We start from the raw sequence: 144,179 nt of genomic DNA, 5'->3' as shown, positions 1-144,179 counted from the left end.
TCCGGAGCGCCCCGAAATATGGAAAATAGACCGTCATTTCTCACCTGATTCTGACGTGTTTGAAATAAAGTGCGCCGCCGAAAATTGTTATTAAGTCATACCCTATCTCGATTAGTTCGAATACATTTTTAAAATTACCTTAAAAATATACAAATCACTCACATTTTCAAAGAACAAGAGAGGAACAAGCCCCGTACTCTGTACACCCAGGCGTTGGGTGTCCGGACATGTTGTGTATCAGTTGAGGTCAACGACGCCGGAGCTCCGTGGTGTTAAAATCTTTTAAGACTTTAGGTTGGGCAATATTGCAAGGCAAACATTCATGGTGGTTAGTGCTGTTTGGTGAATATTTTCTATTAAAGCCGAATGCAAAAGAGAATTGTTATTCTTCTTTATGTGTGTCCGGACATGCAACCCCCCATCCAGTGGCGTACGCAGGATTTTTTTTTAAGGGGGGGGGGGGGGGGGGTTTAAAATCGGGCCCAAAATTTCGCAACGACTCAACTTTTTTATTTTGCTCCCGAAAATTTAAAATCGCGCCGGCCGAAAATGTCGCTCAGTGAGAGGGGGGTAAGAGGACACTTGTTTTTTGTTTTTTTTTGGAGTCCAAAAAAAATCGCAACGACTCAGCCAGCCGAAAAGTCGCTCAGTGAGGGGGGGGGGGGGGGGGGGGGGGGGGGGTAAGAGGACACTTTTTTTTTACATTGGTCTCGAAATTTCAAAATTTGTCAAAATCAAAAGGGGGGGGGGGTTTTCACAAAAATCATACTCAAAACATACACATAAAAAAACACTGAAGGGGGGGTTTAACCCAAACCCCCCCCCCCCCCCCCCCCCCCCCCCCCCCCCCCCCCCTGCGTACGCGCCTGCCCCCATCATACAGTAAGTAGTAGACTCACTTACTTTGCCTCACAATTTAGCGGAATATTGTTTCAGTATTTATACATACAAATTCCAAGTACAAAGTACAGTCAGGGCGCCCTTGTATAGTCGTTATAGATTAAGGGGCGGCCTAGGCATGGATATGCATGGGCCCAAAGAACTGCAAAAATAATTATGTGCACGCATGGGCCTGCATGAGGCTCTTAAGCTTTCCCTTTGCCTCGATTTGATTTCCATGAAAGCAAATGTTATGAAAAAATGGGCGAAATTAATTGAGTTTGAGTTTGAATTTGAGTTTGAGTTTGAAGTTTATTATCCAAAACAAAAAGTACATTAATATAACAATCAAATGTGAATGATTAATTAACATTGAAAGGATAAATGGGACCAGAAAATAGCATTTAATGCTAATCGTGTCTAGTACCACTAACACACAAAAAGTATCACAGCAATAAATGAGAATGTAATGAATAAATATGAATAACTATTGAATACATACTTAAGCTACAAACTATTCTACATCTAGGGTAAATATGTTCTGTGCTTATATACAAAGCTTTGGTATTTTACACTAAATAAAAGATGAAGAATTATATAACATAATATTTACAAAAAGGCAAGAGCCTTGGTTCTAAGTTATAAACAACTATTTTATTAACATTTGTGATATAAGAGTTCTACGAAAGCAAGACACTGATGCTTTCTTCCGTATACAGAAAGGGGTAGATCATTCCAATAGCTTGTGCCTCTGAATGACATTGAAAATTTACCTTGCGTTGTCCTTACTTTAGGCACAATTAACTTCTTACTTTCTCTTTGTCTAGTCTCATAGTTGTGCTCTATGAAACAGCAATACTGAATTAGAGACTGTGGCAATTTATCATTCAATAATTGATACATAAAAACACAAATAGATAATTTATGGAGTTGATACACATTCAATAATTTTAGCTCCTGGAATATCGGTTGTGAATGAGTCCTAATTGGACTAAACGTTATAACTCTTAGTGCCATCTTTTGGCTTAATAATAAACTCTTGATGTTCATTTCATAATTACTTCCCCAAACCTCAATTCCGTAGGTCATAATGCGGTTAATTAATCAACATAATTATATTAAGAATAAGACATATGGGTGTGTGCCGCTCTAATGCATGAGTCACTTTTTCACGAAAAATCCCTAAACATCCCGTTTTTAACAACAATATCCCTACACATGGGTCCGGTTTTTCAAAGTCTTGAAAAATGGGCTTTACTTCGAGAAACATCCTCATAATGACCCTTCGAAATGGGTAAAGGTTTCGATGCTTGAGCGGCACACCCCCCCCCCCCCCCCCCATGCAAGTTTATAATTATTATAAATGATCATAGTCCTACGTTTTTGTATACGTTTCTTAATTTCACTAGGTAGTACAGCGCCCGTGGCAATTATTGGAATTACTCAAATATTATTGAAAAAATATCGATCGTTATATGCCCTGTAGTCCGAACGCATGCAGACTGCAGTCCTGATCGTAGCTTCGAATGAACGTGAGAGAGCGATGCACCGTATCCCCCCTGGACAATCCCCCCCCCCCGAAAAATACCACCCCGAAAAATAACCACCCCCCCCCCCTCCTGCGGGGACTTATTATTTTTTGGTGTGAAAATATGGGTATTTTTATACATAGAGAGATGGGTATTTTTATACAGAGAGAGAGAGAGGGAGAGGGGTGCCATTTGGGGGCATCAAAAAGGGCTCTTTCTGGTTTTAAAAAAGGTCATCTGCAAAGGGAAACCTTAAAGCGGAAATAAATTTATTACCAGGGATGATTTCAATGTTTGTTTCTCTCTTTACATGCTTAGCTTCATACATGTACTTTGCAGATGGGTGTGATGGTCTGAATATTAATTTGCGAGCGAGCGAAGCGAACGAGCAACAAAATTCAGATTTGTGAGGTCGCAGAGCAAAAAATTACAAGCAATATGATCATGGAAGACTTTTTTAAAGTATCATGATTATATCGACTATGAACGCGAGAGAGAGCGAGCGCAGCGAGCAAGTTTTTTTGGGAAATTAAATAATAAGTTGCTCCAATTCACTTCAAATTAGGCCTAAAAAAAAAATTGATGACTTGGCGTAACGGGTCACTGAAAATTAGGGTAGGTAGGGCGATTTTTTTTTTTTTTTTTTTTTTTTTTTTTTTTTTTTTTTTGCTTATATTTGCATACATGAAATTACCCATTCATACACATACATACATACAGTGGCGTAGATAGGTCCTCAGACCTTGGGGATGATCTGATGAGAGGGGTAGACCACAATATGTTCAAATATAACTCCACGCACACACACACACACACACATGGACACACATATATGGACACACACACTGTGTGAGCAAAGTGAGCAAGAAATTGTTGAAATCTTGATCACCTTGGGACCAGGGGGATGCATACATACACCTGCCCCCCCCCCCCCCTGCATACATACATGTACATACACCCTCATGCACATGAAATGCAAACATACGAACGCATTAATAGGTTTCCAACAGACCCCAGCCTGAGATATCTCAGACACTGTCTTCAACAGGATAAACAGGTGAATATGTAGGTTTAGAAGGGGCTGTTCACAAATATTAGTATTTTCACAATGTATTGACTAGCATTTATATAACTTGTCTAGAGGTTAACATGTTAACATGTTAACATGTATCCAAAATCTTGAAGAATGAGGGTTGAAAAGAGTAGCCAATTGCAACTTGTGAAAATATTTACAATTGTGAATGGCTCTGTAATAACAAACAGTTAAAAAAATGTCTCCAGTATTTCAGAATCCTTTATCAAAAAACAAACAAACAAACAAAAAAAAATTTAAAAAAAAAAAATTAAAAAAAAAAAAAAAAAAATTAAAAATTAAAAAAAAAAAAAAAAAAAGTGTAGGGTCGGCGATAAAAATAGGGTCGGGCGGGTTACGCCAAGTCATCAATTTTTTTTTTAGGCCTTAGGGGTGCATGTTGTGGAGAAAGAAAAAAGGACATTTATAAGAAGGGAAAATCGGACTAGAAAAGAAATGGAGCACTTATCAAAGTAACAAGGGCAATTATTAGAGTTGAAAAAGGGCACTTCTCGCACCTTAATAGAGGCACTCGATCACCATAGATGAAAAGGGGCACTTCTTATGTCTGTTATAAGAAAAAAAGGAGCTCGTGTCAAAATAAAAGGGTGTTTATCCAACAGGGTGAAAGAACACTTCTTACAAAAGGAAAGGGGCACTTGTCAAAGTAAAAAGGGGCATTTTGGGGGGTACTTGAAAAAGTTGGGATGGCACTGTTTTGTATTTCTATATACATAAATTCTACCGAATTTTCATAAACGGTCGGAAATACGGGTAGTCTACACATACTAGATAACAAATGTAAACAATAACAAAAATCAGCTGGTTCGAACAAAGCACATTAACTGAGTGAGAAATACGTCCGCGGGATGGACTAAATTCTAACACACACATACTGTTAGGACACCTAAAATTGATCATATAAGCTACAACATTTTACGGGATTCTTCCACAATTTTGAAATGATGCCGTCCAATCCCTCCTTCACTTGTGTTAGCAAGAAGAGACAGAACTACATAAAAATGCGGAAGTAGTATTTGAAAAGCAATTATGAAATGAGTGTGATGCGGTCACATGTGGGAAATAACCACGCACAGTACGTACGGTACGCAAGAGGCGCATACAGTTAACATACAGAATTAGTATTTCGGAAGAATTGCGGATCGATGCGGCGCGGCGGATATCTAAGTCGAGTTAAGTTCTACATGGAATAAAATTCACATTCTCTTCATATGAGGGTAACCCATTCTTTGGAAAATAATAGGAACAGCACATCATCAAAATGGGTTGCTGTACGAGGCAGTGTTCAATGATAACATTATGTATCTTACAGCTGGTAAGTGTACCATGTATTTTTGAAATTCATCTCATGTCAATAACTATACCGGTATGCAGGAGGTTGGAGCTGGAGGAGACTACCGGCTGCTTCTGTACTATGACTGAGCCATGCGCCTGCAGTTGGCCGTGTAATGGCTACTAAAAACCGCCACGACTCTGGCCTGGCTCAGCTTAGGCGAAGGCCAATGAATAGCCTTTAGGCCAATGGTAGTCATGGTAGAACTCTGACCAGGACGTTAGCTTAAATATTTGTTATAATTTTTTATTCAAAGATAGTCTAGGTTTGAATGGAACACATCAAGCAGAGTTTACTTTAAAAAGCTTATTTTTAGATAAAATGGAGATTTGTGTGCAGTGTCATGTAGACTATTTTGTATTTTTGACAAGTCTGTAGAATGGTTAGTGTGTGGTGTATTGAATACTATAAAGAATGGAATGCGTGTTCACTAATCCCACAACTCGTTGCATTGCACAGAAAATGTATTCCCTTTTCATTATTTCATTGAGGTAGTCTATAGGCTTTCTACTTGCAAGTGTAGACTAGAGTCTAGTCATGCAGGCAAATAAATAAATCCGAAATGACATGTCATGAACGAGAAACGAGTACCTGCACTGAGATGGACATGAATAAAGGCTGTAAATAAATAAAGCTTACGACAAAGTAGAAATGACTTCGAAAGTCAAATGAAGATGATGACGGGTGATGAACGAAGGAAGGGGCTCACGCGAAGATGATGCGGAGGCTTGATGGCAGAGACGCGGCTTTGTTGTCGTGGCTGAAGAGTGCGATGTCGACGCTGACGCTCATGATGATGATGAAGCTCTCGGAAGAGAAGAGAAGTAATGTGTGGTGCTCGATGGCGAAGCAGTGAATCAGTCGATGTCAGAGGCTAAGGAAGAAATGAAATCAAAGTCGGTGCCGATGCGAATCAGTACATTAAGTCGCTCGATGAGTTGGATGAGCCGAACTTTGATGAATGTTTAAGAGAGCTACATGTACGGTGAATCGGGCTTGTGATGAATGTTCAGGCGAGCTACGGTGAGTCGAGCTTGTGACGATGAAAAGCTACCGGAGCGAAGTGAATAGCACTGTAGCAGCGTGCCATGAAAGAGGTGCATAAAGCACAGAAAATTCTTGAGTGCGGAGAGAAGATCACAGAGACATGTTGACTCGACCTAAGATAGATGCAGCCGTTGCTGACTGTACTGTCTGTGATGGTAGCAGGAGTAAAGAAACCTCGTGGTGTTGTAATACGCGGGGTGAAAACATGATTCGCGATTGGAAGGAAAAACATGTGGTCTGAATAAATGAATATAAATAAGTCGCGTAAAGTGGTTTGCACACTATTTAGACTTCATGTACACGTATAATAATGTTCAGATTGTATTTATTCTTGGGAACTTGTTCATTTCATAATTTTGATCTTACTTTGTCAACTTATGTTATTTATTGTGCAAACAATTGTAATGAAATAAAATCAATCAACAAAAAAATGAAAAAATGAAAAAATTCTAGACCCAAAAATGTTTTACAATCAGTGCAGTCGGTGTCCAGATATCTCTATTGAATTATGATTTTTTTTTTATTGGCCTACCAACAAAAAAAAGGGGGCATATTTTAATTTTAGCCCTGCACTTTATACAGAATACATACAGTGTCATTTATTTGTGTTGTACCGTACATGTACAGTATTTTGTTTTTGACTACAGCACAGTAAGATTGGGTTGTGTTACTGAACACAAAGTTTCACTGTCGTGTGGGCTGTTGATTAAAAAAAACCATAATCTTTAATACCCCAATATTACAGTTTTTTTTTTTTTTTTTTTTTTTAGATATTAGTCAGTATAACGTTGAAGTTTAATTTGGTGTACTATTACGCCTGGCTACAAATGATTCTTGTGTTCTTGTTTTCTCCCTCCCCCCCCCCCCCCTAATAAAAAAAAATTAAAAAAATTACAATCTGCCTCTGGCTTATTATGACATCACTTCATGTACATGTACATGTATGCCTTTGTTTTTGTTTTCAATTTATATGTACATGTACATATACATGTATTTTTTTTAAGGTTCACATTTTCACATTATTTACTGTAATTTCTCTGGTTGTACATGTACGTTCTACATGCATGTATACTACTGTATATGTACAGTGTGTACGGTACATGCATATAGCTTTTACATTGAAACGCAGAAGGCAGGTTAGATATTTTTCCTTATTATGCATTTGGGCAATTATGATATCTTAATTGTCACAGCAGTGGTAACTAGGCAACCCCAAATGAATTAACATCCCTCCTTGTCCTGCCACTGTCTGCTATTGTACTCTGCAGTTTATTAGTCTGCAGGCTCAAACTCTATTTTGACAATATAAAGAAAATTCCACAAAGCCATTAGCCTTAATTTGTACTGCTTTTGAGGATCCCTCGTTGGTTGTGTCTCAAGCAGTTACAGTATAGGCCAATAGAGAACAGTATTCAGTCTTGTAATTCAGACCCCATGTGACGATTGACAAGTGTAAAAGGGCTTAAATGGTTGTAAACTAGTCCTACATGTACATAGACAGCGATGTTTACTTTCAAGAATGATGTACAATTGCTATTCATTGTTAAATTGCTTGTACTGTACCTGTAGTCTTGCTAAGATCTAACAATGCATCAATTGGTTATAAAAAATAGTTGTATTATTTGAAATTGTTCAGACCTGTTTACAGATTATTGATGTGTAATTCACCTAATCCTATGTGTACCCTGTATGAGTGTATGCCCATGTACATTGTAGGTGTTATTCTGACTTCATGTCGGGAAATTAATACTGTCCATCTACAAAATGTCTCTGAGCACATTGTAACTTTGTAAGGGCCTACCTACAATGTACATGTAGAGAGTAGAGACAGACTGACATTTACTGTACACTGTACTTTGTAGTGACTTGAGATCTTTTGGCAGAGCGTGTGAATCTAAATTCAAAGATGTTTTTCCTCACCTGCTTTTGTAAACCAACCCTTTTGTGCAGAGAGCGGTAACAACAGTTCAATGGTCCCTCCCACAAAGGAACTGATGGATAGTGAAAGGTCCAATTCATTGAATTCTTTCACAGCTGACTCACCTCAATGGCCAAATCTTTTGTAGGGCACCCTTTTGTCTGACTGCTCACAGACAGTTACTTTAGTGGCATTAGGGCCAGGAATTAGTATCAATTTAGGTGTTTATTATTTAGGTTCCATTTATGTACATGTACATGTACATTGGTAGGTGTACAAACCAATCTTGATGTACACTGTTTATAGGTCTATACATGTACAATGTACAGTGTATGTATTTGAATTTATCTTTTACCCAAGCTTTTACAGATCCTCATAGTACACAGTATACTGCAGATAGCCATGCCATGTACACTGTATATTATGTCTATGTAGGCTTAATATAACAATGCATGTTTCTTCAGAAACCAATCATTCTGTTGGAGGTTGATAATGTTGATTAAAAATTACATTCAATAATCTGAGTTCATATAGTGCATTTATTTTGAATTATTGCATCTATCCAGTCTGTACAAAACTACAGTGTGTCGAAAAATACATGTTCACTTGCCTGCATCGGGGAGATAGGATCACTGTATGATGTACAGTACAGTGTATGTAATTTCTAACTACACCACTAGACCAGTTGCTGCATGTGTACATGTAATATTAGGCTGTTAATTTGTACATGTGGAAAATATAGGGAACCTCTCTGAATTTAAGAGGTTTATAATCCTCTTTTTTAACCTGAGGGTATTGAGATAAGTTTGCAAAGCGGGTCTTAAAACCCAAGCCTTTTCACACCTCTCTGACAAAGGAGTATTGTTTTCCCTTGTCTGATTCCTTTTAGTCTGGGCTGGTATAAATATGCCCCTCCTTGTGTTCTACTTGTATTGTGTACCATATATTTTAGATGAACACTTCCTCGTTTATGTGGACATGAATTCAAGTTTGACTTCAATAGTTAAATTGTGTGTGTGTGTGTGTGTGTGTGAGGGGGACAATAGGACTTCCTGATTTATATTTGAGTTCATCTTCTTGTTACATACTGCAAACTGTCTGATGAATTGAATCAATAGAGTATGAGAGAGAGAGAGAGAGAGAGAGAGAGAGAGAGAGATGGAGAGAGAGAGGTAGAGAGAGAGAGAGAGAGAGGTAGAGAGAGAGAGAGAGAGAGGGAGAGATGGAGAAAGAGAGATAAAATGGGGAGGAGAAGGGGGGGGGGGGTGATATAAATGTATTCCCATATCATAGCTTTAGGCCTACAAGTACATATGAACACTGTTCATGTATATTTTCTGTAGTTTTGCCTTTGTCTCTGTACAATGATCATCATCATCATCACACGCTGTCAAAGTCTATCAGCATGGTGCTCAATTGGTATGAACTTTCAAAAATGAAACTAAAGCTTGAAGGTGTGTTAACAGGTAAAGCATCGTATCATATGAATGGACCTTATACCATTGGTTTCACAAGCAAATTAGCATGCACTTGTACTGTACATACTGAAAGCACTTGATCAATGACGTGACCCATGGTTCCACGCCCTTGTGTACTCTACTGAGTATTAATATTGATTTGGAATCGTGACAGGCTAGATAATGTAAATGTGTACATACATTTATGTTTGTATTTTTCAATTAAGAAAGGAATGATTGTGTTCTCTTCGATTTCCTGGCACAATTGATAGGGGTTATTATGATTTATAATGTAGATTCTATTGTGTACGATTGAAGTTTAAATGTATTGACAATTAATACTCACTGTCTTCTGGAGTATCCCTTTTTATAATTTTGCTCATCATGGACAATATTAAAAGATTTTAAACTATATACATGTACAGTGTGTACATTACAAAATACAATGTAAAGAAACATAATTCATAGTAATTTTTTACAAGCATACAATGGCTTTGCTTTTGACAATATCTGATCAGTCAAATCAATTCTCTACTTACAACATGTACTCAGTACTGTACTTCTGGAAAAATTTCTCAATGACAAATTAATTGCCTATTTCTACAATGTAGTACAGAAGGCCCTTCTCCCCTTTGTTTTAAGTTTGTAACCTTTCTAGTGTGGAGAAAAGATCTTGTTCATGTATTCTGTCGTTCAGAACATACATTTCTATATCAAGTACAGGTGTACATGTACAGTATGCATAATTTCTTGCGACATGTTGCACATGGACAATCTATGGTATTTCTATTCTGTACAAAGTATTCTGTAATCTGTAGTTTGTACACCTTCCATTTTTCTTCTCCATTCTTTGCACAGATCGCTACCACGGAACGACTTGTGTTTGACTTCCTTGGCTTCATGTGGGTGCCCATGCTGGTAGGATTCCTCAATATCATCTTCGTCCTCTTCGGCATATTCGGCTCCTATCAGTACAGACCAAAATTTATGATTGTGGTAAGTATCTTTTGATAACAATGATGTCTTTTATAGCAACGGTATCCACCAGCTTTATGGTAATTGCTCAAAAATGTATGTACATTCAGGTGTACTTCTCATGATATCCGCTCATGTACTGTAATGCCAGAAACTGCTAAATTTATCTTTAAACACTTTAAGCAGGAAACCACACTATTTTTTTTTAAAAAAGGGGTCTGGATTTATCTTTTTAGAGTCTGTATTTACATGGACATGTTGTTGTTTTTTAATTTAAAAAAAGAAGAAGGAGAAACTTTGGGAGTCTGGACCTACAGTACATACACATGTAGATTTGGGATTCCTACTGTACATATATGTGTCCCAGGTGCTTTAGTTTCAAGCCTGCATTAAGAAAAGTACAAACGCATGGAAGATAATGTCAACAACATTGAAGTACGAGTACATTGACATACATGTACTGTGAAAATTAGGGATGGAGAAGTGCTGACCAAATTTGTCATCAAGTTGGCATGCTCCAATTGTCATTTTGAAAGGTCCTGTGTCCAAAACACACCACGCATCATGGAATTTGTGTCTCTGCCAATACAGTCATGAAGAGTCATTAGGTGAATTGGGATGACATGCATGATTGCATCTGTCGTCACCAGTCACCATAGCACAAACTACGTCAGTTCTCACACTTGCAGTTATATGAACTTGGGGAGTGATTCGGCTGAATTATGTTCAAGGTATACAGCTTTGATGTGTAATACAGCTTTCAGTGTACAGATGTGATCTACATCCTGGTATAGGGCGAATAATTCTATGATGATAATTGATGTTTATATTAATTTCTATGGAGAGTATTGCCTGCATATGTTTAATATACTGTGTACATGTACATGTACGTGTAGGTGCACACATGTACACTGTATCTACATGTACATACGTGTAGTATCAATGTCTTCTCTAGTACTATACATGTACATACATGATGTAGGCCTACACAATGTACTGGGATGTACTTGAATGATGCAAGGAATCATTTCATCCTGGATGTACACGGTAGGCCTATGGATGATAATTATACAGTACAGATGAACATTTGTCCCAGTGCACCCGAATATATGTACAACACACTGGTACACGTACAAGTAATTGGACCCTTACAATAGTACAGTACAGGTGCACATTGTATTGTAATCCTATCGTCATGCCATATTATTCTTACACCCCATTATTGTTTATGTTATGGTATGTCCCCTTGGTTCTCCCCTGCTCACAAGTGAAAAGAGCGTATTCATGTACACTGTATGAACATGTACAGACTTGTATGAGTACATGTGTACAGTGTACAGTACGGAATGTTGTTCTGTAAAATTTCATCACTACTTGAATTATAACAAGTTTGGCTCTTTTGGGCATTTTGGGGGCTATTTCGCCCTGAGCCCCCGTCTATTTTTTTCACTGATATTTTGTTTGATTTACCCTTGTACTTTGTACATGTACATGTACATGTACATTGCACTGTATGTGTGCACTCCATTCGATAAAGCTGTTTTAATTCAGGGAAGCTCTCTCTTGATTTGCATTCTTCACATTTATACATGTACATGAAGCAGGGTTTTTTTTCTTCATTTTTTTAAATTTTTTAATATCTTTAAATAATACCAGAGCTCTTTTGAAGTTTTTGTCAGAGGAAAGCCTCTGCACCCATATATTTTTCTTCCTCTGTTTGTGTACCCTAGATAAACTTCATCAAAATAATGTTCCTGAACATTAAGCAAATCACTAGCTGTGACCTTCTATTGTAAACAAAATTCATGGTATTGTTTGATTTTTAGTTTAAATTAAAGGCTTAGAAATTAGCGGGACATGTGCAGGTTTGCATGCTTATGATGAAAGTCTTGATAGACATTTTAGGCCTGTCAATATTATCAGGTCAAGGGATGAAAGCAAGAGAAAGGGAGGGGTACAAAAAAGAAAGTCCTTTAATCATGATTCATTTTTACCCTTCTACCGGTAGTTCTTCTCTTCCCCACCACCACTGTCAAAGTCTGGTACTATTAAACCAACATGATTCCTGAAATTATAACCCTGGCCTGGAGAAATATCACCTCCTCTCCCTCCCCCCTCCAAAAACATTAATAAATAAATAAAAATAAAAATATGGTCACAGCTCTGTCCTTGTGTAAGGGTGTGTCCATGTTTAAATATTCATAACATTAAAGGATATTTTTGTATTATTCTCCAAAATAATGATTACATTTTGTATAATTTGTCATTATTTCTTTACAGTATTCACTATGGCAATTGCTGTGGCTTGGTTGGAATATCTTCATCATATGTTTATATTTAGAAGCAGGAATTCTTTCACTTGAGGTAAGATATATTTTTATTATACTTTACTCTGTTCTATCATAAACTAATCATAAATGAATATTTTGATTCATTTCTACTCATATTAAATGCACCTTCAACCCTTGATATATTTATCAGGACAAAAAGAAAAAAAAAACATTATATTGGTCTTGATATTTTAGGGAAGATATTTAAGACTAAATTGTGGTCAAAAGTGAATAATCTTCTTGTTAATAAGGCAGTAGGCAGGTTGGTGCATGGGAGGTACATGTAGATTACAGCTACATGTATGTTTCTGTTCGTACATGCTTCCATTCTCAAAAGTGTGAGTTGAGCTATTCATTGAATGTGATTTCCAGCAGGATCTTATTAGTTTGTTTTTATTTTTTCTCATCTCGATTGCCCATTTACTGCTTTAAAAAAAAACTGCAGAATTACTTTCAGCCGCTTCCTTTATTCCCAAAGATTGTTGTTGTTTGTTGGCTTTTTGGTTTTTGTTTTTGTTTCGATGTTTGATAAAACACACATATGTGAAACTGTTACGGATATCAAACTATCAAAGAAAAGTAAGCACAGCTTGAAATGCAATACAATTTGATGATTTTAACAGACCCACATTGGCCATGCATTATTCTACCACTTTTCTACTTCACTTGATTTTGCATATACTGCATTCAAATAAGATCCTTGTAGTGCCTACAAACTTGTTGTGTATTTTGGTAAATATTACTGCTGTTTCTAAACAAGTTTAGGTGGAAAAAGCTGTTTACTGCTTCTGTAAAAAAAATGGATAGGGTTTGGGTAATAATGAATTTGAGAGAAAATCAGAAATGCAATTATTGAGGGATTCTTAATTAAATTCATTTATATGACTCAAAGAAGCTTGCATTATGGTTAGTACAGATACTTGCAATTAGTAATTTATTCAATGAACTTAATAGATATAATGAATTTGTCCTCGTTCTTCAGTAAAGGTTCACAATTTATAATGATGTCGGATAGACTGATGGAAAAGGAAGGCAATCCGTATATGTAAAAAGTATAGCCTTCCCTTGCAATGGTCATGCTGATCTCAGGTAGTCTTTAAACACAGACCCTATTATTAATTAATAAAATGTTATTAAGCCTTGAGCTAAGAGTTACCCTGTCTATCTATTGGCAGGAGCCATCACATGTACATACACTCATACAGTACTATACATGTACAGTGTAGGGTCTATATGGATAGCAAAAAATTCATAGGAGCAGTGAGCGATTTGGCTTTGGTAAACTCTACTTAATGTAGATATCATTTTGGGTTAATCGCACTCACATGTACACAACACCAAATCTTAAAAGAGCTTGTGTGAACAGAAAAACCTCTTTTTTTTTTATCTACATGTACCGGTACATTGTACATGCATAGTCTTACAGTTCAGACCCTGTGTTATGGCTTCTAAATGCATTCAACTGACAAGTAGGGTTCGTGCCTGCAGAGTGCAGACTAATGAAGATCATACATGTAGGCTGAAATTTCAGCGCAGAAAGGTCATATGAACCGGGCTAAGGTCGTTTGAGAGATAGTATAGATTACCTGGTGCATTCCATGGGGGTATATATCTCTCTTGATCAGGGGTGGGTAGAGGAGCGTGGTGATTGATGATAGAGATCACGTAAGGCGCATTTATACTGTCAAATACCTCATTTTGAAAAGTCGCGATGTTTCGTGCACCCGGTTACACTTGTGCTGAAACATCACCGACGGAGCTGTTCAGCGATGTTTTGGCGTGTTTCGGTTGGTAATGCGCATGTGCAGTCTTCCCGACCTTTGACCCCGGCCTGCTATAAGATTTTTAGCGCGCGCAATTTCCAGCTAGCGCTATAGCTAGCTAAATAGCGATACATCCCATGCGCATGCATGCGATATGTTTTGTTTATCTCGCGTGTAGTATTTGAGGCAAGAGTGGATAAGTTACGAAGTACGGACTACGGCTGCTGATTCAGTTTTCCCAAATTCAATCGAAATCTAGTAGTAAAAATGATATGGGAAGGTTAAGAAAATCATCGTTGTTAATTGGAATTATGAGAATTCGCCGACGTCATTTCTCTGAAGCCCTTTTCCCCACGTTTGCAGGGACGCTTGGAAGTCTGGTGGAGGAGCTCTCCCTGCCTCCATATCGAAATCAAGAACTTCATCTCATCATCAGTCCAATGGGAATTGTTCACTTCCATGGTGATATTAATTAATCTAACAAAACACTCAAATACTACTACTAGACAGATATGGCCAGACGGGAATAACGAAGATTGAATAAAGGATGAGTTAACGGAATTGGAACAAACGGAGCTGAATGAACGGATAACACGCGCGACGATGGAAATGCTATAAATATCACACGGGAAGAACGTGGTTTAAAAGAGCGCGGGTAACAATCCGGAAGTGCCGGAAGTCACGTGCCTAACATCGCGATGTTACAACTGCGAGCGGTTATACTTGCCAAACACGCCAAAACACGCCAAAACACGCCAAAAGATCACACTTCGTTTTGGAATGTTTGGGGCTTGGCATGTCTGCCGGTAAAGCGTAGTTGCCCTTGGTAACATCGCGGCCAGGCTCCGGTTTGGCATTTTTTGGCGTGTTTGGATGACAGTGTAACTGCCCCTATTATGTGTATGTGAGCTGCCTAATTATAACTGCTATGCAAGGGATCATTCGCACATGTAACAGTAAACCGCCTTTACAAAATAGGCATAGCAAAAGAAAATTGACCGTAGTATGCTACAGTATGACTCGATCCCCCCCCCCCCCTCCCCAATTTGAAAAAATACATAACAAACAGAACAACGATACTAATAACTGTAGAAAGAATTGACATTAATGAACAATGATTAGCAAAGTCTCTATCCGAAAAGAATTGATAATAAATTAAAAATGAGCTAAAAATGTAGTTCTATTTAGCTTTTGAATTCGGTTACTATTACATTGACCTTCTGTTCTGAATACTTTGTATCACAGAGAACAACAACAAAAGCATTGCAAAACTAATATTTGAAAGAAAATTGGTTTGCAAACCAATTTCGTGTTAAATTGGAGAAGACAGGGAAAGTTTTGTGTATACGCATACTGTGTATACAGGACAGTCTTTATTGGCATTTCCCCCCAGATGTTGATTCAACTATCTTGAAAACAGATGTACCAGTACCGGTAGACATTAATGAATTTTGAGCTTGTGAGGCTGCTTGAAATTCCTCTTTGAGATCAGGAAGATGAACTCCGAGATGAAAGGGAGGGAGGGAGGGAGGGAGGGAGGGAGGAGTGAAGGATAGAGGAGGAGGACGGGAGGAGAGTAATGCTCTTGCATGCACCATGTACACGCAAATTGTGAAATGAGACGTTTAAAAGGTACATGGGTTTGTATTTGGGGGGGGGGGGGTTACTTTAAAGATGAAGTTGAGTTCTGGTCATGCGATTGCATTGTGAAAGAAACGGTGTGGAACCGACCAGAAAATGTTGATCATCTAGCATATAAGAATTTGTGTGTATTGCAAGGTTCTGGAATCATCAAAATGATAAGAAATTTGGCCAAGTCTTGGTAAAGTTACAAACACTTGCACAGAAAGATGTATATGGGACTACACGAACACGTGGCGTAAAAAGCCGGCCCCCCGATTTTTACGATGTTACATGCATATTTAGAATATGAAGGCATTTGAAGAGCCATGCTTTTCAGGGAACATGTCTTAACTTGGTTTGGTTTGGTTTTATTTTCCGTATAAAAATTCAATACATACAAGAATACAATTTACAAATAATACAAATCAAGAATTTAAAAAAACGGCTGGAAAGCTCTATTCAGAGCCATTATTAAAATGGCTCTGTTCTTCCACACTTGCACAATAAGAATGAGTAATGCTCAAAAATTATTTTTCACCTCTTCCGAGAACTCAACCTTCTCTTTAATACAGGCATCTTGAATAATCAGGCCTATATGAGTGTGTTTCATTTTCTAAGTTGTAGGCACTCAAGAACATCAGTGTAGATTATCAATTGTAGGTATATTTCCACATATGATATGCCATGGATACACATGCACAAATGTGTTCAGACTTTCCGTTTAGGTTTATAGTCGCTTAAACAAATACAGGCTATGGTTAAACGTTTAGCCCCAAAGCAGTCATCTTCTTTTCTTTTCTTTCTTTCTTTTAGTGAAACCAAAAATGCAAGCATGAATCAATTGCATATACCAAATAGATATGGGCAATAATTTGGCAATTTCAAATATTTTTTTAAAAGTGGAATTCAATATTTACGGTGCAATTTGTTAATTAGTTTCGGACAATGAATCTAAAGTGTTCCGCATCCAAAAGATTAGAACAGTACTCAGTTTGCTCGGTGTACGTGAAGGAGGAATGGGATCATTCTAGCCTGGCATTTCAGTCACCCAGACAAGCTTTGTAACTGTCACATATATTAATGTCAGCTGCTTGGGATACCTCATAAAACACAGGCAGCGGTGCTCGCAAGCATCCAAAACATAATACAGGCAGTGAGAGCTATAGATCCATCCATCTCTCAACCATAAGACATACTGTACTTAATCATCACTGTGCAATGTACATGTTTGTTTGCATGCAAACTGCTGACAACTTTTAACAAAGTTTGGATAAGATCCAAATTAGCGGATCCGGTAGGAAGATTCATAAACCTATTCCATGAATGCCTGTGCCTTATCACAGCAGTAAGACTCAGTCTGGAAGTAATATTAAAGCTCTTTTCAAAACAAACCAATTGTATTGTTTATGTTTAATATATGACCTACGTGTACATGACAGTACATACAAACAGAATATCATCAATCAAGTGTAGTATATTTCCCTAACATTACCTGGGGGAGGGGTCAAGAAGAAGGGGAGGTAGGTGGGAAGGGGGAGTGGTTGTTGGAAGCAATACAAATTGGGACTAACAATCAAACATTTACAATGTAGATACATACATGTAGAACAGTGCAGTATTTTAGCATGTCAGTGATTGCCTAGTCAAACTAATGGCACTCACAGTTGAAGTAACCTTTGTTATTATATTGCAATGTACATGTATGAAGGCACAGAGGTAGCATTAGAAATCACTATTAAATCATGACAATTTCTCTCTTCCCATTCTATCTCCGCAGCAACACCAATATATGTTAACATTTAACACTAGCAGCAGTGAAAGCTGGTGGATCGAGCACGGTTTCAACTGCTCGGTGACGTACAACATCACCACGTTGCCTTCAGGTATCAGTACGTCGGAGAGGATAGGAGTCACGGGCTGCCTCCTTGACTACAGATACATAGAGGTCATCCATGCTGCAGTTCAATGCTTTTTATGTGTAAGTGTTATGTAACAGTTCCTACACCCCCCTGCCACACACACACACAAAATAGGACCAGATGAAGGGAATGGCTGTTGTACCATACAAAAACAAAAATGCTCAACTGTGAGCCTACAAGTATTGCAAAAATCCCCACAAAATTTATTTTCTTTTAAATTGTTCTTGTGCAGGAGAAATCTCTCAGAATCCAGCCTTTCTCTTGTAATATCAGAGATCCTTCTGCGCTGTCTCCATATTTGTGGAAAATATCAATTTCAGAGTGGCACAAATACTGAGCCATTAATTGCCTTCAGAAATTGCTACGGTGTTTGATTATGATTTTAAAGTGAAATTTGAAGCCTCCAACAATAAATGCTTTCCATCCTGAAACCTCAGCATGGAGTACAGGTGATATTTAACAGAATGGCTCATATTATTAACCTCATATATTTTAACACATGCCCTTTTGATTCTGAACAGTCATTAAATGCAGTTCTACTCATGTAAACAGCTTGGTTGGTAAATATTTATTAAAATTGAAAATAACTATAGGGAGATGAGGAAACTAATGTTTCATTCCATAACCAGAACTCTAGAATAACTTCATGAACTATTTCAATTTTGTCTTGTTTTCTTCCACTGTCTTCATCTCCATTTAATTCTTTTCTATCTGTCCCCTTGACCTTTCTCTCCTCCTCTTCTATTCTCTACCCCCCCCCCTTCTCTTTACTCCTCCCATCCCTCTTCCCCTAATCCAGGTCTTGGGTATCGCTGGGGCTATGGTCATGGTAAAGAAATTCAACGAAGAAGAAGACAGCTGTAAGTATACTAATACCGTCTTGCCTACTAGATACGCATAGGCTGTTGAAAGCTGCATGAATACTGCGTGTGGAACCATTCATTATGCATTCTTTCAAGCACACTTCAGATGACTACTTTCTTGTGCAATTTTCTTGTACTTTTTAGCTTTCTTTGTAGTGTAATGGAGGGAGGAGCTCTTTCTTTCTCATTAAACAACTACCTGAATCAATTTTTTTCTTTCTAAATCATGTAAAAAGTATTCTGCTACATTTAGATGGAATAGATACTGTAAGTGTCAGATGTTACAGTACATCAAGTCCATTCTGTAAGCCTTTTTAGGAGAGTAGCAAAATTTGTGTATGATCTTAAATCCTTGATAAAAATAAGGTTGCCCTTTTCAAGCAGATATGTATCAATTCTGTATTCATGCATACATCTTTGCCTCCTTCTGCAACACTATTTCTCCATGTGTTGCGTCGGTCACCTACAAACATGTACATGTGTACATAAAGAAGTAGCGTGATTGAGCACTTATCCATTTTCAGGAGAAAACATCAGAATTGGCAATTATAAATGGCAAATGTTAAGCCTACAAACCCTCAAACTCCTTCCCCCCCCCCCCTTTTTTTTTTTGGGGGGGGGGGTGTCTCAATTATTATGAACAACAACATAAATTTAGGACATAACTTTGCCAACATGACAGAAGAAATATACAGGGGATCCATAGTCCATACATAATGTCCACTGTAATTAAACTACACCCTGGGAATCATTTATGTCTGTGGGTAATGCGTCACAATCACTTGCTCTTCCTAAAGTTTAATTACCTAATCAATCAACCAGAGTCCTTATGAGGTGTACTAAGTAATTGTCTGTAATATAATGCTTGTGTACACTTAGAAACCAAGGTCAGACATGTACATGAAAATATGTTTAGTATAAAGCTTTTATGATTAATGGAAGGGAACTCAAAATTTTGGACAGGTGCATTGTACATGTATGTGTACATGTAGCTTCTTCTTCCTCTTCTCTTTCTTCTTCTTCTTTTCTTTTCTTTCTTCTTCTCCTCTTTCTTTTTCTCCTCTTTCTTTTTCCTCTTCTCTTTCTTCTTCCTCTTCTCTTCTCCTCTTTCTTATTCTTCTCCTTCTCCTTCTTCTCCTTCTACTACCCTCTTTCTCTCTTTTTTTTTTCTCTTCTTATTTTACCTCTTCTCCTCTTCCTCCTCACTCTTCTTCTCTTCCTCCTCACTCTTCTTCTTCTGCTTATTCTGTCTCTTATTCTTTTTCTTCTACTGTTTCTTCTTATTCTTTTCCTTTTCGTTCTTTTACTTCTTCTCCTATTTTTATTTTTTTATTTTCAAAATTAAATACATGTACCTACAGTTACAGAGGCAGTCTCCATTTAGAGGTAGCCAGCATTACATTTTAATGCTCAATATATTTCTGGGGCTAATTTAATCTGCCAAAAGAAGGTAATTTTACCCCATAAATCACTTAGGGGATTGCCAGGCTTATTAACTGAAGCGGTTTCACAGTTTATAGTGTGCTACTGAATGAGTTCAACAAACTCTAAAAAAGCCTGAATATTCTTTTAATTCCTCAAATGCATGGATTGAATGCTAGACCTTACTAATAGGTCTTTTGGAATGCTGTGCTACTTTTTGGGATTATCTTAACTCTCTAATTACACATAAAGTCTGCTATAGACAGGAATATTTCAAGTCAACAATCTTGTAGTTACAGAATCATAGCACTTCTTTATGGGTTCACAATCTGACGTAGTTTGGGAATGTAATATGGTGTAAATCTGTGTTTGTGGGAGGGGGGGGGGGGGGTTCTCGTGAGCCCATGGCTGCAGATTTGCTATTCTACTACAGTACATGTTCATGTATGATGTTGAGAACTGTCATTGTAATTATTTGCATATTTTCTTGAAGCCCTGTGTATTTTTGACTTCCATGATTCAGAATACAAATTTGTTTAGTTGTAAAGGAACTTTTCCTAGTCATTCACATACAAGGGTATAGACTACGATAGTGATTTATAACTTGACATCACTTTTCTTTCTGTACCCCTTCATTTTCTCACTCCTTTCCTCCATTTTAAATATTATTTTTTGCCATTTCATTTATGTTTTATGATTTGTTTTTTCCCCCCATTTTTATGTTGAGCACTCTTCTTTTTCCTATATTATTTTGGTTCCTTTCTTTATATTTTTGTTTTCTCGTTTTGTAGTTGATTTTATCGGTGGCTTTGATTCTTCGTACACTGCCTACAACTCACATGCACAAAAGCCACCTGCCACAATGCAATTGGAACCAATTTATGTGTAAGTAGTATTAAAGCAATTTAGAACGTGGGTGTGAACAGAGTTGTGTTTTCTTCATATTTCTGTGTTTTGAATCTTGTGCGTGTTCACACAGATAAAGAATATAAGTTCATATTTGTGTTTTTTCATTGAAAACGTGTGGTATGTTGGTAAATATATTTTAAGTTTGTAAGTATTGTTTGGTTTGTGGTTTTTGTTCGATTTTGCTTTAAATAGTAGTTTTGTTGTTTCAATTTGTTGTTTTGGGGATGCTTTTTATTGTCCTATTTCGACATTTAGAATGACATCATACACATCTATCCCTAAGTTTTTAGAAGCAGCCAAGACAGTCATAAAAATAGACACTAAGCTAGTCTGGTAAAATAAAATAAAAATTGAGATAAATGATTACCGGTAAGTATCAAGTAAGGTTTCCTGCATTGATTTATCTTACAGGCATAGAAATAGAAATTTAATCAGGGTAATCGTCCTCATTACACAATTCACACAGTAAAAAATGGTATGTGTGATTGTTTTATACTATTCCAATATCCAATTCATTAATGTAATATACATACACTGTTATGAGTATATCTGCTTGAGAAGACGATAAGTTTTTCAAATTTGAATGCAGGAACTATTCAATATTAAATTTGATAATAAAGTTATTTTTATATGACTGCTATAATGTATGAAACTTTGCTATGTTGCCCACCCTCCTTCGATTTTTGATATGATTTATATACTTATTCGTCTGTTGGTCACATATACTCCCACCTTTGTTGAAACTAACTGGCGTGTAATATGGTTCCTATTAATAGGAGTTCTTAATGTAAATTAAAATATCTTTTAACATGTACTACCATACATGTACATCATGTGTTGACTTATCTTTCACTAATCTTCATTCGGACTTAATATATCTTTTATTTTTATGTTTTCATTCTAACTTGATTCCTAATATTTTTTTTAGAATGTTGACCAATATCCCTTGGGCAGATTGTTCTTGTTGTGTGCTTTGCGTTTTGATTGTAGCTACTAGGTTGTTTATAATAGGTGCATGCCGGATGTCAAATAGTTACCAATGCTACCGTAGGTGCTTTAAGTAAATAATGTGCCCACACATAAGGTCATTTGTTTGATATTATTTTTGTTTTAAGTTATTAGGGGGAAATATTTACATTTTGATTATATGCATCCTTGATTAGCTGGTATTTATAAATGAAAGAGAAAAAGGTGAAATAGTTCCATAATCTCTTAGTGATTAGTCATTTCAATAATATTAATGAAACTCAAGAAAACACAAAATGATTTTATCAAGTTCGCCGTATGTCCACCATTCAACAGTTGATTTCTAGGGTAGCACCATGCTTTTAATATAACAATCAATATCAGTGCTAAAAGAAGTGATTCCCTCTCATGCAATGAAATCTAAGTACATAATAATAATAATTAGATCAATTTATATAGTGCAGCTCCTATATAAATGTACTGTTACTTTACAAAATCACAATATAAAATGTAAAAATCCATTAAAAGGCTCCTAAAACAAGTGCGTCTTCAACAAAACTTTGAAGACAGCAACAAATGAGGTTTTTCTCACGTCTAGGATCAGGTTATTCCAAAGCTGTAGAGCGGCGCAACTGAAAGCATGATCTCCCAAGAGTTACTTTAGTTTTTGTGCGAGATAGCTTTAGAAGCAGCTTGTCCTGTGTATTTTTCAAGTTACGTGCATGCGGAAGTGATTCAAAAGATAATAATTCAGACAAACAATTTGTCCATGTACTTGTAGTATGAATTTTAAAGGCACTATTGTAGTGAAGGAAGGAAAAAGAAGTATATTTAGGTTCGCTATTGCAGTGGTTCTTGCTTTGATGTGAAAAGAAAAATACCTGCTTACTGACGAGTCTGGAATTCATTCTCCTTTTCAAGGAGGGGGGGGGGGGGGTTAAGAAGTCAAAACGCCAGCTTGCTTTTGTGTTATGCATTGAAGTAAAAGTTTACTGGATGTAGTTGCATAAAGTATTGAATGCTAGTGAATGATTTTATTACGGTATTTGCATGGTTATTTATCACATATTTATTTCTTTACCCCTTCACCTCTTTCTCATTCTAAATACCTTCATTTTCATTATCTCTTTTCTCTTTTAATCTGGCTATGTCCTTGTCAACCTCACTGCTTGTCTATTTCTTTATCTCTTCCCTCTTTTCTTACTGTTTTTCCCCTGTTTCTCTTTCTCTCTCTCTCTCTATCTCTCTCTCTCTATCTCTCTCTCTCACACCCTCCTCTCTGTCTATCTATCTATCTCTCTCTCTTACTCTCTTCTCTCTCTCTCTCTCTCTCTCTCTCTATCTCCCTCTCTCTATCTCTATGTGTGCTGTGATTCTTTGCATGATGACTGCATGTCTTTGTCTGCTGCCTTGCTGATGTTGTACTCTTGTTCAATACATCTCTACAGAGACGCCAGGTGAGGAGAGGTTACCAAAACTTTCAGAACATTTGATCCTTATCTTAGTATTTAAATCTCACATGTTCCTGACCATTATCTGTATCCCCCTCCCATGGAAGTGGAATGTTATTATACCCCTCATCCCTAGTATATTTATATAGGACATGGGTATCTGACAATAACTTTTAAAAAATGAATAATACTTACATGTATATTGATAACATTTAACTCGTGTAAAAGCACCTTTTTCCATGGGTGCAAGGAACTCTCCATATTCATATGCTTTATATGATATACGTTTGCAGAGGCCATTTGAAGTTGTCCAATGAAGCAAAAATGTGTTCGATAGAAAGGAAGAGTTTTCCTGGTCCCTAATGCAACTCTAAAGATCATAAAGCCAGCATGTTTACAAACATGGCTTTGGAATAACAAAGGAGGGAGCTAGTTTGGTAGATCTGAATTATTAAACGTGTAATTGGATCCACTATTTGTTAATGAAAAGAGGGAGAGAAAAAAGAAGTAGTCCATTCTGACAAATGAAGCGTGTCATTGATTAATATGAATGATTATTTGATGTATTTTCAATTTTTCATACCATGATACCATCAACTCTTTGACGCTTTATTAATTAAAATTTTAAAGGGAAGTCCAACCTTGATAGCAAACTCCTCCAGAAGAAAGAGGAACAGTTAAAGAAGCATACTGGTGAAAGTTTGAATGAAATCAAATATAAAATGAGGAACTTATGAATTTTTAATGGTTGCAATCACTATGGATACGATCTCTTCAAATTAGCTGGATCAGTAATGTCTCTATGATGTAGTGGCAGACAACTTTTCCATTTGTTCCAACACAAAATGACTAAAATTTAAATTCTTCAAAATGTTTGAATCAGGATTGTCTTTAATTTTTAGAGGACCTGTATCAAATTACTCTCCATAATAATGCTCCAAAGGTGAAGCCAATTGGGACAAAAACATTTATTTGTTATATTGTTGTATATGACAAACGGGAGAGTTATCCGTCCCTACGTCACAATCCATTGACAAAATTGCCAATTTGAGGTTCGCATAGATGTTGTGGTCATATATTTCAAACATTCATAACTTTCTTGAAATTTGCCTGATTTATTTCAAACTTTCGCCATTTTTGTTTCTCTGAATTTACTGCTTTCATTTACTGAATTTATTACAAGGTTAGATTGCCCTTAAATTGATTTTGCAGATTGAATTGGGGGTCGGGTCATCATAGCTGCACGAATGTACACAATGTGATGATACTGTTTTATATAGTTGGTGCATGTGTGAAGAGTCTCGAAAATTAATTTGAGTACCGTAAAGTACACAATAATATTTTTTAATTTTTACTTTATTGATTAAATATCCAATTTTTTAGTAACCCATGTTTGTGTCTTTTTTCTCCTGCACGTTTCTTGTTTGTTACAGGCACAGGGGGCTCCGTTGACAAACTGAAAATGTGAGGCACTCGGCCAGAGTGAATGCACCGAGCGACAGATAATGAACAAGAAATTACAAGAGTGTCAACTTGCTTGCCAAATTATTGAAAACAATTTCATGAAAAGTCTTAAAAGTTGAGTGTACCTAGTGAGGCTAGGTGGAGAACAGCCATTGGCTTAAGAAGGTATATGCGTTGACATGTAACGCAATGATATGACTTTCATGACAAAAGTCGATGAATATTTTTTTGAGGAGATTTTATATTTAAGTATTGCCGACGTCTGCAGTGGGAACACATTTCTGTGAATGTAAACACTATGGATTGCTGTTCAGCTGCTCTTTCACCTCACTTGCACATCCTGTGTATTCTCCAACCTCTGAGCGTTTCAGAGGATCATTGTAACAAAGTACTGCCTACATGTATGTATGCAGTGGGAACACATTTCTGTGAATGTAAACAGACTGCAAGGTCATTTCTTCAGCTCCTTCACCTCACAGGCTTCTGAAGGAAAGACATCATACCTTGAGTCTTGAGCACGGCTTTTGAAGGAATCTTCTGTTTCTGCGTGAAATGCTTATAGAAATTATGGAAATGCCCTACCAGAGAATGGTGGTAATCTATGTAAGCCTATTTTGGTGATTTGAGATTTGTTTGGAGTTGAAAAGGAATAGGGCACTCATTTACATACATGTAAGAGTAAAGTTGAGTTCTGGTCATGCGATTGCATTGTGAAAGAAATGTTGTGGAATGGACAAGAAAAGGCTAGCAAATAAGTATTGGTGTGCATTGCAAGATTCTGGAATCATCAAAATGATAAGAAATTTGGCCCAGTCTTGGTAAAGTTACAAGCACTGTACACAGAAAGATGTATATGGGACTACACAAACATGTGGCATAAAAATCTGTCCCGATTTTTATGATGTTACATGCCATATTTAGAATAATAAGGCATTTGAGCCGTGCTTTTCGAAAAACATTTTTTATCTGATGTTCTTCCACACCTGCATAATACAATGATAACACTCACAAATAATGTTCACCTCTTCCCAGAACTCAACCTTCTCTGTAAGTGTGTACCAACTATCTGTGAGGGCAAGTTTCAGGTATATGTCCACTGGTAGGTCCATGCTTCTGAAGTTTTATCAAGACAAATCCCCCTCTGCCTGTAAAAAGGCCATCACTCAATTGTAAATAGCAACAAACGCAAAACCTAAGCGTGAGGAGATCTTCGGTCTGTTTCGCAAACGCTGACCATGTAGAGATTAAGTTGCTGACTACCGTTAACCAAGTCCATTCGTTTATGTGCAGTTGTCCAAAAGAAGACGTAGATGGCGTTAACCAGTATTTGCCAGGCTACACTCCCTTTGATATAAAGTACATATTTTCTTAAAAACTGTTTTGCCTGGCATTGTATACTGGTGTTCTCTTAAAGTGTGAATGTACAGTTGTATAACTGGGATCTTTAAAATGATACTCAAGATTGACTGATCTTTTCAGGGTTTTGAAAACTTTTGATACTATTTTTTTTAATGTCCTTGAGCACAATGTGCCTTGTATTATCAAAATGTATCACTTATTAATTGAAGACAAGTACTACATGTATCTCAGAGAGACCCACATAAAAATCAAAAGGTCTTTAGGAAACTACTAGCCTGATGAGGATAAACATTGTGGGGTCTCGTTAAACTCTTTTCTTGAGTTCTTGTAAAGACACTACAGGGATTTTACAACAGACACTTAAACAAAGAATAGGAGTACTTTTCTTTATACCGTATACTATATGATATAAAGTTTGAATACACTGATTTTTAAGTGTATGAAAAATACTGCCTCAATCGTAAATATATTAGTGTTATTACTTGAAATGTATTCAAGGTTACTCAGGTTGCTTGAGGATGATGCAAAAAATAGTAAATTGTTGCTACCTCTTGCTATAATCCTGATATGGACCCGCCCCCCCCCCCCCCCCCCCCCAACAAAACAAAAACTTGTGGAAATTTCTATTCTAACAGAACGTTTGTGACTAGAGTGATATGCATCTTTTGATGTCATATTTGTTAACATTTTGCTGGTAGGTTACCCTGGCAAAAAATGCAGATTTCAAATTTGCTGGGTGATGCAAGATTGAAAAAACGGAATCCCTCCATTTGTATTGCACACAGTGCAGCATTGTCAAACATGAATATAATTATGCATGATTGATCAATGGTCACCCCCATCTGCCCCTTGACTGAGACATTGCCAATATAACAGGACCATGCCTTGCTTATCATAAGGTCACATAACAAGTGTAACATAACCTGGGAGATGATGAAATCTGGCCTGAAAGTCTGATATTTGATCTTTTTCTACTGCTGTAACAATACATGTATTATCACTCTAGTCATAACAAAGAGAGGTAATATTTCCATTGCCTTTGCAATGAGATACTTACTCATTTGTATTACCCAGAAACTTTGCCATCTCTTCTTTTTTCCCATTTAAAAAAAAAAAATTTGTATGCTGCTTGGAATATGTTGGTTTCTTTTTCCAAATTGAACTAGTGTATAGTAAAAATGAATTTCACACAAAGACTTATGTTATGAATATGTTTTTTCTCCAGAATTACTAACTAAAAACAGTAATTTTGCTGTATTATTTCAGTACATTTTTCCATGACAAGAATTTTTGCCCTGTTAATTATTTTTAATGTGAGAGATGAGATGCACTTCAGATGTATTTGTGATTATGTATATTTAGACGTACCGTACACGTATTAGACTACATCTTTGCAAATGTCGCTCTATGACATGGATTTAAGATGTCAAACATATGTGTTATTTATTTTGGAAATATATATATTTACATTACATGTAGCTGCCACACAGATGCAATTTCTTTATAGTGCTAGGTTAGGTAAAACCTTGATTTTTTTTTTCTTTTTTCTTCTTTTAAACAAATTATGTAAGGTGCACAGTTTATCCCATCAAGTCAACTTGTATAGTACTGTAAGTTAATTTATCAATTTCATGGCTGTACTTAGTGTGGATATATATTTATTTTGTTATATTATTTTATATTATTGTATGAATATGTCAGCAAACTTTAGCATTGGTATGAAATTTAAGCAATGGCTGGAGGGTTGAAACCAGTAACACTTCCTCTACATTTAATAAACAAGGCATGTTATCTACAGTTGTCTCTCAATTGGGCTGTACCAAGTGGGTATGTCACATCTGGTAGAATTTATTCCTTGGATTGCTCGAGTTGAGCTGCAATTAAATCCAGGGTTATGATTTTCAATACATCACATACATCAAGACCAATGTGGTGTACCATTTTCATAAAAACTAAGCATTCTTTTTATTGTATTTTATGTAGTTAAACAGACTTGAAATTATATGTGAAGTTTAGCTTAGCTAGTTTAGCTTGATTAGTATTTTTAATGATGGTGCTTCAGTGTGTGTTTGTTTGTAATTTTTTGCACTAATTGTTTCTTGTTTTTATTTTGTACCAATTGCTTTCACCATACACCATAACCATTCACCAGAAATATAATGCAGAATTTTTATTGCACTTGGAGCTTATTAGGACAAGGACTTATTCGTATAATGTAGGTGAGAACAAGAATGCTATTTAGAGCTTATGTTAGCTCACAGCACTGGTATCTAATTATCATGTGCACACTACCATCATCGGCATCAAAATTTATCTAGGCTTCTGTGCATTCACCATGTTTTTGAAATTGTGAAGGTCACTAAGCTCAGATCCAATAAGGAATTTTAAAAAGGTTATTTATCCAACCTGAATATATATTTAGTTCACGGGTAGTTGTGATTTTGAAATAACTGATGTGTTGTATTAAAACGTGTCAAGTAGTTTACACAAAGCCATATATCGTCCCTATTTTTACGAAGTGACGGTAGTGAGGAAAATCGTAACGCAAAGTGAATGCAATTTTTTTTCACTACCGTCACTTTGAGAAAACAGCGACGATATATTTATTTGAATTTTCAATCATTATATGAATATTTGATCTGAAATCAATGGGGAAAATGCTGAATCACTTTGAGGTTACACATACTTGTCGTTGACAAAATGTGTGCTTTGTCATCTTTCAAAATCAAGAATAGGTTATCAAATTATTTATAATAAAGGGCTAGGAAATATATTGCAAAAGATTTTTGTTCACGAATACAGTCAAACCTGTCTATGAATGTCACCCAGGGGCAACTGAAGACTGGTCATTGTAGACAGGTGGCCTTTCTAGACAGGTTCTTCTAAACATTTTTCTCTCAAGGGAGACAAAATACATGACCACTGTAGACAGGTGGTCTTTATAGAGAGGTGGCCACTAAGACAGGTTTGATTGAGTGTGTATTTGAAATGCAAGTTGATACAACAAGGAGAGGCTTCAATGCTGCCTTTGAGTGTTATATGTATTGCTCTTTTTATATTGCTTTTCCAAGGGATTATAAGGGTGCATTAATATGTGTGATATATATAAAAACAATATTTTTTGTTTACATTGAATCATAGGCAAATACCAATATGGTAACTGACAAAATGATTATACGTTTTTTAATACTTTGTTGTCATATATGATTAGTAGTAACATTTTTTGAATATTGAATAACTGTGTTCCAAACTCTGAATTATTGTCCTTATGATTTTTTTAAAGTTATTTTGTACTGAAATAGATTTTATTTGTGTAAGTAGAATATTGTTTTTGCTTCTACATTAGTTGTCCTGCATTAAAATGAATGAATCAGAGCTTGCTTAGACCAACACTGCTATTCATATACTCTGTAATAACATGTTTTGGATAATAACCTTTTAAAGCATAGCGTATGCTTATCAAGTTCATTGCTGATTTGTATTCAAATGTGAAGAACACATTTTTTAAAGACACATCAGTTTTGCTTGCTTACTCTTTTAGAATTAACCTAGTCATAAACTGAAGAATATTTTAACTTAAGTGTAACTTGACCACAATGAAATTATGAGTAGTATTCTCGAAATACTGTAAACAAACTTTTTATCTTATGAATGAAGTCCTGAACATGTGTGAAATTTGTGTATTTTATGTTGCTAACTGAAAAAAATATGTTGTAGCAATTACTGTGTGCATTGTGTATTCATTTAATGCCTATTGGGGTGAATGAATGAATGAATTATATTTATATTTGATTTAAAAATTAATGACATTTGATATACCTTATCATGCATGGTATGCATGCTCTCATTTACATAATCTTAATTTAATGATCTCTTTATAAAACTGTACAGATGGATGTAAATGTGCAATGCAAATGTATATATTGTTCTATATTATCAATGTAATTGTAAAATAAATTGATCGATTCATACAAAAAAAGTTCTTTTTTGTTCGTTTGTTTTCCTTATTTTGTTTTAGCAGACTGCTCACAAGGGGTTCTAACATCTAAGAGCAATATGATCAATTTTTTCCAAATGGCAATTTTACGTTTGAATTTTTGTTGGTGGACCACCATAGTCTTATATTGAAGTTTGTTGAAGTTTTTAAGAGAGCGCTGAAAAGTCACCCTTTTGATGAATGCTTCGAGTAATTATTATGTAAACCTACATTGTACATTGTAAAGCACTTTGAGAGGGCCTTCCGTCCTGAAATGCGCTATAAAAGAACGAACTATTATTATTATTATTATAGGCTTCAGGAACAGCTTATAACTTACAGGCTTAAAAGAAAACAAATGGTAGAATAAAAAGAAGTGAGAACAGCGAATTAAGTCATTAATATAAGGACAGTTTCTTTTTTCTTTTAACAGTGTTCTTTATAACGAGGTTCCATTGTATACACACTACAGATTCACACATTGAAAAAATAAAATGACAACATTATAAGGAATAGATAGACTCCTGAAATGCTTTTCATAGAACGCCTGTATCGCCAAGAAATAACAAAAAATACATATGTAATGTTTCGTCTTTGTTGGGGGGGGGGGGGGGTGGTAGAGGAGTGGGGAATTTCTCTGTAATTATTAAATGAAATTTCCAGGTTGTGGGCGAATTCAGTCTATCCATGGGTGATGATGCCGTTTCTGAATAAAACTTAAATTCATTGATAAAGTTTTATTAAGCGTTTAAAGCGTAGAGTATCGTAAATCACCTAGATTGTTCAATTAAAATAATTAGATAGCATATAGACCCCTACACTGAAGAAAAGTTTCGTTGAAAGGGGGCGCTATATGGAACGTGAGAGAAACGACAGAAGTATTGAACTATATAGGGTCCTAAAATGTTCACACACATTTTAACCGAAAATGGCTTTGATAAAGAAATTGAGGAATCCAAATTTTGGATTTACTCCTGCTGTGGTGGAGATATTTAACCAATTAAATCTAGGTAAACTAATTCGCCGTGTTCCAGTTTGTTTTTATTTACGTCCCTTATCCAGGTACACTGTGACATGTTCAGAGGGAGGTCCAGGGTTCAATGACTGAAATCAAACTTCAGCAAAAGTAGCGTGCGTAGTGCATTCAAGCGGGGCTTACGAGAAGAGATTTTTACCAGTCTTTTTTCTGTTTCCCGCGAAAACTTGATCAGCTGATAACGTGTTTGTATGCTAATTTCCATTTAACAACACATCAACATTCGCACACGTGCGCGGTGAAACAAGTGAGATGCTGTCAACGGAGAACGTGTCTTGAATTTGCTTTCTGAATATGTACATGTTGATAACTGTCATACTATATCTTTCTGCTTAGACGTTTGTCTGGTAATCCGGGAAGGTCCTGATCATATTCAGGGAGCGTGTGTCATTTGCGTTTAGTTTAAAATTAGATTGAAAATTTATGTCCACATAAATTTGTGTGTTGTGATTGACGTCCAATTTTGTTGCTAGAAATTCGCGGTTCAGCTCAGCGAACGAACGTGGGTAGGCCTACTCGCTCGCAGCTCGATCAGTCCACCGAATCTGCAGCTTTCATCTATCTCGCTGAACACCATCTTCTGTTCTGTTTTGCTTTGCCACTTTTCTTAAATCAATCATCATGCCAGGAGAATTATCAGAGTATGAAAAACGTCGATTGAAGAACATCGAAGAAAACAAGCGAGTTTTAGCTGGACTTGGCATTCTGAAACCGGTCAGTTTAATTTCCATTTTATTTTTTACTTTGTTTTAGGAGTAAACAACAGTCAATATGCAGATGGGAATAGAAATTAGACTAGATAAGAAGGTCACACTGCCTTAATCAATACATCATGAATGTTGTTGGTCCAGAATTTGGCCAATATTAATTAACAATCTCCCCAATGACGTGATCTCCCTCTGACTAGAAAAGAAAATCCCTCATTTGTATTTCACTTCCACAGTTCATTGCTCCAAAGAAGACAAGTGGAATCAAGAGGAAACGTCCATCTACTGCATCACCAAGAACACCTAAGACACCACGCCTGACAGATGCTGGACCTGATGGAGGCAGCGATTATTCACACTTTGGCAGAAGGCAGTCTAGGAGGTTGCGGGGAAGTGTAAGTTTCTTTTGCTGATAAAAAGTCTGCATGTATGTTTAGGAATATCGATCTTTCAGTGACATTTCCAGGATTCTCAGGCTTGTTAGGAAGGGGGCTCATCAATGAAATTCTATGATACACACAAAATACATGGTTATCACAATTGTTGACCCATTTTGATAATGAAAACGATAAAAATAGTATTAGGCCCTACTGCCATAGGGTCTACTGGATTTTTTTTATAGTGCTCATATTGTCCAAGACATCCATACAAGGAGTTTAAGGTGCCCCAATGTAAACATTCTCTGACAAGTTCTGGTAGTTGAAAAGAAATTAGAATGAAACTTGTTATATAAGCCCTCATGTTTTCCACATGTGCCAGATATTTTGACGTTCCGTCGATGATTCCCTTTAAAATTAAGTGAATGAAAGAACATGTAATGAAAGCTGCCAGTCTTTGTGTAAGTACAGCAGACCTCAATCTCACGCGTGTTCCTACAAAGCGTAGCACACACAGCTATATTCATTTGTTTTCACAGTATATTTCTATTTCTATGCCACATCCTTCTGTGTTTGTTTCCATAGCAACCGATAGAAGGTGGTGATGTTGATCTTGAAGCATTGGAACATAGCCTTGATCACCAAGATGCAGACTATAAACCAGTCAAGAGAGCTCCCAGAGATAACACCTTTGGATCCATACCAGGTATCAATGTACTTTGAAGACATGGTTTAGATTTTATTACTTGCCATTTAGAGACATATTATCATCTAAAGATGCAGATTCTGAGCAGGGTCAGGGGAAGGGGGTTAGGGGGGCTGTATGTGAGATGAACCAAATTTACAGACTAGTTAGCTGAAATTGTTCACAAACAAAATTATCAAAAAGTCTTGAGATTTCTAAATTTGACACCAGAGGCTTTGAAATTGTTCAAAGAAACAAAAACGTAACAAATCAAAAATAAACATAACTTTCTTTGGAGCTACTGCTATAAAAAAAGTTAACATTTTTTTAATTGTGTACAAGCTTTTAAATGGTCTCACCCCTTCCCTTCCCCCATTGAATAATTTTATATTATGTGTTGGAAGTGAACTTGATATGATATCCTGGGAGAAACTTTTATAGACCAACTTATAAATCATGTATGTACTTCATTTCCGAGGCCCTCTTATCTGGGCTTTTAAGTGGTGAAGCGAAATACAATGATGTAAACGAAGCTATTGCATTGGAAAATTTATTTGTAGAAATGTTTTCCATTTTTTGTTTATTTACACATTTTTTGTTGTTTCCCTCAAGGTATTGAAATTGGAACTACTTGGGAGATGAGAATGGAGTGCTCTAGAGATGGAGTGCATCGACCTACCGTTTCTGGTATCCATGGTAACGAAGATGGTTGTTACTCTGTAGCATTGTCCGGTGGCTATGAAGATGATGTAGACATGGGTGAATGCTTTACCTTCACAGGACAGGGTAGGTTATAGGTTTAATTAAATAGGCATTCTTTTGGTAAAAGATATATTGTAGCACCATGATTTTTTTTGCAGAAAGTTTATTATCCTTGGTCTGCATCAAGTGAAATATGGTCTTGCATTATTCTTAGGTTGATACCCCAGTAGGGGGATATGCCTGTGGTATTTTTTCTCTTAATTGCCCCCCCCCCCCCCCCCCCAACACACATACACACTCATTATTGGAACCAAGCTGTAAATGTTCATATTTATGGTCCTCTGTAAAGCAATCTGATTTGTAAATAGCTTCTTATTGAATTGAATATTTTTGTTGAAGATAAGGAATCCAGAAATGATCTTTAGTGGTCATACTGTCATGTATAATTTGATATATAAGTAAACAGATGATAATAAACTTTCGTTGTGATATTGGTGACCCTTTCTCTGTATTCATCAGGTGGAAGAGACCTTAAAGGCACCAAGAATAATCCTAAGAACTTGAGAACTGCACCACAGTCCAAGGACCAGACCTTAGAAAGAGGTAGGTGTACTTTTATGACAAGAAACATCTTTCCCAAACTTACTGTATGACAAGAATAAGTGATCCTGAATAGTAATATGATATCAACAATTTGTTTAACACTGAAAATCAGCTGTTCTTCTTGAGGCCCTGCAATTGTGTTTACCGTAGGTACCTGTTTACACCTGGGTGGAGAGTGGCAAGAGTGGAATAGCGTCTTGTCAAAAGACGTTTGTGCCGGGCCAAGATTTGAACCATCAACCCTTGGATTGAGAGTAAAGTGAATGAACCACTGCACCACTGCAGTCACACCTCTACATAGTAAAGTTGTGTGGACCAACAAAATATAAAAAAACTATTAATCATATTTTCTGACATGCACTTAGTTATGACTTGGCACACTATGCTAACATAGATCGGGACCAAAACCTCACTTATTTAAAAAATATTTATTTGCAGATCAACTTGGGTGACATGCAACAATGTAATCAATTCATTCAAAGGTGTATGAACAATTGTTGTTGTTGTTTTAGTTTATAGGCGTTTGTCATTCAGAAGTGAACGTGAACATTAATAGTCTAATTATAATTTTTTTCAATGATCGGACCCCATCTCAATCAGCAAAGACAAGGAACAAGAAAAATGGCCTCCTGCTTTTTCATTTTGCATTTATTTGTAGATTTTAAAGATGATGCAATTAGCTTGATTCAATGAATTATCAAAAATAGCTTTTTTCGATCTCTAACTTGGGAACCTGATTTTACCATTTACAATTCAAATTTTCCTTTTAGGGAATCTAGCCCTAAGCAAGAATGTAGAAATGGGGAATCCTGTCCGAGTCATCAGAGGTTACAAGTCACCCAGTCCTTACGCTCCAGAGGATGGGTATCGTTATGATGGTAAGAATAATAATAATAATACTCGGTTTTTATATAGCGCTCATTTCAATCACTAAGCGCTTCCAAACCTGGAGATTATTACCCCGGCTTTAGCTGTGCCGCCATTACGCGCTGTAGCATTTCAAGGAATTAATTCCTGCCAGGTACCCATTTACATCACCTGGGTTGAGTGTGGCAAATATATATCAATGTCTTGCCAAAGGACATTAGTACCGTGGCGGGTCTCGAATCGCGGACCTTGTGATCAACAGTCCGGTGACTTAACCACTTGACCACGGCATGGTAAAAATATGATACTAGACTTCTCTAGATATGAATTCTGTTTTTTAATTTGTAGTGGAAATATTCCTGAAATGTAGAAACTGTTGGCGTTTTATCATTATTTTTCATTTTCCCTGCCCACCTCCCTTACATTTCTCTCCTTGTTCATATTTTTCTGTTGGGGACACGAACCAAGGGTTGGCATTATAACTTTTACATATGGGACAGATATTTCTCTTGGTGCGGATAGGTAGCTGCCAATGTGGAAGGCATCTATACAAGCACTAATGACATTTACAATTTAGATTTGTTATAACCATATTAAAAATCCCTGCCTTAAATATAAAAGATAAATACACATAGTGTCTTAATGTGGCCATGTCTTTTCAAATTTGTGTAGTTTGGTAAAATGTTATAAAACAATGATCTCTAGGCCTGTGCCCAAAGTTTGACCTATTTCAAGCATTAATTTGAAGAAAAAAAATCATCTGATTCATGTACCACCCCAACCCTGAATATCTAGCTGAAAGTACTTCAAGCCATTCATTTTTACCCCTCTCTTTACCATCCAAGGTCTTTACTCTGTAGAGAAGTTCTGGTTCACCACAGGTCTCTCTGGGTTTGGGGTTTACAAGTTTGCCTTCAAGCGATGTCCTGACCAGGCCCCGCCTCCTTGGGAGGTGGATCAGGATGAAGAGAAGAGAGAGAAGGAGGAGTGTTCATCGGATAGTGGCTTCACAGAACATTCTGAGGAAGGTATAATCAAGTGAAGGTATAATGATGCAGGGAAAAAATTAATATTTATTTTTCGGGGGCTACTTTTCAAGCTTGCTTGCATGGAAATAACATTCTAAAATTTGTTTTGCATTGAACACTATGCAAATTTACAGGGGCTCTTTTCTGATATTCGGGGGCTATTTTGGGCATTTCGGGGGCTAATTCGCCCCGAGCCCCCGTGTATTTTTTTCACTTGTTATGATGTGTTGATAGCCCAGTATTCTCTCCAGCTAGAATTGCTTGGGGTTTTATTTCTTACAAGGTACTAAATTACAGTTGCAGTCAGGTTTCAGGTTAGGATTAAGGTTAGATACGGTCAATGATACAGTGTTGAAGTTGAAATGCCCTACTGTTAATTTGGTCATTGATTAACAAAACAAATGCAGTTATTTAATTCCTTTGCATTACAAGGTTTTAAAAGCAGTGATAGATTAAGAATTGTATTTTGGGGGTCGAGGCTAGACAAGGAATATTTCAAGTCACTCAAAATGTGGAGAGCTTGAGAACCACTCTTCAAAATTTACAAAAATATTACAAAAATCATAATTTCTAGTGGTAAAGCACTTGTTAGTTAATGTGTTTCATTGTATCCTTTGATGTGATATTTCCTGTGTTGGATAAATCAGCTACCAGTTGGTGGCCAGTGGCGCGATTAGTATGATGTTACTACATTTCAGTTGATCTGGCCTTTTATCTAACTGGAAGGCTTGCAACACCCTGCAATTTTGATATTGCTATTTGTATGACAGTTCAAGACTTTGATCAGGAATAGAAAAAAATGTTCCATTTTGTCTGTTTAGAGCCAGAAGGGCATTGACTCATATACTTCAATGCAGATTTAATGCTTTTCTGGTTCTAAAATAACTAATGATTACATACTACTTTAAACTAGTTTGCGTTTCTTTCAAAATCAATCACAGTTGGCTTGTAAGGTGTGGTGAGCTTTAATTGAAGAATTACAACTTAGGATCTTTATGGTTATTTGTGTTTCTTTGCTTTTTTCAGGTTGAAGAGGACAAGAGTAGTGAGACTGCCGAGGACATTAGTGAACTCTCACCAGCCAGTAGCCCTCAGAGCAGTCACTGATTGGTCAAACTGCTATGATGTCATCCCTTATAGAGCTCTGATTGGTCTAAATGTTATGGCATCACCAGCAAGCGAGCAGCTGTGATTGGTCAATTGTTTGTGTTATGATTAGGTTGAGTGTAATTAAGTACTAATCTGTAATGATATCATTATTTGTTATTGGCCATCATTACATCAACAGTAAGTTAGATGTTATTGGAAAGCCTGCGTTTTTATCATTTTATCAATCTTTCTATGATCATTATGTCTTCCAATTTCTGTATCATGTATGTGTTGTTCAATGGTGTAGTGTAGGTTTGGTCAGGGGAGGGAGGGGGGGGGGGTCCTGGTTTTAATAGATACACAAAAATATGAGGATCTGAAAGGAATGGGTAAGAAGTTGTATTTTCTTTTTTTTACACCGTTCCTCGATTCGTTCTCTTCTTTTGCTCATTTTCCCCCTTCGTTTTCACTCTTTGCCTGTCAAAAAAGGGGGAAAACAGGAGGGGGGGGGGTTGGGAAGGGGGTCTTCTATAATATATGCCAACCACTGATTGTTCATATTTGTGTTTGAATTTTATCTGTTCTAAATTTCATTATGTACTATCTTTATCTCTCTCTCTCTCTTATTTCACCCTTTGTGTCCAGTTCTTTCAATCTCTCTTATATTGTCTCTATTGGATCTACCAAACTTCCAGTTTTTACGGTATACATGTATGTTATTTTAGAACTCGTGATGGAAGTTACCTATATTTCAATTTTTGTCTTCCTTCATAAAAATTGCATTATGTAGCTTGATACAGGGTTGGTGCCAGTTTCATTTAATATGATTACAGAAACTTTCCAGTCAGATAGGGTACTAGCCATTACTTGTGTATACATTTAGCAATTGTTCTTGTCAATGCACATACAAGGCAAATCAGTTACATGAAATCTGGTAATTTTTTTCTTTGGCGGGGGAGGGGGGGGGGGGGTAATGTAGATTGTTTTGTCATTCTCAGAATTTTGCAGAGGTATGAACAGTTAGATGTTTGCTGGAAAATTAGGGATCATAACAGATTCCTGGTCTGATATTTTCAAAATACTCTTCAAAATAAAAACAGTTAATTGGAAAGTAAACGCTTTACCCTACATAAATACCACTTGCTTTTATACCCACTGCTTTTAGTTGATAATTTTAGGACTTTCCTTTTATAATCTTTGCTATGTAACTGACACCAATCCTGTGAATGTATGTATATATATATAAACTATGTTTGTATTCAGCCAGCTAACCATTCACTGCCAGGTGGTTATATATTCATGTCTTCCAGTATTACTACTAGAATTATTATGGATATGTTTTCTTGAAATATTGTCCGGTGCTGAGAGCTAGAAGGGTGTTTAAATCAGTCTCTGTAAAGTGATGCGAGTTAATGCCCTTCTAATGCTCAGGAGATGACATAATGTGTGTTGTATATTTGTACATAGATGTAGATGTAGTTTAGGTTTTGCTCCACGCACTGTATACCCAAGTGACAAGATAAACGAAGCAGTGGCTGAAAGTAAGATTTGATAAATGTTCTTGTATTATCTGATCTTTCTCATCACTGTTTTATCGATCCTGCAAATTGTTAATTGTTGCTATGGGGCTATTTGACCACTACTGGGGAACCCTATCAATAGCAATTTTAGCGGGGGGGGGGGGGGGGGGGGGGTATTATCTTATCTTTCTTACCGCAGTTTCATTGATCCTGCAAATTGTTAATTGATGTTACGGACCTTTGACCACTATTGGAGAACCCTATCAATAGCAATTTTAGGGGGAGGGGTTATTATCTTTTCTTTCTTATCACAGTTTCATTGATCTTGCGAATTGTTAATTGTTGTAATGGGGCTTGACTAGTATGGGGGGAACCCTATCTCTAGCAATTTTGATGATGGTGAGTCACTGGGCTCTTTCTCCAATTAGACAATGCATTAATCTATTTCACCTTGCACCAAATGTTGTTTGGTTACAGTGTGGTGTGTTTACCATTAGATCTTGTTAGATGTTTCCAAGCAATGTGTCTGTTATGCATTTTATCAAGTCTTTGGTGTTCATAAGTCATTATCTTTAGGAGCCCATTTCTTAATAATGGAGGTGATGATTTTGAGGGCCTTTCCTGTTGCTTGATGCATATGAGCCTATTCACCCTTTGATATCTTCAATAGATTTTTAAATGTACAGTCTTGAAGAAGTAAATATTGTCTGTATAAAGCATGAGTAGATTTTATGAGTAGATTTGTAGTGGTTTGTTTTCAATTTCTCTATATGTCATTTTCTAGTTACGAGCTGTAGTAAGTAGTTGTAGGAACTGTTATTTTAAACTTCAAATTCAACGAAGTACAATTCATGCAACGTTTGGAATCATACTTTATTGTTGCTGCATATTGGGTTGATCATGGTGCTTAGAGTAATAACCAGTACTTAAAATTATATGAAATACTTCTTGAAAACTAAGAGGACATAAAGGTGACATCTCCAAGCAAATTTGTTACGCACACTGCTTCAGAATATATGATTGGTAGTCGTAGAGAAATGTCAGACTTTAGGAGGTAAATCAGAGTTTCTCTGAGATGTAGAACAACTGTTGTAAATAAGACAATTGCCAAATATTACTTCTTATGTGCCAAGTTAAATTGAATTCTATTTTTTAAGAGGTGGTGTTCAAGTTTGTGTTAAAATGATAAGATGTTTAGTGCATGCATCCAATTCGGTCCATTTCCATACTTGTGGATCTACATGTTCAAGAGTTCAACGTTTCAACTATATTTGAGTATGCATGTATGTACTTACATTTAGAAAACTGTTGCTATTTCAAACATTATTGAATTTTGTATTACATAAGCAGAGGTACATTTTACCATTTTTTAAACAGTACTTAAATGTGAGTTTGTTTGATGTACTAGTATGCATAATTATGTGAAATTTTTTATTGTTCTGAAGAATTTGTATTTTCATTAGTTCCAAGGTTGGCCATACAGAATGGTTTTGATATTTTAATATGTTGCTATTGCTCATTAATATGTAACTTGCTTTTCATTGTTTCATTGCCCAATTTCAATTTATTTTAGCCAGGTTATCTTGCATTGTCATTTTTGTCAACATACAGAAGTTTGTGCATGTTTCTGCTATTTTTGTTTTTTTAATACCATTGAAATATTTTACATTTATTTCCAGACTTTTTAGAGAACAGACTATGACTTAATCTGCAGGTAATCATGGGTTTTATGTTTATCCCCATTTCAATACAGTGCATTTGTCTTGTTCTTACTTGAATTTTGCCAATTTTTGTTGTGCAGCATGGCTGAATTATGATGTTATAATGTGACTTTTAATGCACTAATTAGGCAATCAATGGACAAATAACAATGGGTGTTCTTTTGAAGACATTTTTTTTTAAATTTTAGATTTTACCTCTGGCTATATGTCTCTTTTGATAATAAACAATTCAATGATTTTTGTTAAACAACATGTTCAAGTTTTCATTTTTGTCCAATCTCCTTATGTATTGCAATCAGTGTCATAGCATGAGTCCTGCCAATGATAGGATACTGTTTTCAGGTAGAGAGGGGGACTTGCTAAGTAAATAAAATGCTAAAGAAGAAAGACAATAAATGGGGCTTGGGTGGGTAAGGGGATGCAAACTTTTTCATTATTCCTTCCTCTCCCTTTCTCATTCTTTCTATGCCACTGATGGGGAGGGATTATTCTCAGATAGAGAGGGCAGTAGGATGATGAAGAGAGAAAGATTGAAAATAGAGGACATATTTTGTTTGTAAGGAAGACATGTATAGTTGTTGTTTTTTTTAAGAGAAGAGGAGGGGCTTCAGAAAGCTACTAACTGATAAATCTGTGTATGATGATCAGAGGTTTTGGGTTTTTTTTGCTTTTCCCCCAATGTATATGAATTACATATAACAATTTTACCTTGAAATTGATAAGGTGCACATAGCATACGTTGACTGATGGAAAAGAAAAAATGACAGAAAAGTGCTGAATTAAATAATGCACAACCAGCTGTCGTCGGTACCCCTCCCCCCCCCCCCAAAAAAAGGGGAATTTTTCATATTTGTGTTCAGTTTGCAAGCTTGCAAAATATGAAGAATTATAAGTTGGTATTTGGAGGGAAAAAAACTACTGTCCCCATAGGCATGTCGATCTACTTTATCTGCTGGGGAAGGGGGGGGGGTGGCGAATAGTCATCAGAAGCATTCACTACACTGCATAGAAACTTATCCTGTGATTATATGGGGGGGGGGGGGAGGAGTGATGGGCTAACGGGCATCACAAGCGTTCAATGTATATGCAGGAATATAAATAAGATCTCATTTTATGATTTTTTTTTTTATTGTGGGGGGGGGGGCGGTGGGCAAACAGTTATCAGAAGCGTTCAATATATATGCAGTAATATAAATAGGATCTCATCTTATGATTTTTTTGGTTTTTATTGGTTGGGGGGGGGGGGGGCCGTGGGCAAACAGTTATCAGAAGCGTTCAATATATATGCAGTAATATAAAGAGGATCTCATCTTATGATTTTTTTTTTTTTTTTTGGTGGGGGGGGGGGGGGGACGGTGGGCAAACAGTTATCAGAAGCGTTCAATATATATGCAGTAATATGAAGAGGATCTCATCTTATGATTATGGGGGGGGGGGGGGGGACAAGCGTATAAACTGTGATTGGGTATGTATGATTAGGTCAACATCAATCTTTACAATGCTCAATTATTTGTTAATAAACGGAATGTTTAGAAAGGTCGATCAAATTTTAAAAGCACAAAGCACACATCACATAAAACAAAACAAACAAAATGTTTACCAACCATGAATTTTATTATCGAAAGTAAAGAAAGTTATCTTTTTATTGATACAGAAATTAGTGTACAGAGATATTGCACATGCGCAGTCGATTCCTATTTGATACAGAAGTCATTGCACGTCTAAAGATTACTGAAGCTGGCCATAGGAGGAACATTCATCTATCTTCTATCATAAATCTATATTTTCACGTACTTAGTAATATTTTTTTAAAAATAATGACAAATTCGTATTACTGAAACCACTGGATTGAAACAGAGATAGAAGCATTATATTATGCAGACTTTAGAAACAGAGAGAAAGATACAGCATTGCGTTGATTTAAACAAATTATTCAGTCCTAAAAGCCTCCAAAATTATTTTTCATTTGTGAAATAAATACATGTGTAAATCCATTTCAAAATTTGAAAATATCTATACCATCATCAAGGCTCCCTAAATTCTATAATTTTTAGGCAATAAAAAAAAAACGGGTACATTGACGACAACTCATTTACATGCCTGTTTCCTTAGAGACAAACAACGGCACCAAAAAAATGTACTACACATTTAAAGTGGTATCACCCCCTAAGTTATCTTAATCTGAAGTTTTGTGTAGATTTTTCATAATGTAACGAGTCCAGTTTTTATTCAGAAAACAGGAGAAAATTTCAATTCTTGATGCTTAATTCATAAAGCTTAAGGTGTTCTGTTCGTTATTATGACATAACAAATCATCCATTTTTTTTCTACGAGCAAAAATGTTGTAAGAGTAGATTTGATATCCCAAAGTTGGTCCTGTAATTTGGACAATTAGTAATCGTCAAAAATGGTCATGTCTGTGGATTATGGTCTTGCTATAAGGCACTTCTATTTACTTTTATTCTATTCATCGCACTAACAAGAACATACATTTGAGATATATCTACTAAGCATGCTTTCTTATTGCATCATTTTGTTCGATTATGTAAAGTTTACTCAATTAACTTCATCTAATATATTATAACAAAATACCAGTCCGTCCTAACTTTCCACTCTACGCCCCCCCCCCCACCCCCCTACTCAGCGTTATTTAGGGTACGAATATGCGTGTTCCCTCCTTTTGAAAACACCCCTTTAAGTCCGGTGTGTAAAGTTAATTTTGTGTACTACGAGCCGGACTTTGGTGCGTAAAAAGTACCCCTTTACCGGACATTTTGGTAACACGCATGCGGTCATGACGACCCCGGAGTGGGGGGGGGGGGGGGGGGGCGGGCTCTACGCACATCCATTTTCGGAAAACTTTGCCCATTACAGACAGGAGCAGTTAATGCTAGTGAATGGGGACTTCTTTATAGCTTACACATCTAAGAAAAATTAAATCAATATCGCAATTGTATCTATCACCATCTTAAAGAAGCTATCAGACATAGCTTAGTGTGTCCACATCAGTATTAGATAGCAGAATTTCTCTATACCTGTACCTTTTTCTCACGAATTACAATTGACATTGAACTTAACCTTTATGCTGTCTTATCTTACAATATACCAATTAATCTCTAAAATTCTGACGCTCTATTTGAAAACTGTAAAGCACTTTAAACATATCATGACGGTGTTGCGAATGTTTGCATCTCATTTTAAGATAATCGTCCTCATTTGGAGATATGCTGTCAGGTTTTGAAACTTATTTTTTTGAAATATTGAACACAAATATTATGAAAGTTTGCTTGGTTTTCCCATTTAAAACACAGGCGGAACAAGAAAATATACAGGAGAGAGTGACACATTATAACATTTGTAAAAAGTTTGTTCAATTATAGCATTCATTTCGATTTTCTTACATGTAAGTGATACAGGAATCAAAATGCAAATTATTTTAATCTGCTTATAATCATGACGATGATAATAGAGTAATTTATTTTATCCAATTTTATAAATAGTGGATATTTTAATACATGCATACATATTCAATGAATAAACTCATTGTTTTGTCCTAAGAATAATTAACTTTTTTTTTTCAACAATCCACAAACGTGCGTCGAAACGTGGGCAGAAAGATAATTTTGTGCCGTGTGAAATATTCAAATTAGGCACAACTGCCGAATTGATACAACTGCGCGATTCTGTACATATTATTAAGGCGTCATTAAATCAACCATGACACTAATTACCATAAATTCTGAACTATTTACAAATGCTTGCATTGCCTTATCCAGCTTTATGATATATTCTATTATTATATAATATTTACATATATCTAACTCTATAAAGTTATGCATAGTACGGAATTATAAATGTACATATGTATGCATGAATGTCTCATTTGCATAACAATGAGAAAGAGCAAGTAATCAAGGTTAAAGTTCATTTTCGCTGTATATTTCCCAAATTTATAAACCACAAGAAAGAAACAAGCTTACATGATTGAGATAATCATTTCGTAAAAGCTGTTAAAAATATCTTGTTTCTTTGTTTTTGTACATTGACATCCTTTTTTGAAATATTGTAATGTTACATTATGACTTTGTAGAGCTGCCATTCAGGCCTTCTATTATTTCGGCAGATTTTTACCCCATTCCCAAAATATCAATCATTTACAAGGTTAGTTATACCCCTCTTGGTAAATAGAATTAAAACAATTACAATTTGTATTTTACTCATTAACATGGGTATATGTTTACTTTATCAGGGGGAGGGGCAGCCAAACCAAATCTGTGGCAATGAAAGGATTAATAATGCTCACATCTGTAAATGGAATAATGAAATACATACAGATTGCCCCCCCCCTCCCCCTGATTACTATAATGCCCTTACATGATTTGTTCTCTGATAAAATGTCAATTATAAAGAAACAAAGACAGAATACAAGTACAGAAGCACTACACAATGGTCGGAAAAACAGTGAATGTTGGCAAAAATGTGCAGGTGCATATAATGACTGACTGCCATGAAACTACTGAAAGACATAACGTAGCCATACTCATTTATTGGGGAAGAGAATAACAAGAAAATATATAACCTCTTCGGCAGCACATTTTTCTATAGTATCTGTTTTGTATTTGTGTATTTTTTACAAGTTCTAAAGCACACCTAATCCAACTGGAATAGTTCAACAAATTGGGAAGAATGAAACAGATTGAAAAATAGTAATATGTAATAATATATATCAATTCAATAAACTTAAAGTTCAAAATAACAACATACAAATAGAAGCGATATTGATAAATCTTAAGAAATGCTATAGGCACACACAAAAAGTTTACATTTTCATGTACAATTATTGTCAATTGTCTGAAAAACACAGATTCACAACTCAATATCATGAAACAAAAATGATCATATCAAATTTATTTTCAATATCACTCCTCTAAGGGTCTTTTATACATAGTATGACATACACGGAATGTTTTTGATATACTTGAGCATCTATATGTAGTAAATAAATAGTTTCCAAGAAAAGCTGTACCACAATTTATTGTTGAATCCTCAGCTAACGCTCACAGGCATTGCAAAAAAAGGTGACACAGCCAACTATATCTTTCATTACAGTTCCTCTCATCTCAGCAGCACTTGCTTGCATTTGCAACACTCCTCTTAGTACAATTGAATCGTCCAAGCCTCATTTTATTCTTCCCTTCCATGACACTAGAAGGGAGAATTAAGAGGCAACCACCATATTTGGAATGGAATTGTCCATATCATTCCTGACTGTTTCGTCTTTCCCTATCAAGTAATACGTCATCAGTTCACCTTTACCTTTGACCTTTACGAGTCCACGCTTTTCAAATTTGAAGCCGTATCTCTTCAGGATGTTCATACATGCTTCCACAACCTGGTGAGATATTGAGAGAAATGGAAAATCAGAAATTATTTGCACAGCCAAGTTTTTTAAATTCCTTCACACACAAGAAACATCTATTCAATTACCAAATATTCTTTCTCCAAAATGTCTTTCATATTATCTTAAACAGATATCACCATGATCACAATTTCTAAATAGAAAAAAGACTATTTCTAATAATACCAAATGTTAAATACAATATTATTGTAAATGCTGAGGTTTAAGCCCTGTTTTCATGGCATTATTTCACAGTTTAAAATGAGGCCTAAAAAAAAAAGATGTGGTATTTTCCCTTTGCGACCGACCCAAAATCTTGAAATCTAATACGGTCGGCTTTTTAAAAAAGTTAGTTTTTTACCGATTTTTTTAGAAAAAAATGTAGAAAAGAATTCAAAACTAAATATCAGCCCAAAGAGGGAGTAAAAAAAAAAGATTTCCGACTGACTGACCCATGTTTTGGCACCTAAAGGGCAGTACAACATCTTTTTTTAGACCTAAAGTTACCTGAATTTTTCCTGGTTGTCCCGTGCTCTCCATCCTACTGGAAACATTGACAGTATTTCCCCAGATATCATAGTGAGGTTTGGTTGCTCCGATCACTCCGGCTAAAATAGGCCCGTGGTTGATACCTGGATCGGAGGAAGACAGACAGACACATCATTACCAATTTCAAAGTATTTTCTACTCGGGGACCTAGAGAAGATATGTGGGGTGTGACAGAAACTTTTAGAATGTCTAAAGCGGTTTTTGTGTGTGTAAAACAAGTACAATACCCCCAAAAGAGCGTGTGAAAGAACATATAATTTGGGAAATGCTAAGACTTTTTACTTTTGGTATTGCCTAAACAATCAATCGAGGAAAGCTTATCAATTCCCTGGTATTGTTAACCCTAGTTAAGTGATTTGTTCAAACGGGGGAAATAGCGTGGGCAAAATTGCATTTTTCTGAATAGTAAAGGTTTAATCTGTATGCAAGACAAGCCAACAGATGGATAGAACTTCACTTTTATCTACTCAAAATATCCTCACATTGACAGGATATTTGTATGTCTGCTATATAAATATCTTATAATATTTACCCGACTCTAGAAAAATAGCAACATTTTCGCCCCTTCCCTTTTCAACACAGAGTTAAGGAGATGAAAATAACTGTTATAAGAACAATAAAAAAGTAGCAGTGTATTTTGTTCATGAAAATACATGACTGCAAAATATATTCTATTCTTTAATTCATATAATGAACAACTGCTAACCTATTTTGAGCATGAAGTTATTAAAGCTCTGTGCGTTGATGGTATCCAGTGTATTGCGCATTGAGAAGGCTAGATCGACCAGGTCAGCTAGATGCTGCCATCTCTCCATGTCATCACGGTAGTGAATCTCTTCCGGGTTAGGAAACACTCCAGATGCTGCCATGTAAGTACTGTTGATGGTCTTGATCTTGAGAATGGACTTGAACCGTGGCTCATTGAGAAGCTGAGGGGAAAAGAGAGAAAAAACGTTAAGAGGTTTTTTTCAAAAATTATGAATGCTTCAAAAAAGTTCAGATCCGGGGCTTTCCTCATAAGCCTACTACTTTCATATATTTAGTAAAGAGAACAACAACAAATTCAACTAACAAAACACGTGGCTAACGTTTATATCATATCAGTATCGTTTGGGATACTATGTGGCTAGAATGTCAGAAAAAATGTTGAATTCTGTAACCAGGATATTTCAAAATTCGTTTTATTGTAAAAATTAAGAAACAAAATTAGAAACACAAAACGTTTGAATCGAGAGTTCAATACCCCTATCTGATTGCTACAATTAAACAAGGCTTTTGATAATAACACTAAAACAAATATACAATTATATAAAACAAATTATGATAGATAAATATATATATAGTAGATTATATATAAATAGATCAAAACCACATCTGATTCATACTATTTCATAAATTCCAACAGGCAATGAGATCAAAGGTTCTTACATCATCGAAATCACTGATGATTTCGTTGAGGAATCGAAGGCATTCAGTGCCCTGGTTGTTGATCGCATCTTCAGAGTAGAAGTCAGAAAAGTTTGGCATAGATGCAAACATAACACCAGACTCTGTGTAGCTCTGAGCATACAGTTCCTGGGAATAATAAAGAACACAAAATGAAAGTACTAATTTTAGTACAGTGTAGCATGGTTGTTTGGTTTCATCTTTGTATATGTTTCAACGCACCTAGGAATGTTCTGACAACCATAATGTTCTGATGCCCCTATTTGCCGATAACTCAATGTTCGATTATTCCGACGCCCCTATGGTAAAAGCCCAGTGTCCGCCAATCCCACTTTCCAACAATAATGACGTTCCGACACCTGTATGTTCCGCCTGACAAGTATGTGTTTCAATTCTCCTATTAAGGTTTAAGGCACCATACATTGAAATACCATTGGATATACCACCGGTGCCACCAGACCAATTGAAACCAAACAAACACAAACCAGCGAAGTAACATAGATCACAATGAGTCCCTTCAGTCAGTCACTGAGTCATGGTTTGCAACCACTGCCACCAATTGCATACCAGTGGAATCAAATCAATAGCAGGTGCCCTGAGCCGATATACATGACTCCCTTATAGATTTATATAGTAAATAATAAAATCAGTTCTGATTTAACTAATTTACCACAATAAATCATATGTATCTACCTATTATTATATATTCCTCCAGACAAAGCAGTCATCGGAAAAATACCCCTAGGCCAAATTCGGTAATGTTGCTCAGCACTTTTTGAAAAAAAGTAAACGGCCTTCACAAGACGGAGCATGATTACAATATCACTGAAACTTCGATAAACTACCATTACATCTTAAGTTCCTTAACTTTGCAGCTAGACTCCTTACCTCCTCACTCTTCTTACTGCCTAAGAAATGTTTAGCCACATGTTCAGGCATGATGTTCAGGACCAGGTTCTCGTTCTTGACTCGCATTCTCCCCACCTCTTCCTTCTGTTCTTTCGCTTCTGTCTTCCAGTAAAACAGCAGCCGTGACGTTACCTCAAGCTGGCGAAATAGAGAGTAAAGATAGATTAAAAGGGGTGTAATACAGAAAATTTCAATGGGACGTTTTACATTTTCAACCCTTAATTGACAATTTTAGACCAATTCTTTGAGTACTTACGTGAGAATTAAAATAGATGAGAGCAGCTGCGACAACAACAAGCTGGACGGTGTTAGCTATCCGACTAGCTACTTCATTGTGATCTCTGTGAAGAAATTAAACACCAAGAATTTCATTTCAGTAACAAGCTAAAATAGCAATAATAGTTTCAGATTTTAAACCAATCAAGGCGTTATGTGGTTAACTGCCACAGTGATTAGTTGATACATCGATCAAAAAATATGGATTATCTAATAGAAAACCATTCATGAACGTTGCCCTCATCATTACCGTCACTATGACTATCATATTTATCATCATTATCACCCTATTATCACCATATCATCATCATCAGCATTTATTAATATTATTTTCTTTTTTTTATCATTAACAGCATCGTCAACATCACTACCATCATCAATATCATCCTCGTCATAATCGTCCTAATTTTGATCATCAACATCATCATTGTCATTGCATCATCATTATCATCATCATCATCATCAACATAATCATCATCTTCATCATCATCATCAACATAATCATCATCTTCATCATCCCCATCAGTATTACCATGATCATAAGCATCATTATCAACAATTCACAACCATCACCATTACCATGCCATCATTATCATACAATCATCATCTTATCATCAAAATATTCCTCCTCCTTATCATCTATATCATAATCATCATCTACATCACCATCATCTTCATTACCATGCCTCATTGTTGTCACTTTTCAAACACACATCATCCCCATCGTCATCCTTTACACAACACCTTCACCAAGATCATCTTTGCCATCAATAGTGTGTGTGTGCTAAATATTGTCTTACGTGGATGGCATGCTATCCTCAAGGAAGTCATCAGGGCGGTTGTAGAGGATGGGTTTGATGACATTCATGAGGATGCAATAGAATGCAGTAATGATGATGGTGAGGAGAAACTTAACAATGTGAGTGATCTGGAACATGGTGGTTATTACAGCCTGCAAAGAGAGGTAGAGAGAAAAAAGAAATCTATTGAATTACACCGGGAATTACAGTTGAACATTTGAAAAAGGGCATCATTGTGCACCGTTATACCAACTTTACAATGTGATGAATTCAAAGGGTTAGTTGTCAAATGATGCATTTATGCATACCATCATCAATAGATCAATTATATAATTGATAGCCACTTTCTCAGTAAAAAAATAAAACCCTCAGTGATTATTAACTCCTTGCATGCCGTAGGTCAATATCATGAAGCATCTTTTCCCCCTCAAATAACATTTGAGCTATTTTTTTCTTCAAATTTTGAAATAATTATTTTTCAAATTTGAACAAAAGAACAGCATTTGAGTTATTTAATTCATAATATTCTTTATAAAAAGACTCTGTCAGTCAATCCTTCTACAATATTTTTCCAAAAGAAATATATATTCTAATGAGCCACAAAATGTATATTTACTCACGATGAACTAAGAATCGGCTAAAATTTTAGTACGTTTGATATGAACAAATACGTTATAAGAAAGGCTTTTGCGAGAGTCTATTGTTTTAGTATTACTTACCATGACAAGTAGTAGCATATAATTGAAGTAGTGTGGATTCAAACAACGAAGATCTCTTGGACTGAGATTGGTGACATTATCAGATGACTCATCAACGCATGTCAACTGCAGAAAGAAAAAAAACAAAAACAAAAACATGGAGAGTATGATTCTATGTAATGTATCACTTACAACATATGACCTCTTCCATTTCTTTCATTCAATAATGAAGAATCTCTTGGCATAGTAATAAAATAATATTATCGATACCACAAAGAACCAACATTCAACGGTCGAATCAAGAGATTTTCATTTCAGAATTAAATTAATAGAAAAAAGTTGTTTGTTGTATGACAAACATCTTTGTTTGTTAAGACAATATTTAGCACAAGCAGGCTGGATGTTTCAGGCGAAGATGACGATGGACCCATTCCACAGAAGTGAGATCTTGTCAACAAAAGAACAGAAGACAATCAGAAATTATTGGGAAAACTCGTTGCACATTAACTGCACAAGATTAAAAGACAAAGATTGCATTAAAATACATAAAATAAAAGTATAAATTATTTGATAAGCAGAGAGAAAACAAATCAAGGCTGAAGAATGTAATAATTTAGGTAATGGGTAGAGATTTTTTTTTAATGAAGAATCAAATTACAGGTCATTCTAAACGAGGGTGAGATAATAGGCCAATGAGAAAAGTAGAAGAGTCTGTTTAGTATCATGGGGTGAGTGTAAAAAATGACCCAGAATATAATGCATAGTATTCATGATGGATTTAAAATGGGAAATTAATAGCATTGAGAGATTGGTAACGTAGGCTGATAGAAAACAAGAAGAGGAGTATGTTTATAATGTATGTTGAAGATAGTAAGATGATATCTCATTCATGTGAAGAAATATGGAAGTATAATATATGAGGCCACCCAAAGGAAACAGAAAAAGTGGCCACTGTAGACAGATGGCCTTTATAGAGAGGTGGCCACTAAGACAGGTTTAACTGTACTTTACTGGTATCATTAATAACTCAATACCGAATTGCAGGTGATGGAATTTCAGTAATCTCAAAGACCAGTAATAGAGGAGCCATAGCATATAACACTGAGTTCCTATAGGAAATATATTTATTCAGATGGTCATATCTCAGCCAAAACTTTTGGACATTTGGACATTATTTTTTATGCTCTTTCCGAAAATGAAAAAAAAATTGAGAAATTCTAAAAATAGATTTTTGATGACATCACAGCTTTGGTAATCTATTCTTTTAAACTGAGACATGTGAGGGCGATCTACTTACCACGTCTGCAATATCCGTTACAGACACCAAGGCAATGATGAAGGTTGCACACATAATCCTTGCCCATGGCGTGCGCTCAACAAACGTTGCCAATTTGATGAGAATGGATGGATAGCTTTTCTTGAAGCTCGGTGCAAGAGAGACATAGGTTATGATGGAGAGAACGACGAAACACACACAGAAAGTTGCGATGCTTATTGCAGTTCTGGAAAAATCGGGGAGAAATGGATTTGAAGAAAAAAAACTGAATAAATTTCCTCGTTAAGTATACCTTTTCACAATCATTAGTTCCCTTAAACATCACCAATGCAGGAGAAAATCTATGTTCTTGAAGAGACTTCAAAGAATGCTTAACCCTTACGAATATAGACTTACATGACACGAATAAGGGCGCGTTCATGCTTGATTTTGACGGCCAGAATCAGGCATCTGTTACGCGTTTAGTTTAAAACACGATTGCGTTCATGCTCACTTTTGTAGAATCACCGAAAAACGGCGATCACGATCGCCGATCGTAAACTCACAAAAAGATGCGTTTACAATTTGTAAACGCGTTTAAATGGGGTCAACGCACTGACCTCTAGTGGGTCTACGTAGCATGTGCACACAGGTTTGCGAATCCAGCTGAAGGCCACCCAAGGAGAATTGCCTGGAGAAGTGAGCATGAACAGTGCACAGTGGAACTGCGATTACGATGAGCGTTTACGATGAGCGTTACAAATCGCTCATTCTGCCTTCAAAATCAAGCATGAACGCGCCCTTAGAAAACCTATCCAAAAAGAATATCAAGTTTAGAATTTTGTTTTAAATCCACTTGCAAGAAACTAGCTTTCAATATTGGTACATTGGTATGACTTTATGGAGGGGAGGGTAATAGACGAACAGGGGAATAATTCTTTTCTTGAGGCATCATGCAAATATAACACGCCTATATTTTGTTACAACGATAAGGGCAAAAACTTGATTTAATTTGCCATAATTATGGTAGGGCTAAACAAATCATTTGGAATCGGGTCTTCATTTATTTCACTCCAGGTTTACAAAATAAAATGCTCCTTTAGTCAAGTTCTAATCAATTCATGCAAACCAATATGAATCAGAAAGAAAATGCTAATGACCAAAGAAGAGAGGAAATGATTAATAACGTCCTTTGGCAAGGTATTGATCTACATTTGCCACTCCATACCCAGGTGAGAAATGGGGACCTGGTAGGATGATGAATGCCTTTGCGTTAGTAACTGCCATATGCCCTCACAGTGACCATAGGATTGGAATACTCCCCAGGCCCCGGGAATTAAAGATGGTGCACACTGTGCGTGAGTGAATACGATGACAGGGGCAATAATATCTGTAAAGCACTTATTTCGTATTTAGCTTGTTATAAATCCAGAATAATATTATTATTCAAAGACTTACCTTGGTAACATTAGAAGTTGTACTAAGAATACAAAGAATACAACGACGAGGGCACTAGATATACCGGCAGCGCTCATCCGATCTTTTCCTTGTTGGAAACGAGATTCCATTGCTTTATCCTTGAAACGCAGTAACAAGAAGTACATCTTCTCACCGAGTTTCCTGGAGAAAAAAAAACATTAACCTCAATTAAAATCATCTGGATGGGGCTATTACATGACAACATAAGGTGTTTGAAACTTATGTGTTTATGACCATTCTGATCAAGCAAATTGCATCTCTTACATCTATGTTCTTATTATGACGGGAAAGAGCCGAATCAGGTTTCGTCATAATGTTTGAATCGTTAGCATCTGCTATTACCTGAATCATAGGACATGATGAAACACACTCTGTTAATGAGTTTCAAAGCCAAATACACCGTAACTTTAATACATGTGTCATTAACTGAGGAATCCCATTACAGTCACGTGTTCATTTTGGGTTGGGTGGGGAAAACAAATCTAAAAACATTTACATTTACTTGAAAGTTGAAAAACAAGAAAATAGACCTAGACTATCACTACTCATTGGAGAATTTTTGTTGTTGATTATGTTGGTAAGAAATGTTTGATATCTCTATTTCAAGATTGTTCAAAGATGCTTGAAAACGTCCATATCCTGATTATTTAAAAACAAAGAAATCTTAGAGAGGAAAAAGGGGAGGCCGGTTTTTAATACTACTGATCATACTTACGTATTGCTTTCCCTCTCTGCAATTGCTTCATCAAGTTTCTGGTTTTCATCCTTTTGTTCCTCCCGCTCCTCTACTTCCGGTTCAAAAGAAACTGTTTTGTTCTTATCCTTGAACTGGTTTTCCTTTTCCATCTTGACAACAAAGGGGAAAACATAAAGTAAGTTTATTTTCTACAAACGTGAATAAGATATATTTATTCTCATAGTCATCTATCGTTATTGGCACTCTTGACATTATTACAGGCAGAAAAGTTAAGATTATCTGACAATATTCGTCTCATAACAGTTTGGGCGCTACATGACGGAATATCAAAGCAATACAGACAGCAAGAAAAGATGATAAGACCTTGACTTATATGACTCAATATGACTAAATCGACGTGCATTGGCAAAACAGTATAATAAAATGAAAAACTATTGATTGAAGATAAATGTTTCCTTTCAAAGCAAGAAATCAACAATTTATTAATGTACATTTTCGAAAAATATATAGGTTTCTTGAACTTTATACCTCGTCTTTCTTGATCTTATCAAAGTTTTCAGGCACACTTTCCATGGCAGGACCATCTGTGTCTTCCACTGAATCCAGGTGACCATTCAGATCTAGTCCTCCCGTACTCAAAGGCTGGTTATAAAAAACATGGAGGGTAACATAGTTCAATTCAAGGTATCTTTACAGTAATCTATTCACATTTGATAAATGTAAAGTGAGGATAGTTTCCTCATAAGTGAGATCATTGTGATTGCATGAGCAGATCACGAAAGATTTAGAGGCTTTCAATTATCATGACCACTGATAATAAAAACAATGTTTTAAAGTCCACTCCAAATTCTATTAAGTTAAACCGAAAATGGAATTTCTTTTTGCCCAATTGATCTTTTGGTATGTCATCGAAGCGAGTAACTTGCAGAGAACAATGAGATAATAGACATGGTCAAAGTTGAGATAACAAAGGCCCTCTCGTCCGATGAATTTATATCGACAATAGTTAACAAGGTCTACAATAAATTTAAAGAGAAGATGACGCAAGAAGTGTACAGTGCGGTGAAACTTGATCTCGAGGGTCAAGAAAAGGAGATACAATCACTGGAAAAGAAAATCAACCACCTAAACAGTATGGTCAGAAAACTTGAAATAGTGTATGAGGAAGCTGAACAATACAGCCGTCGCAACTGTTTACGGATATATGGAATACCGAAAGTGCAAACGAGAACACCGACAACATCGTCATGGATGTCATCAACAACAAGCTGAAACTCGGTATGCCTCCACACATCATCGACAGAAGTCATAGGATTCAGCCCAGGCCTCTAGTTGATAGTTCTTCAGACTCGCAGTGATCAACCCCCAAGCCAATCATTGTCAAGTTTGTGAGATATAACGATCGCCAACAAGTATACAATGCCCGGAAAGACTTGATGAAAACTGCTAAGAAGATCTTCATACGAGAGAGCTTGACATCGAAGAGGCAGCAACTTGTCAATGAACTGGTAAGACATGACTCGGTAAAGAGAGTCTGGACCCAGGATGGAAACATTCGTGTGTTGACTGTCGAAAATGCTAAACGCACGGTGAGGAGCATCCAAGATCTTGAAAATGCAAGGTCATAGTTTCGTTTCTTGTATTATACGTAGGTTTTTTAATCATTGACTATGTTACTTAAATGTCTGCCGAAAATTCAGTATACTTATCACCTTTACGTGCAGCCACCCATAATCTGAAATATCCATGTTTGTCTTGTTCTAAAGAAGTTAAAACCAATCAAAATGCTCTATTACACATATCTTGCAAACGATGGGCCCACTTGGTATGTTCAAGGGTGACTCGTGAAACTTTTACCTCTGATACGAACTGGACACGTGCCCCTTGTCAATTCGATGAACTGCCAACAAATGCATGTATTGATATTGGTATTGATATCGAGTTTGGTTTACCACATCAAAGTGAACCTGCTATGTATAATTATAACAGTATCGACGATGTTTTCACGAAAGTTAATTCGTTTTCTGCCATCATTATTGCCCATCTTAACATTATGTTCATTGTTGAAAAATATTGACGAAGTGCGCAATATGTTGTGCAAGAAAACATCCAAATCTTGTGTCCATGTGAAACAAGGTTATTAGACTCTTCTGTGTCTGATAGTGAGATTGATGTTGAAGGATTTAGAGCTATTAGAGCAGATAGAAACCGAAATAGAGGTGGAATTTTGATATACATGAAAGAAAATATTTTGTTCAACATAAAACATGATTTGACCCTTGACGGTTTGGAATTAATGTGTGTTGAGATATGTATCCATAAACAGAAACCCTTTCTTATTGTGTATTGGTACACACCACCTAACTCACATGCCCGAATTCACAAAGGAGGTTTGTCGACAAACCTCCTTTTGTTTCGACAAACCTCCTTTTGTTTTTTACAAACCAGGGGGTGTTTCATAAAGATGTTCGTAAGTTACGCACGACTTTACGCACGACTGGAACATGTTCTTGGGTGCTAATCAGATTCTCAATCATTTACATGTAGCACAATAACATATCTCCGTATAAATGACGTACATAAACCTCGTTTTGTCGACAAACCTCCTTTGTGAATTCGGGCCATAGAGTGCAGTGTTTGACTTGCTTGATAGCGTACTTCAGCCTATAGAATCATTGTCTAAAGATTTCATTCTCTTGGGAGATCTAAATTGTGATATTGTTAAACAGTCTCCCTCTTACCAAACAAAGCGATTGTTCAGCTTAGTAGAGGAATACGATTTAAAACAACTTGTTGAAAAACCGACGAGAGTAACACAAACATCTGCCACTCTGATAGATGTTTTATACTCCTCAAATCATAAAAAGATCACTTTTTGTGATGTCGTTCCATTAGGCATGAGTGATCACTACATGATAATCTGCTCCTTGGGAAAGCAAAAATCTCCCACTGTGTTTGTCATAAGTTTGTTTATTCAAGAAATCTGAAGAAAATGAATTTAAGTGATTTTTCGAATGATTTGAGCAGTGAATGTTGGCAAAACGTCCTTTTAGAAACTGATGCTAATAGTGCCTATGAAATATGGTGATGACAATTTTGTTCCGTACTGGATAAACATGAACCTCTTAGAAAAAAAAGAGTGCGACAAAAAGAAACGCCATGGATAAATTACGACATATTAAATAAAATAGGATAAAGAAATAAAACGAAAACCCGTGCTAAATTTTCAAAATCAGACGAAGACTGGAAATCGTATCGAAAACTGAGAAATAGTGACCGATATGATAAGAAAGGCAAAAAGGTCATATATCTCTGAAAGTATTTTAAATAACAAGGGAAATTGTGCTGCAATGTGGAAATCTTTACGATGTATGCTGCCAAATAAAAAGAATATGAAAGTGATTCAAAAGTAGTTGTCCATAAATGGTGAAGATATTTTTGGATTTAAGGAAATTGCTACAGCTTAAATAATAACTTTGTTGACATGGCAGCAAATCGTAAACAAAAGTTTACCTTTGGTGATGATTTAGAGCAATATCTGACCACAGTACCAACCACGTTCAGTTTTAAACCGATTTCCTGTCAAGATGTTCAGAAACATATAAATAAAATTGCAAAAAACAAGGCCACTGGCCTGGATCAAATTCCAGCCGGTGTAATTAAAGATGCTATAGACTACATTATTGTGCCATTGACGCATATTGTCAATATTTCTCTGTGTACTGGTAAAATCCCTGTTGCGTGGAAAAAGGCCCGTGTAACGCCGATTTTCAAGAGTGGTGACGTAACAAATCCGTCGAACTACAGACCGATCTCGGTCCTCCCGGTATTGTCTAAAGTATTAGAAAAGATTATTTATTTATTTATTTATTTTGCATCAAAAGAGTAAGCAGAGTTAGAAACAACTATAAACAGAGATTTAAAGTTGATTTCTACATGGTTTTCAAATAATGAATTGCTGATCAATCTCGATAAATGTCAATTAATGCTACTAGGCTCTAAAGAAAAACTCCGGTTATATGAAAATGTAAAAATCAAAATTCAAAATTCTCAATTACAGAGAGTAACATATTGTTAATACAGTTTTACAGAATAGAGCGTTAAGGTCCGTTTTAGAGGTAAATAATCGTTTCAATAGAGCCACTTTGTATAACACGCTAAATGTAGATCAACTCGATGAAAGATGGAATAAGCAGTCAATTTTACTTATATTCAAATTAGTTAATAACATAGCCCCACCCTCACTATGCTCACGGATCCATCTTAAATCACACAACTACCTGTTACCTAATATCGATTGCCAAATTCAACTGCCACGACCACATACAAATTACCACATAAAGAGCCCTCTCTATTCAGCCGGAAAACTTTTCAATAACCTACCGGCAAACATCCGATTAGAAAATAGCCTGGGAACATTCGCACGTCTTATATCCCTCTCTTAAATAATACACCCCCTCCATCGTTTCTGTTATCCAAGTAATTTTTAATTCATTTTGTTTGTTTTCATTCTTATTATGTTGTTATGATAATTTGTATGATTTATTTTGTATATAATTTTGTATTCGTTTACTTGTTGTGTTCAATTGTTGCTCACGGCCTTGCTGAGAAGCAGCTTCTAGCTGATAGCAGGCTTTTTAACCGTGATTAAATAAATAAAATACAAAAAAATACAATACACAAAAAAATGCGGCCGGGAGGCGGACGCTCTACTGACTGACCCAACACACCGGTATATTATGAGTAATAAGATATATATGAGTAATAGTTCATTATTCATTTCATGAAATCACCTGTGGGATCACTAATCAAGCTAATGGTGAAAGTACAGTACAGGATGATAAAGTTCAATTCCAAAACTTCTCAATCTTAGGGCTGATCTTAAATGAATGTTAGATGTGAAATAATATTAAAAACAACTGAAATATTCTTCGAATATAAGGTATTGAGCTAAACAAAATGTTACCGGAACAGATTATTGTCTTCTGATTGTGAAGAAATAACTAATGTTTAAATTACCTAATATTGTATAGCAATCTCTATTTAAGAAGTGGGATCATGAGTTACGAGAGACGATAGTCTAGCAATGATTTAGGTTGTTTCCAATCCTTACCTTATTTTGGTTTTTAACGATTTTGATCAGATATGTTTTGATTCCTGCTTGTTTGATGCTGTCACTCCTTGTGTCTCCTTCACCAGGCTCTACGTCAAACTCTCCATTCAGACAGTCGAACGTGGTCTGTGATATGTGAACACGACTGGTATACAAAATAAAAAATGAATACCGATTAGATGAAACGTTCACACTTTTAAATGATTTTGAACAAATCAAAAATTATGTCTTTTAAATCATCAGTTGTTTCTAACATTCTATACCTCAACAAGCTAGGCGTCAAACTCTTCGTTTAGACAGTCGTATGTGCTCTGTGATATGTGAACATGACTGGCATAGAAGTGAGAAAATAAGTATAGATTTGAGGTAGCATTCACATCTCAGTTAAATCTGAACAAACAAGAATTGTAAATTATAAAAACAGCTCTCCTTCAACAACCTTTTGATGTAAGTTGTTTGGAAATATGTGATATTTGTAACATGACCCAGGGCAAATACCATACTGTTATATTGAACAAGTATAGGAATAACTGAAGAATCGCATGCTAAATTTATCTCCTCGTTTTTCCTCCTATCGAATGGTGACCATAGAAAATATATAATATTTGAATTTCGCATGAATAAATAAAAATGCTATAGATCCTTTTAGGCTATAACTTATTTTAATTGCATGTGGCAGCTAGGAGGCACAACAAAGTTGAAACATTGTCACTTTATACCGTTATTATAATTGGATACCAATCGTAAATCAAAGTCACAATTTAGCCAGGAGGTTTACGTCTCATTTTGCCCGAATATCACATTTCCAGTTTCTGAAGGGAACTAGTACTCATGAAGAAAATTTAAATTTTTAATGGCCTACGTGCTACTGTCAAGGCTCGTTCAGACTAAAATGTGAAACCTATTATAATTATTTATGTCATTTTCATTTTAAAAAACCTTTTACTGCAGCGTATCAAGAGGCTTTAAAGGTGCACTTTAAATACCCAATGTTCCATATTTTTACATCGCCAACCGGTTGTTTTGCTGCCGATTGTCGATTGCCGATTGTCAGGTGAGGCACGGATGAGTGCGATTCAAAGGTGAAATGGTCTTTACATTTCTCTTTAAGGCATGAAAACTCTTTTATAAAAGTTTGTAAAGTTTATTACTCTCATTACACAAGTTTTTAGAGTTTTACGAAAAAAAGATAAATGAATCGACTACATCACGTACATCACGTACTTAGTCAATAAGCATTATCCATCATGATTTTTTTTACGAGAATTGGAAATAAAATGAATGAATGAATGAATGAGCAATATCACCATGCAAGACACAATTTTATTTATGTCTAAATTCTATTTGTTAATTTTGCTAACTTGTGTTCACTAATGTAGGTTCCTTTTAGTTGTCTACTGGCAAACCTCGAGAAAAAACTATAAGCCATAACTCGCCGTTGAAAGGCATGATGAATAGGAAACAAAAGTTATTGATTATAGGTTATGCTCATATTGACTATTCAATACGTCAACGATGAAAATAGGCTTCTAAATCGTTAAAAAAAATAGCAAGCTTATATAAAAAGATCATAAATTAACTATTTAGTTGAGGTTTGTCATTAAAATTTGTACTTTAGATTATCAAGGCGTTTTATTAGCTGCACATCCGGCGAATTTGGCAAATCTTTAACTGAAGACATTTGAATAATAAGAGACTTGTCATCATAGGAGAGAGGGGGAAGTACAAACCTTTGCACCCCTTCCTGTTGATTCTTGAACCCTATCTGCGTTTTAACATTCTTGTATTTTAATTCATTTTTTAATCTTTTATCTTAATTTTAATTTTTGGCGATTTTCAAAAAAAAATTAAAATAATTTGTTTAAATAATATTGTGATGCAGTTTGCCCTCCCGATTTGCAACTCCAGTTGTCACTACCATGTATTCCTAAGAAGAGATTATCATTATCATACACACTTTTTTCTGTGATATATACACACAGCAACTCATATCTACATGCATACCCACCGAAACGGACATACGCACACGCACACGCACACGCACACGCACCAATATTCACACACATCCACACTCCCTTTGGATACAATAACTCACCCAGGTACTCCGCCGGATTCCATGTTGTTGGCTAACACAACGTCTGTACTCCACACATCAAACTGCCATCGTTTCTGTCCCATCACCCCCGCCAGCACGGCCCCGGTGTGGATGCCTACTCGCATGTCCACACCCGACTGGGTACTCTTCCGAACAGCGCTGTGGAAGTTGACACAAATATATACACACACATTCAATGGACTATTCCTCAGTCAGGTTGAAATGTTATTGTACTGTCTTGTGAACTGTTGTTTTTTAGTCCTACTAGCAACGGTCATTATCTGCTTCTTAGTTTGCATTTCGTTTTCACAACATATCAAAATAAAAGGGCACTAAGTATTCCCATGGGTACGTTTAAGCATGCTTAAACTTTTTGAACTATTAGTAGGAGACCAACCTGTAGGTCCCGTGACTAATCTCTTGGAACAAAGGTTTGAAAGTGTTTTTGTGTTCCCTGATAAATACCGAACAATTTTGACTTGGGCTGTCCCCTTGAAAATCCCAGGCATTTTCGTGAGGGGTCAACAAAGGTCACCCTGGAATAGAAATTTAAATAGTTCCAATCGTGTCAATATGCATATCAAATTACTCGTCTGGTCACGAGGATTCCAAAAAATGTATAGTTTGCTATACCTCCGACCTTAAATGAGGGCGCTATGGTCAAAAACATTGAAAGGTCAACACACTTTTGACTGGTGGTCAAATTCACCAACACAGTAAACCTTATTAAATTGCATATCAAATTACTCGTCTGGTCATAAGGATTTCAAAAATGTATAGGTTGTTATACCTCAGACCTTAAATGAGGGCGCTAGGGTCAAAAAGGTCAATGCACTTTAGAAATTCTCCAACACAGTTAACATTGTCCGATTCTAATGATTTTAGTGTCTAATAATATGGTTTGTGACATTACAAATTCAACTAAGCAACTTTTAAAATCAAAAGTGGTTGCCATAACCTTGAAATTTCCCCCAAACCCATGGATAAGAAGTTGTTAGATGTTTGTCACTGAAACGGCAGCCATTTTGAATGTACATGGTCAAGGTAAGCACTTTACTTTTGAAAGTTGTATAGTTGAATTTGCCATGTAAGAAAACATATTATTAGACCCTAACATCATTAGAATCGGACAATGTTACATGTAACTGTGTTGGTGAATTTCTAAAGTGCATTGACCTTTTTGACCATAGCGCCCTCATTTAAGGTCGGAGGTATAACAACCTATACATTTTTGGAATCCTTATGACCAGACGAGTAATTTGATAAGCAATTTGATATGGTTAACTGTGTTGGTGAATTCGACCACCAATCAAAAGTGTGTTGACCTTTCAATGTTTTTGACCATAGCGCCCTCATTTAAGGTCGGAGGTATAGCAAACTATACATTTTTGGAATCATCATGACCAGACGAGTAATTTAATATGCATATTGACACGATTGGAACTATTTAAATTTCTATCCCTGTGTGACCTTTGTTGACCCCTCACGAAAATGCCTGGGATTTTCAAGGGGGCAGCCCAAGTCAAAATTGTTCGGTATTCATCAGGGAACACAAAAACACTTTCAAACGTTTGTTCCCAGAGATTGGTCACGGGACCTACAGGCTGGTCTCCTACTATATATCAAAGTTTTTCATTCCTTCAGAATGGGTCAGATTTACAACGTCATTGAACAAAAACCGTTGCACGCCTGACACATTTACAAGGAAGGTCAATATTTTCAAATACAAAAAAAGAGCGTCCCAACATATTTTAAAGGAACGACATATCACCAAAAAAGAGTCTACTGTTCTTGTACAACTGCACCCTGCCCAAACCACTCATACAAATGCATGAAGTCCAAACTGGAAGCATAAACACTTGTGAGATTATTATTAATGTTAAATTCATTGACGTATTTGCATTGGGCTCCTTCCCGAAAATGAAAAGCTAGTTGTACTTCTGCAACCACCAATCCAATAATAAGACCCAATGAAAAGTGCAGTAAAAATGAATAATTATAATTGAAAAGAATTGTTACTTACGCGATGGCGACTACCATGTCGAGACCCATCTGGACGCTGCAGACGGCGTGATCTATCCGCTGTTCAGGTACCCCACAGATACAATAGTAACAGTCACCCAGGATTTTGATACGCAACTGGTTGTTCTTCTAAGAAGGGTTAAACAAAAATGGTAACGAAAAGAAATGGTTTGTTTATTTTCTTATTTTGTAAATGTTTTATTGTTTTTATCACACATTTCATTGTATGATATGTATAGTAAGGTGTGTTAGTAAGTGTTGAAGCAATGATTATCTTGCCGGGGGTAGGGGACATATATCCGACTCAGGTTAGCAAAAGGTTATTAAATGTTTGTTTGCAGCTTTTTTAATGAGAAATTCTCTGATATGGAAAGTAAACACAAAATTGGGAGTGGGACTACCTAAATTTGCTGCCCATTAGACAAGATATTAGGGGGTGCAAGTCTACTTAAGGACCGGTATGCATATTGGGATTTGTCAGGGGGCATTTGACTTTAAACCTGGAAACACCACTATATCTAACCCTAACCCCATCCCTAAACCTATCCCCAAACCCAATTGCCTTCTTAAAAAAACCCAACCCTATGATGGCCATTATGAACATGATGACATTGCAGATGAAAATGACATAATTATCTATATAATAATGAATAACAACAGTAATAATATTTTTAAAAACAAAGAAGAAAAAGAAGAAAATAATAATAATAATGTTATTGATTAGCTGGTTATCTAGATAATAATACCAGTTTGGATCATGGATATATTGTATATATTCACTAAACATGATTCGAATGATGAGGTCGTTTGACTCACCTCGGCTAGTTTATCAAAGTTGGCAAAAAGGGCATTGAGTGTCTTGACCAACTCCTGAGCGGTCATCTTGCCCGACATGGCCGTGAAACCAACAATGTCCGCAAAGAGAATACTGGGGGGAAAAAAAGAAAAGAAAACGAGAGAATGATAAAATATTGAATGATGTCGTGGTATATAGGGTCATTTACTTGGCTCTCAATCCAAAGTTTGAGGATTCGAATCCTAGCCCTTACGTCCTTTGGCAAGACGTTAATCCACTCTCCCCTCGGGTGTAAATGGGTACTGGCATTTGCTGGGGGTAATAAGAATACTTTTGGAGGGCCCTCAGGAAGAGCAGTATTTTTATTTATTTATTTTGTAAAATGAATTTATTGATAAATATATGCTTTTGGACAAATTGAACAATCATACACAATCAATTGGAATAACATCGTAGCATCTTAACATAGTTCAAATAAAACATGTTTCGTTTTCTTGAATAACAGTGTTTTAAAAATGCATAGCTTTTTTATTTTACAGTACTTTTCGATCTTGAATCGGTTGTGGATTAATCTTTTGAAAATTCAAAGAATAGAGACTTCATGAAGCAAGGAAGAGCAGTATTAATATTGATGTGGATACCCTGGGTAAATCAAACCAAATTATTATTATCATCATTTTGTTAAAAAACCAAAAAGTTTCCAACTAGCTAACCTTCTGCCGACAAGCAAGAGAAGGTCTTAGAAGGCTGAAAGCCTACAAAAATCGAGAGTTATGTGTCCCAGTCTTTCTAAGAATTACTTGGAACCAAGGCTCTTAACCTCTTATAGGATCCAGATATTTTTGTGCAGGGAACCCTCTGTCTTGTTAGCCATTGTTCTGTTGGATCTTCTTCCGCCTTGCTAACGTACATGCAGTTCGATGTTCCATCCGTATATCGTTGTTCACAATCACATTACACTTCAATGTCAAATCAGCAATACAAACTGATAATAATTTCATATCTTTCTGAATTTTAGAGTTTTAACATCTGAAGGTCTATCAACTTACGCCAATATTTCATATATTAAGACGATGCTTTCAGATTTTAAATCGTATTTTGATTTTCTAAATTGACATTAAAAAAGATAATCAAATGCATTAAGTAAACCAGAAGAAATGACAAGATATTAATCTTGTTAAACAGCAAAATTAAACCTGACAACGTCATTAAACAAAAACCGCGGCAAGCCTGACACACTTACAAGGAAGGTCAATACTTTCAAATACAAAAAGTCGTCAAAATCGACACTTCTACCCAGGAAACGGTTCTTGTGGAAGGAAAATTAACAAGAAAATCAATCATCAACGACGTATTTCAGCTGTGTAACACCTCCCGCCTCAACAGACAGGGAAACATCTAGCAATGAAGAAGAGGGAGAAAAAAATCAAATATAAGACCGAAGATTTTATTTGTACTGTTTCTAATAAAATTTAGTTTCTACGACTTTGCCTGATTTGACTTCCCCCAACGCCGATAAAAATCTTGATTAATAATTGATTTGCTTTAATTTGGTTACGATGGCGACAGGAAGGAAGGAAGGGAGGTCAAAGAAGGTAGAGCAGCTGGCGGTTGAGGGTCTCGGAAGGAAATGAGAATTCAATACAAATTAAGACTTAGCTACTGGAAATCAGTTAAGACTTAAGATGGACTGATTTATGAAAATGGTATGTTGAAAGGTCACGAGAAATAAAGATTAACATTTATAACAAGCAACCTTTAATTGCTAATTCAACTATAAAGAAAACCTAAGGGATGGATGAAAAAATCATCTTCATCCAATATTTTTGTCTTACCGAAATATTCTTAGGATAAAATCGTACTCCTCATATTCTGAGTATGCTCGGCGATTTCAAAATGAAGATAAATGCAAATACACATTTGAATGATACGACTGTTAAGTGAACCAGTTTAACATGTCGTTGTCGAAAAGACCGGATGAAAAACTATTATTTTTAAAAAGAAGAAGAAAAAAGAAATTTGGACAAAGAAAGATATATCCGTAATGTTGTGCCGCTATGCATCAATTCTGGAGGAGATATAGAATACAGATCACGCCATTCAGATAATCGGAAGTTATTGTAGTAAAGTTTAGTAAAGGGTAAAGAGGGATAGAAGATGAGAGCAAGAAAACAAATCAATACAGGGAGGAAGGCGCTAAATTAAACATATCAAGTCATGTGTATTACTAATTAGGGATAGACAGCGAGAGATTAACATCAGTTGAGAAAGGGATTGAGAGAGAATTTTTAAAAAGAAGGATATTTTGTGATTCAAATGATTTATTGAAAACTCCGTAAGAACACTGACATGAAGCTCAAAATGTAGATTTAAGTTTCAATTGTGAAGGCCTTGTAGGCAAAATAAATAAAATCAAGTTGAAATATTTTTTTTGATAGCGCTTGATATTTGAAACAGAGACGTTAAAGTGTTAATTAGACTTGATATGTAGCATCGTGTTTGTCCCCGCAGTTTTTATTTTTCCTTTAATTATGTAGTTACTACTTCGGCTAACGAGTTCCAAAGGTCATTACTGCTCACCGCATGAGAAAGTGGAGAGGACTTAGTAAATGATCTTTGGGGTGCGACGATGAGAGATACTTGATAGATGAGTGGATGGTGTTTTTACCTTGCATTTATAAGTGTTAAGTGGTAGCTTCTGAAGATGGTGTTTTGTGGAGAAAAGTAAACATGGACTTGCCCCTGAATACGTGGACATAGAACTTAATGTGGGGGGCATGGAAGAGATGTGGCGCGCCCGGTTGTTTTAAATCGTAGGTTAAGTCAGAAAGTAGATCGGCTCAATAAATTAATTAAACAAATTAATAAAATAAGCGGTGTAGATAGACTTTTCGCAGTACATCAGAATGATCAGAAATGTATCGACAGAGAGTGAGAGAGAGAGAGAGAGTGAGAGAGAGAGAGAGAGAGAGAGAGAGAGAGAGAAGGGGAGAGAGAGAGGGGGAGAGGGAGGGAGGGAGGGCTCAGCTACGGAGAGCGAGGAGGGGAGTGAGTGTACTCCTGAAATAAGGCAAGATATTTATAAAGATAGAGAAGGGCGAGAAGAAGGGAATGAGAAAGACAGACACACACAAGACAAACAGACGCAAAGACAGAGAGTAAATTGGAGAGCTCGGAATGAAACCTTTTCATTAACTTTATTGAGAGGTATCCTAAATCACAAGCTCGCATGCACGCAGGCTTTATTAGCCCGCCCTACAAAAAATAAATGGAACAAATGTCGAGGTACAGACGCCAAATCCCGACTCGGATCCATTGTTTATTTTCATCCCCTCCCTTCAATCACAAGGCTCAATGTGCCATGGCTTAACATGAATATATTTCCGGGCGCACATGCAATTTACCCTTCGCGATCCATTTTTAGATCATTCAGACATTCTAGACATACTTTGACCCATGCCATATCTTATATTCATCAGTCTTTTAGGAAATGTAAGCCAATTTGGTATTCAACAAGTATACGATAAAATACCACCTTTTCTTGAATAGAGTATACCCTTATGAGAGGATGAAATACTTTTCTCAAAATAGAATAGTTTTGAATTGCCATAATTTTTATAATAAAAGACAAAGATTAAAAATTAACACGCCAGCTTTGGATTAGCCCCACTAGAAGCATCTTTAGGGGTGGAACACTTTCGGGACAACATTTCTTACAACTTTTTAGTCATTATTTGTTAACAAGTCAAATAAAGTTTGTAAACGCACTTTCGATATTTAAGTGCTTTTGAAAATCATCCTATCCGGTTCAATATTGCAAAAGGAATTCTTAATTGTTAATTTTTTAACTACTACATAGCCTATTATAATTTATTAATACATTTGGAAACTATAGGAAGCAATAGTGAGTTACTTTTTAAGTGTTAACTAGCGACATCCCCACCCCCTATTTCTCCGAATATATGTATAGAGATTTCTTAGCAGGTAAGCGTTTGCACAAACACTTTTTTTTAAAGGTCGTTAACATTATTATAACTTTTTTAACTGACGCTAAACAAAATAATCGATCATTTTCAAAAGAATTCCGCTATGTTCAATATGAATATACACTCTTGGTCGTGTTGGTGGTTTGTATGTCAGCATCATCAAAGGCAAACATAAATTGCCCACGGCAGATGGCCTTTTATCCATAAACCCGATATACACAGGAGATACCTATCCCGACTAAGCTAACATTGAAAATCAATCAAAATTTAAAAACTCTCATCTTTCTACCCTTCTTCTAAAATCCCTTAAAATTTCATTCCCATTTCTAACTTGATCCAAGATTATTGCCTGCGAACGTTTGGGACGTGTCTGTGAATATCCCGCTTAATTCAACAAGAGACATTGCCATGGAAACCTATGATCGTCAGTCAGTGTTTATTGTATGTCACTCATCTTGTGGTGATATTCAAGGGAATGGACGAGAGGCAATAAATAAAGAGTGATGGGGGAGTTTAGATAATGAACATGAATGTCTGCAATGACCTATAGAGAAAGAGTCTGAAGCGCATTGGCGGAACTGGAGGATAAGGGGGCACGTGCCCACCCCCCCCCCCCCCAAGAAAAAAGAGTCTTACATAATATGGAAGGAAAGTGTGCCCTCTAAAAATGTGGCCCGAACCAAAGTTTTAGACCATAAAAAGACAATACAACACCTTTTAAAAAATGAGCTTAAGTTATTTGTTAGAGAATTTATTAATAAAAAGAGCACTACAAATTGTGATGACTTTCTCGTTTTTTTGTATGTTAACATATCTATTTCTGCCTGCTTGCTTGACAAAGATTTTTTCCGCACCTCCCCCCAGCCCTCCCCCCCCCCCCCCTTATTCTTCAGCAAGAGCTGCTGGACTCGCCCTGGAAGAACGAGACGTTCATCCGCCGTGTCTACCTTTGGGCATATGCGACAGACTCCATTGGAACAAATTGGAAGAAAATTAAGTGAAAAGAATTTTGAGATCAAGTCTTTGGAAATGTGAAGAAGGTTGCAAGGCATCACTACTTGGATAGTGAAAAGACTTACTGCGGTATATTGGTCAGCTCTTGCTACTCTCATATCAGAGAGACTAGGTTCGATTCTTGTTTGGTTCTCTTGAACAAGGCATATACCTGCATCACCCCTATCATGTGTAACAGGATGTATCAAATGGGCACACGGCTATGCTGAGATAATTATAATAATAATAATAATAACATGGCCCTCGGGACATGCGGGAAGAGCAGGATTAATACTGATGAGAAAACGTTAGAAAATTATCATTATGATTAGTAGTAGTAGTAGTAGTACTAGTAGTATTAATTTTAATAGTAGAATTAGTCATAGTAGTATTTCGATTAGAAAATAAAATACTGATGGTAGTTATAGCGTATGTATTGCAACTGACTATTAGATCGTAGGTAACGACGATTTACAAGACACTACCGGTAAACTATTTTATCCAGACATTTACTCCTGTGTATTTGCCAACTGTCTCCGTGTGCGGATCGACCAAGCCTGCATAATGATATAACCTATGGGCTTACTCTTGGAAAACAGCGAAATGTGAGATTTAGACCTATATTAAGTTCCCGCTCTGGCGAAATAGAAGATGTCGCAATTCCTTCGGGATGATTGGAATTAGTCTTCTACAACGGTCGACTCAGCTTTACTTTCAATAAAATACAGATTCCGTTCATGGAGAATAGAATATTCCACGCAGTTCATCTCAAATGCCCTTCCAGTAATTCCCTATAATGATCTGTTCAAAATGGACGTAATACCAGTATCATGTAAACTGAAGGTAGCCACGAAGTTTAGCTAAATGAAGCCCTCGTCAGCAAGACGGTTACTTATTTTTCTTCCAGTTTGGGGCATTTTATCTTAAAATCTGTGCTTTAATTACGAGCACTATCGGACAAACTTGCGTACATCCAAGCTGGTTCAGATTTTTAGAAATAATATACCTTCAACATATTTTTCAATTTCTGTGTGTCACTGAGATGCAGACCAATACTAGGAAGAACATACCTTGAATTAGCATTTTAAATGAAACATCTGAGCGCAAAGCATTTTACACATGAAAGCCCTATACCGATCTCGCTAATATACACATGACTGCTGATTGCCAAATCACTTCAGAATCCACAGCTTACGCACTGACTACAGCCAAAGAGCATGTAAATATTATGCCACCCTCGGACAAAAGTACATTGAGGCTACGACTTCAATATAATTAAGTATGGAGTCTTTCATACGTTTTGTCTCTGCATTAGCACTTAAAGGGTACTCGAAAATGCTTGATCTCATGGCCTTTGTTTCACAATTTTTTTTTTTATTTACTAATGGAAATTTCCGAACATCTTAATATTCTAGAGTGTTCATCAAAATAGCGTAAAATAGGATGAAGGCACCTAGTGAAAAGTGCTTGATGGTTGTTAGAGAGAGAGGGGGGAAGAGAGAGATGGATGATAGAGAGCGAAAGAAAGACAGAGAGAGAGAGAGAGAGAGAACGAAAGAAAGAGATAAATGTGAGTGGGTGAGAAGTGGTGCAGTTGCGCGAGCGTGCGTGTATATTATGAGAGACAGAAAGAGGGAGAGAGAGATGAAGGAAGGAAGGAGAGGGGAGGGGACTCTTTTTCACATTAATTTATATTTATATCACTGAAGAGAATACCACAGATTCCTAAAAGCACAGGATGATCATAAGTAAATTTACAATATTAATTTGTTATAGCATGTTAGTCGCTCATGTTATTACCGAAACTGAGAGCTGTCGTCTAATCATTACCCAACGGGTGAACGAATAGAGAATTCCAGAGTGTCGACGGTGAATAACGTTGCTAGGGCGATTGAAAACCACAGAGTTACCATAACAAATGGAGCTTAACGAGCGCCATCTCTCCTCGTTCGCACACCATCGGGTAAAATGCCTTGAAAAATCACCGCGGCGAGATAAAACACACTTTACGCGTAATCGAATGACATGGTGCATGGAGGGGAAAAAAGGTTGCCTCTAAAGCAAAATACATCTTTCAGGTTATCATCATACACATCTGATGTAAGACATCAAAATGTGACGTGTACTAAAGCTTATGTCATTTTACTTTGCAGCCGACGATCCTTTTTTTTAAAGCGGTAAACCGAACAGTGAACGAATCTATAAAAACTCAGGAGTTATATAACGGCGTGAACGTAAAATATACACGCTGAAGACGATAGTTAAAGATAAATGATTGTCAGTCAACAATATTTAGTTTGCATGTAATGTTCTGGTGAATATTTCATTATTAATAATGTCTAATGAGGCTATAAGGGACAGAGAATTTTGGTTGCTTCTATTATTTGTTAGATGAAGAGGGTTTTTTTATATATTTTTTATTTAATCTATTTGAATGTGTGAGCGAAGTAATGCCTCATTTTTTCTGTATTCCATCGGTCTGTTGAAATCAACAACCCTTAATGGGATCACCCCAATGAAGAAAACAAATCAAAATAAAATTCCTAGCAAGAGTTCGGATGATTTTACCCACATAGAGACTCAGAGAGTGAAATAGTGGTTTAACATCTACGGTAGATCAATATGGCATTGACAGGGCATCGAAATGTGCGAAAAATCAACTACCCAAATACAAAAACAATAATTATAAAGCTCTCATGTCAATGAATCCTAGAACTACGGGTAGTATTGTGAATTTGTTGTGTGACCTCAGTTGACGATATCCTGTAGCTTCTCGACTAAAAATATCATAAATGTCGTCTGATTATCAATGATGGCTTATTTAACTTTTTGGAGAAGCATGACAGCGATTATGATTATATTTTGACATTTAAACGCAAAATGTCATATGCAAACTACAATTTATATGAGAAGGTAAAATGCCCTGATTCCCGCATATGTCCAATGCAGTATGTAGGTCGGTCTTTGTCCTTGCTAATGTATGCATACGGACCGAAATGGATATTCGAAATGGATTTCCAATTACTACAGTTAAGTCTAATAATTTGACGTGCGTGGCATATAACGAGCGGGAGAATTATTCATCGGGAGGCATCAGGAACATGATGTTTGTCAAATTAATTACAATTCCATTAGGAGCATTAATTTTGAAAAGAGGTCTAGAGGGAGAAGAGAAGGGGAACATCAAAAGGGTCGTGTGTACGTGTGCGCGTGTGTGCGAAGGTGTGTTGTGCGTGTGCGTGTTTGCGTGTGTGTGTGTATGTGTGTGTTTGCGTTCGTGGAAAGCAATGAAAGTATGAGCCGACAAACAAATAGCACTTTGTAGATTTGTCGGCCTGATAGAGAAGAAGAAAAGAGAAAAGGTCCGCAATACGTAAAGAGAACCAAAGAATATATTTACGTTAATGGAAAACAAAAACTCGTTATTAGTTCATCAAAAGGGGAAACCGATTGCTATTAACATCCTATCACACCCTGATACATGAGTATTCCAACACAATGTGAAATTGCACTGATTTGACATTTTTCTTTAATTTGCAAAGAATACGAAAAAAATATATAGACTGTCTTATGTAATGTCTAATTTCCAATGGACTTTCCTCCCCCGAATTGAAGTATAAGCAAAATGATGGTGGTAGAAAGGGGAATAATACGAGATGGTTTCTAGCTTATCTTATTCTTTCCCATTTGTTGGTGACTCCTATCACTTAATCACCGCACTATTCATTCTCTGACAGCAGTGCATTAAATGCATTTCAATTCGTTTTCCTCGCTCACAATTCTAATCCTGTATTTGAAGGTTCGTGTCTGCTCACTAATCGGAAATATTGCTTTGACCTTAATCAACATGATCAGGCTCCTATTATATTATACTCTCTCGCTTGGAGCTTTCGATGACAAGAAAGGACAAACTGCAAGCTGCACGAAGGTTTCGCACATGCGCAATTAAAGGCAAAAAAAAAAACAACCGCAGTGCCAAAAGAAAATGACAAACGTGTAGTGCCTTTCAAAAAATCAAACAAATAACAAACTAACAAAATGAGCGTGCTCATGTTATTAGGTGTCTTTGGAGCGCGTAACTACTTTTTCTCTAACATTTCTTTTCTTGTTTTTTTTTTTGTGTTGGGGGGGGGGGGGAGCAGTTTATCGCTGCATGCGTTGTGAACGATTCTTTTGTTTCAAATCCCGTCGATGGTTTCTAAAACTGCCCCTCCCCCGTCAATATTAACACTTTTCTAGCCATGATTGAATTTTAACTATTACATGAATGTAATGAAACTCAATTTGATTAGGTTATTTAGTTTTTCATGAGGGGATAGAAATGCTGCGTGACATTTGACACCATTTGAAATGAACGGCAAAATTTCGTTTTAATAGGTGTATCAAAAAACAAAAACAAAATATTAAAAAAATATGATGGCATCATAGAAATATCAAAACGCCATTGAACATGTCAAGGCATCCTGTAGCTTCATTGAATCAAAAGTACTTCATCAAATAATAGTGCAATGTACTCCTTTTAGTTCTTTAAATTCTTGGTATAAGTCTAAATATAAAAATGTTTGCATGCGTGAACAAAAATTTAGTTTGCTTGGTTTATTTTGTCAGGTCTTGTCATCATTCCCTTCATCCTTCAGACCCATAGTCATCAAACAAATTCTACTCTCTAACCTTTCCATCGCTTCCAGTCTTCTGCTTCTCTTTCTTTTCATTTTATTTCTTCTTTTCTTTTCTTTTTTGGTTATTCGTCATTATTCTTGTCTATTCTTCTCCTTGCTCTTTTCTTTTTCTTCTTCGGCTCCTGTTTCTTCATATAGGCCTATAATATGTTGGTTTTTATCCCCTCTTCCATCCTATCTTTAACTTTCCTGACTTTGATTTTTTTCTTCATTGTCTATATATTTTTCTCCATCTTCATTCCCATTTTCCTCCCGTGAATCTCCATTAATTTTTTTTCCTCTCCCCAATCCCCTTCAGTATTTCCCCCCTCTCTCTCTCTCTCTCTCTCTCTCCCCCTCTCTCTCTCAAGTTATGTAAAAAATCGAAAACATTTTACCTCTTCACTGGGTAAACGTACTCTACTAATTCCCCAGGGTTTAGCCGATCGCTTTTCTGGTTCATTAAAGGCGGAATGTAGTCTATAACTTTATTCATATTACTAAATAATATTTAATACAAATATATCAATGCGGTACAATCCAGCAGATTTCCAATCGACAAAGCTTTCGAGCGTTCATTAAAAAACACAGCTGTATAATTAAGAATAATTACTCAAAGTGACAACTAAGAAATACACAGTGGTCTACAAATGAAGCGTGAAGCGGTTTAGAAATCAAATGAAATTTGTTCGTATTGTATTGAGTAATTCTCCTTCTACCTGTCTGTAAAAATAGAAAATGTTCTACCCCCCCCCCCACCCTCTCTCTCTCTCTCTCTCTCTCTCTTTCTCTCTCTCATTCTCAAACCCTCAGGTTTTAATAAATCCCTATTTGCCTTTCCTTACTTCTCATAATGTCTGGATAGAACAAATAAACATGCGATAAAAAAACACGTTTCCTTGAACTTGAAGTATCTGTTGATTTTACAGTCAGCAAGTAATTCAAGCTGAAATGCCTTAATGCGGAATTAATAATAGGTGATTTCACAAACAGTACAATGGGTTTATGATATCTTATTGAATGTGTTTAATGAGGCATTTAGTGAAATTTTATATACATAATGTATATAGCCCCTCTGTAATGAAAGTTAAAGCCATGTTAGCTACACAAACATACATCCTCACGCACATCATGTATGCGTGAATGTTTGGGTGTGTACAATAATTAATGGTAAACATAATCCTGAGATTTTCTCACCCCCTCCTTTATCTCTCTCTCTCTCTCTCTTCTCTTTCTCTTTCTCTCTCTCTCTCTCTCTCTCTCTACACACACACACATGCACACTATCTCTCCATCTAGATTTTTGTATTTATTTATTTAATATATATCTATCTATTTACATAATTTCCCCTTTCAATATTTCTTAAGCATAATCAATCTATTCATTCTAATTATTTGTTAACTTACACGTTTAATTTTATTCGGTATGTTTATTATGTATATAGAAGAGGTGTTCAAGTACCCAAGACCATACATATCTTATCAACATAAATCACGCTTACACAATCATATCTTATATCTATAGTTCAATCGTTGGTGTATTTTGCAATGTCTATCCACCTCGCTGAGTATGCATTTTCTAATATTATCCATTCCCCTTAATCATGATAAAGCCCTCAAAATATCTCCGTTTTATCAAATTATAAGGATATCGCGTGGGATGTGGCTCCAGAAATACTCGTTTTTATTGTTTATATAAACAAATCAATTTCTGGATGCGCGTCTCCCCAATTACGTGGAGACTGGTGACCAAATAGTGGGCAAATGTATCGATCGAAAGTCATATTGATTAACACCGTATAAGGACATCAGTCTTCCAGGAAGAGGAGGGAGGAGGGATGAAAATCAGATCTTGCTGTTTGCTACATTGGATGTTATCATAATGGTTTATTTTGCGCTAACGCATGTGTGTGGGGGGAGGTGCGTGTGTGTGGGGTGCGTGTGTGTGGGGTGCGTGTGTGTGCCAAGGAGCCATGGTCATGAGGTGCATTAGCCCACCCCCCCCCCCCACCCCTCCTCCCCCTCCCCTGATATTGCATCACAATGTGTATACCGTTAAACTGTATTTACTTCAGATCAAAACGTTTTCCTCCTCCTCTCCTGAAAATTGATTGGCGCCCTAAGGTGTCTGCCCAGATACGCTCAAGTAAATGGTCATTGAGGATAGAATTGACTTTACGACCCCAGTACAACAAATCCCCGATACTTTTAAATGAAATCATTATCACTACATGAAATAAATTTGATAATCGATCAGCATTTGGGAGGGAGCAGCTACAGCCAGTATGCCAAAAAATTAACCAGAATAATACAGTATAACTACCAGCACGTTTCAAAATTGTGGACAGAAATGCAGTACCCTTACAAAAGATCCGGTATCTCCATTTACAGAGGGGACTAGCTGTGCTCCATTTGCTTTCTCGCCAAATAAAAAGTTTTGAGTAATATAACTCTACTTCGATAGTAATAAACAAAGGAAATTGAAAGATCAGTGAATAATCGGGTGTTTTGTCAACTAAAAAGGTGTCTAGAAAAAAGGGTGGGGAATGGATGTTTGTCATAATTTTGCACAACACACGACACAACCAATTCAACAATCCAGTTTATTGAATAATCATGTTAAAAAGATTATATCTGATTTTTTTTTTTAATTCCACGAAAAAGGTGTCTAAACAAGAAAAGAACACAAATGTATATTTGTCACGATTTTACGCAACCCAATTCATCGGCTGACAAATGAAACACTTTTGCTAATCTGGCTCGTATTGTCGCTAAGATTTATTTCTTCAGACATTTTGAATAAGCGATGTCAGAACCTGATTAAATAATGATCACTCACATTGCCACATCGCAAACATACACAGCCTCCATGCGAATCCATCTGCTTCATGCTTAATATTTCATTCCAGTTTGAGATTGTGATTTCATTAAACAGGCATAAAGAAGCCATGATTCGTATTTCTTTCATAGGCGAATCGATTTTGTTAAATTTACGCCAGTTCAAATTCAAAGTTGAAGTTGAGACGATTCGCAAATAACGCTTTGTTTGTGAGCCTGAATACCATCTTACAATGGATGTTTGAATTGACGTGTCAAATTGCATTTTAATTGCGTTTTTAATGACAACAACACATCCATTAACCAAGGCAAATACATCACTCATATCCATACCCTTCTTTACCAATTTTAAATAAAATGTCTAGTACTTTCTGCTTTTAGATAGAAAAATAGCGATGTGTACTGAAAAACATAATTATATTACGCTTATATATACAACATACTATAATTACATACATATAAAAGCGACACGATAAACACATGAATAGCAAATTGGTTCATCATGTGCGTAATAACAGCCTGGCGGCTATATCTTTTTAAATTGAAAAATAAGTTAAAATGTAGATCAAAATCCTTGGCAAGACGAAGGAGAAGGGAAAAAGAAGTCAAGTTATTAGCCGCTTGAGAAGCCGAGAGCGGGTAGCCGAAATGGAATCTGGAAAAGGTTATCAGCTCTTTTCATCTATCACTTCGCGAAAGCATCACTCCAATCCATCTAAAGAGCGAATTTCAAGATTTGCAGACACTTGGAAGCGGTCCCACCGCCGCATGATGAAGGTATACAATCAACTTGAAGGCCCAATGCGAGACAGTTTCTAATCAAAACCTCCGCCAACATTGGACTATAAAGATGAAGCTGATTATTTATTTAATATTTTATTTTAGACAGCATGAATCATAACATTGAAGAAAATAAAATTTGCCGTCAACTTTTTTTGTGGTTTTCATTCGACTTATGTATGAAACAGCCAAAATGCATTTTTGTAGATTTGGCCCAAAATAGGAATGTTACTTTGCATCACATTGAATGGAACTATTTTGTGGACCAAGAACATACACATTCAACAGAATTTTCGATTTTTCTTAACCTTCCTTCACGTTCTAATCTCATTTCACATGTTTCGTGGACACTCATTAACAGACATTGTGATGTGTTTTCATTTTCCTTCTTCATCATCATCTATAATGGCATAGCCGCGAAAGGGGTGTGCCCCCCCCCCCTCCCATCGAATGACAAAAATGGGATAACAAAAATAAGGGAAGAGAGGGGTGAAGGGAAACGGCACGTCGAAAGAAGATGGTAACGGCACTTCGAACACCCTCTCTCTTGTTGACATTTTCTTCTACCGAGGAAGACCGGTACCCCCCCCCCCCCTCAACTCCAGCAATAATGTAAATTCCCCCTAAATGATACGGCACAGGCTACGCCACTGGTAACATACATGTCCTCAAAGCAAAGCTCTCGATACGAATACTGTCTAACCCGTGATAAATAGAGTAAGGGTACTTATACCAGGATGTGTAAGTACAGAAGAGGTCACAAGCTCGACAAAAATGTCGTGTTCTTCTTTCTACTTATAATCATCTTCCTTGAGTGAAACCCTCCCACTATATTATACTGAAGATGATGGAATAAATTCATCATAAACCCCTTAGAGCTTCTTACGGTACTTTATGCTTATTATCTCTGCTACAAAACAGAAAATCTCCTCTAAATCTATGGAAAATGCAACCTTCACCATCGCTAAAAAGTTCAGCACGTTTCTTTGGCTACATTCAAAATCAAAGATACTTGAATGCTGCGGTAAGTATCTCGATAGTCCTATTTTTTAATACTAAGGTTTTAATACATACACTACTTGTTGTTAGGTCAAGCCATAATGTGTTCCTACCTAGCAACAATTAGATGTATGCGATTCGCATTCTGACTTTTGAAATACGATTATTCACGACAGTTGAATGAAATATTTTGTAATATGGCACTTAACAAATAATTATGTATGCATTTATTGCATTACGTTTGATTACATTACGAAGATGGTATATTGGACTAAGATATTTGCACAGTAATCTTCTGCCCCCTTTGTAGCAGGGACTAAATATGCTAAATGGAAATGATAAATGAAATGGGAAATTACATTTCTTTCTCCTGAAATACGAACGCGCATGATTGTATGAGTTGCATCACTCCATATGTAACTGGTATTTTAAAGAGATGATTCTCAAGAAACACGCTCACACATTGCGAGTGACAAAATACGTGTCAGATTTTTTCGGTGGCGAAATGTCACTTAACGCTCTGCGAGGCGATGAATTCACTCCCTCTTGAATGTCAAACTTAAAGGTAAACATGCCTCCTACTAAATGAGATGAAAAAATCGAAAGAAATAGAGGGTTATGTTCTGGTAAAAATGAAGAAAAAAATGAAGAAATTGTGAGCTGTCTCATTATTTGTTGTCAATTAGGAAGAATACCACAACAGAAATGCTTCCTTACAAGGATTGCTAATGCCTTGGTATTCGAAATATGATAAGAAAAAGGCCTAGATGAAGAGCTTGGACCAAACATTTATGTGTAGTCTCATGTGTTCAGTACATGTGATCTTCAGCAAGACTGAGTTAAGTTTCTTTGATTTTTATCATTCAAAAACTTCAGAATAGGCCTACATTAATTCTTATGTAATCAACCTTACCCAGTTTCTTCTAAACAGTTTATTTCACAAACAATAAATTATTCACATGAAAAAAACTAAATTTTCAGTCATCTACATTCGCTGTAATGTCGTAACCGGTGATACTCATTTGTGTTGTTTGCATCAGTTCAGTGTCTTTTATGATATGAAAACTTGGTGAACCCACAGTCAAAGCTGAAATACACTAACATGGGTAGATATGTTCTTGATATCCATATAAATCCGTCTATACTCTGTCGTTTTTGCTTGTTACTCAGAAATGTTATATTTTCAATGAAATTCGAAAGGCAGAAAATACAAAATCATAGCCTTAAATTTCTACATCAACACTGGTTTATTATCTGGGATTGTGTTGTCCTTATACCAGGAATCAAATTCACCGTTAACGTAATAGGCCGACATTATCATGCACGCTCGGCGATGACTAACAATTTACGGAACGGCATATCGGGTGTAATAAATCGTTTCTCTAATTTCTTCCAGCCTCGAACTGTTTTAAAGGTAGTAGTGACCATTGAAAGAATAATAATAATAATAATAATAGTGTAAACTTATAGAGCGCACACACCGTCCAGGGACGCTCATGGCGCTAGCTCAGCAACAGTTCTCTTTGATACAAGTAAAGTAATAACTTTGCAATATTTTTTGCGATATTTTATTATAACCCATTTCAATCCTCAGCTCTGCCTGGTGGGGCCCGGTGCCCTCCAGCTGCTCCGTTCACTGACAATTTAAGGGACTAGCCCAGTCAGCACATTATTCACAGAAGCTCTAGCATCTGAGGCCAACAGGCCCCACACAGGCAGCCAATGAGACTAAAAAAAAAAATTAAAAAAATCTGCCATCATCCTGGATATGGCATTACATAAAATATCATTTCAAAGCACCTTTATTTTATTGGATACATCCATACCTTAATTGGATTTGTGTTGACATTGACATCCCCAGGACAACGCAGATTATCTCTCTTTCTATTCCTCTCTTTCTCTCTCTTTCTCTCTCTTCCCCTCTCTCTCTTCCTCTCTCTCTCTCTCTCTCTCTCTCTCTCTCTTCGATTCACACAAGGTGTACCAACTTTCGGCAATTCTTTTACATAGGCCTATATCGAATACACGAATTGCTCATTATAACGCTACATCATAAATTGCAACCTTCAAAAGTACAAAGTAGTTTACCGTAGCAAGTGGGCTAACTGTCAAGAAGTTATCCTCTATATCCTCCTGATCCTTCCACGAAGCCAACAATAAACCCTGATATCATTTTCTCTCGCACTTCGTGGGCAGATAAGAGGCTTAATTCCAAATTAGAATACATACATTATTAGGATTGAGAGTTGCATGGTCATGAGAATCCGCATAGATATTATTCAAGGTAATTACTGAAGAAACTGATTCACTCCCCTGCCACAACACCCCCCCCCCCCCTCCCGGCCCTTAACCTGTCCTAAAACTAAAATTGAAGAAAATAGACTCACCTGACATTTTCGTGCCGTCTAATGTAGATGCGATTGAACTGACCAGTATTTTTCTTCCCAACATCCATCACCATGGCATCAGCAACATGCTTGGGAAGTACAGAGAGCAACAGTCCCTCCTGCATCGAGACAACATTGGAATTCGATATATTAAAGTGGGAGGTCTCCATTTTTCAGAATGTATCAGTAGGTCACTAACACAAAAGGAAATGGGGGAGGGGGTTAACAGAGTTAAATTATCGCTAGAACAAAATTACAGACTGAATGCAGACTGACACGAAGTAAGTCTGCATCGTTATGGACATTCCATGATAAGGTCACAGCCAAGTCTGAGAACCCACCCCCCCCCCCCGGAACTTGTCGATAAATGGAACTTTTGCCGTGGTGCTTTCATCTTCATATTTTCAAGCACTTTCAAGCATTTCCAACAAGGAAGTAATGTTTTAGTCAATATTACGTATGAAAATGTTTTAAAACTACATCACTTTAATGAGAATTCCATTTTAACACTTCCATATCAAATTTGCATCATTAAAACAAATTGATTTTCAGGAAAGTAGTAAATGGGAATTTCCCATCATAGTCGACGCTTATCAATGATTTTACAGGACCTCTAACTAATAAGATGAATGCCAGCATGCTGGAAAATAAAATAGAACTGAATTAAACAAATTATTAATGACTGCACTCAAATTGATGAATGTGTCAAGTCATGCAATCCTAGTTCAGATGATGGATGCTTTCATCTGGGAAGTACTCCAATATGGGCGACATCAAGTGATAGGTGGTAAAAGCATAACGGGCGTCGACCCGTGAGGCGACAGCCATGGCGCAAAACAGTGGGTAAAATCTCGTCATTTTTATGTCATGCTGAAGAATGATTGTATAACAGGATATTGGAAAGAGCAACAGCCTTCCTATTGTTTCCAAAATAATATAAACATTTAGGATGATATTTCGATTAAAAGTAAATATTGTCAAGTATAAATAATATTTTGCCTAGTGATGGGCGACTATTCGTACCATTTGTGGAATAAACTATATATTTTTAAAGAACCAGAGCAAATATCGGGTCAGCACCGGCGCTTGTAGTGCAACGCAGGACCTGGAAGAATTTTAAAGACCATAGGGGAACCGGTTCCTCCTTAGTGGAACCCATAGCCTTCAGAACTCTTAAAGACTTCAGTTAAACCATGGCCTTAAGAACTCTCTTAATTTCTAGGACTTAAATTTTAAATCCATTTTGAGACTTAAAATATTTCAAGTCTTTAAGACTTAATAAATTGGGAATTCGACTAAAAGTTTTATCGAAACCAGCTTCTAGATATAAATCTTGGAAAGACTTAAACTTCTCGCCAATAAGATGTGCATATTTCCAGTTGCACCTGTTGATGACTGACTGTTGGCATATTTCCAGTTGAACCAGCTGACACCAATTAATTTGCATATTGAATATGGGGTGCGTGCAGATCTATGTTTTTTTAACAATTTTTTTGAATTTACAGCATATTTCTTAATTACTGATGATTTAGGTATATGCAATTCATTTCGAAAATACTACAAATATAAATTACAAGTTATTAGGACATTTCGCTACTTCGTATGAATTCCATTTAATTAAACATGAATAAGGGAAACATTAACTATGAACTAAAATAATTTCAATAAAATACAAGTATATGAAAAAAAATTCGATTAATTAAATTATGTATAAGTCTACTTATTACCGATGCCTTTACATTGATAATACAGACGTACCAGTATTGAAGTGTTGTTGCCGTTCAATTGGTTGGAAGTTTTACCAAATGGTTCTAATGGCTTAGCTAGACCAGTAAATCTAAAAGACTTGAAATATAAATACAATTGACTTAAACTTTAAATCTTTCAGGGACTTAAAATTTTAAGTCTTAGCTTAGATTTATTTTTGAAATGAATCCAAGAAAGGTTTAAAATAAATATTAAAAGACTTGAAATATAAATCCAATTGACTTAAATTTTAAACCTTTTCAGGGACTTAAAATTTCAAGTCTTAGCTTAGACTTATTTTAAATCCCAAAGGGTTCGTCACTAATATCAGTCTCTGTTAGATTTAAAAGTAAGACTTTAAGATTTAAAAATAAGACTTTCAAATTTAGAGAGAACTCTTAATAAAGATTTCAGTGGAACCCGTGCCCCCTATACAGTACAACCCAAAGGTCATGAGTAGCTTTGAAGACCACACCTATGACCGATGCGCCTTTAATGGCAACACAGGGCTTTGAAGACTCTCTCAAAGACCACAGTCATACGGTACTCACCTGTTGTGCGGCCTGTTCCTGGATGGTGAGCTTGGTCTTGAGGGACTCGTTGGTCTCCAGGAAAGCCATACGATGCTGCTTATCGGATACAAGGTAACACACACAACCCAAGATGATGGCACACAAATACAATAAGATGTTTGCTCCGATCTAAGTAGAGTAGAAAAAAGGAAGAAAAGAGAGAAATAACCGTATGTGTTAAAGATCGTCATTTCCAGCACTTTCGCTGGATTAGAGTAGGCAATTTGCTTACAGGGCGAAACATAATTTGATAAAGTGTTTGCTTAAATGTCAACGGATCCCAACCCGGGGATTTGCTTTCCTGAGTACTGAAAGACGATGAATAGTGATGAATACAGAGAAAACGAAAGAAAGAGAGAGTGGAAGAGAGAGACAGAAAGAGAGAGGGAGGGAGGGAGGGAGAGAGAGAGAGAGAGAGAGAGAGAGAGAGAGAGAGAGAGAAAATGAACGAAAAGGAAATCAGCGACAAAAATGAAGAATAGATTTGGCTTTGAATCACATTTCCATCCGCTCCTTTGCTTTCCGTGGACAGTGGACAAGGTGGAAGAGTGTTTTTATAGCTTGATTCATTATGACGATTGGAAATTTCCGATATTTATTCAACTTAGCAGTATCTAAGTCAGATTTGGAGAGGCAATGGAGTGACGTGTTAACTCAATGGCGTTCATTACTTTGATATGTCATATTCAAGAAATGGCGAATGACACTTTTTTTAAATATTTTTTTTTTACAGAAAAATAATCAAGGTATTGAATTTGTATATTCACTGTAGAGTGAATAAAGAAATCGTCTGATGCTGCTAGAAAACGGGAAAAACGAAGGCGCGTTCACATAATTATATGCCGCGGTAAATCGCGCCGGTTTACTGCGGTTTGTATGAAAGAGAAGAGGGAAGAGACGAGGTATGAGGAAAAAATTAGTGATACGATTGTCGAATAAAAATCTGTCGACATCGCGTGACTTTTCGACGTGATCGGACGTGTAGTCGATCAACACTCCCTTCGCACAACACCGAGAAGAAAAAGAAAGAAAAACAATAAAAAAGGGGGGGAGACCTGTGTGCAATATTAGGTCGAGAAGTACACAGTCGTATCAAATTCTGCTTGAATTGGGGAGAATGAGATGAAAAATATTAAAATCCCAGGGCGGTAGAATCATGCATGCCAAAATCACGTTACTGACCAAACAATTCCCCATTTCCCCGACCAATCAGGGGGCAAGTTAACCATTTCGTGACCGCCACAAGAAGGAAGCCAGCCAGTTATTCATTTTTAAGAAATTATCCGCTCGGCCACATGATTGCAGTTTTCCTAATTTTCTGTTCAAACTAGTTTTTAAATATTTTATTCGGGAGGGTATGGAAGAGATATAAATAGCATCATTTTAATATATTTTTAGCGAATTCATTGAGTGGCTTTGTTTGCGAATGACTGAATAATGTCTTTCACTGAAAGAACAAGAAATATCCTTGCAATAAAATTATTACTTATCCTTAATGGTGTGTCGAGTATACTCTATACCCACGTTGAATAACCACGGGAATTACAGTTGATATTATCGTAATTATTATCAGGAAATATAATTCTCCCCAGTAGACCGGAATCAACGTGGAGAAACCGTTAATGAGGCCATATAGAAAACAGCTTAGTCAAAAATTCTTGAGAGCGAGGGAATAAGGAATGGAATAATAACCGCGCAATTTACTTTCTGAAAATAGGGGAAAATGCTCCATTAAAGGTCGGGTGACATCCAAATATAAGTTGATTCCTGTTGATGTGCAGGGCTACATACAACTCATATTTTGTTATTCAAACATCTAAATATACTTCGTAGATATTGAAATATTTGTTTTAATAATTTTCTCAGACCTGCTAATGCCCCAGATCTCATTCACCTTGTGATGTAAGGGGAGGGGGGGGGGGGGGCGATACCGTAACTGTATTTTGATATAAAGTATATTATAATATTTAAAGTGATTAATATTATTTATATATGAATATTGAAATTAAATATATAGTCATTAATGAGATCGTGTGATCATATAGTTAAATTTAAAAGTATATGATTTATTGTTTTTGAGTTTAGTGTTGATTCTATAAAGATTAAGTTTAAATTATTAATATGACTTACTCGGTGATTAATAAGTAATGTGTAATTTGAAGTGTGTTCAAATGATTTATGCTTGATGTATAGGCCTATACTTTGGAACCATGTAAAAGAAATCCATTTATCTGGACAATAAAATAAATCAAATCAATCAAATCAACTGTACATATTTGGAGTATTCTCAAAAAAGGTAATAAACATGACAAAAATATGCATGTACAATTTCTCACTGAACTATGAAGAGATTAATGCGGGAAATGCGATCGTTTTCTACTTTTAAAAGTACAATGTTTTGAAGAATCTTAATGCCTATTCTACACAAAATAGAGCACTTGACATTCTTCTATTTTAAACTCTTTAACTTTTATCTGTTCATCTACTGAGCTAACAATATGTTCCAATATCCTTAGAATATATTACCTATCCTTAATAATGAGTCGAGTATTTTTATTCCCACATTGAATAGCCGCGGGAATTACAGTTGACATTTTCGTAATTATTTTAAGGACGAATAATTATCCCCGGTAGACCAAGATCATTATAAAGAAACCATTACTGAGGCTTTAAAGAAAAAAGTTTGGTCGAAAATTCTAGAGAGCGAGGGAATGAGGGAACCAGAGGGATAGATTAATGCTAGTGCAATTTAGTTCTTTGAGATAGGCAAAACGTGTTCAAAAATGTGTTTTTGTCATGTATGACGTAGTGATGGGTGTATTACATAATTTTTTTTTGCAGCCAGGTCTAAGAAATGAGGCAACTACCTTTACAAGTATACTTAACACAGTACGCCTCCATGAGCAGGCCTAATTTGATGTTTATTCTACATCATTAGGGATAGCAAACAATGAAGCATTATCCATTAAGAGGATGATTTTGGATGACAATGATGATGATTAGATGGAAACATTTTATATGCTTAATTCTCAAACTTGAAGCCCTGCAAACATTTCTATCTCGTTAATCAATTGTTCGATATGCCACTGCCAACTCTCCTCCCCCGCTTTTTGTGTGGGTGGGGGGGGGGGGGAGCTCAGTCAGAAAAAACATGCTGGTATCCGATTTTCTATTTTAGGAACTTCTAGGGTTTTGTTTTTTTCATTTTTATTAACACAATTTGCCTTTAAAATATAAATGGTTTGATCAGAAACCTAACTCGTTAGCTGTAGTATTCTCCTGAAGGAAAATCAATGTAAATGCCAGTCGAATATTTTCAATACACTAAAGTTTTGAGCGTATACTCAGCATAAATCCACTTCGCGTTCTCCAAAGTTCAGACTAGCAAACTTGTATTGGGCTTTGCCTGGTGTTCTAATAATAACCACCGTCCAATATACTATCTCACAACAAATTTTAACCAATTCGCATTCATACCTTGAAGCAGAACACTTAACGGCGACGCGATTCCAAACAGCCTTCGTCGAAGTGCCCCGTTTGTTTTAGCGATTGTATTACCGGCTCAAAATTCTCTTCTTGATCATAATTCTTGTCTTCTCCGAATACATACATGATAAAGCTAAGGGAGTAAGTGATACCTTGCCAGACGTGCGCTGCAATGATTTAACACGTTTGGTGTACTTGAGCCCAATATCCATAAATCAATGCAACCTATCCTGTGTTCCATTTTTTGTGCCTATATTTTTGGTATTCGATGCGAGCTCTAATCATGGCGGCCGACTGTTTACGAGGCTTTTGCTGGTGGAGCTTATTACATACTAGATCATGAACAGAGAGAGGTGGGGAGAGATATCGGAGAGAGGGAGAGAGAAATGAGAGAAAGAGGAAGAAAGAAAGGGAAAGAGGGGGTAGAATTGTGCGTGTTTGTGTATGTGTGCGTATGTTCATGTGTGAGAGAGGAAATAGGGAAAGAGAAAGAGGATGGAAAAGGAAAGAAGGTCGGGGGATAAAGTGACAGACATAAAACACGGCATGGGCTTAGGAAATATTCGCATGAATGACGAAACAATTTATTCATAAATTATCGAAGTCACGGTCTCGTGAATAAACTATGAGGTCCATGGTGGAAGAGAGAGAGAGAGAGAGGGTTTACCAGAAAGAGATGGACACGGAGAAATAATGGGAAAGAGACTGAGAGGTAGACATATAGGGGAAGAGAGTGAGAAAGGGTGAGGACTTGGAACGTGAAAAGACGGAAAGAACACGAAAGCTGTTAGATGGAAAAGTCACATACCTGAGGCCTAAAAATGAAAGATGTTGTATTGCCCTTTGAGACCGATAACAACAAACTTGAAATCTACGGTCGGCTTAAAAAAAATTACCGTTTTTTTAAAGAAAAAATATATCGAAGCATTCAAAACTTAGAAATATCAACCCAAAGAGGGAGAAAAAAGTAGGAAAAAGAGGTAAACAAGATTTCCGACCGACCGACCCATGTTTAAGCACCTACAACTGTAAAGGGCAATACAACTTGCTTTTCTTTTTTAGACCTGACATGGCAATATATAACACTTAATGGTTTTTCATAGTAGAGTCATGAATATACACTACGGGGTTCATGGTGACAAGGAGAACGAGAGGAGAGAGTAGACGAGAGACAGATAGAGTGAGAGAGGGAGAGAGAGAGAGAGAAAGAGAGGGAGAGGGAGAGAGAGAGGGAGAGAGAGAAAAAGAGAAAGAGAAAGAGAGAGAGGTGGATTAGACGTATTACCGAGAGCAAAAGGGAAATGTTAAGGGACGTGTGCCTCCAACAGAACGAGGTGAACGATGTGGCGATGCAAAAGGTAGCAGCAGTTCGCGTGCCGTTTCCATGGGAACATAGTCTTTGCAGTATCGATGACACCATATCGCATGTTCTGTGACATCGTTTCCCTTACTGCGGCTCTCGTTAAAGCGAAATTTAAAACAGGTAGGATGACTAGCCTTTCTGTTTACCTGATTCTTCATGTTCACCTGTTGCACATTAGTGTTTTTTTTAAAATAGACAGGAGTGGAGTAGAAGGTAAAGAATGGTGTATTGTAGTAACAAAATAAGTGTAAATGATTATTTGAGGTTAAAGTTAATCTTGAGCTCTGGTATGGGAATCGTATGGGAATCGTATGTCGAGAGAACATGGCTATAATTCATTCCGGATTATTTAACCTGCGGTAGATTGATTATTTGAACCAGTACAATAAAAACAAACTCACAAAAACTTGCTGGAAATCATCTGCAATAAAAACCACAACTTTCATGACCTGTGTTAAAGGGACTTTGTAACATTGTTCAGATGAGAGATAGTGGTGCTAAGGTAGTGACTTCAATGCTAGATGAACAATTAAAGATAATCTGAAAATTTGAGTGAAAACGGATCATTATTCATGGTACAAATTGGGAAAAACTGTTCTGATCGATTCCTTAATTCTCCCAACTATATTATTCTACTTCTATTCTGCTACTTGTCAAAGCCTGTTCAGCATCAAGACAAGGACAATTTAATTACATTTTAGGTGAATGTAAATCGTCACAAAGCAATAAAATGGCTCTACATTCCATTCCAGACAGATTTTTATAGCCTGTTTTATGTATTTTTCTCATGGAAAAACGGTTGGGAAAATTCAAAAATTGGTTGGGAGAATTTACTGTTAATCACTGTTAGAGGGTGCCTCCCATCGACGCCTTCAAAGAAAACCATAGATATCTTTGTGGTTTGAGAATTTTTTCAGGATTTTTTGCATGTCAGAGGGTTAATATAGTCGAAGGAATATAGTAAGTAACATTTCATACAAAAATTAAGCAACTTTTTTCATCAACCTTCAACAATGTTACCGAGTCACTTTAAGCACATGGTGTCGGGCCTATACCTGCCTTGTTTTCCTTATCTTTCTATGCTCATTACTTAGCCCCTCTACATTTTCTACCAAAATCGTTTGGCGCATGTCATTTATTTGTAATCTTGAACATTCAGTGTACGTTTTGTTGGATGCTGTGATTATCAGAACTCAAGCTTATCTTTAAGAGGCTTGCTTCCAGTCTCTTTTTAAAATATAATATTCCCAGGATGGTTCTATTTCTTTAGATTTTCATTTGATCTGAGGTCCTTTAAAATCTATTTTCAGAAGAAAAAAAACTTTATCCCAGCCCTGCACTAACGTCATTTAGCGATACGTTAATCTACATTTGCCATTCTTTACCCAGTTGTAAATGGGTACCTTTTATGCTTGAGTGCTAGTTACTTTGGAAGCTGGCTAAAACCAGGGTAATAATGTCTAACCTTCAAGAGAGTTACTGGATGACGGATAAGAAACCATTATTGATGTCCGTCGAACGGTGTGAGCTCGATGGTCTCACAAAATAACTTATTGGCACCTCTCACAGAAAGGGGTGGCACTTAACCTTTAATGGATTACTCTTCAAAAGTGTGTCTCCATGGACTACACTGTTGTCCATAAAAGTTTGATTAATTTTTGTTCACCTCTTTTCTCAATTGCCATTGCGACAATATGGTTTTTTCTTTATATATAAAGTTTAAATCTTCTAACAACTTTATTGATCAACTCCTCTAACTCAATCCAATAAAGTTATGAGAAGATATAAGACTGTATCTATCAATGATGAACAATACTGTCGAAATCACTTCATAAAAAGAGGTAAGGAAAATTATTCAAAATTTCAAGACAACAGTGTACGTAGGTCAAACGAGGGAAGTACAAGGCAAGCTTATCTAATAACACATTGGACAAACTCCACATATTAAAGCAATTGTTCTGGTTATTGGAAGGAGGTAAGTTCTGATTAAATTTTGCAAAGGAGGGGCATGGACTACAAGAAAAAGCTTCCGCCGATTAATACGCCCCCCCCCCTCCCCCTGCATGACAAAATGTAAATTTCGAAACATGTTGTCTGCTTAGAGAAAGAAGAATCTCAAAGTCATATCACTATCACAAACTCTCTAAGCAGATGGAATGTGCTTACCTGTTCAGCCATGTATTCTTTGTTAGCCAAGGAGAGCAACCCGACCATGAGGCAATGTACGGTGATGGCAAAAGTACTGAGGAGGATCATGGCTCCTAAAGGCACAGGTAACATGGTGAAAGAGGCAAATATGAAAAACACTTGCCAGCCAGCCCCATCACTCGGCATCAGCGGCTGATAATATAGACCCAAGTCCACGAAGGACTGCGCGCATACCAGACTCCATATAAGGTATGGCATGACGCGCGTAAGCGACCAGTCCGAGATGAGGCGATAGCGCGATAAGGAGAACAGAATCAAGTTGGTGACGGCACAGATCGCCATGATGGAGATAGCGATGACGCGGCTAGGGATTGCGCGATCAAGATAGTAGATGATTAATACGACAACGTCGAAGAAGAAAGAGAAGGCGATCATGACGGGGAGCGTCTCCAGGCGACGGCGGACGAAGAATTTCTGATACGATGTTTCCATGTCACTAGAATCAAAGGCGCGGTGGAAGGGGTTGTATCGTCGGGTTCGTGGTTTCTTCCCTTCCGTGTCACGCTTGCCGTACGCCTTAGCAACGAGTTCCGTGTCCATCACGGTGCTGAGCTCGATGTCGGGCGATACGCTCCTCACCATCGGCTGTGTCGAACCGCTGCTCGAGCGTTTCTTTAGAAGACCCATCGTGATCGAGTGACCGTACGACTACTACAATACAATGTGAACGACGAGGTTGATGATCACGAACTTCGGTTACGAGTATGCTGGCCGAAAAAGGTTTGTCATGAATTCGAAGTGAACATGATGACTTTTCAAGAACCGATGTCTGCTAAAGTAGTTCCGTAATTGATCCTTTTAGTCAATTAGATTCCCATATCCAGCTCATTACATTATGCCATTAACGGTATTTGGTATCGTCTGTTAATTTCGAAAACGGATAGCGACATAATTGGAGACATCTTGAGCTATGGAGTGGTTCCCTTCACAGAGCCGAAGATTTATCCTCCGATTATTTCCATAGTGACATACCACCGTCGCCAAGTTCCAAGATTAATTTTCCAGAAGCGAACGAAGCAAGATGGTGGCGGCTGCTAAAGATGTTCGAATCGACTAGCACGGTAAACTGCCAGTAAACTGCTCTGTGCGGCGTATTTGAATATCCCCAGTAAAGCCAATATGATGCGAGTGTATGGGTGACTCACCAGAAAAGAAGAATATTTTGGGGGCAAATTAACAGAGAGAAGTATTTCCTTTGCTATCTTCCCTTGTCCTTCGGAAAATCATCGAAACGTGCTGAATGATTTTTTGCAAAGAAATACTCGATAAGGCTGATCTTTCGTGCTTTTAGGATTCAGATCCCACAATGTCCTTTTGTCTGTCTAAATCAAATACGTAGCAAGTTTTATTCGCTGCAGGTGACCTGGAAGGAAGATAAACAAAGTAAGAATGTTATGTTCAAACTCGTCCTGAAAATCAGTACTATAATTCGTCCTTGTTTTCACGAAGTGACGGTAGTGAGGAAAATCGTAACGCAAAGTGAATGCAATTTTTTTTCACTACCGTCACTTCGTGAAAACAGCGACGAATTATTGGTCCTAAACCGATTCCATATACGACTTAAATGCGACATTTTGAGTTTCCCTAGATCAATTTCATGTCCATCTTTGGAAACTACATGTGGTATTGATAAGAAATTTAGAAAAACATTAATGTCCATTGTAACATTCCCTACACAATCACATGTTCAAGTTTTATCTTCATCACGTTTTAATTACTATTGCTTTCAAGATGAAAGTGAATAATGCTAAAAATCGGTTTCATTATTCAAGATAATGGTTCCCATTTTAGATACTTGATATTTCGCGAGCCAATGAATGTATCAGGTTTAGACTTCTTTGATTTATTGACATTCTGTATAATGTTGGTATTATATTTCAATGTCGCAAAACTTACTGTGCACCGATTATGCTCATAGTTTATATGCGAGGGACGTTTGTTTTTCTTTCTTTATGTCTTTCTTACCCTTTTTTCCTTTGTTCGTTTTCCGTTTCTCTTTCCCTTTTCCTTAAGGTAAGTTAAGGCAAGTTAGATAAATCTGGAGACTTAGACTGTAGCCTAATGAGCATGAATCCATATTAAACATTTGGGGAGGAATATTTTAAACGGGAAATCGGCCCCTCATAGCTCAGGTAGATCAATAAGGGGAGGCAGAAAAGTTTTTTAAACGATTACGAATAAAGATATTAGAAGGAAATATGAAAGGTTATGAATGTGTGCAGTCGACACCAGTTCTCACTTAGGTCATGATTTTGCAACGCCATTCAAGGAGAACTGCAAATTATTTGTGAGCATTAGAATCTTAAAAAGAAAAAAATATCCCCTTTCCAAATTTCACGATTCCGTGTTGCAATTATCACTTGGAAGAAAGGAACTGTTAATACTCATTTTATTTGTCGTTGGCAAATAGGTCAATTCAAATAACTTCTTCATAAATTGTATCGTATACCACTTATTGCTTCCATGATCATTTTGATCTACGCTTTCAAAATTCCCCTCCTCTCGAATTTGAAGGTGGAGCAAATTAGTTTTTTATTAACATTATGACCGTTATTTTATACTGTACTAAATTGAAATATATTGACTCAGGTGGAATAGAACATAATATGTATCTTGAAGTATTGTTTATAAATCTGATAGGAAATGAATGTCTTACTCTTCACTCACAAACAATGTCTCTAGAGAAGCTAAACATTCTATGTATATGCATGTGTTTGTGAGTATGGGTATATAAATGTATGTATGTGTATTAATATCACCATTGTGTTTTTTTGTGTGTGTGTTTGTGTGCGCGCGCGGGTGTGCGTGTGTGTGTGTATGTGGGTGTGCGCGTGTGTGTGTGGGTGTGGGTGGGTCAAATGTGTGAGTGTATACATACATGTGCTCTGCAAAAAAAATAGGAAAGGGGACAGTCGCCTATTATGCTTCTTGACATATTCATAATTCCGCATTTAATTTATTATTTTGTTGAGTAACCTTGCTTGTAAGACGATCACGCCAATATTTCCAACAATCAGAATATATCAAAACCTTAAAAGATTAAAGCAATGGTGTGACCTGCATTATGCTTTTATAACATGAATTCATTACCATACCATCATGATCAGTGAAGTCAATAATTGACACGATTAATATATATTGCTGGGCTTGCTTCCCTACTGGCATTTCTATCAAATACACCCATAAGAACTTCTCATGCAAGAACGACTTACAAACAAACCAATACAAACTTATTATCGCATCACTATTCTAGCTAGTTCAATAATAATGAGGCTTTGTTAATGCAAGTATAATTTGTTAGTTTACATGCACAGTATTATATAAATTATTTACATAATTATACTATTTCTGTTCAGTCATGATTCTATTTTGATAACAGAAGCATGACAGAAAGGAAATTGCTTGATGTCCTTGATTCGCTGCAACAAAAGGATTTCAAATGAAAATTTAACGAACGTATCGTCACGGTGCAATTACAATAATGAATATGAGTAGAAGCTTCAAACAACCTGCTTGATATAGGATATTTTAGCGTTGGGGAGGGGTGGGAGATAAATTCAGTATTGCTAGATCAAAATAGCGAGGACAGAAGTAACCGCTGGATGGAAACGTTGCATTGTATTCTGAGCTAGTTAAATACATAGATTAAAGATGTTATCAAAATGGGATAAATGAAAGGTAAGTCATGTTAAAGTAAATGCTAAATTATCAGAAATATGATGTCAAGATTGTGAACCTAAACGCCTTTATAGTAATGTCCATCAAACTGAACGTCTAAAGTTTTATTTCCGACCAATCGATAACTATTCACTATTTGTTAAAGAATGTATATCATCGAACGATAGATTTCCCAGGTTCGTCCCATATTCTTATAAGCTGAAAATGGAGTATTTTATGGTAATTACACGCAACAAGAGGTGTTGGTGATACTTGATGCTCTAAAATCTTCTTCCTTTTTGTCAACAATCACGATCTCTTCGTAATTACGATAAATGCTTACAAGAAAAATACTTGTTAAAGTAATTACCATCAAGTGAATAAGACCAGGCATCGGCAAGCGCTTTAATTTATAATAAAACTCAAGTAGAAATTGAGCAATTGACCAGTATTAAATCTATTGAATGCTCACCAGTCAGTCCCGGTTATCAGATTAAGTTGTCTTTTTTTAATTCAATTATAGAGGTGAACGTACATCATTTTGAATAAGCCGTGAGATTTAACATTCACATACTCATTAAAATGGTCAATTATTATACCAACATGTTAATGGTTTACGATGAATACACAGAAGTATGTAATAAAGACGTCACCAACGAAATATTACTACAGATATTAATTAGATTATTTCAAGATTGTGTGACACAAAATCACCTCTGAGTTCATTGTCAACTAACCATCAATATCATTATCGACTATTTACATAATCATGATAGTTATACCACAAACATGTCCATGAAATATATGTCAGCCGAACCACAGTTAGTACATTGCTCTTTTTTCAACTTGAAACAGATTATCACTTCATTCAAGTGGTAATCTTATTCGGCACTGTACGCATTATATCATATTTACATGACAAGTCAACCAGTTACCCATTAACCACACCTGGGTTGAATGTGGCAAATGTGGATTAATGGCTTGCCAAAGGACGTTATAGTGATGTGGCAGGGATTCGAACTTCTACGATCCACAGTCCGGTGACCTGTCCACTAAACCATAACATCTCTACTTCTATCATGTAGTTACATGGAACACAATCAAATTACTACATCCATTTCATATAACTTCCAGTCAATTTAGTTATAAACCAGCTCCTAATTAGGTATAGAAAAGGTACACCTTTAGAATATAAGCATCTAGCATTCTGTCTCCATCGTCGAACAAATTCTAGACTAAAGGAAAAATAGATCGGCATGTAGATTGTTTTATTACCAATGTGTACGTAGCTCCATACTGATATCCAACACTTACTTTTCACTTAATAGTGGTCAGTTCAGTAAACCAGAGTATCCTTTATAGATCAGGCGAAAATGGGTATTCCTGAAACGCTGGCATGATTATGTCCGTCTCCATGCGATAAATCCACTTGACTTTATCTCAGTATCTATGTGACGGGTTAGATATATTCGATGTCGTGCAAAAAGCAGAAAAGAAACAGTAGAATAACTGTTTAGCTCCAATCAGCGATGTGGATTTTAGAAACCTTGTGTCTGGCAAAAACGTCCTTTGAAAAAAGTGACAAGCTTTGGACTTTCGTGTAAACATCCATAGTTGATGGGTCCAAAGGCAAATGATACTTCCATTAACAGCACACAATATATAAACCACTATAACACTATCCACTATTTGCATACCTCTTAAAGTAACGGTTGTTTACACTGAGCGCTGCTGATGCGACTACATTGTCTTAAAATGGATCTCTCGCTCTTTCATTTACCGGCTGAAAAAACTAATGAAAGTGATGAGTGGTGCTGCAGCGCGCCGTTATAAGAGCGCACATTATGCGAGAGTAGAAATAATTGGCACGATATACCGGTGGTGTTTTTCGCCAGCCGAGCCCGCCGGCTTCTCCGTAGTGACGCGATGCGTTGCTATCTACGCCAGCGACCAGTGCCATAAGTCGTCTGGAGCAGTTGAAATGGGGGAGTGTGTAAAGGCAAAAAAGGCTATAGCGATTGATCCCGCGATTGATACGCAATTATAAAGATCTTATTCAATTGTTTCCAGCCTGTGCACAACTTGAATGAATATGCTTTGATATTTACTATCCTAATTAAAGCAGTTGTATAACAATACTGCTAACCACCACCCCATCCCCTCCCCTTGCGTCCTCATTATAATATCAGCATTATAAAGACAGCTTTCACTCGCGATCACTAAAACATTCATGGCTGATTAAATTTCGAAGGACAGATTCTACGAAAATGATCTCGTTTGTTGTCCCCGGTTGCATGTTGTATTATCATGCCTCCAGGTTGCATTGTACATTATCTTTATTCATCCAGGTTGCATTGTTTGGAAACGTCATTTAGAGAGTTCTTCAGCTTAAAAAATTAACGCATCTTTGTACTATTTTGTCAATCATCCAAGCTAAATGTGAGTGTCTTTATACATATTAATAATTATGTGCTACGAGAACATTTATGTATATAGATATAAATCAGTTATAGCCTTGAATGTCAGGGAGATCTCTACACAAAGTCTTAGACTCGTGATCAGTATTTTAAGTCATTTTCATGTTCTCAATTTGTCCAAAATCATAGATATCTAAAGTAGATGAATAATTCCAAATTTATTTTCATAATAATCTTTGCTTCCGGCCACGAACTAACGATTTGGAATGTTTTCAAAAAATATTTACGAAAGATACAAAGTACATTTAAACATTTCGATTAACGTAAATGGTAGAAGGCATTATAAAGACATCCGTCTTAAACTGTCTTCAATGTTTAATAGCTATATTACATGGCGACGACGTAATTGATGTTTCCAAGACTCACAGCATGTCGCAAAATCTGTTATATTTTGCGCTGTACAAGATAACATGTATATCAGTCAGTGTGTGCTGTGTTCGGATACACAATAAACCAACAAAAAGACATTCTGTACATAAGCATATTCCAGTAATCAAAAACAAGTTTTCTGCATCAATAATTACACTTCGTCTAGATTGTACATTTTTACAACATTTTTAAAAGCTATTACATATTTTTATGCTCTAATCCAATCGTTTTTCAGTCAACTTTATCTCGAACCATAAAACTTATAGCAGTTCATGATTGTGGCAGTTAACCACTCAATTAAATAGGATAAAAATACAAAGTACGGCGCAGAGTCGCTGTAGATATCGCGATCCGTGGCGCCACTTTATAGCTCCAATACAGTCCCTACACAAGCTCCATCAATTCCGGCATATCCCTGTGCAGAGCCCCTCGAGTATTTTGACATTTTCACTGGAGCGCGGTTTCTCTGTATTGATATAGCGTCGTTTGATATCGCTCTGGCTGCTGTCTGCACGCATTCATGCATTTGCCACGGACGGAACGAAATGATGAGAGTGAAAAGATAAACAAAACAAAAATAGGGAAGGGAGAGAGAGAGAGAGAGAGAGAGAGAGAGTGAGAGAGAGAGAGAGAGAGAGAGAAGAGAGAATGGATATATATATATATATATACTGGTTATCTGTGAATGTACATGTGAGCGATTGAGACTGAACAGAGAACAGGGAGAGATAGAGGAGAGAGAATGATGTGAAACAAATTATTGCAAGAATAAAATGGAATGAGAGATTAGTGGTGAAAGGTATGTCACAGATTTATACGAATAAATAGAGAAAAATGAGAGACGGATAATAATAATACTACTACTAATGAAAATGTATATGCGCGAAAGACATGGCACACAGAGGGGGTAGGACACATAATAAGTATATACCTATATAGTACAGCTATACTTCGTAGACTCTACAATCTGAGGCAGATAAAACAGACATATGTTTAATCTACCCGATATCAAAGTAAGTTGTCCTGGCATTTCAATTTTTCCGAACGCAAGGAAGGCGATGATATTTAGACGAAGTCAGTTTTTTATTTACTTCAGAGAAAGATGGAGAGGGGGATCATAAAAGGATGGGATAAAAAGCTTTTTCTTAAAGCAATATTATATTGATATTCCTATAAGCATTTTTATGATCATTTTCATAATCACTGATTTAGGTATTCTAATTTTATGAAAATTGAAGAGATTCGCAAAGTCAAAGTAAGTTATCCTGGCATTTCAAATTACCCTAGAGCAAGGAAGGCGAGGATATTTCGACGAAGTCAGGAATTTTTTTTTTTACTTCTGAGGAAGATGGGGAGGGGATAAAAGGATGGGATAAGAAGCATTTTAAAGATAAATATTTATATCGATATTCCTATTATCATTGTTATGATAATATTCATAATCACTGATTTAGGGATTCTAATTCAATCATTTTATGGAAATTGCGGGGATTTGTATCTCATGGAGATAATACATTTTTGTATAAAGCCCCTCCAAGATTATTGATTGAAGATCCGAGAGAGAGGGGATAAAAGGATGGGATAAAAAGGATCACAACATATTTTAAAGAGAATTGCTCTATTTGATATCCCTATACTGCTCACACCAAAATTACAGCCATGAATACACTGATAATAGTAAAATCTCTTCGTCAACTCTTCTTTTTGCTTTTCAATATGAACTTGGTAAAAAAAAACAGAAACAACGAAAGGTTACTTCAGAATATAGATTTGTCACGACTAATGAAAGCATGTTACCTACATGGTGTCAAGATTCCCCTCTTTGCATATTTTAAGACAAAGAAAGATTATCTGATTCTTTAAAAGAAAATTAAGAAGCCTTGATAACGGGTACCTTTTATTTTAAATAATCAACGCTGAAAAGTCGGCGCCCTCGGAAGGTGCACTTTCTATCGCATCCTAAAAATCACAAATACTTAATATGATATCGGCAGTCAGCTCAGATAGATTGTGACATATCGAATCGAAAATAACTGGAGGGATACCGAAGCAAGGCAATGCCGAAGGGAACTGAATAGGGCATTGGCCTTTCGATGCGGACCGCATTTTAATGAATCCGAGTATACAAGATAGAATACGTGTACCTTGTAACCAAGGAGTAAACTCCTTCGTATGGTTATATGAACATTCGAATACATTCCCATGATCAAAAGTGAGGGTCACGTATACTATCGCGCCTACTGTATTCCTACCTATATTTAAAGGTAAAGACCAGCTTTGGAAACGCCCCCTCTCAAAAAATGAAATGGAAGCTCTTATTGCCAATCGTGTGAAAGAATATGTTTTGACTAATACGTGATGACAAAAGTTTTGCCGGGAAACCGCCTACTAATTGATATATTTGGTATATAAAAAAGCTATCCGGACTGGATAGATAGAGGGTAGTCCCATATACGTCTTTCTGTGTACAGTGCTTATTACTTTACCAAGACTGTGCCAAATTTCTTATCATATTGGTGATTCCAGAACCTTGCGGTACACACCAATACTTATATTCTAGATGATCAACCTTTTCTGATCCATTCCACAACGTTTCTTTCACAATGCAATTGCATGACTAGAACTGGTCTACACCTTTAAACTGGCTGACTGCCTGCTACTTTTTTTTTCCTTTTATTCTAAAAGCGCATAAATTTTCGCATTCGAGTTTAAGTTCTTCCACATACCATTTCCGAAATTTTTTTCTCGTGAATTCTAGTAAGCCTACCTTATTTCACTCCTACCAGCAACATACATGTATATACGTATCAAACGGAACCTGAGAAGAAAAAAATTGAGCATCCGTCCATTAAACTGCGCATTTGACAGGTTTTCAAATTATGCTCATATAATTATATATGCACAGACGAAATCGATCAAACGTTTTACTAATATCCGTTATGATTTCCCTATCACCACATCCATACAGTCTTGATACCACTTTTTAAAATGTTGGCCATACATCCCGTGCGTGGGTGATCACGTGAGTAACTCTAGGCAACCATGCACGGCTCTTAGACAAATATACATTACAGAGCTCGCTACAGACCACAAAGGGTATTAGTTGGAAGGCAAACAACACCATATAGCTTCGACCGACCCACGATTAAGTTGGAAGTGGATCTAAAAATATGGAATACCTGATTGGAATATGGTATTGTAGATGGATAATATTGGCAAATTGCAAGATATTCATGACAAGTCTATACCCAGAGTGCGTGTAATAGGATGAGGGGTAAGAGAGTATAATGTTTTCTTTTTTGGCATGAAGAGACTGGGCATGTTTATCCTACGTGAAACTGGAGTTGTTGAGTACATACCATATGAAATGGTGAATGTCCATTTGTTGGGATGCAATCTGCACGGAGAAAAAGGGAATGCTAGTGGACATCGGGATAGATTTCATAATAGTTTTGATAATCACCAATTTGAGGATTCCAATTTTCTAAAAATTACGGAGGTTCATATCTCATGGAGATAATAATACTAATAAATAATAATAATATAATCTTTTAAAGTCCACTCCAAATTTTATTAAACCGAAAATGAAAATACATAATCACAGCCTAAATAGTGAATACAACGATACACTACATAATTATAGCTTATAATGATACGATAATCCTTCATGTACACGTCAATCACGTACATAACATAATATATTGTTTAAAAAATGATTAAGAAGAAAATGTTCATGCTTTAAATCCAACCGTTTTCTTAGGTCACGAATTTGTGACGTACATTACGTCTGTATCAAGTGGTTGTTACAAACATTAAGAAGAAGAGTCATTATGCCGTTCCCAAGGCAATACGCAAATAGTTTACACGAGAAAGAAAACAAGGCGCATCAACTTGAAATGCTTTACACCTCAAAGAAATAATATAATAATATCATATAATAATAACTTGTGATAAACTTTACGTTAAATAATATTATTATATAATAATAATAGGCCTATCCTTTGATATACTTTTAAAAATCATTGTATATCTCCGTGAAACATAAGCAGCGTAACTTAAAGGGATCGTTGAGTTCTTGTTTCAGACCGCTAATGCCTTCAAAGTGCATGGTTATTGCTCTTATTTATGACATTTCTAGTGCTCTTTTACGACCTAAAATTGCTATGAAGGTAATTTTTACCCAAAATATGAGAAATTTAGCCAATACGATCATACCAATTCAGCTCCATTTCCAACAAAATACGGTTACCGTTAATTAATTAATGCTTAATAATAACGATACAAGAGCCGGCTGGTGTGTGTATTATAACCAGCACGAAAAAGACAACATAAAGCCAACATCGGCATTGGCTGGAATAAAACGTATACGGCGCTATCTCGCTTTTTCAACGGCTGGTTCAAATTATCGAATATTTGTGGGGCACCACAAAATTAGAAATTGTTATATTTATGGATATTTCAGCCATATCTGAATCGATTTTGATCAAAAAAAGATGATTTTGTCATTTATGTTCTTTTAAATTTGACACTCAGTTTTTGATTATCTCACCAACAAAATATTTTGTGCAGCGCCCTCTGCAACAAAACTCAACTATCCCTTTGATAACACTTTGTTAGAGTTGCGTGTAATTCATATGAAAGTCTTATCTGCCCAAACCGCTCAAAATTCTGTATTTCGTCAGAATAATAATCATGGATCATACCAAATTTAAATGAAAATAGTGCCCTGACTTTTCAAAAATAATGTTTTCTCCCCACCCACCCCACTCCCTTTCTCTCTCGCTCTCTCTCTCTCTCTCTCTCTCTTCTCTTTCTCATTCGTCACCCTTTTCAAACACAAGCTACACTTACGACCTCCTCTCATTTGTTGAAGTAAGTGTTTTTTAAAAGCACGTTTATACACATGAAATCCAAGTCTAAACAGACACATGGTAAAGGAATGGCTAAATTACATTCCAAACGCGTGGCGTGTTTGCCAACTTCCGCATACAATTAATTTAATGATACTTTCAGCATGCTCAGAGCAAATATACCTTCTAGTAGGGAAGCTTTGTTCAACTTCGAGGAAGGTGGAAACTCTGACACACTTTATACTTCACACTTTTGAAGTTTTATTTGACCCTCCTCCAGTAAACAAGACGACTTTTAAACAGAGAGAGAGAGAGAGAGGGAGAGAGAGTGAGAGAGAGAGGGGAGCAACCCGATCTTCGATTAGTTTTTTGCTTCATGAACAACGCTCCGTCATGAGTTCCTTTCAAACACAAACACCGTTATGTTCTTTAAACACATTCGATGTACAGTCGTCCCCCCCCCCCCCCTAATCAACACCTTCTTTTATTACCTCCCCCACTCTCAGCGTTTTACCCGCCCGATGCACAAACACTTCAAAACAATCAATAAAAACAGTCTGATCTCAGGCGCAATCATCTAGCGTCTCCAAATGTGTCTAGTATGTGCCTGTGGGTTAGAATAATTTTTGAGGAAATGTCATGTAAATAACCCTATTTGTATTACATTTTGTATATTTATATTGAGACATAGGCAGACAGAGAGAGAGAGAGAGAGATAGAGAGAAAAGGGGAGAAAAACATTACTATATAGTAGTAGCAGCAGCAGTAGAAGTGGGAGTAGTATCATCATCATCATCATCCACGTCGTCGTCATCAACAATGTAATTTAATGTTAGGTTTGTTATTGCTCAATTAAAATACAAAAAGAAACAGTTAAACATTCCATAGGCTTGCAACATGCCTCATCCGACTGTATTTACAATCACTAGATACACTAAAGAGTCCATGGGTAATGTTAAAAACAAATGAGAGAGAAAAGTGAGTTCACTTTCTACAAAAGGGAAGGTTTGACAAAAACTTTCGTCTACAAACAATTTGTACCTTGGCGTGTAATCTTATGAGCAAATGTCGTTAACTTACAAACAACAGAATCGCTTTTTACATCGCGGATATTCTGAAGGGCTAAATAAATATTTTCTCCTCTAGTTGTCATATGGACTTTCATAACAATTAAGATGTACAGAATGACACTTCACTAGATATAATATACCGGTCATATATTATGGTCACTGTCCGCATTTAGATGTTACCAGATATACTTAATGAGCTAATGTGACACAGTCTGTCATATATAAACACAACCGATTTGTTTTTCATTTGTTGCATTTCGCTTTAATAAGAGATCGTATAATATCTTAGGCCCGAAAGGTATATCTATGTGGAAATTTAGCTTCAGTTCCAGTTGCATTTTAATGTTTCATATTTCACATATTATATTCAACAGTTTGCAATGAATTCACAGAGTAAATGGTACAAATAAATGTGGATTCTATTAAAAGAAACAAAAAAAAAGAAGAAAGAGAGTACCTAATAACCTTTTTGTTACTGCATTAAATTAAAAGACTGAATTAAAAACAAGAGAGATATAAGGAGGGGCTTATGGTGAAAGCTATATGCTTGTGGTTGTAGGCCCCAAAGGGTACTTAATTTTGTTATATATAGCCTTTCTTTAAAAAAATAGAGAGAACGGGCAATCAGTGTCAATCAAAGTGATAGAATTCGTATTCCAACATAGGCAATACTACAGTGTCACTTTCATTATAATAACGTAACAAATTTTCATCATATGAATACATTTGCATTCCCTGTATAAACTTGCGTTATTGATAAAATAAAAGAATTTGCTGGGTAGTTGTAGATTTCACTTAAATAACAGGAAGTTGATTAGCTTGCTGGTTGAACAAAAAGAACAAGCCCGACTACGAAATGAATGTATGAAATGGCATAACAGACAATGGATATTTCCTAACCAACATCGCTCGTTCCTGATGAAGTAGCAATATTATAATCAATTCAATGGAACAACTCGATTCGATTTCTATTGAGCTTTGAGTTATTCAGAGCCACTCTCCCTAATATCAGCTATAATGTACAACTTCCAAAGGCAATCTCCGAAATTGATGCTATCCTTTGAATTTATAGAAAAGACAACGGGTCAATGAAACAGAATTCATAACGTTGCAATATAAGAAATTGCTTATATTATTAAAAAGACCTTTTTGTTTTTTGTTTTGTTGTTGAAGCCTTGCATGGTTAATAGATGGTCATTCGAACAGTTCAATTTCTTAATAAGCATCATCATTAGGGGAGATGGGTATAATCGTAGCCACGGACTTTTATATCATATATTCACAGGGCAGCACAATTTAAATTAAAAAGATCGTTTTGCTAGGGTGGCGCATCCGTTCGACAGGTTTTCCGATGTGGTATTCCTTCTGTTTTCACTCGAACTCTGACTTAGCATATGATCGATATGTTATCAATAATATAGCCAATCAATATCTATCAATTAATAGTGTACTCGATCGATTTTTCTTCAAACTGTTATGTTAATTCAGTTCCAATCTGTGTACATTACTAATGTGACATAAGTTTATATTAATAATCTTGTCTTTTGTGAAACCGATCGTCCCAAATCCCAAACATTAATGCTCGATTAAATCAATTGGTGAGGAAGTTAGAAGTCATAACGAGTAATACTCGTGTTACATACAGTATTAATAATCGTATTCCAAATGTTATTTTATTTAAGTTACATAGGCTATTTCCACACGAAACACACACACTCACATAGACGTACACAAAAATATATAATCTGTGTTAGAATATATGACTAGGTACTACATAATATAAAGATTAAATTCTGCGTCGGTGTTCAATTTACAGAATAACAGTAACAAAATTCAAACACCATTCAAGCGTAAGAAAAAAATCCTGACGTTTCTTGCATTTATATTTAAGTTAGCGCAGCGAAGAAAATGCTTAAATTTCCAGTCAATAAAAGTCTGTGAATATATTTGCTTTAGCGGTACATAAATATGATTTGCCGATGCTACGATCGAGCCAGCTTGGGCAAGGAAATGTAACGTTGTATGCGTAGAGACATGCGAATTGTGTGTACCAATCAATTTTTACCTGTAAGATGCCAATGTCAAATGTGATTGAATTACAATTCTGTTTTGGGATTGGAACATGATTCGCACAATGCATTCAATATAATTATGCACAAGTCAGTCAAGGATGTGGGCATGGAGTACCAGCAACAACACACCATTTTGCTCTTTCGACATTTTGCTTTATGTTGTCAGAGGTTCAGTGGTATACATGTAGGTTTGGGGCTGCGATTGTGTTTTGTGTTAGGTTTAGGGTTGTTTTTAGGGCTAAGACTGTGTTTGGGGGGTTAGGTTTAGGTTTATAATAATAATAATAATAATAATAATAATAATAATAATAATAATAATAATAATATAATAATAATAATAATAATAATAATAATAATAATAATAATATTAATAATAATATTAATAATAATAATAATATTCATAATAATAATACTAAAGATAATAATAACAGTATGTCTTGTTTACCCAGAGTAGCCTCATCAGTATTAATACTGTTCTCTCTGATGGCCCTGCAATCATATTATTACACCGGTCTTAGGTGAGGCCTAGGGTTAGGTTTAGGGCTGCGGTTGTGTTTTGGGTTCGGTTTAGGGTTATGTTTAGGGTCGGGTTGGGGATGGAATTAGGTTACGGTCGACGATAAGAATTCGATTAATATTATTAATGGGGTAAACTGACCGCCGGACGATCGTCGCCAAGCATATGTCGTACGACCCAAGTGCATCTAGGATGGTATAATTAATTTAATCCAGATTCTGCCTGAGACGTCATGCAGGACGGTCAATATTATTGAATTGCGATGTATGGACCCATAATAACACACAATTGCAAAGTCAATATTAAATTATGGCGGATGTTTTCTCCTTCAGACATCCATACCTCTCTGATGTAAACACCCTACCATCTCTCACCTTTTACCGTTTTCTCCCTTTGGGTGCTCCAATAACCCTTTTTTTTTTTAACCAAACGCCCCTCTCTAAATCTAAGGATATGCATATGTCCACGAGCGACAGGTGGCGAGGCCCTGAGTATTATGAGACAATATCAAAGGTACCTTTGCGGGTATAATATGAGTGCTATAAATATCTGTAACACGAAGGAAACGAATACCATGTGAAAAAATAATTCACAAGAAATATAATAACGACCATATTTATGCTGGGTGTACACGTTTAAAAAAGAAAAGAAAAACAAAACAAATTACAAAAATGTGAATTTCTTATGCAGCAGCTATGCAGCTAAGTTTTCAAGACATTCATTTGAGAATAAAGGCCAATGATTATGTTCTTTCCAAAAATATTGTTAGAACTACAGTAGGGTATAGACAGTTGGGTGCCCCCATCAAGCCTAAACCTTGTTATCTCTCTTCTTCGTCTTCTTTCGGAGAGTCATACTACGATGGCCTTGGTTATCGTTATAATCTGATAGCCATGTCGCCTTCATCCTCTTTATCATATTAAACTTTGAATCAATGAACCTTGGACGGCATAATTTACTGCTACTGGCCAGAAGACCTTGCCAGATCGATGAACATTTTTTAATATTTTTAATGAGATCATATCGGAATATCCACAGCGGTATACATGAAATAATGGCGTCAAAGAGAAGACATGAATAATGTAACAAACTAAGGTTAATTATCGCCATTGGCTTCTTCGCATTAAGGAAACAAAGAAATCTCATATGAAACTAGGAAGGCGTTTCTCGAAACCGCCATAAGTCTGACTTCCAGGACATCCTAGAGTTGAATTATGTCGCGTTTCTATGGAACGTCTGCGAACTTTATAGACTTAATAGATGAATCCTGATTGATGGTAATGGAGGTGGTTCTACCACATTTCACGTTGCATAGTATTAGTTTGAGACGAAAATCGAAATAAGCAATTTAACAGCTTTCATAGATTATCATAACCACGTGTGAGTGTGTCAAGCATAAAAAATATTGCCCTTCTCTTCAATGAGTTGAAATGTATATGTACTTCTTTTTAAAGACTGAAATGGAAGAAAAAAATCCATTGTACATCGACATGAAACTTTGGTATAATGGTGAATCGTGAATTACCAGTGGCTGAATCAAAACCAGAAAGGACATTTCTAAGTAGAAATAGAAGAAGAAGAAGAATCAAGGTTCTTTGTAATGGATATCAAACCATTCGTTTATTCATACCATATATAATTTCGGGGAAATGCATGAATATTTCAGGATTCGCCACATTTCACCACATAGCTAGCTATAAGCAAAGACGCCCTGCTATAACTATAAGAGGAAATACGGTTTCTATTACAAGATGTTTTGTCAACGAAGCACTGCAACGACAGCAATCACGTTGTCAATGTCTAACGGCCTGCACTGTGGAAAAAAAGGTTTGTGAATCCACTTACGTTATATGGTTGTTACTTGTCATGAAACCCTCCCTCTAAAACAAGGCGTACGGTATCCATTTCCAAACAATCATGATAATCCGAACTTGATATCTATCGTTCTGTAGCACGTGTCTTTCCTCCGTGTGCCATGTCTACAGCTCCGGTCGACACTGAAGGGACTTAAGCCGTGTACCAAACTGTCTGTAGTCCATCAGAAAGTGATCAGTGGTGGGACACAAAGAGGCTAGGGCATGATCTTCTTTTAATCTCAACTACAAATGCTTGTCAACCCCTTCTCTTTGATGACGGGGTTAACAATAGCGAGCTCGATCTTGAGTTAACTGTGGAGGATTTCAAGAGCGCTGATAATAACAACAATTCCTATTCACCAAGACACCTAAATAGTTGTGGTTGGACAGTTCGTCGTATCGGATTGCGATTGGGAACGAATTTGGTGAATCATTTCTTACTCCATTGGATGCTATGATAATATGGTGATAGATATGGAAAGTAGATTCTACTTCGAGTGTTTTTGTATGGAATACGAAATTAATTCAGTTTCTCGGGTTTTCCACATCTTACCCTTTCCTAAATACATTCATGATTAAAATTCGTAATTGAGGCACATTCTTCGCCACCCTCTCCTTTGAAGCTTGAATTCAAATAACATCAGCCAAAGAAAAAAAATAGAAATAACAGAAAAGTCTTCAATCTCATTCAGAATTTCTCCTTTATGAATAATTCTTATTTTTTTCCTCGTGTATCATCGTGTGATTAAACACCATCATAATGATACATCCGTCGCACCAACGAAACTCACACCAATCCGTACCAAATATTACATTACCACAAATGGCTCGAAATCGGTCGGTTTAGAGTCGGTTTGGAGGTGTGACTGAGGAGGTATCAATTTATTACATGTAATGTATTACCACTTTATCCCTCCGTCTAGCCCACTTAAGAGTCGAGTGGTAGAATGCAGCCCCTGGTTATGATGTAACAAAATTTTCCATCCCCTTCTCTCCTATTGTAACCCCTTCCCTTTCATGAAAGAGAGTCATCGACGTCTCCATAGCGACGTGGACAGGGATCACAAAAGGGGGTATGCTGTCACCCCTATAGCGGGTACGCTGTGGTTCTATTTAGGGGGTTATTGTTACCCCCTATTATCGCAGGTGGTGTAAGCGGTAAACGGTGGACTGGGATACTTAATGTACCAATTAATTATTCTCTTTTATCAAGGTCTACCGGTTTATTGATCAGGCATAAGAGGATGATTTGTCAAAGGTTCAATGAAGATGTATCGACTGTCAATTCATTGGCTTTGATGAGCCCCGCCCAGGGGAACCTGGTCGATTTTTCAATCTTTATTTCTTAAAAAAAGAAAATAAGCAGAGAAACACCGAGGACTAAAAAAGATCATCAAATCAAGATCAGTTCAGAATGATTCTTGAAGGGAAAAGATCAATGGTCAGTGTGTAGGTTTATTCAATTGAAATCTAAATGGCACTGTAATTCACAATAGCCTTTATAGAAGGGATGAGGTGCATAAATGGATATAATACGAGGTAACAAGATATTACAAAATAATACCGGGCCTCATGCATTATACAAAATCACTACCGTGCATCTGTAAGCTTTCATGTATTAAAATACGTCATGTTTCAGAACATATATTCGGTGGCGAAGAGAGAAATAATTCAAAATCAATTACAAAGAATAATGTTGAGTTTCAATTCCTTAAAGATAAACTTTAGTTCTGGTTATAAATATAGAATATAAATTCTCACAGAATCCCACGAAACTTACACTGAATGATCAAGATTACAAATAAATGACATGTGCCTAACAATTTTGGTAGAAAATGTATAGTGGCGGAGTAATGAGCATAGAAAGATAAGGAAAGCCAATCAATCTACTGCAGGATAAACAATCCAGAATAAATCATAGCAATGTGCTCTCAAAATACGATTTCAATACCAGAGCTGAAGATTAGCTTTAATAACGTGCAGCATCATAATGTGTTTTTTTATTATTAGGTTTATGAGAACATATTAAGATAAAAATCAAATTTATAAACAGTGACAATTATTCACCCAAAGTGGATTCTTTAATACGGATCAATATGACGTTTTATTGCATATACATTACAGTGATTTGATACGGCGAACCATTTGCATCCCTTTCAATCCTTTTTGAGGGAGGATTCAATACAATTATTGAACAGGCGGGAAATTGCCTCACCAAATTTGCATTCCCATCAAAAGTTGGCTTCTGAAGTCATCCATCACGCTACATGGACTTAATGTGTATAAAGTAAATCGTATGGGTATTAGCATACGTTATGAATCATGGGAATTAACACTAGACTCGCACAAGTATTGGCTGATTTGTTACTCTTTAGTCAGTTAGTTGTTGACTACAGACGTTTTGTCCTTTTTCTTTAAAGCGGAATGAGCAAGTGGAATATTATGTGTTCCAATTGGCACTGTAATTTCTATTCGAACTCTGCATTCTTTCAATGGTGAATAAGAAAGCCTTGATAAGTCGCCTAATTATATACAATTAGCCTATTTTTGTATATATGGAACAGTGTGGAAGTAATTATCACCGTGTCAATTTCTATCTGAGTACGACCTAAAAAATGGTGTATATTGCTTAATTAAACGGGAAAATAGACCACCTTTCCTTACTTTCCCCTTGACCGCAACTTTTGTCACGAAAGATCCTTGTAAAAATTAGAACACTTTCCTTTCTTTTATTCAGTCATCCGTAATGCCTGGCAATATTTAGTTAATTGGACAGATTATCAGATATTATACTTTTTTCCTCGATTCCAATTAAATTGCTTAGCATATGGGGGTAGGTGCAAGGTTTCACGCAAAATGAGTAATTAGTTTAGCAACGAGATCGAAAAAATCCGGAATGTTAAGATAGAAATCGGAACTTTTAGTGCCTTGTCATTATGACAGCTATAATTACTAAAATCGCGTTAAATTACAAAATTAAAATTTGTCAATATTGTAACGATCGATCAGGTAAATGTGTCAAAATATATTTTAATATGGGGAATTTTATTATTTGTTCTATGGTGTCGTGTTGAACCAGTGACATTTGTAATTGGGTTGACATATTTGTCTACAACGCAAGCTGAGCTATTAAGCGTTTGTTAACAAATCAAAAGGTTGGAAAATCTAGGCTTAGGAAATTCGCTTTTATACAAATTACGATTCAAGGGACTTCTTCATGTTTCGAGTAAAAAACGAAAGTGGTTCTTAATATGCGTAAATCTACTTCAAACATCTTGAAAGTGGATATCAGACAACTTCAGGAATGAGAAAATAAATAATAAACCAATATCTTTCTTTTTCTCTCGCCTCCCTCATTGTTTCACACTCTTTTCACTCACTTATAATTCTTTGATTATTCCGTTTTTATCGGGTACCGCATGGCTACATTACGTACGAGTCATCAGTTCCGTTAAACCAGTCGTGTGCTTAATCATAAGCACTGTAGGCGCTGCAAACTCTGAGGCAATCGAGCACCCGTCACGGATTTATTTCCTAACATCCATCAAAATTGTCCATTGGAGGCAACTAACGGTAACTAAAAACAACATATGAAAGAATTGAAATGGTTGGTGGGTAAAAGTCTAGACTCGTCTAATTCATTATTAATATTTATAGTCACATCACCAAACAGACTCCACACCGACTCCAAACTAACTGATTTTCTTTTTTGCCAAAGAGGTAATGTATGATTTCTGGTCGGTATTTTGTCGGTCTGGTGCTAGTCTTATCGGTGTGTCTCAGGTATAATTGATAATCAATTTCCTTCAAATAGCAACGAAAGTAAACGAGGACCGGCAAAGTCGGAATATATCATATTAATATGTATTAATTGTTTTACCCCATTAAATACAGTATGATTCTCTGTTGTGAAATTTCGATAGTTTCTTCTTTTGAAATTAATCAATATCTGAATCAGATTCCCGGTCAATTAAGCTCAGAACAAATCAACGAGAAATCAGTGGTCAAGCAACAAGAGAAATCGGTTATCCGATATATCAAATTAAACTATAGGAACTTGTGTCGCTAACTTGGTAATTCAGACATGTCAAAAACCAAAAATTAATATAGGATAATCCCTAAATAACCTAAAAGGTGCATAGAAATGAAATTTTAATTTCGTTTCACTCTTACCAAAACCGTGAGCCTAAAAGAAGAGGAATAAGAAGGGGTGTAGTAGAGGAAAAAAAAAGAAAAGTGGGTCTCTTTTGTACCTTAGATGTATTATGTGGTGTGCCCTGTACCAAAGGCCCTATACCTAAAGAGGTATTTGGATACAAGCATTACCTATGCAGATCGAGACAAATCGAACAGAATAGAATCAAGAATAACCCGAGGACAGATTGGTTATCCGACCCAGGCCCTCAAACCGAACCACATTCTACTCACCCCACTTGATCTCGCACTCCATGCGTAGTCGCTCACACTTTAGTTATTTTCATGTACTTGTATTTAGTTCTCAGAGGTTTTGTTTTTTTCCTTTCTCCCTCCCCCCCCCCTCTCTCTCTCTCTCTCTCTCTTTCTATCTCTGCCCAAAATCATTTTGTTTTGGTGGTAGGTCTATGGTCTTTTCGAGTGAATATCTACGAACAAAATAGAATCAGGAATATCCTAGGCCTAGGGATGCATAGGTTAGCCGATCCCGGCCCTTAAAATTTCGTACCCATAATCTCACCCCACTTACGCAGTACATCTTGAGTCTCTCACACTTCTACTATTTCTTCAATTCCCTTAGCCCTACGCCCCCCCCCCCTCTCTCTCTCTCTCTCTCTCTCTCCCTCTCACTCTCTCCTGCTTTCTCTTTGTGACTCCACTTTTTGATCACTCTCTTGAATTCTACCACAGGGACTTTACATGAAGAGGTAGCTACATGCATTACGCATACTGATCGACTGAATGTCTACGAATAAAGTATTATAGAAAATATCCTAGGGATGCTCCGTCACCCGATCCTGGACTTCAACCCACAGACCTCTTCTATTTATAGTGTGTACATGCTCTCATGTTCGGAGTTCCTTCCGCATACCAAATCTACGCACACCCACACTCTCAACCCACTCACGCTCTACACGGTAGACTGTGCAAATGTAACTGTGACTTCCAAGAGTTAACCTGCCTCCCCCTCCCTTCCCCCTCTCTCTCTCTCTCTCTCTTTCTCTCTCTCTCTCTCTCTCTCTCTCTCTCTCTCTCTCCTTTTCATCTTCCCTTTATGATTATTGAGTTCCACATAATTCTCGCAATGTTACTTGACAATCACTTATCTTGAATTTGTTGACGTGCAAATTGATTTTAAAAGGATACTAGTTCTAGACATAGTAACAAATAATACACCTTCTACATTGACATAATTCTAGAATAAAACTGACCTGAAATAGTAATCAATGTATCGAATTTTAATGTTAACAAAATATCAAAGGCAAGCCAACATGTTGCTAAAAATTCACAAAGGTGGGGGAAACATTACGATAACGGTATAAAAGGAGAATTAACATCAAACTAATCGTTAATTTCAGTTCGTCGTAAATATGGCGAATTAGGGTTTCTCTATTGAATTTGCAAGACGATATTATTTGGCCCACACCAATTATTTTGATATCAAACGAAACGTTGTGTTACTCTCTCTGTCATGATATGCTTCATAGTCGAGAGGTTAATTCCCCATTTTTGTGGACTTTATTTTTCATCCAAAGTGTTTGGAACAAAAACGAATAATTATAATAAGAACAAACATCAGATTGAATATTTCTTTAAAAACAAAACAAAACAAATAACTTGCAGATGATAGTTTAGCATTACATGCACCATTCAACAACGGTTCATAATATAACATTATTGTGTGATATGATATTTTTCTCTCTCTCCTTCGTAATACATAATTATACACGACCACTATTCATACCTCCCGGCTACTAGACGAACTAACTTAATAATGTGATGTTTATATTGTTGGGGGGAATCATTAGCAGAGAATGATTTGATATAATGACATTTTCAGTAGTTATGGTGACGTAGACTGAAAGCAAATAGAACATGGGGGTGTAGATGAATAGACTGAAAATAGCTTGACTTTTGTCGGCAATGTGAACTAATTTGACAGTATAGCTTCACATTCTAATTTCATTCGCATTGTGTTCAGCGTTCATTGTCGTCTTAATAATATTTTAGTTCATTTTCAAATTTGATATTGTAAAGGCGAAAAACAATATTAAGATAAAGGTCGGAGGAAGTGTTTTATAGATTCTTGAAATATGTATTTGAAACGCACGAACAGAAAAGCACTCGAAATTCAACTTCGATAGAATTCGTTTCTCAGCCAGAAAGCAAAAATTCAGAGAAATATATTGGTGAAAGTTGATCGAAATAACATTTTAGAATGAAAAGTTTTTAATTTTTTACTTCTTTATTTTGAAAGATTTAAACAGGCATAATTGGATGGAAATTTCAGTAATAACGTTCTTATCATTTGTCCAATTTCTTTACAACTATCACCAACCTATTTCATCTTTGATTTTCATTTTTTTCACACACACGAATGTGATGTAATGAATGTTGATCCATGGATGATAAACACAGCAGACCGATATCTAATGCACGCAAGGTGAAATAAAACAACGACATTTTCTCATTTCATGATAATGGAAATCGGTCCGTGATCTGATTTTGCCTTTCAATTCCTGTAACATGGAGACAGGTGACTTTTATTAAACGATCAATTTGACAGTTATTCTCTCATAACGTGAAAACGAAGTCAGAGCATGAACTACATTTACATAAGTAGACCTAGGAGATGACTTCGTGTCTATTCCAAATAAATGTTTTAACTAATCAAACAGCCTGTCCACTTAAAAGACGCCGTTTATTTCTCAGCTGAAAATTCTCCCGCAATGCGTCCTTGAATTATTTCTCCAAATGTCTTATTCATGACTTAATTCCCCATGGGTGGAGCGGCCTTTCCCTTCGTCAAGCCAATAAACCATTAGAGACGCCGGTAAAAAGATCACGTGGTTTAGATTTCATGTCACGTGATTTTCCTTAATGAATGGACACAAGTGGCGCCACTTATTTGACACATCCTGCATCACGTGACGTACATTATGTTGCAGAGTATGTTGTAATACCAGATTGGAATTGAATCCCCAAGATGCAAAATACGGTTGATCGATGTTCGACAAAATACAACGAAAAGACTGTTTGTCTATTTAGGTGTTGTTGATTTTAAGTAATCACGTTTAGATTGGATCTGGCAAAGAAAGTAAGCATTTTGACTGATTTTATGCCCTAGAAAATCACCCCTCAGTTTCTTTAAGCACAACGCTGAATCGAATTAAAGCAGATAATAAATGCGTTGAGATCAAAAAGATTTATTCCGTAACTCACCGATCTTTTAAAATCTATTTACTTCATAACTGAGTTAGATACATAGGAATTGATGCTTTAGATATCAACTTTTCCTAATTATTTCGTGAAGTTGGAACACGTATTGCCCCTCTGTCACATACATCCGATACATTTTCTTTTATAAGCAAAGGAACGTTCGTGACCAGGCGCGTACGCAGGGGGGGGGGTTTAGGGGGTTAAACCCCCCCTTTGGAATTTTTTTGTGTGTAAACCCCCCTTTAAAAAAACCTAAAACCCCCCCCTTTTGGATTTTTTTTTTTTTTTTTTTTTTTTTTTTTTTTATTAAAAAAAAAAAAAAAAAAAAAAAATTATTCCCATGGCCGACCTAAAAAAGGTGACCTTACCCCCCCCCAACGGAGCAAAATGTCAAATTTCCAAATTTCGAGACCAAAAAAAAAAAAAAAAGTGTCCTCTTACCCCCCCCCCCCCCCCCCCCCCCCCCCCCCCCCCCCCGCTTATTCAGCGGTCGGCTGAGTCGTTGCGATTTTTTTGGGACCAAAAAAAAAAAAAATGTGTCCTCTTACCCCCCCCCCCCCCCCCCCCCCCCCCCGCTTATTCAGCGGTCGGCTGAGTCGTTGCGATTTTTTTGGGACCAAAAAAAAAAAAAATGTGTCCTCTTACCCCCCCCCCCCCCCCCCCCCCCCCCCCCCCCCCCCCCCCCCCCCCCCCCCCCCCCCGCTTATTCAGCGGCTGGCTGAGTCGTTGCGAAATTTTCGGACCGATTTATAAATGTTAAAACCCCCCCCTTGAAAAATCCTGCGTACGCGCCTGTTCGTGACAATAATACAGGTTTTCAAAGGGCAGTAGCATGAACCCGTAGCTCACACTTCATAGTGTTTTGTATTCGGGGGCAAAATGAAAAGATGGCTCGTGGTTTCTTGTCAGAACCAGATAAAGGAACGGAATTAACGTGTTTTACAAGTCGTATATCTTCACTAAGTTGTACCATATGAGACGATTAGACGCGGAAACGGGGAGGGAGGGGCGGAGTGGCTAGCTAGCGGTGCACCTTGATACCCTTTTCCACCGGGGTAGATTCGCACTAATGTATTACCACTCGTCGCCAAGATTGAATGACTGTTTACCCAGGGCTGCCATAATTAAACTTCGTGCTTCATTCACCGGGGCATTCATTATGCTCAAATCTTGACTTATACCTCCGACTGTAATTACATCGCTCGTGTGCCTGTATCGGGGCAACAAGAAGCAGTATGTTGAGGGATTCTTTTAAGAAGGAGGTGGAAGCGTTAAAAAGAAGGTTCATTTAAATTTGGAAAATAGTCAAATTATACATCTACAGATTGCTGAGAACATTAACAAAATGAGTAAAGTACTTTTAAAGCCCTCACTATTGTGAGGAATAAATTAAATGCAATTTTGATACCCTTTCCAGAACCGACTCTCAAAGTAAAATGACGGCGTTATGTATATGCGATAAGGTGACGTCACAATATATGTGAATTATGTATCAATCAATACGAGAAAATGTGAGTTACTTTGTTTCCTGTTCACATGTTCGTGTCCAAATTAATGAACGGCAATATAAACTGAATGTTTTTTTTAAAACAAAAGACATTTAGCTATTTAGCCTGTCTGTCTTTCAGTCTGTTCGTCACTTTACCTCTCATATTATCGTTTTGCTCGCTCTCTCTCCCGCCCTGCCTCTTTCTCTTTCTCTCTTTCTCTCACCGTCTGTCTTTCTTTCAACCTTTTTCTATATTTTTATCTCGCTCTAACTCTCACTCTCTATTTATCTGCCTCTCTTACTTCACCCTTTCCCTGTATATCACATTCCTCTTTATTTCCCTCTAAATCCGCTCTCTCAAACCCTTTCCTCTTTCTCATCTTTCTTATTTCGATTTACGTTTAAAGCCTCTTCTCCTTTTGTTTAAATATCTAGACGAAAATAATAGACCAAGAAATCTACCAGCAGGGATTTAAATACTGTATTCGTCATGTAGGATGATTAATAAATATTATACAAATAGATGTAAAAATATAGACATAATGTAGACGAACATAAAAATTGCCTTTAGCTCAAAGTCTATACAAAGTGATTACGTTGAATAATTTGGCACATAATCATAATACCAGAAGTGCCAAAAATATAATTTATGGGCTGTTGATAAAACTGTTGTCTCCTTCACTTTCAGACACAAATCACCAGTTATATGGCATTCTCTACCAAACGAAATCACATCACTTGCTTTTTTAATATTTTTTTGAAAAGGAAATTAAAGATATTCCTCATATTTTCTGAACTTTCATTTTAAAAGTTACAATGTTTGTTTCCAAACTTTGTTCCGCGGTTGTCTGGTCTTTCTCTTTTATATACATCGTTCTATGTTTTATTGCATCTTTTGATTTGTTAATGTGTTTTTTTTTCTTTTTCGTTTTGCATATGCATGTAAAAGATTAAATATCCTCTCTTGCATTCGAGCACTTTTTACTTTATCTCATAAGGGGACTATCCTGACAAGACCGCCTTGATCTGTTATGTTACCCTTGAATACGTGTATTTTTATGTGCACCTGCTCTGTATTTTTTCATTTGTATGTGTATGTGCTTTTATTGGGATGAAAAAATAACACATGACGTATATAAATAAAGATTACACACATAAAGGATATTAACCTACTTCTCTTAATAACACTTACTAAATCTCATTGTAGATGAAAGTAGATAAGGATTCAAAACTGAAGTTCTCGTATACCCTTTCTTTTTATGGTTTGTCTAATATTCCTTGCACAAAAGTATTAACAATCATAACGATTATTTTGTTTCTTTTAATTACATGTAATCCTCTCCTGAATTCAATAAATAAGTCAACCTTTAAAGTCGTATTTATAGTTCGATAGCCATCCAAAAACAAACAAAATGCATCTTAAAGTTTTTAAAACAGTGCTCAGCTGGTATTTTGTATTTTGCAACGGATTATAGTTCTAATGTTATATTCCCTGTCAACCCTGCCTGGCCTTACACCACATCCCTTACTCTAACCCCTACCCTTACTCCCCATCTCGATGACGAACACCACCGCTATCTCTTTTATCTCTCTTCCTTTCTCGAGATAAAAGCTCTTGCTTGTGTACTCTCCTACTCACGAAGCTTTTAAGCCCAATATGCAAACGGATCACGCATGCCGTAGCATGGATTAATACTCGTATTAATCTCAAAACGTAAAAGCGCGGTCGATTTTCGGTTGTTCCGGGTCTTGTAAATTGTATTTCATATTTAACATGGTCTTCTCGATATATTTTGACGGATAGATAATGGATTATGATTTGAAATGCAAACAAAATGTGCTGCCTTCTTTATTTATTTTCGAAAAAATCATTACTAGAATTTCGGTCGATTTAACCACTTTGATCGATGTAGGCTTATTTCTATGTTTGTTTTTTTCAGCTTTATGTTTGTTTTGCCTATTCTCTTCTCTTTTTTTAAAACCATGCCTGCCTCTGTTAATATGTTTTATTGATTGAAAAACACATTTTACGACCGGAGAAGAAAACGGTTTACAGATGAAACATTTAAACAGAATTGAGTAATTTTGCAACTTATTCATTTGCGTGCTTAAAAAAAGTAATTTGTACTTCATATTTAACATGGTCTTCTCGATATATTTTGACGGATAGATAATGGATTATGATTTGAAATGCAAACAAAATGTGCTGCCTTCTTTATTTATTTTCGAAAAAATCATTACTAGAATTTCGGTCGATTTAACCACTTTGATCGATGTAGGCTTATTTCTATGTTTGTTTTTTTCAGCTTTATGTTTGTTTTGCCTATTCTCTTCTCTTTTTTTAAAACCATGCCTGCCTCTGTTAATATGTTTTCTTGATTGAAAAACATATTTTACGACCGGAGAAGAAAACAGTTTACAGATGAAACATTTAAACAGAATTGAGTAATTTTGCAACTTATTCATTTGCGTGCTTTAAAAAAAGCTTTCGAATATGGTCTTACATTCTGTTTCAAGGTTAAACAAAATATCGTGAGAAGGTTGGGAACAACAGTTGCGATTGATACGGATCAATCGCAAGTCCGCCAATCAATCGCATGTTTACAGTCTCCTATCTCTGATATACATAGTTGCAATTAATATTAATCGCAAAAATAAAAAGGTGCGATTAATTACGAGACAGGGCCCAGATGATCAGAAATGTGATGGGAAAGTCATGGAAAATAATATAAAACTGTATCATTAAAATATTTATGTTTGAAATTTAGTGGTTTTGGCATCTGGATATTTATAGAGACCCATTTGGTATCATCCGAACTGTATGTTTAATCATCGTAATTGTAATTCTCTTCCTCTTTCTCATGCAGCACCTCAGTCCATTAATCTTATTAGATCAGTTGCATACAATTTCATGAAGAGATCGGAAAATTCTTTTCTGTTCAGTTTCTGATATTTTTCATTCTTTCATTCAATTTTGATAATGATAGTCAGAAAACATGACGTCACAATTAATCTTATTGAAGATATAAAATGAGAAATAGAGCAAGAGTAATGTAGGGAGGGGGAGAGAGGGGAAGGGAAAGGGAGAGAGGGAGAGGGAGAGAGAGAGAGAGAGCGGGGGAGAGGGAGGGGAAGAGAGAGAGAGTAACGTATTATTTCCTGTAAAAATGCAACATAGAGGGAAATTAATTTCTTTCCTATCTCCTCGTTGGAGACATTTCCTTGATTGAAATATAATTTAACGGAAATCATTCACAAGAAAACCCCGTTCCGCCATGAGGAAAATGAGATTGGTCGCCTAAGAAAAGCGGGTGACCTTTTCAAGGAACGGAAACAAAGGAAGATACCCAGCTTCTTCTTTACAATTCGAGAGCATTTTACAAATCGAAATGAGCTACCCAACTGGACAACAAGGACAAAAATGAAAATCGCAAGAATAAACTAAAGTGTGACCTCACCTAAGAAATGGGGAGAAATACATTGTAAACAGTCACACAAAGCAGTAATTTCAAAATGTTTTATTTATGAGTGAGCTGCAGGATTGTGGAGACCTTTTTTCTTAAACGAGAGTTCAAAAAATGAAAGGAAATTTACACAGACTACAAACGTCCATAAAACATTTTACGTGGAACCGTCTTCATTTTATGCACTGTATAACATTACATTTTCTTGATGTGTTTCATTTGTTTGTACATGTTGCACATAATACTGATATTGGGACATTAACGAGTAATAAGATAGACAGAGAGCAATAGAAGAAGAAAAAGAGAGAGAGAGAGAGAGAGAGAGAGAGAGGGAGAGAGAGAGAGAGGATGAGGGTGAGGCCTAGAGGGAGACAGTCAGAAACAGAGACAGTCAGAGAGACTGCATGTCTCATTAAAAAAGATGTTCAAACAACATCTTAGGGAAAATAATATAATCATGGCTGTAATCGGATTTCGTGATTGTAATAAGCCAGTGATGATTAATGCCAATTGGAATCATCACCATGACAACGATATGTACACTTTGAATTGATTCATTCATGCTCCATTATTACATGCACGAGAACGAGCGTAACATTTATAATACCATAAATCATGTTCAATTATACGACTGATATATTCCAGCGCACAGCTTGCATTTTAGAATTGAGAATAAAAAGTAGATTGCGGCTTATAAATCTCAAAAGAGATTTCGATATTTCTGATTTAATCACTCATTTATCAGCCCTTATAACCCTAGTAACATCATTAAATAATGGACACCAACACGTTCTTGTTATTTAAATCGGAAAAACACTTTAGTTCATTAAAACCTAAGCTCTGATAGCTGACAATGTATGAATTCCAAGTTATTGAGCTACCAATCCACTCAATGTTATATCCATTTCGATCTAAATCGCAATCACTAATTTTATTTCCCTATCCAGGCAAACAAAGCCCACGCATATTTCAACGTTCAATATGACATGATATTGTGTCCTATATTCATCGCGTGATTGTACCCTGAGGGAAGCTTATTCAATCGCAAAAATGATAACACCCACATACAATACAAGTACCCAAGCTTAAAATCATTATATTGTAGTTATTGTCTCAAAACCGATAAATAGGTCTTTCAACTCAGAAACTTATTCAGCGCCGTAGCTACATGGGTTACATGGGGACACATGCCCCTCCAATCAAATGCCAGATAAAAGGGAAAATGAAAGATGGGGGTCGGAGTGATAGGGGGAAAGAGAGCGGAAAAGAAACCCTCTGCTCCAATCACTTCTTCGATTTTGATTTGACTGGTGTCTTTTCTGTTTAAGTCATGGACTGGATTGATTAGGTAAGTAATAGTATAGAGACATCGACTGCTTTGAGAGGACTGGCTGTTTCATAGGCTCAAGGGAACGTGCAAATCCTGCTATGAACCCGAGGCGCGCCTGGGTAGCTAGACCTCGAATATTAAAGCTGTCGATATGTCCTTTTATATGCCATATTGAAACAGAAATCTACCAAGAATTCTTACCTTATCCTTTTTATTGAGTAAAGATTGGTTAAAACATCACGGAAAATCTGAGAAACTGTCTGTTAATCTTCGCTGGAAAAATGCCTGATAGTTTCAATCATTTGGGAATCGCAGACAAAAAGCACTGTGTCCGCGCTCGCTCAAAGGAAATATTAACACGTAAACCAATGGGGATCGCAGCATGAGGGCATTTTTAAAAGACTATTGACCGGTAGGCGGGTATGAGGGCACTTTTCAAAAGACTATTGACTGGTAGGCGGGTATGAGGGGAATGACTAAAATCACGACTGCAATTTCGACCAATAAGATGGCTAAATTTTTAAAAGAGAGGTATATAATGAACAACATTGACTGTTTGAATAGTACCAGAGACCGATTATTACTCGACTTGAATGAAAATGATATCGCGTTGTTTGTTCATTGCATGCGCTCGGTATACTAGTACGTGATTCTTCGTATTATTAAGATAGCTATCCATGGCAATAACTTCAAATTTGTGACTCCACAATGCAGGTGATATGGCATTTTTATCACGATCACGTATAAAGACAGTATCGTATATCATACTGTATGTACTATATGCATGTGATCAGTTTCGGTTAAATGGAAGGCATGGAATCACAAGCGTGGTTATGCATCATATTTTGCTCACCAGTTCAGGTTTCGAAACCAAGCCTAATTAACGCAAATATTTACAATTCAAGTCACACCCAATTACAATACTGCAGTCTGCATATTCAGAACCTCCTGAATAACCTTTGGAATAATGAAATCGTGATCATGGAAATATGTGCCAGTTTCTATTCCAACCACAAGAGTGTTTCTGTCATGAATGAACATATCTGACTTTGTGAAATATCGTCTTTTTTTTCTCTTCAATTTTCATTTTGCTTTTCATAATGGTTTCATCGTGCATGATGAGTAATACAAATGCGGTGAAAACATTGAAAATGGCTGTTTTGATAGATATCCAGTTTGGATGGAGATCCAATTTTGGATCTAGCCAATAATTAACGTAGGTCTAAAGAATCAATCACATTAACATATTCAAATGGTAACAAAAACTGCAAAAGAAGACAAGTTGTGGCATACTGAACATCACTGCCCATCCCAGCTATACAGAAGAGATCTGTAATCCCGTATAACTCAGTCACAACGCCAAACCGACTCCACTTCGGCTCGCAACCGGGTAATTCCCGCCCATCAGTTCAGACCAACGAAGCACACAAAAGACCGACGACAGACCGAGCTCAAAATTACATTATCCCCAATGGCAAGGTCGGTTTGGAGTCGGTTTGTAGTCGACATGGAGTTGGTAGGCGGTGTAACGGATGTCGCCATATTTTGTCTCGGTCTAGCTGGTGCGGTATGGTTGATATAATATTAATGATATAGGGCGCTTTATACAGGTCTTTCCAAGCGCACAGGGTATAGTATATAATTATGCACAATGTTAGTAACTAACTTACCCGTCACAATGTAGAGACAGGGACACATCTAGCTGAAGACATCCTCTCTCATCCCGGTCCAGTTCACTGTGTGGATAGAAAATGAAGATATGGCATGGTCAGAGGTTTGGATGTGTGAAGAGGAAGCCCTGCCGGTTAAATAGTATAGAAGATGAACAGTTTCTGACCTTGACACATACAAGTATATATCGAAACCATTCTTTGTTGATTTAGCTAATAATAACAAGAAACTCGAGAGGGAGTCTCAACGTGCAAACAATTCTTAGCAGCTCATGAGGAAGTTTAACAAAGGGGAGGCTAAATGTTATGAAGTGGTGTAGTCAGATAATATAAGGGCAGAGTTTCACATATTGTTTGAATTACATCAAAAATATCAATACACGTACCAAGGATCCATGACACGTGGAGATCCCAACAGAACCTACGTGCCTTATGACTTGATACATATTTGACTTTTTTTTAATTGCACAATGTCTTGATTGCAAGTCTTACCCCCATTGCCATGACTTAACAAAGACGCTATAATATAATGTGTTTGAAAGTAATTTGAAGGTGACCAGCTGAGATAATATTCATATCCGAGACATCCCTCTTCCTTGGAATTTCCTTTCAGTTCCGCTTTCTGAACTTGGAAGTAAATTATAAAAAATAATATTTTACTTGATTTCATATCGCATTATTATTTTTCATTTATTTCAATATGTGGAAAATCTCGAACAAACATTTACATAGCAACATACGCCTATCATGCAAACATAACAGAGGAGGGAGATAGTTATAGGGTTTTCATGTAATGTAGTTTTAAGAAGCAAAATTTCCTCAAATGCGAAGTTCTTAATAATCAAAAAAGAGAGTTTGACTATTAATGGCATACACTAATACGTATAATGACTCTACCGATGATATACAGCACAGAGCTAATTGTTCAATTATATAGAACATAATAAAAATTCAAAAATTGCCAATAATCAACTGATATGATAGCCATTAGAATTGCGGGTTGACTTAGAAAAATAGATAAATTAAATCAAGCAAGCAATTACTCTCGGTAAATGCATGCACCGAGTTCAGAAAACAGAAATGGATGTAAACAGGAAATCATTAGGATCATAAAAGGGGACACCGTTGGAGAAAGAGAATAAGAGGAGTGAATTAAATGAGATGGCTGAAACTCTGAGAGATATAGAAAAATGAGAAGGAGCGAGAGAGGGGGAGAGAGAGAGTTGAAGCAAGATGAAGGGAGAGGGGACAGGGAAGGCAGAGAGTGGGTGAAAGAGGATGAAGAAGAAACAGGTGGAAAATATGGATATGAGAGGAGTAATTGGAAGGGGTGAGAGAGAGAGAGAGAGAGAGAAAAGGACAGAGGAGATGAGAAGCTCTCTCTCTCTCTCTCTCTCTCTCTCTCTCTCTCTCTCTCTCTCTCTCTCATGTCTCGCCCTTTCCTCTTACTTCGCTTGTCCACCCCATTATTTTCCCACCTCTGTCTTATTCACCTCTCTTTATCCCTAGATAATTTTTTTGTTTTGTTTTTGTTTTTGGAATATCGAACAATAAATGGTTAACACAGAGAAAGTTAAAAATCAGGGATAGTGAGACGGAGAACATGTTAATGTTTGGCTGGTATATTTGATGGCAAAATATTGATTGTTCAGTACTGATAACAGATTATCTTGCGACAATCATAATTATCAGGGACATAGCAACTGTAATAAACATGTTCGACGCATGGATATACAGCTTTCACTGACATTACATAATTACATAGAAGAATCTGAATTTCATCCGTACGTCATTATTATCTGTATTGTATGCCTAATCAAGGAGTTACCAGTGCTGGTAACTCCTCGGCCTAATAAGTAGTCGAGCCTTGATCACGTTGACTTGCAATTTCCCGTATGATTACTCAAAATGTCAAGCCATCAATCAAGTCATAAAAAATGCTAGTCTTCAGATACAAACTATTTTTTATTTTTTGTTACAAACATACGAAGCAGATTTGTCAGCCCCTCTGTACTCCAACTTTAAAATAGACGCCATTTTGTTGTGCACACTGGCAGAAACAGTTGGGATGGCGAAGCGACGGGGGCGCTGGCAATGTACGACCGGCTCTATTTGGAAAACAACAAAATAGAAACACAAGAATGAAATAGGAAGCAGTGGAAATGAAGGTGAAAGAAGAATTATAAGATTCCAAACAAGTCTCTCGGTCGCTTTTCTCACTCGCATTTAATCCAGCAAGTAAGATCAGCGTTATGCCTACAACCCACAATGATCATTGCTAATTTTTCAAAGAAAGAATATATTATTCGCCAAATTAATATCTCGAAACAGTCTTCATGATCTCTCTCTCTCTCTCTATCTCTCTCTCTCTCTCTCTCTCTCTCTCTCCCTCTCTCTCTCTCTCCACCCTCTCTCTCTCTCTCTCCCTCACTCTCTCTCCTTTACTTCTATTCTCTTGAGGAAGTTTAGTTGGTTAGTAGACAATATTCTAATAAATCATATTTCACCGCAACCATTCGTCGAATGGAAACTTCAATTGAGAATTGTTTGTATCGTTAAATTATATATTGTGAAATTATCATTATCAAATCGTTTTAGAAGTTGTATAAACCTAATCTCTATTTGAGCAAACAATGTGCGCATATTGTTGCCGCTATGCCACATGCACCTCATGCAAGCCTACTCACTAAGCATGCACAGGTAAAGATTTTTAACAATTAATACAAAAATACATTTTAAAACAACGATTGCCTTGAAAGTGTTTGGTCTGAGCTCTTAGACTATGTCACTGCGGAACTACGGACGCGGTTCCCATGGTGACGTTGTCATCGAGTAATTACATATCTAATGACAACATCTGACATCGATGGATACCCATTCAGTAATTCAGCGGAGATAATTAAGCGAGTGCTTCATCTGTGTACAATGGATAGGAGGGCGAAGGATGATTTTCAACTGCACTTCAAATCTATCGCTGTGTAATCAAAATTGAATGGGGGGGGGGAATAATACAAAATTAAATTCATACTGGCCAAGCTGTCAAGGTTACTGGTTCACAACAATTGTTGTGCTAAACAATGGACTGGTGATCACGACGAATTTGGCCTGCTCCAGCCCGTTGCTTGAATGATTACGCGGTGAATCTCATGCACAGGCACTTCGGTACTCTATGTATGTCTGTTGTCTGTATAAAGCCATCTAATCATAGATGTAATAGATAGAGGGCAGAAAACAATATAACAGGGTGATAGTGTATTTAACTAAATAACATTACATAATAAAGCGAATAATTTGTGTGGTTTTTATTCAATATCTAAACTGAACATGAAATATATACTGATATTGTCATTATACGAAATAGGCGGCGGGGAAGATATTTTACCTTGGGATTAGGGGAGTATGGAATAGAAGAACGAAATAATGCGAATCTAGAGATTTAGAACCAATACGGTACCTTCAATGAGGCTGAATATAAAATAAAAACACGCCCCCAAAGCTCTACAAAGATGGGCATTATAAACACTAATAGGCCTATGTGGCTAAATATGTGGTCCCAAAAAAACGGGGAAACTATTTCTAGTAACAACAAAAAAATATCTTGAAGAGCAATGCCCCTAATTCTACAAACTTACTTTCACTCGAGGATTAAAAGTTTATATAACTCATCAATTTTGCTTTCCCCCCCCCCCCCTCAACAAATCTGAATCATGTTAGCATGTATACCCTAGTCAGCATACTCTTAAACTTTCCTTTACAAAAGGGATTGTTCGTAATAAATGGGTAACGTGATAAAATTATTAATAAAAGAAAATTTAACAAAAAGACATACACTATTGCCCTTAAATTGCCTTTATCGTGATTATGGTTGCGATATAAAGCTGTCGAACTGAAATTCAATAAGAGTTTCCTAATTTTCTACAATGTCAAGCTAAATTTTTGAGCCCGTTGGTAGCCATAAGGGCATTAAAAATCAGAATCAAAGAAAGAAACAAATCAAATCACAATTTACCATCATATTCCTCGGTATTATGCGTTGTCTTTTTATTTTTATTATCATTTTTAAAGTGATACGAGTCCATAAAATCACTGTCATAACCATAATAACCTTTTCCTTTCGCCCCTCCCATAAAAAATGCATTACATTTAACGAAGGCGATGTGCATTCATCGTGCTGGTTGCATGACCGTTGTCATGGCGGTGTGTTTCTATAATTAGCCGTTTTGATTATACCAATTTGATTGATATCGATTGTGCCCTCGCATCAGTTGAGATACATGTATATAAACTGCCATTATTGTATGAAGAAGAATCCACTTCTAAATGGCTTTTGTTTCATGACGACAGTGTAAAGCTTGGTTGACTAACATACACGCATTGAAAATTCAGAAGTTCAAGAGTTCTATTCCATAAAGGGCTTTCAATTAGTAACGCTATTTTAGTTGTGTAAGGAATTAAAGTGTATATACTCTAGTTCAGACAAAAGATTGTACAATGTGCCATATGGGGCTATAGCAAGTGTTTTGGGTTTGTTTGTTTGGAGTTCATGTTTTGCTGTAATTGTTGCCGTTGATGTTCCTCAATAGACGTACTCACGGGATAAAAATCACCTTTCATTTTAAGTACTAAGGGGGAGGAAGGGGTGGTCGAGGTCCGTCTTGGAAAGACGAGAAGATATTGACGTAATATTTTTTTTTCTTTTTTTTTCGGGGTATTATGGGGGTAGTATTGATACTGTTCATAACTTGATTTTATTTTCTAGTAATAGTAAAATCCACTATATATATATCTCTCTCGCTCACACACACACACACACACTCTCTCTCTCTCTCTCTCTCTCTCTCCCTCTCTCTCCCTCTCTAACTCATTCTCCGTCTTATTTTTTCTGCATCAACCAATCTCTTTAATAATAATTTCTTCAACATCTCCAAGTTTCGTCTGGCAAATTAATCCAGCTACATTCAGTAATGGAACTAACCTTTCTCAAAACGTCGCCGAGGGCCAATAAAACTAGGAATAAAAACGGAGGACGAATCTAGCTTTGTAACCTTAGGTACATCAGGGTTTGGCAATAATTTTGACTAGGAACAAAAATATGTAAAGTTCGAGGCCGAGTCGGTATGAAATGAGGGCAAGTTTTGTGGTAGAGTGCGCCACAAATAGCGTATCTAGGAAATACCAGGGAGATGGTATAACCAAGAGGGTGGTATAAACCAAAAGTGTTGGACAGAATCAAATCTCAAGACCAGAGGCGGAATATGTGGCTGGGCAGCCCCGAATGCGGTACAAACGCATTGCAGGTTTCATTGATTTGTGTATAACATACATGTGCCGTAAGACTTGGGAGGGGCGTCCGTCGGATCCATCCTACGCTGGATACGCCCCTTGAGGGCCTACAAGTGGCAGATACGATGATACGTGTATGGCATGGGAATTGTGTCCTGTAAGTGTTTGTCAAGTTATAGATCTGATCAAGATGTGTGCTTCCTGAGGTAATTAGACGGTCTAGAATCAAATTGATTACAGATTTTGTTGTCCTACATATCCTAAATAACCTTTACTTTAAAGGCCAAATACAAAATAATTTCTAGTTTCTCGTTCCCTACTGCTCTCTTTTTTTTTCGGCCCGCCTCAATTGTTTTTAAATGTGATATTTTAAATCTGAAATGACAAAAAAAAAAAAACAATATGAGGACATCAAACAATGAGCTTGTCAAAAATCCAAGACACACACTCTCTCTCTCGTATGTCTTTGATCTTTCACTGATTTCTCCATTTCTTTTTCTACTCTGTTTTACTCTCCATCAAGTACCTGGTCGGGTACTGCACCCCAAAGCGTTTTTCGATAATCGTTCTTAAAGCACGTCCTACAACAGATTTCATGACTGTGTCCCCACGTTACTGATTCCCATTATAGTATAATCTAAACTAGAGAGAACTTTCCAGCATCTTCCTCCATATATTATCTCACGTTCTTTGCCCTCTTTCTTCATCTCTCCCCGCGCTCTCACCTCCATTTCTTTTTTTCCTCCTCCCTCTTTTTTTAATGTTTTTCAATTGGGGGCACGTGCCCCCCGTGCCACCCCCTCATAACTACGCCACGGTTGCCCTTAATGCTGCTGTCTCTAAGATAGATAGTCAGGGACTCAAAATGCATCTTGAATCTACCATTCGTAACAAGATAATTGCTTTTTCATCAATCTTCTCGCCTTCCCCCTTTGTGTGAATTCTGTTCAGAGCATTTTTAAAAAGCCTTGCCTCGGGTTCGTTTGACATGAGCTATGGCAGCACGACTTCCTCGTGCTTATTATGCAATTACTTAGCAGCCAAGTCATGGATATATTTGGTGTATGGTTGGGTGGGTAATATTTGTATGTAAGGATTGCTTCTTGTTGATGTGGAATTGTTTTCCCCGATACAGGCATGATGGTGAAACCCGATCGTGCACAATAGAGATATACAATCATTAATGAAAGGAGAGAAATGACAGGATGGAAAGATAGAGATAAAAATGATAAATAATTAGTGAGTGATAATAGGAGAGGTTAGAAAAGGAGTGAGAATCGGAGAATAAAGAAATCAAACATATTTAAAGAACGCCAAGAGGAGGTTAATTTAAGATATCGGAGAGAAGGGGACAGAGAGACAAAAGCAAAGATAGAGAGAGAGAGGGGGGGCATGGGGAAAGTGCGTGATATGTAATCTACTAGTACTAGAGGTAAAGAGGGAGATATAGAAACTATCAGAAAGACAGGGCAGATTTGAAGAGAGAGAGGGGTGGGAGAGATAAAGATGAAGGTGATAATAATAGAAACATGAGGAGGGACATAGAGACTGACAGAAGAGGTGGAGATATAAAGAGAGAAGGTGGAAGGAAGGAGAGAGAGAGAGGGAGAGAGAGAGAGAGAGAGAGAGAGAGATCTAAGTAAATTTGTCCACGTTGTCCATATTGTCCATCTCAAGGCAGAGACAAATGAGATTTTGATCCTTGAAGAAGAAGATCCGACACGTAATTCCTCTTGAGATTACCCAGGATTTACATAATGAGCTCAATACTACGCCTATCGATTCAAATTGATTGCTCGTTGACACCTGCTTTATGAATATTCATGAGCAAACGCCCACGGATGAGTCAGGTGTGAAATTCTGCGCTTGAGAGATTTCTCTTTTTTATCCTCACTATATTATACTTACTTACCAACATCTAGGCTATATTTAGATTGCAAAATCAAGTACATTCTACTTCATTTATTCAATCTATCAACAAGCGTCTGTTTTAAATAAAACTATTCTCTATTTGGTTCATTCAAACAAAATCTTGCTTGTACCTTTTTGTTATTTACCAAAGGACATCCAGTTCATAATACTGATATAAATTAATGCAATTTCTCGCCCCTATTTCTACGTTACAGTGTACGATAAGCAAGCAATGAAACTGCTTCCACGTTTTACTGTATAATATGGAAACGCTCAATATTTTGAGCGTCTGTAAAATGAAACCTGGTAGGAGTACTCCCAAGGGAGTGGAGAATGTGCATATATTGTGCGGGTAATCCCGAATTCGACGTGCGGGGTAATGATATAACTGTCTAGGTTGTGAACACAATTATTTAAAAAATGGTTCAATGGGGGTGGGGTTTGGAGCACTATTTTTGTTAAACTCAACCCCCCCCCCCCCCCCCCTCCGCCACTGGGAGACGCCATTGTACAACATGTGCAGATGAGTAAATGGATGTTTGATCTAACCCTGGTGAGATATAGGATGAATATTTGTAGAGATGTCGGGATAAAACAAACCTACCCAATCGATCTATGGATATAACATCACCTGCATGATTCTCCCTAGTCAAAATACTTAGAGGAAAATTTTATGGTTTCTGGTAGGGCCTACTTTGTGTAATCAAGCTTACTAGAATGATCCTACATTGACATTTAAGTTACCTTTGCCCACTTAACGCTGATCTTTTAAAAATGGCATGGATGTTTTCCTACATTCTAGGTCAAAGTATTATACACTGCAACTCCTTTCAAGACCTTGCCCATAGTAGGCAAATACAGTCCTGGGAAGAGGCGACAATAAGTGTTTCATTGTGTGTATCGAAGCGCATCAGAGAAAAATGTTCCCTGAACTGAAAAGCATGGCTTTGATAACAATTATAACGCTCACAAATTATTTTTCACCTCTCCCCAGAATTCAACCTTCTCTTGCAGTACATAATACACAAAGGTGAGTGCAACATTAAAAGTGCGCAGGCGTTTTCACAATTTGCCTTCATACTCTTGATTAGCATTTAGCATAAAACATAGTGCATTGTGAATAACGCCTCGTGTGCAACGGGTATCATGCACTGTGCATTATCAAGCAATAGTAAGATTGGAACACTAGAAATATATTTGCTGCAGTACAAATAACACCAAAATCCCAGACCATCATCATAGAATAGTCATTTCCACGGAATTCTATAATAATATCGCCGTCCACGCAATCTCTTTAGTATACACTCACGGACATGCATGGATGCTGACATTTCGGACTTATTTCTCGAGCCATATTTCAAAAAAGGATTAAAAAGCCGAATGATAACTTTGAGATGAAATGAATGACGTCCAGCTCAATGTTTAATAATGATAATCATATAATACTGTTTTTAATTGTTTATAGCGCATAACACCCTGATATAACGTCCCTATAAGTATGCGCTTTACAAAGAGCTTTGGACATTATGACCCTAGCTTTAGCTCCACCTAGCAGCCGTTATCAACGCACAGTGCATTTCAAGAAAATAATCCTACTAAGTATACCCATTTACATCACCTGAATAGTGATTGATGTGGTTATTGCTATTGGGAGAGCGACGAAATAAGATTACTAACGTAAACATCCTCCAGTACTTCTTTGACTTCATTATATTCTGTACGCGATGAAGGTAGAAACATACGAAAAAATAACCATAAATCAGGATGTCCATAATGAATGTCATCAGGCGAGAAATATTTCACGCACGAGTTTCAAAATGGCGGTTTATGCACGCCCAGAGCCTCAATCGTGCGCTGACCAATTATTCTTTTTCTTTTGACAAATCAATTTCGGTTGATTAGATCGGTGCGAAAATTGTTAATTCATTGGGAAAGAAGAAAACTAAGTTATCATCAAAATGCCGATATATTCGTACATTATAGCGCCATCGTATGCAAGGAGTATAAAACAAGAAAGAGATAAGGTATGACTATGAGCGAACGGGATCGAGTGTTAATTGTGTAGAGAGTATATAGAGAAAAGGACGAGAGATGAAGGAAGGGAGGGAAGGGGGAGAGTGTGTGTGAAAGAAATAGCGTCATTTCCTAGGTAAATTTGTTGCCAATTCAAGGTAAAGTTGTTGACTGTAAAGCTAAATTTGTCCCCAATTCATGGTAAAGTTGTTGGCTGTATAATGTAAAAGTAAATGTGTTGCCAAAATTGTAAATGTGTTGATAAAGAAGTGAGATACAGGGAGGAGATAAAGCGTCAGTAAGTAAATTGATTAAAAATACAAGGTTTGTACGAAATATCCCTTCATTATTATTCTTCCCGTGATATATTTTGTATTATATTTCTTATTGGTCAGAAATGTTATCATGATTACGTGTTGACGAAACGCACTGGGATACGAAGAAATGAAAAATGATCATGACATTTTTGCTTTTTCAAAATATGACCAGGATCATCGTTTTGTATGACCAACCTTTGATTATAAATATAAGGTAACTTGTAACCCTAGATTAAATTGGAGTAATTGGAGTCGAAAGACCCTGCCTATTTCGAATTTTCTATTTTCTTGTTCGCACAACAAACAAAGAAATGGGTTTCCCCTTCTGCGGTCTGCAGCTTCTCTATTGCATGAAATACTTAAATGAATGAATAGCTGCTTTTTGTTTGCACAATGTGTATAGTTGTAAGTCATTCAATCGTACTTGTGTCCATAGTACAACAATGCCATACAAAAAATTCTTGGTAAACATGAATACAATAAACAGGAATGGAGCAGAAAATATTATTTCAGTATTTTCACTACAAAAATATTTTGACTCCGACAACTTGTCTTTTAAATTTCTCTAAAAAACAGCATATACGTCATCATTGACACAGTCATTATAAAATGCCATTTACAGTTCAATTATTTTTAAGAAAAATGTATTAAAAGCAAGATCCAACAGAAACATTACTTTAGAAAAAAATCGTGATTTTGATATATCAATTGGTATCGGGTACAACTCTATTGGATAACAAAATGTGTGTGTACACATTAGGGCACCATTAGAATAATCATATGCGAGGAGTGATGTATTGAAAGACAGACGATTGATGGATATATTGTCACCGTTGTAATCATGCTGGTTTCTGATGAAAAGGTCATAATTGCACTTTAGGGAAGAGGTATCAACGGAGTTCATACTAGAGAAGCATCCCCGTGCCATGGGCTTTTATATTAGTGTTTCATCGGAAATGATATTGTCGTAGCCAGACTTGATTTCGTACCTATGTCACGTTCGTTTCCAGTATACGGGCAGAAATACAAGTCAAATTGAGAAAGAGATAGAATCAGGCAGAGGCATGAAGAGTTGGGGAGGGGTGGGGGGGGGGGCTAGATAGAGAGTGTGGACCAAGGGTAGACATAGATGGATACTCGGGGGAGAGAAAGAAAAATAGAAGGGGTTGGAGAGGGAGGAAAGGAATGAAGGATATCGAAAGACAAACGGATGGAGAGTGTGAAACAAATAAATGGATAGACACCCCTTCATAATTCATTTGAAAATATGGCAAGAGCAGAAATATATCGAGACAAAAGTAACGTAGATAGTGATAGGCAGGGGGCAGAAAACACCGATAAAGCGAAGGAGGGGGGGGGGGCAGAGGGAGCAGAGGGGGAACAGGGGAAGTCGAGAAAGAGGGGAGAGGGAGGAGGAGGAGAAGAAAGTGGTAAGAGGGAGAGAGCCTCAGAGAGAGGAGAGAGGAGACAGACAGGCGGCGACAAGGGGGAAAGAGGACTGACGAGAAAGGGGGAGACAGAAGTGGAAGGAGAAAGGCTAGAATCGAGAGGGGAGAGGAGTCAAAGAGGGAAGATGCACAAGGAGAGACAGAAGGGCAGAGACTAAATATAGGGCAAGATAATAACCACAGGGAACAGGATGATCCTTGGTCGACCAAGGGAAGAAAGGACTGCATAATTGATTTTCATCTATTTCGCTTGTCAGATAAGAGCATTGAAAAAATGCACGCTGCTGAACGTCTGCGTGTCACATGATTGAAAATGAAATAATAATGAAAAGATTTTTAAAAAATTATATGAGGGGGGAAAAATAATTAAATACTTGTCGAACCCCTCACCTTTGTGTTCCTATACTCATCTGCATTTTGACAATAGCAATACACTTTTAGCGTACGAGGCAACTGGGTGAGGGCTGCCAGCGCTGCCCATCTCCCCGGTATATTAAATTATCAAAATTTTCTCAACTGACACCTCATATTCATGCACTCGCCACCTCATTTTCGAGCAGTAAGCAGACCTTCGTAGTATGTGTCTACTTTGTATGATGTTTCGATTACAAATAGCATGCCTTTTCCCCTTTACAGTTAGCAATGAATATGTATAACAATTCTTTCGCTCGCTTCGTTCACTCGCATAATTCAGAAAGTGGAAAGCCCTCTATTGTACTATGTCGATGCAAGATCTGTGCCATGGAAACAGGTTTAAATGTGCTAATTAATAATATCTCAGACAGCTGTATCTGTTTTTAGTTTAATTCCAAATTCAACGGTTTTTTAAATTCCTAATTTAATTGTTCATTCTCTCTCTCTCTCTCTCTCTCTCTCTCCTCTCTCTCTCTCTCTCTCTCCTCTCTCTCCCTCTCCCTTTTTTGTTGTTGGGGTTGGGGGAGAGCTTGAAACACGATCCCAATTTATTAGAGTGATTTTAGAAATTACAAATCCATCGGAACCGTTGCCTTTTTCTTAATAGCACAGAGATAATGGATATGGTTTGTCCACTTTTCCAAAGAAGAGAATGGAAAGTGACCTTCATATAGCTGTGTTTGCAAAGCATTTATCTATTATGTCCTTTTTATTAATCTAATGTTGGATGATAATATCAGATACCATCGCTCCTTGGGCAGAAAGCACACCAGATGCAGAAAATCAGCGATGCATTGTTTGCTTTTCCCATTAGGTGTCTCTCTATAAATAACACCCACCTGGTTCCACTAAAATATTCTTTTAAAGGGGAAGTCGACCCCGACATTTAGTCAGTATTACGAGAAGAAGAAGACAAAAAAACATATTGGACAAAAGTTGAGAAAAACGCGATTAAAAGAAGGAAGTTGTGAATGTTTAAAACTGCAATCAATCAAATGCAAATAGACAACTTTGTGACATAATTGATCTCCTTCGCCTGTTTTCTCTGTAGGCCTACTAACAGAAAATTAATAAATTTCTCTACAGAAAATTCCAATCGTTCGTGCATCCTAGATAATTATGATCACTAAACATATATGTGTTTACACAATCTCTGTATGAAACCAATCTATTCCTTCTAAGAAAATGGAAGGCTGTGAAACTTCCCGTACAAGATAATGGGGGATGAATCATGCACATAGCTGCAAATTTGTGTTTAATTGACTAAAAAATATCCAACAAAAATCATAACTTTCTTTTTCCTATTTGGATTTTGCTCAAACTTTCACTAATCCGTTTCTCTCTTTTTTCTATTTCTATCAAAATCATAGTATAAACCAACCATATATCGGGTTGGACTAAAATAGCATGTCATGCACACACACATTTTGTTTTCATAGAACAGCTATAAAAATCAGATGAAAATCTTAAAAGCAACATTTGCAGAAACTTTCCATTCAGTATCTTCAGCGATTCAGTACATGCATGGTACAGGCCTCTTCAAGCAATTATACGCCAATATCATACAGCACAGTAGTGGCAGATTCATACACGAGTACATGTAATCGGATTAGTATCATTCTATCTCCCTTCGCCTGAATTGAAATTGAATAAAAAAAATGTCAAAGTGGGTTCAAGCTAAATATAAATACATACATGACACTGCTTATTACTTACCGCATAGCTAGCGGAACAGAGCCCCGACTTCGAACGGCGATTTACCCGCTGTACGTTCGGTGAGTGTACGATGTGTTAGTTTTCAGACTGTACACAATCCAGTACAGTACAAGTATAAATTGCGATCCTGACTTTCTCAAGAAAATGTAACCATAGAAAAGTGTTCTGTCTGTGAAACTGTTGTCACGAAATAAACTCTATACATCAGATATGCAGAGGCAATAGTGACTGTGTGGTTGTTATACTTGTATAATAATTTCTGATCTTAGAGTATACGACAGGCAGACGATGGTCGAAAAATGTTGCACTTTAGCAACAGCGGGCTATTGCTTCCCAATCGCTCGCTGTTTCGGAAGAGCGTATACGAGAGAGCGATGTACGGAAGAGATGGAGAGAGAGGGGGAGAGAGGGGCGAGTTGTTCGGAGACGTGTTAGAATGTATGTCGTTAGGTTAAACGTTGCTAGGGGATTTGCGCGTGCCTCGTTCATTTCTCGCTGCTTACTGTCAACTTTCAGGAAGGACAGAGTAATTATATGTATAGATGTGGTTATCGTTATGTTTTCTCGTATCAAAAGAAGGCCTATGTGACATCTGCATCTTGTTTCGTCCTTGATTTCATCTTGCCCATCATAATTTCATATCCATTTATTATGACGAACTTCAATCATGGAATATGCATGTAGTGAATGATTACGTATGGGCATAGTTGATGGCGAAGGAAATTTATGTCGGTACAAAAAAAGGAAGAATTTTAGAGCGGTGACGGCAAATTTCAAAATCTGATGACCCTTTCTAAAGCTTTCTGTGTTATTTGCTTTTCGGAACATTTTTCCTTCATGGACCCTAAATAATTTAACATTGTTTAGCGACGCCCTAGAAATGTATACATAGTGAGAAGGGTGATGATGATGATGATGACGATGATAATGATGGTGATGACGATGATGATGATGGTGATGATAATGATGGTGATGACGATGATGATGATGGTGATGACGATGATGATGATGATGGTGATGACGATGATGATGATGGTGATGATGACGGTGGTGGTGATGATGATGATGATGACGATATTGTTGACGATGATAATGATGGTGATGATGATGATGAGAATTATGATAATGATTATAATGATGATGGTGATGACGATGATATTGATGGTGATGATGATGATGATGGTGGTGATGATGCTGGTGATGATGATAATGATGATGATGATAACGATGAGGATGGTGATGATGATAATGACGATAATAATGATGGTAATAATGATGATGATGATGATAATGACGATAATAATGATGGTAATAATGATGATGATGATGATGATGATGACGATGACGATGACGATGACGTTGGTGATGATGATGAGGATTATGAGGATGATGATAATGATCGCGGGGACTGGCGTACCCTTTCCTCCGCTGGAAAATCTGGAAATGCCACTGGTTATCTACTATACTATCAACAACCGTTTATTTCTGGCACGACCTGCATATTACTTACATATTCCGTACTTGGTTATCCTCGGTCGGTCGGTCGGTCGGTCGGTCGTTCGGCGAGCACGCGTTTCGTTTCCTTCCTGCCAGGTCGAATGTCAACAAGAGGTCGTTGCACTTAAAGTGTGTCCATATGGGGTGTCTAAAAATGCAACTAGAACTTGATCTGCAACATCTCAAGAGCACTCATGTATTCTCGATGAGACTGCGTAGATAAAGTTGGAGTAATATCTCCTATTATTTTCCTGAATTTCAAAGGATCGAAACTGAAATAATAAAGTTATAATCCTTTTTGTAAAACGTAACCTTTTTCATACGTTTCAAGGATATAACGCGTTAAAAAGCTCCAATGCACAATATGCATGATTTGTGATTCGTGTACGCCTGGGGCCTGAACATTTCCTGACAAGCTCTTATAATATCAACTGCCATTCTTGTTACAAAGGGAGTATTTAGAATAAATGTTAATGTAATTTTACACAAGTATTAATATAAATTAAGATAAAAGCAAGATTTGTTGTTCTCCGTTACTTCTCACCCCCCCCCCCTTCCCCTCTCTCTCTCTCTCTCTCTCTCTCTCTCTATCTCTTTCTCACATTTCAACCCAAGAAAAATCCATCTTCTAAAGTATGTGCCCTTGTTTTGAAGGAAAAAGCCTATCGGAAGACCTATTCCTATGAACATTTTGGATTTTACAGTGTCTGAAATTTCTGTGCATATTTTATTACAGGTATATGGGCTATTTTAAGTTAATTTTTTTATTCGGTCAGTAGCGGGAATCGGGTGGAGATGACAAGTCTCTTGCTCCAAGGTAATTTCTTTGTTTTGTTGACTGTCAAAAGAGGAAATGTCATTAAATCACCTTGATATAAGGGTAAGAAAATCGACAATACCTCAAAAAATGTTATACTAGTTAAATACGTTTTCCATTCTTCAAAAAAATACGATTTCGTCGACTTCAATGAATTAAGTGCTATAGCCAGTGAAGTTACGGTAATGAGGTGGACGATTCATGCTTCAAGACGATTGGAATTGGAATGGACAGTGATCTTTCAGGCGCCAAATTCTGATCAAAAATTAATTCACCATAGACATTTCTCGACCCCGAGATGTGTTGGGCAACAGAAGCCCCAAGGCTTACAAATTGAATAGTGACAAAGGGATTACAGACATAGTGATTTTAAAAGTGATATTTCTGCCGGTAATCGCAATGTAGCTTTATAATTGGCATGTTTATCACAATTTGGTTAACTATAAAACTGCTGATGGAGACTATCTAATTATTTCTGCGACTGGAATTGGTTTATAATCCCCGTCAGCATACTCGTGCTCGGTTTCGATTTCACGGTTTCATGTGCCGCATGCATTTACACCCAGCAAACCAAAAGGTAAAAACAGGGGAAATACTCAAATAATCGTTCTTTATTCAACATTTTTTTCTGTCAACCCGACATACATTTCTGAGTTAACGAAGTATAGAAAATCAAGATGGACAAGGGTAAAGAACTGTTCTGTGGTTCGCGGACAACGAAAACGTTTCCATGGAAATGCAAGATTAGAGCCTCTTTCTGTCACTACCGTCACTTCGTGAAAACAAGGACGAATTAAAGGTAAAGACCAGTATTGGAAATGCCCCAATTTCAAAAAATAAAATGGAAGCTCTCATTACCAATCATGTGAAAGAATATGTTTTGACTAATACATGATGATACAAAATTTGCCGGGAAACCGCCTACTAATTCATATATTTGGTAAATTTGTTTCTCTCATGGTCTGTGAGAGATATAGGGTAGTCCCATATACATATTTCTGTGTATAGTGCTTGTAACTTTACGAAGAATGGGCCAAATTTCTTATCATTTTGATGATTCCAGAACCTTGCAGATGCTAGATGCTAGATGATCAACCTTTTCTAATCGATTCCACAACGTTTCTTTCACAATGCAATCGCATGACCATAACTGGTCTTTACCTTTAACAGACAAGTATGGTAATAATATAATACATGTAGTTTCAAACTAGCTAGACGTCATGAATACGTCAAGCAAAATTTTTTTTTTTTTTTTTAATCTTTTTTTTTTTTCTTCAAAATTTCCAGCTCAAATTGCAGATTTTTTTTTTCAGGTTTGCAGAATTGCTTTGTAGAGAATTCATCAAAGACAAATACCTGATTCAAAAATGGATGAAGGAATCTCTCTCATACTTTCTCTCTCTCTCTGTCTCTCTCTCTCTGTCTCTCTCTCTCTAACTCTCTCTCTCTCTCTCTCTCTCTCTCTCTCCCTTTCTTTCCTTCTTTCTATGCAGCCGCATCCTCCAGAGGCCAATCATTTAAACGCTGATGCGGAGTAACTCTCAATTCTTGATTAACCCTCGAAGAAGTAGGACTAATTTCAGCTCGTTTTTAAGATGAACCACACAGTCCCCAGTGGGGTATAGGCCTATCATAATAAGTATCAGAAATGGAAGCAATGGCAGTGTAAAACATGACATTATCCTGCCATGTGAATGTATAATTTTTTTCTTTTTCTTCACCTTCTTCTTCTCTTCTCTTCTCTTCTCTTCTTCTTTTTCTTCGTTTACTTCTTTTTTTAAATCTATAGTTTCATGATCGGGCGGGCGATGATTAGTGTTTGCTGGCCTCATGGTCGTGATCGAACGATGTGAACTCTTGAACGAGAAAACGAAGGCCTCTTAGATCTCGGCAAGACATTTTATCAAAAATATATGTTCTCTACCCCGTATTTTAGTTTCCATTATTTGTTTGCAGAGGGGCTTTTCCACATGGGTTAATAGGTCTGAAGCTTTTTTGTGTTCACTCCTTTTTTCTTTTTTTTTTCCTTGCTTGTCAAAGAAATGCTATAACCTCTGTAGAACTTTGCATTCTTGTACTAAACAAGAGCGCAATAGGACACTTAAGAAACAATTATCAGCTCCGCTGTTGCTTTGCGGTGGACTATATAGGATATAGGTCTCGTCTTGAGTAGTTCATCGTCAGTGCCTGCGGGCCTCGAGCGGGGCCTCACTTTAGGCGTCACGACTTGTCTTCGTCAATGTGAAGCTCAATATTCGTGCGAATCTTGATCGAGGCCCACGTTGTCTGTTCTGCGGTTGCATTCATCAGGCGCGTACGCAGGGGGGGGGGGGGGGGGGGGGGGGGGGGGGGGGGGGGGGGGGGGGGGGGGGGGGGGGGGGGGGGGGGGTTTGGGGGGTTAAACACCCCCCCCCCTTTGGAAATTTTGGGTGTGTAAAAAAAAAAAAAAACCCCTAAAAAAAACCCCCCCCCCCCCCCCCCTTTTGGATTTTTTTTTTTTTTTTTTTTTTTTTTTTTTTTTTTAATTAAAAAAAAAAAAAAAAAAAAAAAATTATTCCCATGGCCGACCTAAAAAAGGTGACCTTACCCCCCCCAACGGAGCAAAATGTCAATTTCCAAATTTCGAGACCAAAAAAAAAAAAAAAAAGTGTCCCCCCCCCCCCCCCCCCCCCCCCCCCCCCCCCCCCCCCCCCGAATATCTCGTCATGTCGTCAAGTAGAATGGCACTTTAACGCTTCCGTAGATTTGAGAATGTCAGTATGAATATTTCACCGCATGTCTTCAGTTTATCACTTGCATAAGACCCCGTATTTCAAAAGAAATTCGAACTGAAGGGCTCTGTTATTTCAAACAAGGTACTTATTTTATAAAAGTAAGAAAAAAGCAGGGTATCTGGTTTTTAAAGAACTTGAAGGAAGCAAAAACAACGATTTGAAAAAAATAGAGATAATTACGATTCATTGGATTCATTAGCGTTTATACAGGGAATTTCCCATGAGATTCAGATTTATTTTACTTCTACCCCTCCCTTCCTCCTCCTTTCTCCTCCTCAACTGGGAGAGCTTGAAAAGGTACTCCGGAAATTCAATTCAATTCAAATCATGTTGGGAAAGTTGCTGTCAGGAAAATATCGGTCGACACTCCTTTTAATAGCCATGGATCCTCCCTAATAATATAGCCTCTATATTCGACCAACTGATTGGGCAAAGCAATACCCAAGTTGGGAAAATGTTCGGTCATATACTGACCCTAATGGCGGTCATTTTTATCTTTTTTTTAAATGTGCTATAGGCGACAGCACCTCAACATGATAAAACAGCTGATGGAAAATTTGTATTAATGTCAAGGGATGGGTGAAAGACGACATGTCGGGAAGGACAAACCGTGACAGCAGATGGCCATTTTCACTTTCAATGGGATCAATACTCAGGCTCAGCTGTACGGATGTGCATGCAACATAAATCAAAGAGATTGCATGCATTACATGCAGTTAAATATTTAATAATTCATAGCTTCCAATTAATCTTGTACCACATTCAATTGGTATATTGGTATATAGTGATACGATATATCGAATTCACCAAGACAAAATATACAGTGTAGCCTACAGTCCTGGGGTGGTATTCTGAACATTGTTGTAAGTTTTGTGTTATCTTTTGTTGTATCTTCCAGAGATAACACAGCGCTAATATTGTTGTAAGTTGGTATTCTGAACATTGTTTTATCCCTGTGTTATCTCTTGAAGGACCGCCTCTATCTTATCTTTGACCATTGATGACACGCCCATTTTTATGGACCCTACCAATCAAAATCTATTTTATATAAGCATGATAAGTAGATCAACCAATAGGAATACTTTATGCCATATCTGAAGATGCGCCTAGCGCATACTAATCTTGGGCGTAATTAGTTATTTGAGCACTTATTACGCGCGTCATCATTATACGCTGTTGAATGTGGATCATGAAGACAAATCACGCTTTCACTATATTGGTTAAGATGAGAGCATTAAAATAGTCCTATCCTAGCATGTAATATCTTAGAAAGTTCTCATCTGTGATGTTTCCGGTCAACACACAATCTTCTTCTAACTCGTCTATTGGCACGAAGTTGGTTCTGGGCAAAAAATATTGCCGCCATTATATCACCACGAAAGATACAACAACCCCCTACCTGTTGTAAATATTGTTGTAAATACCATGCATGTGTCTGAAAACATGTCTTCCTAGTTTGTTGCAATATTCCACTTTGTTTGTAATAAATGTAAGCTTCGTAAGACACATCAATAGAGGGGAGAGTGAAGCGGACAAGAAGCGGGTTGATGAGATCAACTATCTGATGGAGTTGGCAGCCAGCGAGAACAGATGGGGCCTCATCATCAACAATGATATCAGCGAGCAGCATCTCGGGCGTGATGGCGTTCACCTCAACAGAGCCGGTCAACGAATCTTGGCAGGCAACCTGAAACACCTCATCAACAGTGCTGACCAATCGACAACACGAGGCCATGGCTGGACTCAACGGTCGTCCGATCAAGTTACAGGCAGTGAACCTGGAGCAAGGCGGCATCAAGCCATCTACCGAGAAAACCAGAGTCTTCATTCTGATGAGGAAAAAAGCAGCCCCGTAAAGTCCTACGCCGAAGCTGTTTCTGGGAGATCTTTGGATTTCAGTGCAGTCAAACAGAGGTCACGACTGAAACCAGCCTTCAGACCATCCAAGGTGGACATGAAAGACTGGGCGAATTATCTTCAATTTGTAAGAAGGGTATTGAATTAAGTGAAAGTTTGACAAAATCTAGTGATGATCCGAAAATTATAGTTGACGGTCGAAAATATAAGTTCCCTTGTGGGAACTGTGATAAGCCAGTCAAATGTAATCAACACGGCCTTCTGTGTTCTTATTGTAAAAAATGGTTTCACACTAATTGTCAAGCTATCAGTTTTTCAGAGTACCGCAGGTTATATTATGAATGCCCTGATGAGAAGTGGAATTGTTTAACATGTTGTCTGCCATCTTTTTGTGAATCAATATTTACTGACGATTGTTTAGAGAAAGAAAGCCAAAACGAGGATAGACTAAAAGAAAACTATTTTAAGGTAACGCGCGTTACACCTGAAAAGCAAGCGATAGCAAGAATAATTCAGCCAAACCTCAAAGATGAAAACACTTCTCTTTTTCAAGAATTTGAAGAAAAGTTTAAAATTAAAGGTCTTCATTTTTTACACCTCAATGTGAGGTCTATTCTAAACAAGATATCGGAACTTAGAATTCTTTTTAAAAGAAAAAGGCTGTCTATTATTGCTTTCACTGAAACATGGTTAAACAATTCCATAAATGATGAAGAAATTGAAATAGACGGATATAAAATCATACGCCATGATCGATCCTCTGGCTCTGGAGGTGGTGTATGTTTCTATATCAAAAATGATATTGCATTTAATATTATGGATGCTATAAGTACTGGAGATACGGAATCCCTGTGGATAAATTTGCTTATACCAAGATCAAAACCAATTGTTGTTGGCGTTCTGTATCGACCTCCGAAAAACAATTTGTTTATCGAGAAATTGTCCAATATTCTTGATACATTAAAAAAGGATGACGAAATAATTCTTTTAGGAGACATGAATATTTGTCTTCTTCGCAAATCGCCACTGGCTAAAAAATATATTGACTTGTTGAGTCTTCATGGGTTTAGTCAACTCATTAAAGAGGCAACACGCGTTACACCTACATGTTCTTCTCTATTGGATCATATTGGTTGTACCAAAGAAAATAAAATAAGTCAAAGTGGTGTCATTGATCTAGGTATTAGCGACCATTATTTTACTTTCTGTACACGGAAAAATGTTAGACTGGCTATAGGTCATCACAGGACTAATGATATCAGATCCATGAAAAAATATACAGAAGAGTCTTTCAATCTTCAACTTTCTGTTGTTGATTGGTCACGAATAACTGACTGTACAGATGTAAATGAGGCATGGTCAATATTTCAACATGTTTTTATCTCAAATTTGAATATGATAGCGCCACTGAAGCGGATAAGAATAAAACAAAGATCAGAAACTTGGGTGACTAAAGATATTCTTTCCCTAATTCAAGAGAGAAATATAGTATACAAAAAATGGAGGAAAAGAGCAAAAGATGAGAAGCTCTATAAAAGATACAGAGTATTAAGAAATATGGTCCAAAGAGAGGTGAAAAGGGCTAAACTTGTTTACTTACAAAACAAGATAGAAGAAAATAAACAAGATTCGAAAAAACTTTGGCAGAATCTAAAAAGCTTAGGATTGAAAAATAAGAAGCGAAAAGAACAAGAATCTGTCATTAAAATTGATGGGGAATTATGTCATGATAAGATGG

At 36.7% G+C, this 144,179-nt stretch overlaps 4 protein-coding genes across 6 annotated transcripts in view; 2 read left to right on the top strand and 2 right to left on the bottom strand.

The window, feature by feature from the left end:
* The window catches only part of LOC576859 (cytochrome P450 2C15), a 12,628-nt gene extending 12,333 nt beyond the window's left edge, over positions 1–295 (bottom strand). The window contains exon 1 of the mRNA XM_777127.5: positions 163–295. The gene's annotated coding sequence lies outside the window, so the exon portion shown is untranslated. The remainder of the gene's footprint in view (positions 1–162) is intronic.
* Positions 296–4,702: 4,407 nt separating this feature from the next.
* LOC115918347 (sodium/potassium-transporting ATPase subunit beta-1-interacting protein 1-like) lies at positions 4,703–25,713 on the top strand. 3 transcript variants are annotated; one of them, XM_030974627.1, is made up of 8 exons: positions 4,703–4,816; positions 10,115–10,252; positions 12,512–12,595; positions 17,725–17,925; positions 18,666–18,726; positions 20,943–21,036; positions 23,475–23,483; positions 24,911–25,712. In XM_030974627.1, the coding sequence occupies exons 1-8, from the start codon at positions 4,763–4,765 to the stop codon at positions 24,927–24,929; spliced, it is 660 nt and encodes a 219-aa protein (XP_030830487.1). In that variant the 5' UTR covers positions 4,703–4,762; the 3' UTR covers positions 24,930–25,712. The 3 variants fall into 3 exon arrangements, with proteins under 3 accessions (XP_030830487.1, XP_030830489.1, XP_030830490.1); XM_030974629.1 differs by lacking the exon at positions 23,475–23,483 and having other exon boundaries at positions 24,911–25,713; XM_030974630.1 differs by lacking the exons at positions 20,943–21,036; positions 23,475–23,483 and having other exon boundaries at positions 24,911–25,713.
* A 5,800-nt stretch (positions 25,714–31,513) lies between these two features.
* On the top strand, positions 31,514–37,388 carry LOC756912 (E3 ubiquitin-protein ligase UHRF1). The gene is made up of 9 exons (XM_011672724.2): positions 31,514–32,026; positions 32,256–32,414; positions 32,982–33,102; positions 33,694–33,867; positions 34,303–34,386; positions 35,157–35,264; positions 36,099–36,281; positions 36,856–36,857; positions 37,308–37,388. The coding sequence occupies exons 1-9, from the start codon at positions 31,934–31,936 to the stop codon at positions 37,386–37,388; spliced, it is 1,005 nt and encodes a 334-aa protein (XP_011671026.2). The 5' UTR covers positions 31,514–31,933.
* A 7,251-nt stretch (positions 37,389–44,639) lies between these two features.
* LOC115919803 (adenylate cyclase type 3-like) lies at positions 44,640–107,371 on the bottom strand. Its single transcript, XM_030974053.1, has 20 exons — positions 107,018–107,371; positions 90,119–91,523; positions 83,083–83,232; positions 80,786–80,904; positions 64,165–64,276; positions 63,350–63,477; positions 61,327–61,485; positions 59,232–59,376; positions 54,647–54,760; positions 54,137–54,267; positions 53,401–53,562; positions 51,985–52,189; positions 50,709–50,813; positions 49,990–50,141; positions 49,170–49,254; positions 48,893–49,051; positions 47,987–48,133; positions 47,265–47,487; positions 46,517–46,641; positions 44,640–46,003 (listed from the first exon to the last, which is right to left on the bottom strand). The coding sequence occupies exons 2-20, from the start codon at positions 90,785–90,787 to the stop codon at positions 45,830–45,832; spliced, it is 3,264 nt and encodes a 1,087-aa protein (XP_030829913.1). The 5' UTR covers positions 90,788–91,523; positions 107,018–107,371; the 3' UTR covers positions 44,640–45,829.
* Positions 107,372–144,179: the final 36,808 nt, after the last annotated feature.

This window comes from Strongylocentrotus purpuratus, unplaced genomic scaffold, assembly GCF_000002235.5.
Source record: "Strongylocentrotus purpuratus isolate Spur 01 unplaced genomic scaffold, Spur_5.0 spur5_scaffold_7, whole genome shotgun sequence".
NCBI lineage: Eukaryota > Metazoa > Echinodermata > Echinoidea > Camarodonta > Strongylocentrotidae > Strongylocentrotus > Strongylocentrotus purpuratus.
This window is presented reverse-complemented; position numbering and strand designations above follow the sequence as displayed.

Bases quoted from the DNA above. Each gene is read 5' to 3' on its own strand.
- LOC115918347 (XM_030974627.1), top strand. From the start codon at position 4,763: ATGGGTTGCTGTACGAGGCAGTGTTCAATGATAACATTATGTATCTTA. The intron at 12,596-17,724 runs GTAAGATATATT...CTATCTCCGCAG, and splicing joins CAGGAATTCTTTCACTTGAG to CAACACCAATATATGTTAAC. The intron at 18,727-20,942 runs GTAAGTATACTA...CTCGTTTTGTAG, and splicing joins CAACGAAGAAGAAGACAGCT to TTGATTTTATCGGTGGCTTT.
- LOC756912 (XM_011672724.2), top strand. From the start codon at position 31,934: ATGCCAGGAGAATTATCAGAGTATGAAAAACGTCGATTGAAGAACATC. The intron at 32,027-32,255 runs GTCAGTTTAATT...TCACTTCCACAG, and splicing joins GACTTGGCATTCTGAAACCG to TTCATTGCTCCAAAGAAGAC. The intron at 34,387-35,156 runs GTAGGTGTACTT...TTTTCCTTTTAG, and splicing joins GGACCAGACCTTAGAAAGAG to GGAATCTAGCCCTAAGCAAG.
- LOC115919803 (XM_030974053.1), bottom strand. From the start codon at position 90,787: ATGGGTCTTCTAAAGAAACGCTCGAGCAGCGGTTCGACACAGCCGATG. The intron at 63,478-64,164 runs GTGAGTCAAACG...AACCCTTCTTAG, and splicing joins ACTTTGATAAACTAGCCGAG to AAGAACAACCAGTTGCGTAT. The intron at 49,052-49,169 runs GTAAGTACTCAA...CTATTTCGCCAG, and splicing joins TCATCTATTTTAATTCTCAC to CTTGAGGTAACGTCACGGCT.